Raw genomic sequence first — 121,896 nt, 5'->3', positions numbered from 1 at the left:
AATCCCGTTCCCCTGTCTGACCACCCTTTTGGTAAAAAAATGCTTCCTAATGTCCAGCCTAAACCTCCCCTGGTGCAGCTTTGAACCATAGCTCATTGCATAAAGGCAGAAGGCTGCAATACAAATACCTTGAGCTTGAACAAGAACTATTCTTCTTCACCAGCACGGGTACGAGTTATTTTTATCTCTGAAATATTTGGGGTCATCTGCACTAGAGAATACGTCACTTTTTCAGTCAGAAAAGACAACTCTATTGAGTTGATCCGAGGGTGGCACAGCTCTGCTGGGAGGACAGGCTGAGAGCTGGGGGGGTTCAGCCTGGAGAGGAGGAGGCTGCGGGGAGACCTCACTGCGGCCTTGCCGTGCTGAAAGGGGGCCGACAAGAAAGGGGGGGACAGGCTTTTTAGCAGGGCCTGCTGCGACAGGACAAGGGGGGATGGTTTTAAGCTGAAAGAGGGGAGATTCAGACTGGATATAAGGAAGAAATTGTTTACGCCGAGGGTGGTGAGACAGTGGCAGGGGTTGCCCAGAGCGGTGGGAGATGCCCCATCCCTGGAAACCTTCAAGGCCCGGCTGGACGGGGCTCTGAGCACCCTGATGTGGTTGAAGCTGTCCCTGCCCATGGCAGGGGGATGGAGGGGATGGCCTGGAAAGGGCCCTGCCAGCCCAAAGCCTCCTGTGGTTCTATGGTTAACTCCTTCGCCAAGCTTTCAAGTCGGGCACGCTGAGCGAGTAATTCACGTTCTGAGGGCCACTCTTCCGGGGCTCCTTTCAAGTACCCTGCAGAAAGAAAGAAAATTCATTTTGCGTACAACCATGAACTCATTTTAAAATACAGAGTTTTGGGGCCTCCTCTAGCGATCGCTCTTCACCACCGTATTTTAAAACGAGATTTAACCGGAGCCGGTGGCGGCCCTGCTCCCCGCCGCCTCGCCCGGGCGACGCCGGTTCCCCTCAGAGCGCCGCGCCGCCAGGGGGCGCCCTTGCCGCCCCTCCTTCCCGCCGCCGGCGCCACAAGATGGCGGCGGGCGGCGCGGCGCTGGCGGCCGCGCTGGCGGCGGGGGCGGTAGTGCTGGCCGCGCTGCTGTGGCGGCGGCGGCGGCGGCGGCGGGAGGCGGCGGGGCGGGTGTGCGTGGCGGTGCTGGGCGACCTGGGCCGCAGCCCGCGGATGCAGTACCACGCACTCTCGCTGGCGCGGCACGGACGCAGCGTCGCGCTGCTGGGCTATCTCCGTGAGTGAGGGCGGGCCGTTCCCCCCGCCCCGGGGTCCGGGTCGAGCCGCGCTGAGGCGGCGGCTGGGCCGGGGCGGTGTGCGGGGGCCGGGGCGGTGTGCGGGGGCCGCTCCTCTGACGGGCTTCTCCCCTCCGGCAGAGAGCAGGCCGCACGGCGACGTGCTGCGGAGCGGGAGCATACGGCTGGTGCCGGTGGCGGACCTGCGGGGGCTGCGAGGTGGGTGCGGGACGGCTCCGGCTGCGGCCGTGCCTGTGGTCGGGGGCCGGGGGGAGCAGAGGGAAAGGGGGAAAAGAGATTTATGTGGAAAAATAAACAGCGCGGAGGGGGGGGGGGGGGTGTCGGGCCTCGCTGCCGCGGGGCGGGGGGGCCGGGCCGGGGGGGCTGGGTGCTGGCTCGGCCGCAGGCATCCTCGGTGCCCCCCTACCCGTTTTAAACACTTGTCCCTGCGCTGTTGGAGCGCATTAATGCAGTTCTGGTGCAGCCCCAAACAGGAACACTCTTTAATTTTTTTTTTTTAACCTTGCGTGTATGTTCATTTTTAAATTCTTTTAAATACCTTCAGTGTATGTTTATCCATACCTACCCCGATTTCTTTCTGTACCAAACACAGAACGGGAATTTGCAGGGATTGCGAGACATTTGTCTAAAAACAGGTGTCCCGTCTTTACAGCGTACCGTTATTTTAAACCTTTCTCCGCAGAGGTGGCTGGTTCTGTGTGAGGCGCACGCTTCTGGGGAGCTGTCATGTTCTTACCAGGTTTTCTCTTGCTTTGCAGTTGGTCCGAAGCTTTTCCAGTATGTCATAAAAGTCATTGCGCAGGCAATACAATTACTGTACGCAATGCTGAAGATAGATCGGCCATCCTATGTTCTTCTTCAGGTACGTTTTGTGTTGGGACTTGTTTTAATAAAATAAACAGTACTACATTACAGGGCATTTTTAGCAGTCTCAGACATTGTTTTAATTATTTGAGAGCTAAAACTGGCCTAATCAATGGTGTAAACCTGTATCAAACTATTTTTTTTTTTGCTCTAAACTTTGATTTTTCTGTTAACAGCTCACGTTTGTTCTTCGTGTTAATTGTTGAGCTTTAAAATTACATTGGCGTGGGTAGTAGTAAAGTATAAATCTTAGCAGAAGTGTTTGTGTGTTGGAGGGGAATTTTGATCCTGATCCAATGGTAAAATTTGAAGTGCCTCCCAGTCTTCATAGGGGAAACGGGCAGTTCTGTAGTTGGTGAATACAAAATTGTCTTCATTCATTAAGATCCTTCAAAGCGATGCAATTTCAATCATTTGATTTTATTTTTTGGTAGTTGCATAGTGTTTGTCACTTGACTAAAGTCTTGTGCTATTTTTACTTGTTTTATTTATTAAACAGAATCCTCCAGGCTTACCTAGTATAGCTGTTGCCTGGGTAGCATGTCTTTTCTGGAGAAGCAAACTGATAATTGATTGGCACAACTATGGATATACCATAATGAGTCTGAGTCATGGAAGAAATCACCCGCTAGTACAAATTGCAAAATGGTTTGTACAGTGTTTTTTCCTCCTCTTTATAAACTATGTACCTTTGCAGAATTCAGAAGAATGGAAACCAGCGGGGAGAATATAACTAGGGAAGGGCTGTTTTCACGAAGGATTTCTGGATTTTGCTGGGTTGAACTGCTTTCTGTTTCAGAAAGCACGTTCTGTAAAACGCCTTTGTTAAACACGTAGGAAGGGGCCTGATGAAGTGGGAAGGTGGCTGATGAAGTAGGGAAGTTGTTCTTATGTGCTTACGCAAACTTCAATCTTGTTATTAGAATTTCTTTATATGGGGTTTTTTATTCTCTAATGCTGCTTTACGCTCCAGCTCATCTTTAAAGGTCTGTTTCTTGCTGAGTCTAATTGGTTACATGTAGATAAAGGCTTTAAAGGCTTTGGAGCGTGATGTTCTTAGGTCTTAGAGGATAAGGGAGTCATGCTGTATCCTCGCTCATAAACTGATGCTGCTCAGTAGAAGGAATCGATCAATAACTGATAATTAAATTTCAGTTACTGGAGGCAGTTGGGTTTCTTTTGGTTTCGTTTGGCTTTTAATTAGCGTTGGCACTGGTGGCCAGTAAGTGTTTGGCTGTTGTGGTTGCCTGCCTGTGGTTTCTAACTAAGATTTAATTTTTGTCAGGTATGAAAGGCTTTTTGGGCGTTTGTCTGACTATAACTTGTGTGTCACTAATGCAATGAAAGAAGATCTATGGGTGAATTGCAACATAAAGTAAGTCACGTACCTCTAACAAATTAGTATGTGTGTACGCGAAGTCAAATGAAATAACATAGCCCTGATGATTCTGGATTCAGAGGAATCTTACAAAAGCAACTTTCCCAAGCCCTTTCATTACCACTGAAACACATTAGTTCTGCTTTGTAATGAGCTAGCGGAGTGTGGGCATTCGAGAATCTTCATTGCCCTTCGTAATTAACACCCACTGACTGGAAGGGAGCAGTCCAGGCGTTATGGAAGTTTGCTACCAGGCTGCCTACAGAATTGGAATGAGGCAGACATCACTGCATTTCTTAACAGCCAGCCTGCCCTGCATGTTTTTCTGTTGCAATCGGAGGGCTTTAAGACCAAAGTTGCTCAGGGATGGTTATAAGATAAGTTTAAAAATGAGGACAATGATGTCTGCAGTTTTTACGGTTGCACTACAGCCCTTGAATATGCGCGCAAGAAAGGGGTCCTTTGTTACGGGATTAGTATGTCCACCTGGGTGTATCCCAGCAAGCTTCAGGAATACAGAAAGCTGTAAGCGTCAAAAAAGTCATTATTTTGCTGTATTAATTCACTTAATTACTTTCTGCATTACATTGTTGTAGCCTGTGGCTGTACCATGTGCATTTTGTTACATCTGTGTTTTATTTAACTTGTGAATTTACTTCATCACAGGGCAGTAACGCTGTATGACAGGCCGGCTTCTTATTTTAAGGAAACGCCATTAGAACTTCAACATCAGTTGTACATGAAACTTGCCAAGGACTACGAGCCTTTTAAACCACGGTATGCGTAAGTAGAGCACGCGCTTACAGCCCTTACCTGCATACATAAAGCTATCGCGCTTAGCTACCAGAAATACTTTTGCACGGGGTCACAAGTAACTGAACCCCAGCAGGCAGCGTGGTCTCTGCGCGCTCTCGGCGACAGCAGCTGCCGTGCAAGTTAGCTTAATTGTCACTAGCAGGGGCCAGAATAAGTGGCGTCATTGAACTGTGATAGCACGCTGCGTGGTGTGTGAGATAATAGAAGCGTTTTATTTTTAAAGAAGGTGGCGTAAGCACTAGGGCATCTGTAGTAGAATCTCTCTAGGGTGAAACTGGGCTGTTCTTGTCTGGTTCCCGCTGAACTAGGTGACAGCGATTGGATGCTTCGTTCATAGCGTCCCTTCCTTTCGCTCCCCGTGGAGAGCTTTGTGGTCTGAGCGTTAAGCGTTCCTCTCTGGCTCTGTGCGGGATGTCTCCTGTAGCAGATTTAACAGGGTGTTGCTTTACCAAACTAAGGTTTGAAAAAGAAGTGAAAGCCATAGTGTATAGCAGTTTCTTTTTGGAAATGCCCACTATAGAATGTACAGGTTCTGGGTTTAATTGTATAAACGTACTGTTGGCCTCCACGCTCTACTACACGTTTGAGAGAGAGCTGGAAAGAGAGGCTGACTATTTTCTCCACTTGTTAAGGAAAACGCTTTGTTAGAAGAGGGAATCGTGCCTGTAGCAGTAGCGTCACTGGGCTCTTGGTAGCGATAGGAAGGGTGAAAAATGGTCTCTCTTACGATCAGGTATCTCTGCAGCTCAGTGCTGGAATGAGCGTGTTTCCAGAGAAGTTGAGCAGCAAATCTGAAACAAAGTGTTTGGAAATCCACGCTGGTGGATTAAGCATAGCGTTTCCTTCCGTGTTTATTGGCTGTGCTTGCGTAGTCCATACTCAGACATTTCTGTTTCCGTAGTACAGAGTCTGTCAGTTCGGACACCCAGATGTCTGCCTTTACAGAAATGGATGAAAAAAGCGGACGTGTGATAAAAACTAGAGGACGGCCAGCTCTTCTAATCAGCAGCACAAGCTGGACAGGTTTGGAAACAAGTAGCCCTTTTTTTAATATTTAACCACTGTGTAACAAAAGATGGCTCTTTCTATTCCCCCCCCCACTTGACATGTTAAAGAGACGTGTTTACATCAGCAGCGGCAAAGTTACTTTTTTCCTTCATTTGGCTGGAAGAATTTGAAGACAACTTGTACTTAATATGTCTCAGTGGCTAAAACTGGATGATTTTAAAATGAAGCTATATTTTAGTTATAGAGCTACAGTCTAGAGGCTCAGCTTCAAGAATGATGAAAAGGGATTTCCTAATTCCGTCTTTAACTTTCATTCTGCACATACTATCTTGCATGGTGGCGTAAAACGGATTAAAAACCTAAAATATTTACTCCTTTATTTCTGATAATGTGTACTATGTATTTTTCTCACTTTTTTTTTTTTCTCTGTATGGAAAAGGGAGCAGAGAGTAGAAAGAAATCCATTGCTGGTAGCCATGGGCAGAATTGTTTGTGCCTTTGAATTAACAGGGCAATTTCTACACTGAGTTCTCTAGCTTTAGGAACTAGAAATTTTTAACTTGATAGCTTTGAAGATACGCAATATTTGTGGCTTGTCTACCACGTTGCCAATAGGGGGAGCAAATAAGCATCGTATATGGTTATAGACTTTTATTTATGAAGACAGTTGCAGCAGATTTTTAATAGGAAAAGCCCATTCCATACTTAAATCATTTAGGCGAAGGTGAGGAAAATCTTGATTGTTGTTATTTAAAGACAATAATTCATTATAAATGATAGAAATCTGAATGTCACTAATAATGCCCTCTCTTTCAGAGGATGAAGACTTCTCAGTCCTTTTGAAAGCTTTAGAAGGTAGGTATGAAGGGCTTGATCTCAGCTATTTAAAGGGGAGCGGTTGTTGTCTGGGCAGTTATGAAGGGCTTCTCTAAAGAGCGATGCCTCCAGATTCAGGTGAAAATGCAGGTGCATTTGATTAATTAGCGGTGGTTTAAGAGCAGTAGTTGAAATTCAGGAGCGCAATATCTGGATTCAGTTAGAGTAGTTGTCAGGGATATTTCTAACTAGCTTGTAAATGGCAATGTTATTTTCTGAGCTATTACATATATGCATTGTCTTATTTTGTAGACTTTGCTACTATTTTATTAGATATATGCTTGTAAAGAAGCGACTTGAAGTCGGAAGCTAAACAGTTAGTACACCATGACCGTTCTTAAACAGGCATCCGTATATTTGTCGACTGTAAACAGTTTTTTGTCTTCTCCAGATTACGAGCGGTATATCAACGAGGGCGTCAAGCTTCCGTCTTTAGTATGTGTGATAACAGGTAAGAGTTCCTCCGCATTGCAATTCTTTCAGCGCTAACACAGAAGGCTTCGTTTTCATTTCTGTTCTATCCTGACTCTTCTGTTGATGGCGAAGAGAGGAGGGACTGCTGTCTTTGTGTCTGGGGGTAAGAGTAGGGATTTATAGTTGGACTATTACAGCCAGGTAACTGCGGCACATCTTTAAAGAGGAGACGCTCTCAGCCTGCCTGTCTAGTACAGCTGTGCATTACTCCACGTTCAAAAGAATTTAAGCTCAACGTTGAGATGATACTGCAAAAGAGACTTAAAATCTGATGTTTGGAGCGTTAAGCAGAAAGGTTTTTGTTTAGTGCTGGAATCTGCTCATCAGACAAGGTTTTGCCAAGAAGTTGTGCAGACAGGACGAGTGCTGTTTGGTTAACTTCCTCATGAAGAGCAAACGAAAACTTGGTGTGATTTGGAAGGGCCGATTGTGCTGGTGAAATTTGTCATTAGTTATTTGGTTATCTTTTGGCTGTAGAGAAAACGCAGGTCGAGAGTGGGGGACATGGATGGCAGGCTCTTCTAAATATTGCGTAAACAAGGAGCCTAGGTTCACGTTGCTTTCAGGGGGACAGTCTTTTCCGTCGCTTTTTGGGGATTGTATCTTCTTTGATGTACCTGCTACAACAGGAGTTTGTCAGCTGTGCAGTAAGGTGCACAGACCACACTCTTTTCAGTTGCTTTGATAAAAAACCCCTACGGTATATATTTTTTCTGTTTTAAACAGGCAAAGGACCTCTAAAAGACTACTACAACGGACTGATAAATAAACTGCACTTTAAACATATCCAGATCTGTACACCGTGGCTTGAAGCTGAGGATTACCCTCTTTTGCTTGGTAAATAGTGGATTATGAAGTAGGCTTGAGAACGTGGGAAGAACAACGTAGCAAATTCGCAGAGAGCTGTTACAGATTTTGCAGGGAAGCTGGTAGAATACAGCAAGCCAATGAAGTTGCTGGTTAGTGAGAGCGTACGTGTATACTGTTCGTGGTTTTGACTCATACCAGCAAAATTGCTAAATTTCTCTTTAACTGCAGTTTTTCACTGTTATCCTGAGAAGCAGGCAGAGTCCCCGCGTTGCGATTTTAGCCTGTTCTTTGTACTCTTCATTTCCTCTAACTGTGCTGAAATACAGTGTGCCTGTGCACGTTCCGGTTTACTTTCAGGGTCACTTCAGTAAATGAAATCATAAAGTTTTTGGCTGAGCAACCAAAAGTAGCTGAAATTCTAAATGAACATGTCCTTGGGATAGTATTCCCTCAGCAGGTTCGTTGTATTAGCATAAAGGGTGAGCAAGCATAATAAAGTAGTAAAATACATATTCAGCTTGATCTACATTCTGCAGGGTTGGAGCCGGCCAAGTTATATGGCTGTAAAACACCCTGTTGATTTGGTACTTCTTAACTAACGAATAAAATGTCTACAAAGTCACGCTGTGGTTTCTCTATTTTGAAATCACTGGAACTGGAAGAGGTCGCTAGTGAGCCGCGCAGAATATCCTGTCTGGATTGCGATGGAGTTTTCCGGTGCGCTTACCCATTCTGGGCAGATGAAGAGGCAGAAAGGCTGCTTTAAGAGATGTGAAATTTTAAAATTTCCTTTCATTTAATATGCAGTCGCCTGGTATGTTTCTAAAGGCTGACTAATTTTAGTAACAAAATATACCGCGCTTTTTTTCCCCCCCCAAATGCTTGAAACGGAGTCAGCCTGGCTGGTGTTGAAGGTAGCTCGTGTTCGGCTTGCATCACCCGAAGCAGGACGTAAACGGAAGGGTTTACAGTAAGACTGCTCTCGGAGAATTCAGACCCTCGGCTGTTGTGTTTGCTCTGCAGGCTCGGCCGATCTGGGGGTGTGTCTCCATAAATCGTCCAGCGGTTTGGATCTTCCCATGAAGGTGGTAGATATGTTTGGCTGTTGTTTACCTGTGTGTGCAATATATTTTGAATGGTAAGAGCTTGCTTATGCTGATAGAGTTGAAGCGGATCATACAAAACAGTATTCTTACCAAGCAAGAGTTCAGCAGCTTCTGCGTGCATCAAATGAGATCCCAGTACTATGCCATAGTTAACTGGTTTTTTAATTCAATAAGATAAATTAGGACTCAAAGTTGGTTTTTTTTTAAGGTCCGTTAAAAAATTAACACTAGTTTCTGCAAAGTTGGGAGCATTTAATGCAACCAATTGCCTTAAAAGCCTACCCTGTAGTCCTTTGCTTCCATACACCTCATGTTAAGAAAGCTTCCTTCTGCACAGACCTGTCTGTGTTCCGTGAAGGGGTGAGTGCATGCAGTCAGCCGTGCAATTGCCAGTCCTTTGGGGAAAGAGTAGCTTGTATAAATAAAGATAAATTCTTGTGAAGGTCTCGTGAACTGGGTCACGGACAGATTTTCCTTGTATGTTAACTGTAAAGTAGGTGATTGCTCTGATTTGTAACGTATGTCCGGGGGGGGGGAGGGCCCTTTTGTACTGCAGCAGTAGATTTGGAGAGTCTGACGTAGAAGGGAGAAGCAATCTTTAAATTTAAACCTTCAAAGCTGCCGCCTTCATTCCATTTTGTCAGGGATGAAGCTGATCTCCAGACCTCCGGGATCATAACGTTCCAGATAACCCTAGCACGGTCTCTTCAGGTGTCACTGTGCAACTTTTTCAGTGTACGTGTCCCACTTGCTGCTTTTTGTCTCACGTCTTCTTCGGTGACTTTTGTTCACAGCCTGCATGAACTTGTGAAACACGATGAAAATGGCCTCATCTTCAGGGACTCAAATGAACTTGCAGAACAACTGAAGGTAAAGGCTTGACTGATTTTTCTTTCCCACGAGCTATAACTGCAAAGGTGCTGCCGTGTGAGCCGCCTTTTCGTCTCTCTGTTCTGCGTTCTCAGAAGATACTGCTTTGGCGGGTGAATGTTATTGGCCTCGCTTCTGTTTGAATATGAATCTGAAGCCGGCAAGAACGTTTCAGATACTGCCATCAATATTTATAGGGCCAGACCAAAGAGCGCTGTCCTACTGCAGCATTGTAGTCGAGGGTTAACGCTGGGGAGGCTAGAATGAGCCGAAAATGGAATATGGCGGTATTTTTCTGTGTTTTTCCTTTTTAACTTACAGATGCTTTTCTTGGGATTTCCTACGCTGGAAGGCAAACTTCACGACTTCCGAAAAAACCTTCGTGCGTCCCAGCAGCCGTGCTGGGATGAGAGTTGGGACCAGACCGTTCTCCCTTTGCTCGGGCAGAATGAATGACTCTGGGGGGAGGAGGGTGTCAAAAAAGCTGATCCATTCCTGGAGCTGCATGGATGTGATAAATAGCGAATAAACACATGGTATGGTCTACAGTTGCAGTTTTTAACTACTTCATCTTGGAACAGGGTTTGCCCACACCTCTTCCTTTACAGTTGGAGCTCCTCATGTGAGGAAGAAGAGTGCAGCTGAGGCGATTTGTTGCGTGCCGACAGCAAAAGTCGCGCGGGGAGCCGTGGTTCCTGGGCGGAAGAGCTGGGGCCTCGCAGCGGGACTGCCTTCCCCTCCCCGTCCCGGGGTGAAGCTTTACAACGCGCGAGGCAGGTGTCGTTACTGTAGGAACTCGTATGTGCCAGATCTGTTCCCTGTGCTGCTTCAAGGTCGTTTTTTGGTGAAGATACTGGAATACGTGTGTACCCGTAACTCGTACCCGTTACACCTGTGGTACAGCGAGCGCTTCAGCGGGTGATGCCTTTTATTTGAATTGTTTTATCTGAACTGAGGATACAGCAGGGGTTTTATTTTTGTTCAGCCAGTTAATATCCTTGGCTACTCTTCCCTAGACGAGCGGTGAATATCCTCCTGCGTGATTTCATTGAGACACAACCATTTCGTTTCAAAGCCGTTTTCCTTTGTACGGTGTGTGCAGGAACGCGAAAGCGCCGCCCTGGTGTGCAACAGCTTTATTGAGCACTTGGAGGACAGCGGACCTTCCTTGTACGCTGAAGTGAATGTGCCCGTTTACCTTCAGAAAGAGCATAAAATTTATTCCTTTTTGAACAGATGAATAGAAAAGGAAAAAATAACCCCAAAATTAAAGTGTGTATAAGTTAATAGAAGGGCGCTTTGCTTTCCGAGTGCTCGCTCAGGTACAGCCGTCCTCTTTTTATTGTCAGTATCAGTATTCCTATGCAGACCTAATGCTTACAAGGTGCTTTTTTCATCGCCTTTTTGATGATAAAATAATGTCAGTCATTTAAGGAATAAACGTGCTTGGTTTTATCAGGTGGTTACTGCTCTTCAGGGCTCCCGGTTCAGCGGTGGAAGGTGATTACAGTGGGTTCAGCACCAGCATTTTTAAGCCCGCTTACTGAGTAATCGTTTAAGATCTGCTTTTGTCGCGCTGGACGCCATTGGCCCCTCGTGCCTCTCCCCTCTGCACCGGGCTACGGTAGACGCTCTGGTGACAAAAGATTGTGATTTGGTTCCACTGGGGGGAAGGTGAAAACGAGGGTCTGAGTTGCTTACTGCAGGAGTTTGGACTGGTTTACTGCCTGCAGAATGAGCCGTAAAGATTTATTTGCCCTATTTTTTTTCCCCTACTGTTTTCAAGCGAAGTCCTGACCGGTGGTTTGGCCGTTCCCCTTCAGCCACTGATGTGCACACGGAGCTAAATTCGGCGCTGCTCTAATTAAACAGCGATGCCGAAAGCTTTGGAGAGGTTTCATCCTCCTATAATAAATTTTTTAGACCCAAACTGAGCCACCTGTACAGAACTTTGGAGTGACTCGAAGAGGTTTGTGTAAGGGGAGATACAGGAGCTCCTGTTCGGGCTGCTGGCACGCGTTTTCTCCGTAAGTGGTACCTCTGGATCCTTCCTTCGGGGGGAGAGGTGGCTAAAGCCTGGGGTGGGGTTACTTCTGCAGATCCAGCTTACCACTCGCAGTCGTGGCCTCCTTCAGCTTGAGGAATAAGGCGATTCTCCAAGTTACCTATCATCCATTCTCTCCCCGTTACTACGGGAGGAGGCGGCTACAGTATTTGCTCACGTCCTTTTAGGCAGTTTTTAAAACAAGGTACAGAACAGGAGGTCGGGAGGAGGAGCAGCGTGTTTGATTTTCTCCTTCGGGACCATCGCTGTCCCACAGGGAGATGGCGAATGGCTTGCGGCAAGTTGAAAGCAGGTGAGCTCGGTTCCTCCTCCCTGCAGTATGCCCAGAGCACTGCTGGGCAGTACCAGTCTTCTCTTTTCTGGCCAGGCTGGGAGCTTCCCAGCAGCCGGCTGGGAAAGCGACCGTCCCGAGGCGAGAGAAGCATAAATCCAGTTCTGACTCTTGTCATCGCTGCAGAGGGAAGTGGCCCTGATTCACAGCCGAGCCTGTCGCCTCCCCTTACAGCACCGGGCAAGCCTGGGACGCTACGACATTTGCTGTAGGTATTCTCGATTTTTAAGATGACCCATGCTGCGAGTATAGACAGACAAGTATAAAAAAACAGCGTAGACAGTTACAGCTGGTTTTAATGTTAAAAATATTTATTACCATAAAACGCTGTTTTGCTCCCTTGTCGGCATGAGATGCTGATCCTGTGACCCTGCAGCTGGGCCTCCGTTATTTACAAATCAAAACACCATTGGGGGGAAAAAAAAATACAGTTCAGTTCTGTTGTCTTCTACAGAACCGAAGTGCAGTATGATCAGGGCTTGGCTTCTCCTCGTGCTCGAGGCTCACGGATCTTTCCAGGGGCAGCAGCTTGCTCGCAGACATGCCGACAATTGCGGGAAGCAGGTCGCTCACTCTGACAGCAGTCCGCGCGCGCAGCCGTGTCCTCGGCGCCTCTCGCTTACGTTTCTAGAATCCCAGATAATCTTGTTGCCAGGACGAGAGAGCTCCTGTTGGTCTGAAAATTCGAATTGTGTCCTATTTGCCAGGTCTATATGAAGAGCTGTAGAATCATTACGTTTGGCTGCTCGTCATAGAGAAGAATCCTGTTGCTGTGGGCTGGGATAATCTGCCATCCGATCCCAGCTTTATCTGTAAAGAGAAACACTGGGAATCACGTTTCTGCTTAATGAAACGAAGGGCAAAAGTCGCACGTCACGTTCTGCAAGAAGAGATCTTTAGCGTGCCGCTAAAGCAAGCTACAGGCAAATGCTTAGGAGTTCCTATTTTTAAAAACGAACAGGCGGGCTCGTGCTGTTCAGTTTTGTGAACCCCCCGGTCGCTGTGGAGCAGCCGTACAGCTGGTTGGCGGCAAAAGGCAGGCTTTTGAAGAGTATATGAAGAAAAATCCCAAATCCCTCCTGATTTTATTTAATCTCTAGTTGTTTTTTTTTAACCCTCAAAGAACAGTTAAGATAAAGGTTTTAGGCTGCATCTCGAACGTTATCGCTGTGACAGTGCAGCGCAGATGGTTTTCCTCCTTTAAACTTAACCCTGTTTTAGTTTCCTGCTGCCATCACGCTTGCGGTTCATCTCAGGCTGGTGCTGACAGATGCGAGCTGTGATAGATGGGACGTAGCAAAAAGCCAAGTTCTAATCCCCTCCTCAAATCCATGTGGAAAAGCTCCTGCTCTTGGGCAGCCCACTCTTAAATCCAGCTCTAGGATACGAATCTCAGTCCTGGACAATACCCGTCACCAAAAAACGCTCCCGCTCATCTCTACTGCAGATGAAGTAATGGGGAAAGAGGCCCGGGCCGTTGATACGCTTGATGAAAAAGGCACCTACCGAGTTCAGCCCGGAACAGGTGATACGTGTCTGGATTACGAACTGTGAAGGCAATGTAGGCCTCAGGAGGTTTTCTGTCTGCTCTGCAAGCGGAGAGTTTTTGTAGCATACCAATGAGGGCTAAAATGATCTCTGGATCATATACCACATCTGCGCAAAAAGGAAAACATTCAATATTTATTGAGGATTGAGCAGAAAGCAGAATGAAAACTACAAAACAAAAGTATGAAATATTTACCTTACAGGAGAACGATTTTCTTATTGAGGGGTTAAAAGATCCCAAGAAGAGATCTTAAAACATGCCTCTGTTTTACGCGCTATGGCAAGTTGCCCTCATCTCTGATATCGATCCAAAATCACTAAAAATCAGCGTAACTGGATCGGCAGGTATTGTATTTAAGCCCATCTTAAGGGAGACAGCAAAACCACTGAGCACTGGTACTCTCCGTTACAACTGTCCTTAGCAGGACGAAACGGCATTGTTCAAAATCTGTATTTTAGAGGCTGATTGCAAAAGACTTGCTCTGAACCGCAGCAGTTTTCCTCTTGGATAACGTCCTTGAGAGCAGAAATAGCAATACAAGGCAAAACAGCTGACGAAGGGGCGCAAAGCGTCAGCCTCCCTAATCAGCGCCGTGATTCTGAAACGCGCCAGCCGTCTCCAGGACCCATCTTCAAGAGGGGCTGGTTACTAAGGAAGAGGTCGAGGCACAGACCCGTCCCGCTGACAGGTACCGGTCACTCTGGGTGCGGCCTAGGAAGGGAAGGCCCTGCAGCAACAGCAGATACAGACATAAATCGCCTCCAGCTTTGACCTGCCGTGCCTTCCCGAGTCCAGCTGGGGCTGGTCCGTGCGTCCTCTGAACAGTCTGCTTGGCATTAGGTAACATACGCTGACTTCACTTTACCGCATTCAGATACTTAAAAGCGGTGTATTTTGACATTTTTTTCACCTAAATTCTTAAGTAATTTTTGCTTTGCAAAGCCCCAAATCAGGGAGTAAAATCCTGTAGCTACAGCTAAGAAATTTTACTATGGCTAGGTTTTCCATTAATAGATTTTGATAAACTCCCTCCAGATTTATCCATGGGCAAGTTCCAAAAAAGTTACTTCCTTTTAAAATACGCGTCATCCCTCAAGAGAATGCCAAGGCTGCCAGTTGTTGATGAGGCTCTCAAAAGCGGCAGATTTATCATCTTCCGCTTCTGGATTTTAAAAAAAAAACACAGAAGGGAAAAATAATTTACTTTTCTGCCTTACGTAAACAACTGCTGAGTATCTGAAAGAGACAGAATGGTGCAATGAACTGGGAGATCTGTCGTCCGCTTCCAGGTACGGCAGCTGGGGCAGGGCCGGGAATCCCGCGCGCAACCCCCTTGCGTTTCTCTAACCCGCGCATTCTCACGCGGCGTGATCAGAAGCGTAAAGCACCTGCTGCGATGACGACGTCAGGCTGAAGATCCGACAGTTGTTTTTCCGTAACTGAGCCCCAGTCAAGTTCTGCAACAATCAGTTCTGGTTGTGGGGAATTCCTCGCTTCTGCCTCCTGGCCTCGGGACTCCGCTTGGATACGAGGCGTGGTTTCAGGCTCCAAGACAAAGCCGTTCAAGCGGATGTTTTCTGTCAGCTGCCTGAGAACGCGGGGGTGGCAGTCACTAAATACGTATCTCTGGGGATTGCAGGTTTTACAGATTGCAATTCCAGCGAAGCCGATCCCGCTTCCGAGTTCCAAGACTGTCCTGAAGGGCAATGGAGTAAAAGAAGCACTCATTAGGGCTCGCAATTGAGTTAGGAAATCAAAATATTCTAAGTACCTCTAGAGGTACAATCAGTTACAGATGACTTCAATACTTTTTGAGTAAACCATCTACAGTCTAGTCTTTGTTTCAAGTAACTGGGAGAGTTGGTAACCGCTGAAGATGCCATTATAAGCATTAAGTACTTGAAATACTGCTTTTGCATCTGGTACAAAGCATTTCCTCCTCTGGGGTGAGATACGTTCCATCTGGTTTTTGACTTCGGCAGCATGGTTGTCTCTATCCAAGCTGGCTGTCCAGCTCTTTTCGGAGTCGGCGGAGAGAAACAGCCACATCCGCAGCACAGTTCCTCTCCTTGCAAGGTTGGTATTTAAAATTAACTTAGCTGAATCTTTCCTCAAAAGTGCTCGTTCCTCTTGACTGCTTATGAACGAAGTCTAGACGATGAAATGAGATGTGCACACCTGCCCATCCATCATCTAAGGTGAGGTGAGACGAAGCCCATCGTGGAGTGAAGTGCCTTGGTTAAAGTTACCGGCTAGACAGTGTGGTAGCGGAAATGTAACGGCTTACATCATGGAGTGCGTCTGGCTGCATGGTGTAACGGTTTTGATCTTAAAATAACTACGAGGTCTTCTCCTGGATTAAAGTTTGACTGTTGCAGAACAGATGAGAGCAGCAGTTACCCCGTACCACAAGGATGCAGTTGTTTCCATTATTTCATAGAACCACAGGATGCTTTGGGCTGGCAGGGCCCTTTCCAGGCCATCCCGTCCATCCCCCTGCCATGGGCAGGGACAGCTTCAACCACATCAGGGTGCTCAGAGCCCCGTCCAGCCGGGCCTTGAAGGTTTCCAGGGATGGGGCATCTCCCACCGCTCTGGGCAACCCCTGCCACTGTCTCACCACCCTCGGCGTAAACAATTTCTTCCTTATATCCAGTCTGAATCTCCCCTCTTTCAGCTTAAAACCATCCCCCCTTGTCCTGTCGCAGCAGGCCCTGCTAAAAAGCCTGTCCCCCCCTTTCTTGTCGGCCCCCTTTCAGCACGGCAAGGCCGCAGTGAGGTCTCCCCGCAGCCTCCTCCTCTCCAGGCTGAACCCCCCCAGCTCTCAGCCTGTCCTCCCAGCAGAGCTGGGCCACCCTCGGAGCATTTCGGTGGCCTCCTCTGGCCCCGCTCCAACAGCCCCATGTCCTTCCCGTGCTGAGGACCCCCGAGCTGGACGCGGGGCTCCAGGGGGGTCTCCCCCGAGCGGAGCAGAGGGGCAGAATCCCCTCCCTCGCCCCGCTGCCCACGCTGCGGGGGATGCAGCCCAGGAGACGCTTGGCTTTCTGGGCTGCCAGAGCACATGGCCGGCCCATGGCCAGCTTTTCATCCCCCAGCACCCCCAAGGCCTTCTCGGCAGGGCTGCTCTCCACCCCTCCATCCCCCAGCCTGTGCTGATACCGGGGAATGAAGGGATTGGGGGGTAAATATTGTGTATTATTAAATTACAGTTGCACAGCTCACGATATGAATGAAAATCCCTTGGCTTCTTTCCCCATCTTTCCGCCTGCACTGCTGGCGTTACCTGTGGCTGAAAACCGCGGGGTTCTCTATTGCCCATTCAGCGAGATGGAGAGCAGCGTCCCAGGTGACGAGCCCCGTGGTTCCTCCAGAGATGATTGCCACGCTCTCGGAAAGGGTGACACATTCTCCCGTGGGCTGGAGGACACGCGCACGAAGAGAAAGATGGATCAGCACAGACAACGGATTTTACAGTTCATGATCAATATTAGCGCCTGGAAAAAGGTAGGAAGCACTTTGGGTTTCTGGGGGGTTACTTTTAAAGCCAATTATTGCTTAGATCAGATGATGATAAGTGATTTATAGCAATGCAGCATTAGTTCTTACCAGTAAGTAGTTTTTGTAACAGTGACTAGTTTCTTCTTCATTTAAAATACTTGCCAGTGCATCATACAGCTCGTCCAGGGGTTCAGCGGCTGTGGATTCATGCTGTGCGAAAGAGAACGGGGCAGCTTCAGGTAACAAACCGTTCCTCACGACACAGAAAACGTACGCGCCTCAAGTACCATTTCAATACACCGCAGTATTTACACTGAATGCTATTTTTTGTTAATACAAATAATTCAGCTTGGCCCCTAATGTAAAACTGGTATATTTTCAAGAAAAAAAATAGAGTTGCAACCAACGTGAAAAGCAAGCACTACCTTTTTGATGAGTTCCGTTAGAAAGCATCTTCTGTACTTGGTGGACGGGGGATATTTTACACACAGAGGGTGGAGAATGGTCTGAAACAACAAAACGACGACTGCAATTGAAACCAGTTACCACGTGAGGATTTAATGAAGGGCAGTAAGGGGCCAGAGAAAGACACGGGAGCCGTTGATTGCCCTGTGTGTCATGAAACGCCTTGCGATTCGGTCTGTGGCTAAAAGAAGCGATGCTGAGCCAGAAAATGAAATTTGGGGATTTCTGATCAGTTCGTTAGTTTACAGATCTCCGGCAGCAAATGCATTTTTCACTTTTCAGAAAGGAAATACCAGAACTGAGCGCTAAGAGAGTCCAATTAGCTCTAATTCGCTTTTCTCTTCTCTCTTTTTTTGGTTTGCTGCCTTATTTGTGGTTTGCTGCCTGTGTGCGAGGTTTAGGCGCCCGAAGGGGTCACCTCCTCTCCACCCTCAGGGCACCCAGGCCCGGACGGCCTTGCTCGTGGCATTGAAGACGTCTGCGCTCAGGCGCACGGGGCTTCGTTTTCGCAGGATGACCGACTCGGCGTCCTGGGCTGGAGGGGACCCGCACGATCGTGGCGCCCGACTCCTGTCCCTGCGCAGTACGGCCCCGCGTTCACACCCTGCGTCTGAGGGCACCGATGCTTGGAACAGCTAAATATCAGGGAGAGGAGGAAATTCGCTGTCGTGCTGGGCCCAAAGAAAAACCGTGACACAAAGTCGCTTAATATTTGTAATTATGGGCCAAAACCAGCACTTGCGGTGGTTTCGAGGCGGCCTTGCCGGTGGATCCCCCTTACCTTGTGCAGAATATCGGCGAGCAGGGGCGAACGCGGTGAAGTCCGCAGGGTTTGTTGGAGTTCCTAAAAGAGAGGGGACAGAGCTGAGGCCCGCCGCTGCCTCCGGGGCCGCCCCCCGCCGTACCGGCCAGGGCAAGGAGCCCAGCCGCCGGGCCACCCCCCGCCGTACCGGCCAGGGCAAGGAGCCCAGCCGCCGGGCCGCCAAGAAGCCGCGCTGGAAGCGGCTCCCCAGCTCCGGCTCGGCCATGGCCCGCTCCGCTCCGCAGGCCGCGCATCCCCGGCCTCGCCTGACGGCCGCCCCCGGGGCGGGCCCGCAGAGGAGGAGGAGGAGGAGGCGGCGCCAAGAAAGAAGCACCCTCCCGCCTGAACAGGGGCTCGAACCCTGGACCCTCAGATTAAAAGTCTGATGCTCTCCCGGCTGAGCTATCCAGGCCCGTGCGCGGGGGGCGTGTCCCCCGTTCCCCCCCCCCCCCCCCCGCGATATTTCACAATGTCGGCGACTCCCGCCCAATCCCGGCCTTTCTGTACCGAGTTTGAGGCCAAGCGTCCCTTGACCCTATCACAGCTTACATGGCTGAGGTGGGAGCAGCGCCGTCCGTGACGTCGGTAAAGGTTAACCTTGCTCATTTTACCCCAACAACACTATGGCGTGACGAAAGAGGATAGGTCTGATAGCAAAGAACTCAAAAGTGAACGATAGTTTGCTTCGCTAACGGTCCGTAAAGGACTGCCTACTGTTGCCAAAGTGAGGTGAACTTTGTTTTAAGTGCTGCGTCCAGCTCGGGGGTCCTCAGCACGGGAAGGACATGGGGCTGTTGGAGCGGGGCCAGGGGAGGCCACCGAAATGCTCCGAGGGTGGCACAGCTCTGCTGGGAGGACAGGCTGAGAGCTGGGGGGGTTCAGCCTGGAGAGGAGGAGGCTGCGGGGAGACCTCACTGCGGCCTTGCCGTGCTGAAAGGGGGCCGACAAGAAAGGGGGGGACAGGCTTTTTAGCAGGGCCTGCTGCGACAGGACAAGGGGGGATGGTTTTAAGCTGAAAGAGGGGAGATTCAGACTGGATATAAGGAAGAAATTGTTTACGCCGAGGGTGGTGAGGCAGTGGCAGGGGTTGCCCAGAGCGGTGGGAGATGCCCCATCCCTGGAAACCTTCAAGGCCCGGCTGGACGGGGCTCTGAGCACCCTGATGTGGTTGAAGCTGTCCCTGCCCATGGCAGGGGGATGGAGGGGATGGCCTGGAAAGGGCCCTGCCAGCCCAAAGCCTCCTGTGGTTCTACAACTTAGGGGAAAGGTAATTTCGGCAGGGGGAGATCACAGCCACCGACTCGAGGACCACCCACTCAAGAAAGCCACCCACCCACCCACAAGATTAAGGACGTAAAGGGCTCCAGGATCATAGCGAGCATGCGCAGTAATTTACACGGCAGGCGAAGGATTTTAACCAATCATTTAACAAAGTGACAATGAAAATGTATTAGATGATTGTATAAATAACTGTTAGTTTACATCAGCAGTGTGCTGGTTTGCACCGCGCACCCGTATTTGCGCATTTACGTAATAAAGGAAAATACCTCGACCCTGTGTGTGAATTGGGCGACGCACACCGGGTAACGGACCCGAGTTTTTGGGACAACGTCTGTAGCAGCGAGGCAGCCCCAACAACCTTGGAACAGGTAACTCGGGAGGATCTGCACCAGCATCGCTGGAATTTTTGAGAACTTTAGTAACTTCCAACACGGGCTGTGAAAGGATGGCAATTTACTGATGCCTAAAGTCAGTCGTCTCGTGACCCTATAAACAGCGGGGCCAAGGGAGACCCTTCGAGCTCTGCTGGACCGCGGCGGGCTGCGCCAGCATCTCCCTCCGAGCGGGACGCCTCTCACAGCTGCGAACTTCAAGTTTGCATACGGAGGCCTGGCAACAAAACCTGAGCTGATCTCCGGCGCCCTTCGCTCCTTGAGGCTCGACTTTCACGTGCTGAGACAGTCGTTTAAAGTGAGTATTTCACTAAACCCGAGGGGAATTTTTATAGCTGCCTTCATCTGTGCATATTGCATTTGTACTAAACTCGAGTGAATTTCAATGGGTACCCTCGTCCGCGCGTACAATGAGTATTTAGGCCTATTGTGCGAATCGATTCAAGTATTGTAGTAAACCTCATTTAATCGCTTTGTAGATGCCAAATTAATCGATGATTAGTTACTGCTAAATTCTTGTGATTTTCTCCTTGCTGCAAACCAACCCTAAACTGCTGCTAGACATACAGAATCCTTAGACGTAAACCGCTGACCAAGTCTGGGATGAGGAGTGGGTCCGCACGGAGGCTCCTCTCTGGGAAGTTTAGAAAGTCGGGGGGCCGTTCTGAGCCTCGTGCCTCAACGGGAGGGCTCCCTGTACCCCTTCTATTTTCTTCTACCTCAGTTTCCCCCCCCGCCCCGTACCTATTCATGGTACATGGTGGGATGACTGGAGTGCCACGATGGATGGCTACAAGCTCTTCAGAAGGGACGGGCGAGGAAGGAGAGGCGGTGGGGGAGCTCTATACGTTAGAGAGTGGTTTGATTGTCTAGAGCTCAGTGATGGTAACGATAAGGTCGAGTGCTGATGGGTAAAGATGAGGGGGAAGGCCAACAAGGCAGATATCCTGGTGGGAGTCTGTTGTAGACCCCCCAACCAGGATGAAGAAATAGATGAAGCGTTCGACAAGCAGTTGGCTGAAGTCTCATGATCTGCCCCTGTGCTGGGCACTGGTGAGGCCGCCCCTCGAATGCTGTGCTCAGCGCTGGGCCCCTCACCCCAAGGCGGCCATGGAGGGGCTGGAGCGTGGCCAGAGCAGGGCAGCGAGGCTGGGGCAGGGGCTGGAGCCCAAGGCTGGGGAGGAGCGGCTGGGGGAGCTGGGGGGGCTCAGCCTGGAGAAGAGGAGGCTGAGGGGAGCCCTCATCGCTCTCTGCAACGGCCTGAAAGGAGGCTGGAGCCGGGGGGGTCGGTCTCTTCTCCCCAGGAACAAGCGATGGGACGAGAGGGAACGGCCTCAAGCTGCGCCAGGGCAGGTTTGGGTTGGGTATTGGGAAAAACTTCTTCCCGGAGAGAGCGGTCAGGCCCTGGCCCAGGCTGCCCAGGGCAGGGGTGCAATCGCAGTCCCTGGAAGTGTCCAAAACCGTGTGGATGTGGTGCTTAGGGACAGGGTTTAGAGGTGGCCTGGCAGTTGGGTTAACGGTTGGACTCGGTGATCTCAGAGGTCCTTTCCAACCTTAACGATTCTGTGATTCTACTCCGTTCATGTAATAAGCGATGGGGAGAACCCGCCCATCGAGCCTGCTTAAATCGCGCTTTTATACATTTCTATTAAAATCCCTATTTGCAAATCTCCTTGAGGGCGATTCTCCGCGCGGCCCGGCCGCTCCCGCCTCACCGCCCGCAGGGGGCGCCGCCCTGACGCCGTGCCCACCGTGATGACGTCTCACTGCGCGCCGCGAGGACGTCACTAGCGCGCCGGGTGGCGAAGGACACGGCGCCCGCCGGGCCGAGCCGAGCCGGGTCCGGCCGCAGCGGGAGCGGGGCCGCCATGAGCGGCTACAGCGAGGACGAGAAGCTGCGGCTGCAGCAGCTCCGCGCCCTGCGGCGGCGCTGGCTGCGGGACCAGGAGCTGAGCGAGCGGGAGCCCGTCCTGCCGCCGCGGCGGCCGGGGCCGGTGGCCGCCTTCTGGGAGCGGTTCCTGCGGCCCGGGGGGCTCTGGCGGCAGCAGGTGAGCGGCGGGCGGGAGGGCGGCCCGGCCCCGCCGCCCCCGCCGCCCCCGCGCCTGACGGCCCGGCCTGTGCCCCGCAGGTGTTCAAGGCCTACCAGACCGGCGGCTTCGTCCTGACGCGGGTCCTGGTCCCCGCCTGGATCATCCTCTACTACCTGAAGTATCACGTCATGGTGCGTGCGGCCCGCCGCCGAGAAGGGGGTTCGGGCAGAGCGAGGGGCGCTGGGCCGAGCCCGGGGAGAAGCCCCCCGGCAGAGAGGGGGCCCGGTGCAGCACGCAGTCCCGCAGGGGTTGCGTCAGCCTGGTTCAGCCTCTGCCGCTGGGCGCGGTGGCTCCCCGTCCTCTGCGCACCGCTTGTTTTCCTTCGCTTGCGCGGCACGCGTAGGTGGTTTTTTGGCCATCTTTTACGGCAGCGGCCAGCTTTGACCCTGCTGCCTCCTGCGAGCCGCAAAGCCGGGTCTGAACTGTTGCTTTCCTGAGGGTGGGTGACCCTGGGGGTAGCCAGGCTGCGGCTGCCGGGGCGGGGAAGGGGAGCGGCCGACGATGGGACAGGCCTTCGCTTGGGCGGCCTTGTCTTGCTCGGGAGGTGTAATTTTATTAGCCTCGGGCATTTCTTTCACTGATGGGAAGAACCCAGGTTAATGAGCCTTGTACTCAGTAGAGCTTGTGTTTCAGAAGGGTCGGCATCCGCGTTTGGGAAATCCTTTATGCTTCATCTGGGTAACGCTCCTTTTTCCTTACCCCTCCCTCTCTTGTCCCCCCCCTCCGCTTTCAGAAAACGCCGCACGGAATTGTTATGTCAAATCCACGCGTATTCCCAGTAAGTCCATTAATACTTGTTTTATCTTCCAGCTTGGTAAAACAGGCAGAAAAGGGGTGGCTTGGGGAGAAGCGCAGGTTTGCGCAGGGAGAATCGCTAGAAGGATGAGCTGGGTGCTGTGGGCAGGCTGCCCTGCAGCAGCACCCTTGCAGTATTTTTTGAGCACTTTTCGCCTTGTCCGCAGAGCAGACAGCCCCTGTTTCAGTGCTGCCTCCCTCCGTAGCGGCAAACTTCCCAGTGCCCGGCTGACAGCGCTGCCCGTCCTGGGCGGAAAACACAAACGTGGCCTCGCGGGATCTCCCGCAGCGACTGGGGCAGGTTAAGCACGCACAGACCACGCAGGGAAGCTTTCCTGTTTGGTTCTGAGTTTGCCGCTTGTGCCCAGTTGCACGGGAAGCTGAAGCGCTGGGTCCGTCAGGGCACGACGTGCTGGCAAAAGCCACGGCTGCGCGCTCCCGCTCCCCCGAAAAGGGGCAAGCCCGGCTGCATGCCTCTCCTGGTTTCGCTAAGAACAGGTTGAACGGAGGCGTTAATTACTGCGCGTCTTCGCGCAGGGGTCTGGGTGTTCGGCGCCTCCGTGAAAGCGCGATTATTAACGCGCGGAATGACGGGAGCGGTGATCAGCAGGGGTGGGGAGGCGTTCGGTGCTGAGCCCGGCGGTTCCGGCCGCGCGAGCGTGGTCCCGGGCGTCCCTGCGGGCCCCCCATGCTCAGGCGTCCCCGGAGAGGTGAAGTCATGCCCCCCAGCTGGGGCTTTGGTTGGCGAAGCGGAGGCTGTCGGATCGGTCTTCGCTGGTTTTTGGACTGCTCTGAGCCACGACTCGTCGCTTGGTGGAGCGAGTCGGTGGGCAAATATTCTCATCTAAGTTTAGCTCTGCTATTTCTGCCAGTTGCACGGGTTTTTTTGCATAACATCTGCCTAATTGTGCTTTATCTAAAATAAAATTATAAAATAGTTCCATCCCTAACAACCACGTAGCAGCATACGGAAGGTCAAGCTGTGGGCTTCTGACTTCAGCCCCGTTACTGACTCGAGTTAGGTCAGCTCCGTCGGCCGAGACGGTGCCTGAAGCTGTAACAAACAGCAGTTTGATTTTTGAGGAGTTATGTAGCTCTTCGTGGGCTACGGGCCGTGGGTTTGGGGAGTCACCAAACGCCGTGTTGAAGGTGGTTATGCAGTGCTGTAAGTCCAATATACGTTTTTAAAACGATATAGTCTCCAAATGTTTGGCTCCTGTTCTGGAGCTGAAAAGAAAGGGGTAAAGCAAGTACAGGTTTCAGATAATTTGGCGGCGATGTTATTTCAGAATCCTGGGAGATGCTGAGCGAATGAGAGTGAGTTGTAGTAAGATTTTTTTTGTCTAGAGGTGGGGAGAGCTACAGCTTAATTGACAGACTGTGCCGCGTGAGGGGAGAGACCGGGCGCGGGAGGAAACGCTCACCGTCCTCTCATTCCCTCAGGGGGACAGAATTTTAGAGACGGGAGAAATTATTCCACCTCTGAAAGAAGAACCCACCGAGCACCACTGATGGCTAAAAGCCGATATCCTCCTTCAGCGAACCAGGCGAGAACGGCAACTGCTTTCTCTCTTCTATAAAAGAGTCTTTATTCTGCATCGCCTCAGCTTTTCTGTCAGTGACTTTCTCCTTAGTCCGCATTATTCCAGTTGCTGCGCATGCGGGAGTGTCTTTTCCCTCCGTTGAGCGGTATTGCTAAGTCCTGGTGATCTCTGACCGCCCTTCCTCAGCTTTTTATCCGACCCGGCAGGATCTGGCAGCAGGACAATGTGGGCCGTACAGCAGCGGGAGAGATGCTGCCGGTCCCAGGGGACTGTGGGCTGCCTTCAGCCCTTTCTGGGCTGGAGTTTTCCCGCCCTCACTGGCCCCACGAACCCGGGGCTGTTCGTACTGGGGAAGACTTGTCCCTAATCAAGCGCTAAATCTACAAGTATTTTGGTGGCTGCTTTGGGGATAGCAGCGACTAAACCAGCAATCCAGAGGGTAACCTGAGGCACGTAAGGGGAGGGGCTGGGGCAGAAGCCCCTCACGGAACCGTGTGTGACCAGTATAGCCAGCGTTTGTGAGGTCAGGGTGACGGGCGGGACCCCCTCTGCTGGCCCGGGGGCAGCCAGACCTCTCGTAGCCCCTCCGGCACGGACTCGCACCAACGGGGCCATGGCCAACGCGGGGGTGAAAACCCTCCTGCAGTCGAAGGAGATGAGGGAGGTTATGGACCCCACCTCGGGCACCCGTGCTCTGCCCGCAGCCCCCAGCTCCCTGCTGGGCCTGGGTGCCCCCCAGGCCCTCGCCAAGCCCGTGGCTGTCTCCTTCCTCGGGTAAAGGGCAGCTCAGGGTGGGACAAAGTGGAGGGGCAGTTGTGGGCTGTGAGAGGGCAGTAGGGTCCCGCAGGTCATCACTGGGAGGCTCGGGGGGCACTGGGGAAGCTCGAGGGTCTCTGAGGGGGTACAAGGGCTGTTGGGGGGCGCCGGGGAAGGTAGAGAGTTGGGGGAGACTGGGAAGTTAATGGGGGCTATTGAGGGTTCTCGGTGGCGATAGGGGGGCAGTGGGGCTAGTAGAGGGGTTGTGGGGGCCACAGCGGGGCTGAGACCTGTGCTTCTGCCCCATGGCCCTGGGGGTCCCTGTCACACCTCTGCCCCGTGGCGCGTCAGTGCTCCCAGCGCGGAGCTCCCCAGCAGCGCTCCGCCCCCAAACTGCTGCAGCCTGAAGCGAACCTTCGCCTGCACCAACTTGCTGCTGCTCAGCCTGGCCGAGCCCGATGACGCCGCAGAGGAGGAGGAGGAGGCGGCTTCCCCTGGCCCCCGCCTGCACACGCCATGCCCCACGGATAGCGCCCAGCCCGCCGCCCCGCTGGTGAGTGACCGCTGGGGATCCCCACCTCCCTGGGGTCCCCTCACACCCCCACCCCACTAATGAGGGCCTGGTTGGGGTGCCCCACATCTCCAGGGTCGCCCCGCAAGGCTTGTGAGGGACTGGGGACCCTGACATCTCCTTAGGACACCCCCACACCCATGGGGATCCCTGATACCCCCAGGGCTCCCAGATTCCCCCAGGGAAGCCCCGACACCTCTCCCTCTCCAGTGAGAGACCCCGCAGGACGACAGGGTAGTACCCTGGAGTCCCACGGACACCCCGACAGCTCTAGCACCCCCCGAGCCACCCCTGATGCCCCATGTCCCTGGGTTGTGGGGCCCAGGTGGCTGTTGTAGGCTGCAGACTGGGTCCCGGGTCTCAAGGACTGGTGTGGGTGAGCTAGCTTGTAGAGCCCTGGGATCACCTGGGCATTTCAGAACGGATAACCCTCCCTGCGCAGAGGGAATGGATCTCTCTCCCTCCGTCGGGGAGGGGTTTGACTGTCACAACCCCACCAAAAAATACAATACAGGACACGGAACGTGGCCCAGCACAGTTGTGGCAGGAGCATTCATCACCACCGCCTCACCCGTCCCACTGAAGAAGACGGCACGTGGCAGCCGGCGAGCAGGAGCCGTGAGACGCCGTACCGCTGACGGCGTGCTGGGCTGTGCAATGAATGTGCCTCTCAACAAATACAGCGTGGCTCTTCCCTTGGGCGCTCCGGGCCTCAGTTGTACCTCTCAAAATCTTTAAGGCTTGGTTCCCTCTTGGGCTAAACGTGGGTGATGCGTTATCCTGACAAATCAAAACTCATATGGGTCTGTATGATATCGTTCCCTTAAATGTCCTCTGTTACACACCCCCCCCGTACACACAGGAGTAAGGGGAGTACACCTCTACGTAACTTCCTTTTGAGATCCCTACCAGCTAAAAAAATACTAGAACCACTGATGAGTGATAGAAGCACACATATATATAAAATACATATATATTTAGTCAAGAGTTCTGTTTCTTTGCACCTGTCTTGTTGCAAAAAGCCTTCCATTACAACAGTTCAAGGACCCATGGAGGAAGACCTCCTCCCAGATAGGTGAGGGACCATAAGCCCTGGGCCACGACTTTCTGTCCGGCTCTTTGGAGAGCCATCGGGACCTCCTCCTCCTTCCTCAGGCTGCAAATAGGGTTGAGGGCAGGTACCAGGAAAAAGCCACGTGCCAGGCCCAAGCTAGGGTAAACTGGCGGCTGAGCAGGAGGGAGACACTCGTTAAAAGCTCGGTGTCTCGGGAAACGAGGACTGGAAGGCCCCCGAGTGGCTGAACGCGCTAGCCCTTCTCTCTCGCCCGATGCGCCTTGAGCAGGAGCCGCTGGTTCCAGCACTGGCTGCAGGAACTCGGCCAAGGAGCCTCCCCGTGCATCCCCCGCTCCTCAGCGACGCTGGCCGTGCCACCCTCCGTGCGTGGCTAGCTGGGTCCGCTCCACGGCAGCTCCCGGTTTCTCCCACCCCACAGCGCATCCCTTTGCACACTAGCTCACGCTCAGCGCCAGGCAAGCTCGCCTACCGCAGGAGGAGACACAGGACACGGAGCCATCTCGGCGCCTGTTCGTACAGCGGAACCCGTGAGGATTCACGCGGCGTTCGCTTGTTGGATCTCGACTGTGCAAGCCCACGGGGCCGGCCAGGCTGCAGCCCGGGGCGCTGAGAGAGCTGGCTGATGCTCTTGTGGAGCTGCTCTCTATCGGCTTCAGAAAGTTGTGGTGATGGGGGGAGAGCCTTGGCGAGGAGGAAAGCAAGTTCTGCACCATCGTCAAAAAAGGCCCGGGTGACTCGGGCAGCTGTAGCTTCGCTTCAGTCCCCAGGAAAACCCCGGAATGAGTCCTTTCAGAAGGCACGGCAGGCGGAGGAGAAGATGGAAAAGTCATCGGGGAGTTACAGTGCCTGAAAAATGTGATGGCTTTCTGTGATGAGGTGATGAAGTCTGACCAGGGCAGAGCAGCGGATGACATTTACCTTGCCGTCAGCAAGGCTTTCGGCGCTACTAAGGCATTCGTTTCCAGGAACGCGGTTCACTGAAGTATTGATGCCTCTGCTGCGTCGGCCGACTGTTTGATTCTCTTTATAATCAAAGACAGAAGTAGGAACTTATCTGGAATAACTGGAACCCTCCGTCTTTCTCCATTGCTCATCGATGAAGACGCGATGGCCAGTACAATTTACATGCCTCAGTTTATACATCTAAAATTAGGTGATGTGAATCCCAGTTCACCTGACTTCCTAACGGAACACGCTGGCCTTCATCCAGTGCTCAAAATCGCTTTGTAACTGGGCACAGTTAGTTTTATACGTTTATTGTCCGAATACAGAGGGCCAAGCTGATACCCTAAGTTCAGCCAGGACCTCCCCCGTCACGCCAGAAGCGCGGGCTGGCGGCAGCTGGTTTTCCATGCTGCGTAGATGCGATGCTGAAACCCACAGCGAGCATGCAGTGACTCCGCCACCCCTCTCTCTCCACGCAGTCCTATGCAGTCATCCTCTCCTGTCTCAATTCATTACCATATGCGTAACAAAAGGGGCTTAATTCAGTTGCCCACACATAAGCGTGCAGAGACTTTTAGGCGCTTTGAGGATCCTTCCTTGTCTCCCAGTACTCCTTGGTAAGGCTGAAGGTATGAAGGGTGCAGGCACTGAACAGCATCCAAATGTGGCGCTGTGAGCTGAGCGGCCAAGCGCCCGTCACAGCTAACGCTCAGTATTTAGATTGTGAGAGGTCTTACTCGAAATACCCACCACGGCGTAGCCAGTGCTTGCTTTCTAAGCCCAACTTCACCCTTTCCCCAGGGGACCCGCCAAGTTTTGCCCTACGACGGGCAGGAGAGCCCCACCGGCCATTTTGGGGTGCTGGCCCCACGTAGGGCCGTGTGCCGGGTACTGCCCCGTGCCTTCCTCGGGCGCAGGCTGGGCGCTGGGGGAGCTCCGAGCCCTGCCATTTCCCTAGTCCGGGAAACCCGCCTGCGAGCGAGGGCGGCAGGGAACTGCTCTTCCCCAGTCCACCCCCAGAGAATAAAGGGGGAGCTGCTCCTGCAGCCTCTAGAAGAGACCTGTCTACAAATAAACGCATCGCTATGACTAGCAGTTACATCTCACAGAGAGATGAACAGAAGAGAAAGCTACCCACTTGGCTTTTGGTCCCTGCGTGGTCCATACAGAAGACTGACAGGTCTCCCAGATGTGTTGCTCTCCCGCACAGAAAGCCCCGGGTCCCCTTTGGGGAGGGTCCCACAGCCTAAAGGTAACATTTCCCCTATTAAACAGCTGTCTTTTTTCATTTACAACCATTAATCCCCCCTCCGAGTGTGGTGGCATGAACGACGCCGCTTTTGCTGGGACAACGACCCTTTACTTCACCTCTGTGTGTGCCGGACCGGCTTGGCCGATTCACGCCTGGGATCCCCCTCCCTGTTTTCACCTGTGGCTCTGTGAGGGGAGCACCCCTGCAGCCCAGGCGCTGCACGAACTGCTCCCACTTCCCATCTCGGCGGGGCGGGAGGGTCCGAAGGTGCTTCTCGAACAGGCGAGTCCGCAGGGGACGTCCGGGAACTCAAAGTGGCGGGGTTTAGATTTGAAGCTGGATGGGAGAGCAGGCCCCGCTGCACCCGCCTGGCAGCGCAGCAGCACCTCGAGCCCTGGCACGGCGGGGACTGGGGTTCACGGGGGAAGAGCTTTGGGCCTCCCCGCGGGCACGGCTCCTCGCCATCCCAAGCTGGAGCGTGGCTGCGCATCGCCCGGGGCAGCTCCGTGCCACTTTTAGGTTCGCTTCATGCGCCGCCAGGTCGTGACGAGCTGTAATTAGCCAGGGTTCGGCGGCTCCTGCCCAGGCGGTTGGGCTGGCCGTGCAGCGGGAAGGCTGGGAAGCCCGGCTTTGCTCAGCCCCGGGCTCCTCATCGCCGCGCCGGGAAGGCCCGAGCCCTGATCCTCCATCTCCTGACGCCAGCGTCTTCCCTGGGGAGCGGACGGGGACCGCCGGCCCCGCGGCGTCGGGACGGGCTCAGGGGCTGGCGTGGCCTCGGAAGGGCGGGCGTTCTCCGCTTGGGAGCTCAGGGCCCTGCGCTCTGCCTTCCGCACTCGAGGCCTCGGGCCGGGCCTGGTCCCGGCGCCCCCCGCCCCCGCCGGAGCCCCTGAGGGAAGCGGCGCCCCGGGCACCGACCCCCGGCCAGAGGCGGCGCTCTCCCGCGGCGTCCCGCCGGCCGCAAGGCGCCCTGGGAGTTGTAGTCCTCACCCTCAACGCGGGGCCCCCCCGCTACCGGCCGCGCCTCCCCGCCTCCCTCCCCGGCTCCCGCCGGCCCCTCGCCCGCCGGGGGATGCCGCCGGCCCGGCCCCGGCCCCGAACCACCGCTCCCGGCTCGCCCCGCTCGGCCACCGCCTTCCGCTTCCTCCCGCGCGGCGCCCCTCGGGGCTTGTAGTCCCCCCGCGCTATTCACGACGGCCTCTGCGCTGTTTCCGCGCCGTAGCGCCCGGAGGCCGGGATGGGGCGCTACGCCACGGCGGCGGCGTAAGGGCGGGCTCGGGGACTCCGGGGCAGGCCGGGCCGGCGGCGGAGCGGGAGGAAGGCGCCGGCGGAGCGGCCGGGCGCCGCGGCGGGCGGGAGGGGGTGGAAGTTGCTCTGCCCGGGGGAAAGTGCGGGGCCGGGGGAGGGACGCGAACGGCAGCGCGGCCGCCTCCGTCCGCAGGTAAGCGGCGGCGGGGGGCGGCGGGGGCCTCCGGGAGCGCGGGGGAGGCGGGGACGGGCCGCCCGGGGCCTCCCGCCGCGGGCCGCGGCTCCCACCGACGCCGCCGGGTTGGCGCTTCCCCGGCCGGAGCCTCCGGGCGGGCCCGGGCCGCCCCGCACCACCTGTTGCCGGTGGGCCCGAGCCCGGCCGGCCGGGGCCGGGGGGCGGCGGGAGCCGGGCCTGGAGGCCGGGGAGAGGGGGGCCGGGGCCGGGGTCCCACGGCTGGGGCAAGCCGGGAATCCCGCCTGGGGGGGGTCTGCGGCTGTCGGGGTGCCTTACGCGGGGTTTGCGGGGGCCGTCCTCGTACCTCAGCCCGGCCGCACGCCCCGGCGGGCTCGTAAGGAACTCGGGAGTCGTGGGGAGGCGGGGGGAGGCTTCCCGACCCCCCCGCTGCAACCCCTCGCCCGCCGGCAGCCAGCCCTTGCAGCGCGCTCCGGGCTCGGCACCGGGGGATCCAGCCTCCCGGTTCTCCTCTGGGGCAGGTAAGCCTGGCTCGGGGCCGGTAACGGGCACGGTGCTGCGGGGCCGGACCGCGGCAGAGCCTGCCAGGGAACCGGGGACCCCCGGCCTTCGGGTCTGCGCGCTAACCTCCAGGTTAGAAACCCATCTGCTGGGGGCTAGGCAGGGCTTCGCGCAGAGTTTCTAAAGCATCTGCGAGTTTGCCCTTTAGAATCGGACGGCCGCCTCTTGTGCCTGGGTCTTTGAAGCATCCTGAGGCTGCGCGGGCCCCGATGCCTCATCAAGACCCCTGGATTTTGCTGCACGTCAGCTCAGCTGCAGTTGTGAGCCTGTCAGCCTCCGGATCCTGGATGCAGAAGGCTGTTACAGGGGATGGAAAAGGCTCTGTACGCTGGCTAGCCTCTCCATTTTCTGGGCAGCTCTTCCCTCCCTGCCCCTGCTTCTGGGCTACATCCCTTCCCTCCCCAGCACCAAGAAACAAATGTTTCAGGACGGCTGTCCGGTGAAGTGTTGGGGGAGATCGAATAATGTGCACGTTGTGTTTGAAATGTCCTGTTGTTTCCTCCAACCGTTTTTTCAGATCGAAATCTCAGCTGGCGCTCAGCGCTCCGTAGGCCTTCAGGCCCAGGATGCGGATGGGTGGTTTTTCATGGTCGGACAGAAGGTTATCAGAGAAGTGCTTACTGTACGTGGCCTGGGGCGTTCGTGCACGGACGGTGCTGTGCTGCTGCGGGTCGGTCAGGAGGTACTGGAGACCAGGAGACTGGTTTAGAGGGAGCCGAGGTGGCGACGAGCGGTGCGGATGCCAGCTGCTGGCTGATGGAGACGGGCTGCAGATCTCAGACTGCAGCCCTTGTCGATCTGAACACCGAGGTCTTGCCATGCTTTGCACGTTGTCACCTGGGTCTCGCAGGGACTTGTGCCTCGGGGGCTGTACTCCGTGCGAGCTGCCACCTTTCCTAAACTGGAGCAGACCTGTGGCGGGAGGGCGGCCGAGCGGCAGCCCGGCCTCCTGCGACGCTGCGAGTCTGCTGGTGGTTTTTGCGTGGCCGTTTCTGGAGACCCGCTGCCGAACAGACTGGTTCGTGTCTCTGAGTGAACCAGAGCAGGACTGAGCTCTGCCTGAGGAACGAGCTGCGGTAGCCTAACGTGTCAGAGAGGCATGATTCAAATTACCATGATTTTACGTACGTGGGGATATTAACTAGTTTAAAGTTGCATCAGCTTCTGTTTGTGTCCAACAGTTGAAGGCAGAAGGCAAGACCCAACATCGCTCCCTTCCCCGGGTGGGGTTGGAGGGCTGGCGAGGCCTTTGAAGGTTTGATGTGACTTGCTGTGTTTGCTAAGCCATATTGCTCTGGCAGGAAAGCAAGCAGCCTCCTTGAGCCTGATGACTTGGTGTGTAAGGGAACCCGAGGCATGGGCCAGGCATAATGTCTTTTGAACCGGAATAAATATCGAAAACCAAACCAAAACTGCTAAAGTTGCACATAAAAAGGGTCGGGCGTCCTGCCCAGGCTCGGAGCTGTCTTGCGGTAGCGGAAGGGCTGGGTGACCCTGTGGAGGAGCCTGGATGCCCTCGTGAGATGCACTGATTGCCCCGCTGCTCTCCTGGGCTCTCCACGGGGCACCCTTTACCTTTGCTCTGGGCACCCTTTACCTTTGCTCTGGGCACCCTTTACCTTTGCTCTGAGTACCGCTGGCTTTGCAGAGGGAAGCGGCCCTGGTGTTGCCTCAGCCAGCTGAGCGTGGTTGGCTTTATCTTGTGGAAAATACGGTGCTTTCATCCATCCCGGAGGTTTTGTGGGAGCTCGCCAAGTTTGCAGCGGTTGCGCGAGAGACCTAGAGAGAGCCCCCAGGCCGGCGCGCGCGGACGCGGCTGTGCTGATCTCCGCTGGCAGGGGCGTCATCTGCTCTCAGGTGGGAGAAAGGCTTTTTTCCTCCCATCTTCCCGCTTCGTCTGAAGCCGGGCTTTTGTTCGTTTCTGGGTTCGTTCTGACCCTTTCTGTGAGCAGAGGGGTCTGGGAAGGAAGGGATCCTGTGGCATTTCTCCAAGTGGGGGTCTTTATGAAGCAGGGGGAGGCTGGAGCGAAGGGCTGCGGCTGCCTGCAGTCAGACCCGGGGGCAGGGAGAGAGGAGGCTGAGCGTGTGTCCGAGCCCGGCGTCCTGCCGAGATGGCTCTCTGCTAGCACGCAGTGCCGGGAGGAAACTTGTGAACAGCCAATTTGCTGGAACTTGGGGCTCTGAGAAAGGTCATACACAGTGCAGCCTTGAGAAAGCTGCTTATGCGGGTGGGACAGGTGAGTCAGTGGCTTCCTCCTCGTTTTCCGTCATAATCCCACTCTTCGGAGCGAGACGTGCTGCCTGCCTCCTCCCCGGAAGCCTCTTGGATCTGCCTGCGTGTGCCTCAACCTTGCCGGTTGCTGTTGGACCCTGCCTGCGTATGGCAGCCCTTTCCAGGCCACCCTCGCCGAGCCGGGCGGGGAGGAGCGGGCTACCACCGCATTTTGGTTGCGGGCTCTCATTGCTATTTGTGGTGCTGACGCTTGCCTTGCGTTTAGCGATGGCAGCTGAGGAAGCCAAGGGGGGCAGAAGGGCCGTTGCCTGCGCACGAGAAACATTTAACTCTTGCCGTCACAGCTCCCTTCCCCGTGCGTTGGCAGCTCTCAGGTTGGCTGATAGGAAACGCCAGTGATGTTCCCAAAATGTGCTCGTGTTCGGTCGCTGAAAGGATGAGGAGGGTTTTTGTGTGCCGTTTCCTCTTGCTCTGGAAAAAAAGGCTGCTGCCCTGGTGCCTGGGCAGAAGGGAAAAGGGGGAGCCCTGGAAGGGAACTAAGATCCACGGAAATGTGTCAGCAGCAGAAAGAGCAATTGTTTTCCTGCATTTACATTGCAGAGCGTCGTCCTGCTCAGGCAGCCGATGTTTGACAGCCAAGATAATACATCTATATTGATGTAATTAGCGGGACGTGGAGTTTGCTGAATGGCTTGGGGGCAGCATGCTTTTCAGTCTAACTCCGGCAAATAGATCAGGGAGGATTGGAAAGCTGCCGTGGGTTGCTGGAATTGGCCCTTTGGGTTTCTGGAGGTTGAGTACATAACTGCTGATATTTCCTATTGTGCTGTACCCTGCCTAGTTGAAAAGAAAATAACTTGAGGGAACATGGGGCTATTTTTGCCAGCTTGAGATGATCAAGTTTAATTTCTACAAACCGAAGCCGAGTCTTTAGGCTTGCCCATTTAAAACAGCATTGGAACCATATCTCTGTTCCTCTACAAATGCATGCCTCCGCACTTTGCCAATGGTGTAAACTCTAATGCGCGTTCATAAAAAAAGAAATAGCTTTTCTGTTCCTGCAGTGCAGCCCCTTTTGTAACAAGCCAGGGCGCTAACTAAATGCCGTGGGCCTGAGCAGCGTCAGCGTTGGAGGAGGGTGGCGATGGCACTGTGTCAGGGAGGCCGAGCTGGTGTTAGGGGTTAGCGGCCCTTACCAGAGCCGCAGGGTTATCAATACACCTTCACTTTGGTGAAATAGAGACCAGACCTTACAGAAAGCTGTCGTCCCGCTCCGGTGATATCGCCCAGCTGCACTCCTAATGTGGCACCTCCTGCGGCACCAAAGTTTCCCCTTCGGCTTCTTGTTCCCAGCTCCAGCCCAGATGATTTTGGTTTACTGGGATATCACAGGCAGCTTCCCAGCTTGCGCTGTGTTGTGTTCCTCTGACAGCAAACGGTCCTTCTGCTCCTGGAACAAAAAGGTTTGCAGAGAAGCTAGCTCTCAGGCAGCTTTGCCGGGTTACAAGTTAACTCCCCCGAATTTGTGCTGGCCCGTGGAAGTGGGAACACGGCACGAGGGTCCTTGCGTGCTGGGCTGTATCCTCCCCGCCGTGGCAGCCCTGCTCTCCAGAGAGGCCGGAGCACTGACCTGGTCAAGGTCTTGCTCTCCACCTTGCCTGTATCGGTCACCGCAAGACTCGGGCCAGCAGTCCTTGGAATTTCAGCACAGCCAAAAGGTTTTATTTTAAGCTGCTGGGTGTTAAGCGGTTTCTCTTCCTAGCCCGTGCGTATGCGAACACGTCTCCTGCAAGAAAAATGACGCGGTGTCACGTAGACTGATGTAGGCATTTGTGGGGTACTCCGTCCTCTGGTGTTTGTCGCGCTCTCTCTTTAGCTCTCATAAGCCTTTCCAGTGGGCAGGAGCGGCTTGACTGTCCGAGTGCCTCGGAGATGCTGTGGGCCAGGAGTTCCCTGTGGAGCCAGTGCCGTACAGACCCGTGGGTTTAAAAGGATCAGGATGGTCCTTCTGAGCCTCAATCAGTCCCTTATTTACTTTTTACTGGTTCCCGAGTGGTGTCTCTTGCCTTCTCCATAACATTCTCCGTTGGCTGGTTTGAGTCCATTAGCAGCACGTGTCCGGGTGTTCACCACAGGTTGTCTCTTTCCCGCTGCCTGGAAATCTCAGTGGCGCAGAGCGCTGGAAGAGCAAAGCTCTCTGTGAATTCACCACAGGCTGCCCCAGGGGCCTCGCGCTGCACCCGCTGGTGTGGCTGCGGGGAGAGCGGGCAAGGCGGCGGGGGCAGAACCGGGGCTGTTGCTCTTGTGTGCTCCTGCCGTGCTCCCAAAGAGGCTCAGCGAGCACATCGCTCTGGCCGAATCCTTATTTGCTTTTTTGCTTCCTCCCCAATCTAAAGTAGAGAAAGTGAGAGCGTGCTGGTGAGCCAAACAGTTATGGACGAGGGTTCTCGTTGCCTCCATCTGATAAAAGCTTGTCCCAAAGGAGCCAGCACTTTGGCAAAGTATGAATTCCATTAAAACAGGTTGTTTCGAGAGCAGGGAATATGAAGGGGGAAGGGGAAATGTCTTGCAGGAGGGACATTTGCCGAGGCAAGCTTTCAAACGTCATGCCTCCTGGGGGTGGGATGGGCACGTTTGACATAATCAGAGGAATTTGTACTTTTGAATTTCCAGTCGATGTAACTGCTAACGATGTCCTGGCCATGCAGAGTAATTAACATCTGTTTCTGTCTTTGAACATTCAGGCAGCGTGCCCCTCCAGACATCCCTGCGTTCGCATCCAGACCCCTTGGGAGATCCTGCCCTGTTGCTAATTGTTGAGAGCTGTCCAGAATCCTTATCGTTAAGATCCTGCTGTGCCCATGAGGTGTTGCGTTACCTGGTACGACGACAGCTCTCACCAGAATGCTAAGCAGCAGCCGCCGTCAGAGGGAGTAAGGCCGGTGGTGGGAACTGAACTATAAAGTCACCGCCAACGGTTCTGGAACCACGAGTGAAGAATCTGAGTCACCCAAAAGCAGACCGGTTCCTGTCTCCAGGCGGGACCGAGCTCCAGCCCGGTGCCAGCTGGATGCCACGGGATGCACAGAGCCTTCTGAGAGCTGTAGTTCAAGTGGAGGCTGATTGAGTGACCTGAAATGTGAGGTTGGTCGCTTCTGGTGCGATGCTGATCTGCCCGGAGTCTTAGCAGCCATTTATTCTTACGTGCCTTTCTTTCCTCTCTGTTCACCAGCTCGGCGCGGCTCCTTCTAGCAGGCGTGGTGTGCTACCGGCCGCTCTGTGCAGAGACCATCTAGCATGCTCCTCCAACCGGGCCGCTCAGCTGGTGCCAACAGCAGCCGTTCGATGCCGGGGACGCCAGGCTGACTTCACACCAACAGGGCATTGGACCTGCAGAGCAGAAACCGTGTTGGGTGAGAGGCTTTTCTGACTGCAGTTGGCTCTGTGCTGGGCTGGGAGGGGCTGCAAGGAAAAAGACCTTTTCTGCTCTGGTTTGTAAGCACGGTTACCCTGCTTCTTGTCTCCTGCGCCTGCCATTCTTGTCTGTCTTCCTTGTTTTAATTCCTTCTTTGAGTGTTCCCCTCTCCTTGCTGGCTGTATGAAGGCCACGTGCTCTTATGGGTGGGGATACTGGCATCCTCTGGTTTTCTCGTGGCAAAGAAGAAACTGTAAGAGTGGCAGAGAAAATGTGGGCTCTCCCAGGACCTCGCAGTCTTAAGCCGTGGAAGCTGCGTGACTGTTTGAGGCCGTGCAAAGGCAGGGAAATAAACTAATCTAAGAAACTCCGCATTGCTTTGCCTGCCATGACCACAGTGCCGTGGCGGTTCCCAGCCCAGGACTGGGACGGAGGGATGACTGTGGTGTGCGTACCTTATGTGGCTGGGCGGCTTTCAGCCTGGCGATTCGGAGCCTGCTCTGCAGAGACGGGACGAGGTTGTGGGAAGCTTGTACCTTCAGGATACGCTTGCGGTGTCTGCTGCAGGAGAGTGTCTGATGGTGTTGTCGTTCTGTTTGAATGAGCAAGGCTGATGTGGTCTTATCCCAGGCCAGGGCTTTGGATTAATTGGATGGAGGCTAGCGTGCTGGTCTGCCTGGGTGCTTATGGGCTAGCTGGAGTCTCCGTGTGACTTTGGTGTCCAGCCTCAGCAGAAGGTCTGCAGGAATCTCTTACAGTTGCGGTCAATGAAGCCAGGCCATGAGCACTCTGGTCCTTGAGTGGTGACTGTCACCACGAAGGTGTTGGCCGAGATCTGCGCCATGGGTAGCTCTCAACTGAGGGAGGGATGGAGTAACGTTCCTGCTCTTGGATTGGTTTTGATGCAGCCTTGGAGTGTCTTGTGAATGCTACTGCAGGTGTGCAAAGGCGTCGTTCCCGTTGCCTGACCTTGCCGTGCAGGGTGCGTTAGCAAGCAGAGCCTGGCGGAGGGAAGGCTGGGGGTCTGTAGGCACCCCACGAGGCTAAGGCAGCTGGGTACGTCCTGCAGGGCATTTGAGAGCGGCTGCTGTAACGTGATCTCCTCTCCATCTGCCTGTTTGGGTTAACATGGGTTCAGGGTGCAGCCAGCTGGTCTTGGTTAAGAGGCCGGCTCCGTCGCTGCGCGGGGAGGTGCGCTGGATGGCCCGTTAGGGCTGGCTTTGCTGTAGCAAAGGCAGCTTCTTACTCAAAGCATCTGCATTATGTTTCAGCCCTCTCATCTTAGAGCACAGCGTTTTCCTCATGTGATCATTATATTTGTTCAAGTAACTGCTCTCATGGGCAAATATTGCTTAAGGCGTTGTGTAATTGAACACATCCTACAGTTTCAGCTCTATTGGTGTAGCTGAAGAGGAGCCGCTCGTGATGGAGACAGTAAGGCAGTATAGCTACTCCGGTGAGGAAAGGGGAGTATCGTAGTGGTGTCAGGCGCTGTTCTACCTCTGTCACTTCGGTTGTACCAGGTGTTATTCCAGTCATATAATTTCAATTACAATATCATCTCCTTAAAGAAATAATGGCATGGCTACGCCATCAGTGTGCAGAAGGATTCACGTGTTCTGCAGGATGGCCCAGGACAGAGTACAGGTGTAATCTGGAGGTGGAGAGGGGTGGGCAGTAGCGTGATGCTTCTCCGTTAGGTTATCGCACTGAGCTGTGCTAGAAGAGGAGCGGCCTTCTTGCCCGCTCTGGGTTTCGCTCTCCCTGTCCCACCTCCCCTGTGCTCGCGGGGAAGGCGGCCGCCTCTTGCGCAGTTCTCGCTGATTCTTATGCTTTTATCTCCTGGTCGGTTGTGATGGAAATGGCAAATGCCGCTGTTGTCTGTCAGGCTTATCCTACCTCTGCGCTCGCCTGAGGCACAGCCAGAGACGTGGTGGTTTAAATCTAGGCCAGTTGGTTGGAAATTGGGACGTCGTGCCTGATTAAAGCCGGGAAGGGCCAAATTGCGTGAAAGTGGTGGAAGGAGACACCCAGGTACTGCTGCCCTTGTGTGAAGAGCCTGTGGCTCGGGACAGGGCAGTGCGGTGAAGACTGGGAGCTGTCTCTAGCAAGGGATGCAGCTGGATGTGGCTTGGATGAATGACATATTTACTGTGTCTAATCTGTGCTAGAATTAAAGCTGTGGCTGGCGTGTCTGGGGACAGTGTGCTCAGGGGACGTCTCCTCCACCCTCTGTCTCTGAGACTTTGCTTTCCAAGTCCGTGCCCTGGGTTTTCACTGGCTGCGAGCCTCTGCTTCTTGCTGCAACTCTCTCCCTTCTGCAGCGGCCAGCTCTTCATCTGCTTATCTGTCAGCTTAGCATGATCTGAAGATGCAATCCCTAATGTCCTTTTGGGTACGACCTCGTGTTTGTGCTGTGCCTGGGCACCTGTGGCCCTCTATGAATTCAGCTTGCTGAGTGTTGGGAGGAACTTCATGGCTCAGCGACGGTTCCCTGCTGCTGAAGACAGTCATCTCGTGCAGGTCACAAACTTGTCCAGGAACTAATTGTTGGAATTAACTCTGTGCTTTTTCCCCCAGTGCTACTGGAGCAGCTGGTCCAGAGATCTGCTCTTTGAAAGGTTAGAAACCCTCCTCTGACTTCCAGTATCCAGTTTTCCTGGGCTGGTTTATTGTTCTTGTGCCATTGCAGAGTGTCATCTTGCAGATGAGAGATGACTTGCAAATTTTTTTTTTCTTCCCTGGTTCGCTGTAACCTTTATGTCCTGCACCAGTCATGGCTCTCGATGCAGATTTGTCCTGAGAAATGTGTTGGAAGCTACTTTGTTTTTCCGTTGCTTCTTTTGGGGAGGTTGGTTTTGCTGGGCCCGTTTATTTCCGTGTTGTGCTTTTGAGTGTTTTAAGTGCAGGTGGAGTTCTGAGCTGCGCGATTTGTGAATGTTGGCGAATACAGAAGAGCACTTTTTGCGCTACTGTCACTTGTGTCTTTTTTAACGCTTGTCCTTGCTACTTTTGCCATCTTGCCCCTTCAGGAGGGAGAGATGTTGTCAGGAGCAGTCGAATCAAGGTGAACCTGAAAAAGCAATGTATTGAAGAGCCAGTGCCTGGCTCTTACTCGTGGCTCTTATTCATGTTTATCTCTAGCTGTGAATGTGCAATAACAACAGTTCTGTTCGGCACAGGCTGGCACAGCCTCAGACAGGAAGATCTGCTGTTTACCAATCAACACTCTGCTGTAAGTGAGAAAGGGGAAAAAAAAAAATGTTTTATTGCTGCTGGGTAACCCGGAGTGTAGTTAAACCTTTCTGAAAAAAAAAAAGAGGAAACTAAGAGCACATGTGTTACTCAAGATGCATTTTTCCTGGCAAGAGTCCCGTGTGTGTGTTCTTCCTGCAAAGCATCCCTGCTTATGCTACTTCCCATTAAATCTATAGCATATTGGTAGCAGGCAAGTAAAAGCTTTCTGTTTTTATAATGCAACTGGTCTCAGCAGGCAGTCTGTCGAGGTGATTTTTCAGCCTGGCGTGTTCTGTAGCTGGGGCAGTCTGTGGGTTGAGCAGGATGACAGAACTCTGCTCCAAGGATTATAAATACGGGGAGGAAAAGATCTGGAAATTAGATCTGCTGGTAAAGCTCCCCAAGATTGGATGCTGTGGCTTGTCTTGTTTTGTTTCTTCCCCTTGTCTGTCTGTCTGTCTGTGGCATTACCGCGATGGTACTAATGAGGCAAACCATGCCAGCCCGCACAGGCTTTTGTTAACACTGTGCTCAAATGCCGGCCACGAGCGGCTCGTTGTGCTTCATTGAAGCAATGTTAATTGGCTTAAGAGAGCACTAGGGTTTTAGAGATTTGGGTTTCATTTGTTTTTTTTTTTTTGGTTTTTTTTTTTTTTAATGTTTGTACATTCAGACCCTGCTCCGGCAGTGCCTTTGTTGCCGTTTTTGTGCTTATTCAGAAAAGGACCTTCCTGCTCTTCAGGTGTCAATGGAGATGGGTTTTGAAGTTAGCCCTTATTTTGAAGAAGGCTTCCCGTCCACTGCTTCTCCCTCTTTTTCTCCCAGTAGCTTGTAATTAAGATGTTGATTGCCCTTTCAAACTTGTATAATCCGCTCTCTCAAAGTGACATTGATAGATTTCCAGTAGCTCACTGGATGATCTGTCACTGGTTTTCAGTGTCCTGTGCAAGGGAGAGGAGGAAACTTTTTTCAGACTTTGACGCTAGTTGCTTTGTGGCTGAGCTGGCTCTACAATAAATCTACTTTTCCTATCAATCTTTTGCTTCAGGCTTTGGACACCTCTTCCTCTGCCTGCATACTTATGAAGAGTCAGTGCTGGGCGTTAAATGCAGCTCAGCCCAACACAGCTGCTGTGTATGAGCTGCTTCTGTGTTAAAGTGGGGCCAGAACCAGTTTCAAGGCAGCTGCAAGAAGGTAAAGATCCTCAAGCTTGCCTTTGCATGTTACTGTCTGTGGCCAGAAAGATGTGCTGCTGGTCAGGGCTTTGCTAAAGCGTAGCATGAAGCGTGAGGTCCTGTTCTGCGCTGGTCCAGGACTCCAGGTTAAATTATCTTGTTACCTCATTAATAGCCCATCTGGAAATCTGTTTCCAGGCAGCTAATTTCATCTAATGATATCTCCACAAGTAGTGCACCAATCTTATTTCTTACCGCGATTTGGAAAATAGCTCATTTTGCTGCAGCTTCCAGTCCCCTAGATTTCCTCTAAGGCCAGAACATCTGACTTGCCTCTCTTCTCTCAGCCCTGCTGCCCCGCAACAACATTTGGGTAAGTTTTACCCTTCTCTCCGTTTTCCCCGTCCTCCCATTTGCGGTGCTTGCGCGCTGCCCGTCATCCCTAGTGCCTTGCGAACCTGAAGACTTCTTGGCCCTGGGAGGTAGGGTGGTGCTGTCTGAGTCACGGGCCTCTGCCCCGAGTCACACGGGAAGCCCTGCGGTAGAGCGCGAGGGCTGAGAAAGCCTCCCACGTCCCAGCTGAGCGTGCCAACCGCTGGCCTGTCCTTCCTGTTACACCTGTGCCTCAGTCCGTCCTTGGAGGTGCCTTCCCACCCCTCCCTGCCAGAAGCTTTGCAAAGAACTGGGACTTGCTGACACCTGAATTGCCTGCCAAGACTGCAGCACTGGGGCCGCCTGGTAGCGCTGGCTTGGCAGTGAGGACAGGAAGAAAGAGCAGCAGAACTTTGTTTCTTGTCATTTCTTCTCACCAAGACACCCGCTCAGCACGGGGCATCCCGGTTTGCTTGGCTGCTTTGCGACAGGGGTCCCGTGGGTGATCACGGGATCTCTTGCTGCACTTGAGCTCTCATTGGGTCGGTGCTTAGTACCTTGGATTTCAGTCTGTCCTGCATCTGTCTGAGGTGGATGTCTTGTTGCTCGTCTGCTCTTTCCTCCCTGCCTTGTGGAAAAAGAGAGGCTGTTCTCCCTTCCTCCCCTGGGATTACTTCTTTTATCAGGGTCCTCTCGGCATGGGGAATACGAGTCACGCTCTGCTTGGTGCCGGTACCTGGCTTTGCACGTCCTCCGGTTCTGCCCCGCTGCCCTGCAGAGCAGGGAGCCCGGCTGCATGTCATTTGCTGTGCACACAAATGCGTGGGCTTTTTTTCCTGCCTTGGTTGGCATGGCACACCGTCAGGCCTCCACTCTGCGTCCTCCTTTAGTTATCCCGTGCCAGACCTCCTCCGTGACTTTATAACCTTCTTACACTGACACGTCCCATGCTGTGTGCCTTACCCATCCCTGCACGCTGTTCCCTGCTTCCCCTGTGAGCCTGTGTCTCCTTCGGTGGTAGGTGGGGAGATCTCCTCTGCCTGGTGGCAAGGTTGGTAGAGGGTCAAAGGTCTGCCCTGTCTCCATGATGTATGTAGTGGTCTCCTCCGGTTTGATGCCCCGAGCCAACCACAGCTCCTCCAGCTGCGCTCCGCTGCCCTTGAACTCCTTTGTGTTTAGGATGTGCGAGTTCTGTCCTGCGGTCGCGGAGAGGAGGCTGCTCCTGCCAGGGCTGCCTGTGGGGAGCACGCGTTCGGAGCTCTGCAGGAACCCTTATTTCTCCGTGCAAGCAGCAGGTTGCCTGCGAGTGAGAGTAGAGAGCTCCTCCTTTGCTCTTGAGGGTGGTACCAGGTCCCAGCATGTCTTAGCCCCCAGGCAGGGGAGTTCACAGGGCAGAGGGAAGAGAAGGGCTGATACTCGCAGCTTCCATCCTAGAATTAAGCCTCCTGCCATGTGGCTTCCTCTGGGCACAGCTTTGAGGGATGTTTTTCCCCCAGGTACGTGGTGTGCCTTCTCCTGGGCCAGCTGCTTGGCCTGGCACCTCAGACGAGAGCTAGCTGGTGTGTGGAGTGGCTGCGTTTTCATTCCTGGATCTTCCCTGGAGCAAGGGAGTAGCTCAGAGGTGACTTTATTTGTGGATTGGGGGAGTGGAGGAATTAATGAAGTGACGAAGTCTTGTCCCTGAGCCTGGGAGGCTGCGAACCAAGTGAGGCTGGAAAACTGAGGCAGGAGCTGAGCTGGCTTGTGCTGCATGGGCGAATAAATGAATCGGAAAAGGAGCGTGGGGGCTATCCCATCACAAGGAGGAGGCTCCTGCACGTGGGACCAGCTGGGGTCCCTCTGCCTCACTGGTTTCCTCCGTGGGCTGGAGCAGCTCCAGGGACCCCTGCCGCTTCTTCCTGCTGCGTGCCAGAGGGAAGAGCTTGGGGCTGATCCCAGGAGGATCCTAGGAAAAGTTGATCCTGCAGCTTCCTAGATACATTGAAACACGTGGGCTACTTCCATTTTTTTTCTTTTTTTTTTTGCTCTCTTCAGAGCCAAAACCTACTTTGGAGCCAGAGGGAAGGAAAGGGGGTTGGGCAGAGCCAGATCCCACCCTTCCTGCCCGCTTCGCTGTGGGTGGTGTGACAGCAGAGCTGGGGCCCACGGGGTCAGCGCTGCCGACTGGTGCTGAGCAACAGGGTTTGTCTGGAAGCGTCCAGGCCACTGCTCTGCGGTCCCGGCAGCAGGAGGAGCCTCCGTGGGCGAGCTCTGCTGTCCTGGACTCGCTGTAAGGGCCTGCTGCTCGGGGTGCTGGTGGGGCAATTTGAGGAAGGGTCTGCATCAAGTACAGCGGATCCGGGGAAGTGGGTGCGAGTGGCTCGGGGCTGGAAAGATCAAATCTGGGTTTATTTTGGAAGCAATATTTTGGGAGCAATTAAACAGCGTCAGTTGAAACCTGGTAATTATTGCAGCTGCAAGGGGCAAAAAACCAAAATCCAAACTCAGCATCTTGCTAAGGTGCTTAACTGTTAATTTCCATGAGTGAGATCCACCCTTCTCAAGGCACTTCAATCTGCTCACATTGTTGCTTCCTCTCCTGATTAGATAGGTGGAAGCAGCGCTTTATTAATTAGGAGGAAAATCCTGCTCCCTCCTGCCAAGGCAGAGGAGCTGTTGGCAGTTCGCTCCCCTTGGCGGAAGCCTTCCCCGTTCAGCACGGGTGATGTGCCTGCAGGGCATCTCCCGGCGCACCTCCCTGCCCGGTGGGAGAAGCTCCTCCAAAATAAGGCTGGGTGCTTCCAGAGAGGCTTTCTTCTTCGTAGGCTTCTTTAATTGACCCCTTCCCTTGCCAGAGTGTCGTTTTCATTCTCGCCTCTACTTCTTGCAGGCTCTTCATTTGCTTAGTGTTGGCCAAGGGCGCTTTGTGGCTCAGCGTGGCGAGCACATACATGCTTACATTGAGCTGTAATGCTGCCACTCCTCCTCTTTTTGAGCAGGTTTGCCCTCTCCCCTCCTTGGGCCACCGTTCCCCCCTGAATATTGTTCATTGGCTGCTCTCACCTGGCGTGAGGGGTGACCCTGAAGAAAAGGATTTACTCCTTTGCCCAGAGAAATCCGATTTCACGCAGCGCTCGTAGCCAAGCAGCCCACTTAGACCAGACAGTCATGGAGATCACTCCGACTTAGCTGGGTTATCCTCCACCTATTTATAGATCCCTTCCTCTCCCCAGCTCCACCCACCGTGGGGTTTTACCGCACCGCTTTAAAGCAGGACTCCCAGCCTCTCCTCTCCCTGCAGAGCGTTTGCGTTGAGCCGCCGGCTCAGGCTCCCTGGTGCAGACCCGGCGGAGGAGGACGGGCCGAGACACGAGCAACGCGTTGGGAGCCAGCAGTGATGCGGGCAGCAGGCATGTCTCTCGCCTGTGGTGAGCTAAAACTGGCGTTTCCGTGTGTAGGAGGAGGAAGCAAAGGGTTCTGCTTTTCCAGCTGGAGAGTCAGCTGAGGAAGTGGTCTCGAACCAGCCTGTGGAATTGCTTTATTTGGCAGTTTAGCTCTGCTCGAGGGGGGGAAAAAGGCTATTAACTGACTGAGCACCCCGCCTTCTGTTTCGCTCAGCCTGCGGTGAACCGTTGGGGGCTGTGTTTCTACCCATCTTGCCTTTATTTATTTACTTTATCATGTTAGAAACCAAGTCTTGAGGTGAGAGACAGTTTGTTCTTCTAGCAGGTCTCTTAGTTGCGTTCCCCGTCCCTCTGCTGCTGCGCAGCGCGGCTGCCGGAGCGCGTACAGCGCTCGCTGCGGGGGAGCCGTCGACGGTGAGAAGCCGGAGATGCCATAGGTGTGGGACAACTGACGTCTCCACTGAAACTTGAGCTGATGATACTTGGAAATGCTCTTCCCCTCACATCGCATGGCTTTCATTTAGCCAGAAAATCAGATTTGTTACAAATTAACTGCTTGAATAGCAGGAAAGGAGAGGGGAGGCGCCGGGGGTCCCTTTTGGCTGGATCTGCAGAAATCGGTGAAATCTTGCTGTTGGGCAGGTAGCAAGAAGCAAGGTGTGGAGATGTGTTGGCTGATGCACAGCAGTCAGGCAGACAGATTAAAATGAGGAAATCGAGGTGGGGAAAACTGTATTCTTGGGCTTTTCTTAGTTTTATTTTGTTAGCCCGGGCTTTGCAGGTTGCAGAGAAGAGGCCACGACAGAGCAGTTAACATTCTCCAGTTAATGGCCTAATGCCGGCGCATTCCGGTATTAAGGTCATAGCAAAACTGCACCTGCTCCTTGAGCTGCCGCATGCGAGAGGCTGTTATCCATCAAGGCCTTTCTTGATCCCTTAGAACAATCCTGGGATTGAAAAACTGTATTTTAGGAGTCTTTGTTTCAGCCTTTTTACTACACAAAGTAGTTTCTTCGCAAGGGTCCTTCTACAGTTCATTCATCTCTATAAATCCTGGTGGGTAAATGAATAAGCTCAGCTGTGCTAATTTTTTTTTTTCTTCCTCGTTTCTTCTTTTTTGCTCTGTTAAATGTTCCCTTGATCCGTTCCTCCTGACACGCATCCAGATTGCCGTGCCTTTTTCCTTTAAGGAGAGGCATGCGTGTATTTAAACTTCTTTGTATACTAGAGGACACGAAATGTTTCTGTGGTTTAACTGTGAGGGTGCTCAAAGAATAAATTCTAAAAAGTAGGAAAGAGAGAGGGTGTGAAAGGAAGAACAGTCAAAGCCCCAGACCTGCTTCTGTGGGTCGGGGGATGCTCAGTAGCAGCTAAAAATTGGCGTGAGCTGAAAGAAAGTGTTTCATTGCGCTGTGTGAAACAGTCACAGAAGACATACTGTGCAGATACCCAGTCTGTCCGTTTTCAGCCTTACTGGGGCGTTACTGGGGAACAGGAAAAGAGGGATATTTGATTTTACATAGAAGAAAAAGAAAATCTCCTCACCACATACAAACCGTCAAGTCGTACTCCTCGTAGCTGGGGTAACTGAAAACCTGGTGTGCCAGTCGGAGCCTGGAGCTTGCAGAACACCCTCTGTGCCTGTGATTCCCGGGGCTGCTGGTTTGGGCTCGAAGTGAGACTTGCTTGCCCCCTTTTCTGCTGCTTTACCGTGGTGGCAAGGGCTTTCTGCTGGGCTCTGGTGTGCTTTCCTCCACTAGCCGGGCTGCCTCCCCGTGCCTGGGAACTCCTGGGGCTTAGCTGGGGAGAGCCTCTTCCAGAGCCCCCGTCCTCCCCATCTCCAGGCAGTAAAAGCTGGATTCAGTCAAACAGCCCTTCCCATTCCTGTAAGTGCTAGGACGGGGATCCTGGTCAGAGCATGCATTAATAGGCTTCTAAAAATGGAGGGTTGTTGCTTAAATCATACCTTATCTTTCTCTCTTTTTCTTTCCTTTTTTTCCCCTTTCTCTTTTTTTTTTTTTTTTTTTTTCAACTCTTGATCAGAACCGACCTTCCTTTCTCCAGTGTGTTGGGATCTTTACAGCAGCCCATGCCGCAGCGCCTCGCCTGTTCCACCCGAACTGCCCGTGCCACTGGCTTGGACCTAACCTAGGATAAATCTCAGCGTGGCCTGGGTAGGGGGGAACCATGGGGAGCTCTGCCTCATCGCTGGCCGCAGAGACGGAGTCGGACCATGGCTTCACTAGCGCGCCCTACCCGGGGCACCCAGCCGTGAGCTGGTATAGGAGTAGTCACAGTGGCCCTGTTTGGGAAAGTGCCCTTATAACGCGGCAGCATCAGCATTTACACCACCGGGTGCGAAGGTAAGGAGGAGGGGAAGGAGCCTGCTTACCTGCTTACCTCTCAGCTCGAGTCGGTGCGTTTGGGAGAGAGGTTGCTTTGCATCCTGTTGGGTGTCGGGTCCTTTCGTTCAGAGGCTCTGTGCAATTCCTTGTGAAAGCTAGAGCCAAATTTCCACCGACCTGAGTGATGCCAAGCCATGTCCTTTTTAGAGGGCTGCCCATGTCTCCCGCAGAGTAGACTGCAGGACTCATCCCAGCTCTTCCTCACTCACCTAAACGGCGAAGGTGGCTGCCTGGGAATGGGATCTCAGTTCCTTTAACGAGTTTGCCATGTTCTTGTGGCTCCTTTTTGTTCTGGCCTCCCAGCTACGCTGTAGGTGTCACAGATGGAGGACTGTGACTCCAGGTTGGGTGGCAATAAGTAGCAAGAGTTTCTGAACTCAAAAGAGCAAGAGAAGCTGTTTTCATGCAAAAGCAGTGAAACGCTTTGAATACCAGATCCAGGGGAACGAAACGCACCAAAACAGGATTACTCTGGAAAAGAGCTCAGTGTTTCCAACCCTCAATTTCTATCCCTCCTCGATGAAATCAGCACCTCAAATGTGTCTCTGAGTCAGTGCCTCTGCCCCTTCCCCATCAGCCACTTGCAGTGAGGAATTTTGCTTCGTGTTGGAGGGCTGGTGTCCTGCATTCAGTCTCTGACAGGTTGAGAGGTATGTCAAAAGCGTCTAAAAATCCTCTGCCCGGGGGCTTGGCTACAGAGGCTGCCGTGTTTTGTGCTAATAATATTTGAGCCTTTGCCTAATGCCTGCTTTGTGTAGATTCCAGCCTGGTTGGGTGTTTGTACTTGCTTGAGTCTGTTGGGAGCCGTTAGTCTTTTAGGAATAGCTGCTTGCTTCTGAGTGTCCCTGAGCTGTTGTGGCTTTCCACTGGAGGCGTTTGCTGTGATGGTCATGTAGTATCTGTCGTGTAGTGCTTGTTTTCTTGCCTTCCTGCTGTTGCGAGTCCCAGAATCTGCTTCATGGTGTCTGGTGCGTGACTCCGGGAGACTCCAAGGCAAGCGACGTCACGCTTTGCTCCTTTATAGCCCTGTCTTGGGTAACTGGTAACAGTGTGAAACCAATTAGCTGTTGTCTTTGCTCTCGGTCATGGGCTTGAGTTCCTAGCGATGCCCAAGAGGCCTTTGGAAAGGCTCTTTGTGCACTTCCCAACATCTGCTGCCGTGCGTACCAACCTTTGTGGCTGACCCGCAGCTCTGGTCGGCGCTCTGCGCTCTCTAGGTCTGTCCCCGCTGGTTTGGAGGGATCCCGTGAACAGAGCTGGGTCCTCCCTGCAGGATTATTCCTTCTGCACTGCTGCTCTTTCCACTGTCACCCTGAAGAGTTGGGGAAGGTGTCAACGGCTCAGAGATGAATCCCCCGGTATGCCCGTGTGCAGCCAGCACGGAGATTTAGGAGCTCCCAGTGCAAAGTTGGCACCGAGCACTGAAAAGGTTGCGTCTCTGCAGCCTCGTGTATGCCGGCCGAGACTGCTCGTGATTCGAAGTCTGTAGCTTGGAGGAGCTTGAGAAACTAAGTGAAATCTTGACACATGGAAATAAATTTCCTGAACAACCAGCCTTCGCGGTGGAGCGGATGTTGGGGCAAGAACAGGAACTGCCGGTCTCGGTGCAGATAAAGCCGGTGTCCTGTTAGGACAGGAGTGGTTTTTCTGATAGTTATGTATTTCTCCTGCTAAAGGGAGAAGAGAACTCATCCCAGCTAAGTGCTGCATGGTTCCTGGAGACAGGAAAATCACTGGCCATGATTCACTGAGCAGTGAATTGCGTGGGAAGAACCTGCTTTAGGCAGTGATTGTGGAAGTGGGTTCAAAAGACCTGCTGAGATCAGCCAGGCTGGCAGGCATCAAAGTACCTGCGGTTCCCATGGCGAGACGGGTGAGACAACAGGGTGAAGAAGCAGCGGATGATTGGTTTCCAGCAAGGAACAGATAAATACATTCCTTTACAAAATGAAGTAAGTCAATAGAACAAGTCAGGGTAAGTAGCCCTGCCTCTGAGTGCCCTCGTCCCTGGAATCCTGTGGCGCAGGAAGGAAGCGGAGTACCGGGGAGTCACTTTGAGGCTGGACGGGAGCTCTGGGATAGATTTTGCTTTTCCTGCTGATTTCCTGTCCCTGGCTGCGGCTGCCTTCAGAGCTGCTAATGCTTTGGCTGCTCCGGAGCGGCACAGAGCCAAGCCTGCTCTGGTCTGTCTCGGGGATGAACGCAGACCTTCCTTGGCAGCAAAAGAGGGACGTGAGTATTTCACGAGTGACTTTGGTCTGTACTTGATGGGGAATTGGGGGAGGCTTCCCTCACGGTGGGGTGGGAATAAGGGAAGAAATCAGTGCTGTTTGGCTTTCAAGATTTTAGAAGCTGGGAGGAGGCTGCATTGTCTCCTGTCGCCTGGGTGAGGCCGGTGGTCTGGCATTCCCTGCCTGCTGAAGGCAGGTGGACATGAGGGAGAAGAAAAGGGCCTTAATGGCAGAAGCAGTAGACTTGTGACATCCAGATTTGAGTCCCTGGTCTCTTCTGGACCAGGCCACACAGTCTCTTTCTATGTGTCAGCATCCCACCTTTTAAACGGGAGCACGTCCCTACCTTCCCCAGCGTGCCAGGAGGGTGTAGGTACTTAAAGACTAGAGGTACCAAGTGTTATATACTTGTTAGTTAGAGGGAGCTGATTGCTGAAATCTCTGCTTAGGGCAAAGACGATGTTTTTTAAATACATCCTTGGTAGCTGTGTGTAGCCAGACAAATTCTGGCTTAGTTACAAGTCCCCTTGGGCTCCTCCTTGCTCGTGTGCTTAAAGGTGTTTGGCCTGGGCTGTTGTGGGATGAGAGCATTCAGCTGAGCCTGCGGACCCATCACGGCTGAGCTTCCCGACGTGCCAAGCCCTTCGCGAAGCTGGGAGCAGCAAGGTGCAGTGCCAGAAGTGCGGGTGCTGGCAGCAGGACACAGCTCCGTTGCTCCTGCTGCAATTGCATGGTCTGGGAGCCGTGGGCTCGTGGTGGCTTCTCCTGCTGCTGCTGCTGGAAGTGGCGATGGCAGCTCTCCAGTGTGCATCCTTCCACATCTGTAAGGTGTTAGGAGGGAATTAGGGCACTGAGCTGTCTCCCAGACGAGATTTAAGGGAGTGTTTCTGCTCACCTAGTCTTCATTCCCCAGCATTCATAAGGAGGGACAACAGGGTCCTGTCCTGGTCAAATTCTGGGACCCAGAGATGAATGGGATCTTGATGGGACCGTCAGAGAGATGGGGCTGAACTGGTTCCTGCTGGGTTGCTGTGCCCCGTTCAGCGGGGTCTCTGCTAGAGCTGGTAGGTGTTAGCACCAGGCTGGCGGGCTGGGAGCAGTCCTGGGTTGCAGAGCACTTTGGGTGCTTTGCGAAGGGTTCACAGCACCGAGAATTGCTCCAGTTCGCTCCACTCAGGAGAGGCTTTTTGGGGAAAGCGTTGCAAGATCTGTGCAGCTGATCTAAGCGTCTCTGCCCGTCACTTGGTTTGGCTGAATCTCTCTGAACTCCTTCCTTTTACAGAGAATATGCGTTTTTTGGGGTTTCCTGCAGCCTGCTGCAAAGGCTTTGTATTCTTCTGTAAAAGCCTCTTCAGAATGAAATACCTCTGGGCCTCAATGACTGTGGAGGGAGGAACAGACTCTTTCATGTTCTTTTTTTTTTTTTATAAATGCTAAAAATATATAAATCTCTCTGCTTTTAGAGGGAAGCAAGGAGACCTGCTTTCGTTGTTGGCAGCTGGTGGGAGGGCACTTGCTGTCCCCCCCCCCCGGCTCTCCAGAAGCACCACTTAATTCTGGAGAGAAACCCAGAGTGAGACAGCCGTGACCCTGGTGTTTGTGAACCCCGTGGCTTAAATGCCTGAAAAGCAACAAGTCAGCGTGGCTGGGTAACATCACACGGTCCTGTCTCAGGGGCTTTGAGCCATCTTGAGGCTGGTGGAGACGTTAATACGGGGATGCTGGCGTATCGATGAGTGGCAGGGAGCCGTACGGAGGGGGGACGCGGCTGCGTGCAGCTCCTTCCCTCCCGCCTGTCTTGTGGCGTTTCACCGCCGCGCGCAGCATAAGCAGAACTGGTGTCTAGAGGACGTGTTACTTGTTGGGGAAACCAAGGCCCAGAGGAGAAGTGAGATGTCTGGGAAGAAAAGCCAGTGGTAAAGCATCGGGTGACTCTGCAGGGTTTCCCTGCTTCTGTTTTCTGGCATCGGACCTCGGGTCAGACATCAGCTTCAGGAGGTCTGATGTTCTCGGCGAGCCGGTGTCTGTGCTCTTTGGGGTACGGTTACCCCGGCAGAGCCGGGGCTGGGGCTGGGGGCTGGGGCAGGCACAGTTCCCTGGGTTTATCAGCAACCTGCTTGGGTTTGGGTGTGCTCAGAGAGTTGATTTTGCACCTTGCAAGAATCACAGACTGGTTGAGGTTGGAAGGGACCTCGGGTCCAGCTGGTTCAACTCCCCTCCCAAGCCTCCATGCGAAGAACAGAGACATGCGTGGCTGTGAAAAAGCTGGGGATAGCCAAAATCTGCTCTGACTCTGTATCCACAGAGGAGGGATGAGGAGGGAAAAAGAGACCGCTCTTCCAAACCACAGGGGTACTAACATCAGCTCTGATATTCAGGATGTGCCTCATCGCACCAGAGTGGAGCCCGTGTTCCCCAGGTGCTGCGGTGAGGTGGATGGGTCCCTGCGCGGGTTGTGCTCCCTCTGGAAATTGTTGTGGGATCGAAGTTCGGCTGGGATTTGGTAGAGCAATGATGCTGCAGGTTGTCGTGGATACCTGCTTGATGGGAACGTTGGGCTTGTAACCGTTTGCTTGCCAGTCCTCACCAAAGCACGCGGCAGCTGGAGTGATGTCTTGCTCAAGAAAGCGTGCAGTGCCAAGGAGCTGGCAGCGGGTATGCTGTTTCATCTGCCTGAGGCTTCTCGTCCTGCCCATCCGCTTTCCATGCTGGCTGCTCCAGCGGTCCGCTCGCTCACAAAGCCTCTTAGTTGTTTAAATTGAGGCTATTTATAGCTCTGGAGCTGTGAAGAACTCGGAGGATGGCGCAGAGTAGCTGAGACGGAAGTTCTCACTAGGTACCCGAACAAACTCTCCCTGTCTGCACCCCAACCTTCTCCATCTCCATTTCCCACAAGGGCAGGTAACAGAGCTATGCTGCCTGCTTACCCGCTCCGAGGAGAGGGCAAAATCCAGGGCAGGGAGTCAGTCGGAGCTCGTGTGCCTGTCTTACCCAGCGGGGCTGGCTGAAATCTGAACAAAATGCCTGAACCCCTTGCCTGGAGTGTTGCTGTCACAGCATGGAGAGCAGGGTGGACCTGTCTCTTCGATAGTGCGAGCCTTAAGAAAGGAGAGCAGCACCTTTACCTGGTTTTGGGGTGCTCCTGACGCTCCCTTGCTCCCAGGGATGTAGGTGCAGGTCCTTCTCCAAGTGCAGGCGTTGGGTAATTTTGCTTTGGTGCTCTCAGGATGCCACGCTGCAGGAGGGGGGTTAGCATCCAGCTTTGGCTGTGCCTAGATCCGCGGTCCTCTCCTCTCCGTCTCTTTTGGGAAGAGCTCCTGGAGATGTGATTTTGCTGTGAAGGAAGCTGGGCTCTTGCACGCTGTGCTGCGGCAGTGTGTGGCAGGAGGGCCTGGGAGAGCCCTCTGGTGCTCTCTTTGGAGCAGGCGTGTTTCCAGATGCAGGTATGTTCAAGGTGGGGTGGGAAAGGGATTGGTAGGTGGTGATTTTTTTTTTATTGTTTTTTTAATAGCAGAGAATAGTAAGAGGAGGCAGAGGAGGGATTTTTCCAGAGCAACCCTTCTGCATTGCTCCCTTGACTTTTTTTGGCTGCAGAGGCAGGAGCTTGGTCTGGTGTTTTATGACACATCACTTGCACCCCCGAGGGGTGTCATGCATGTCCCCTGGAGCTGTGAAGCAGTCTCAGCCCTCCAGAAGAAGCTGTTGGATGGATGTGATGGCAGCAGGAAGCCCGGGAGCCTGGCCGAGCTGCTGCAAGGAAGGAGAAAATGCAGGAAAGTGTGTGTAGGGGTTATTTGGTTTTGTCCCAGGGCCATGCAAAAGAGCAAGGGTGGGAACCGCAAGCCCGTCCACCTAACGCTGTGCAGCATCTGTCCTGGAGGGAGATGTACCTGCATTAACCTCCTGCTCCTGCTGTCGTGGGCTTGTGGGAGGGGGAGTGAGGGCAAGAACCTGCCCATGGGGCGAGCAGGGAGCTCCCTTCCCCTCCGAGCTGTTCAGTGGCCAGCGGAGCTGTTCAGTGGCCAGACGTTTCCAGGGTTTGCTCCGGAGCTCGTTGCTTTCCTCCAAAGCTATCAGGTTGCTGCAAAAGGCACCTGCTGGATTTCTCTGACCGGTAACTTAATCCAGTTTGGCATCGGTGGCTCTGGGCTTGGGTCTCTGACTAACGCGATTCAGAAATGGAGAGGGGCAGAGACGCAGAGCTGCGGTCTCCCTTCGCCCGCCGCCACCCCCCGCTGCAAGCGCCTGGCCTCGAGCTGGCCGTGGCACTGAAAGGCTGCGTTGATCCCATCTCGGCTGGAGGCCGATGCTCGTGCGTGGAGGAGACGGAGGGGAGCGCGTACTGAACGAACCCTCTGCAGGCCTTTGTTCCCTCGGATGAAACAGCCCTCCCGGTGCGGGGCTGCCGCGAACAGAAGGGCAGTTGTTCAAGGGACACAGAGAGGAAAGATAAGCTGTGGTCGGATGCTGTTTGCATTTGGCAAGCTGGGGCTGCATCTGGCTGTTCCTGCCCGGGATCCACAACCCGCCCAGGTAGCTGTGCCTTATCAGCCGCTCTCCTCAGCAAACTACCCTGGGCTTTTATTTGAATTGGGTACCTTCCCATGCTTCTCGCCCTGCCGCGCCTGCCAGCCTTCCCACTCTGCCCGGTGCTGGCAAGGCACCAGTATTGCAGCCGGCAGCCCGTGCCAGCCGGTGCATCTCACAGCATCCGTGCCCACAAGCATCACGGAATCCCTGCGAGGGGTAGGTGCTGAAGGTCACCGTGAGGAGGTGTGAAGAACTGATCTGAAGAGAAAGAAGCTGCTCCTGTGTTACAGATGGCATTTACGAGGCTGCAGCAGGACGTTCAAACCAGAAGGAAACTTGAAGTGAAGTGTGAACGCAGCCCGCAGCCCTTCTGGATGGCGGTGGGACAATCAGCAGGAGAGTCGGGGCAGCGCGTGGGGTGAGGATGAGAGGCTGGGCTGCAGGTGCTTAGAGGCTGCCAAGTCGGCAGCTTGCTGGGAGCTGGAGGGGCCTCGCCTGCCCTTGCCCAGAGCAGTACAGAGCTCAGCTTTGTCTCCGGACACATGGGTTCAAGCCCTGCTGCTCCCAGCGCTCAGAGCGGTATCGCATGCTGGGGCTTGTGGTTACACAGAGCGGGGCTTCTGCGTTTGGAGCGTGGCAGATTCACTAGAGCAAAAGGAGCTGCGGAGAGGCTGGCTCTTTCCACCTTGCGGGGTGGAGGGGACAGGGTGTCTGTACACCCCGACCTGCTGTAGCATTCCCCAGCTGCCGAGTGGGGAAAAGGTGGACACGAGCAGGATCTTTCATCTTCCTGAAAACCTGATTTTAACCTGCATACCTTGGAAAAGTGAAACTATCGATAGATAGATGTGTGTGTGTGTATGTATATGTATTTTTCCCCCTGATTCCTTCAGACACCAAGGAGGAGACACCTTTTATTCGGAGCCCCGGTGCTGGCTGGCATGTGCCCCATGCAGCACTGGCACTTCCCATCAGACCTGTGCCACCAACTGCGGCGAACGGGTCCTCTTCAGCCTTCCCTGCCGAGGAGCCGAGGCTCCTCCTGCTGCCTTACCCCACGGCGGGTGTGTCTGTCTGCGGGGGGGACAAATGTGGAAACGCTTGGTGCTTCTGAAATGTGGAAAAGATTTTTTTTGCAGGAGTTGCAGGGTTGCAGCCCGTGGCACAGAACGGACCGATGGCTGATGCTGCTGCTGTCTTGCCCAGCAGCCTCCATGGCACATGCAGTGACGTGCGTTGGGCACATCGTTGCTTTACACCCCCCCAGAGAATCTCTTAGCAAAGCTTGGCACGATGGCCTGTTTTCCTTGGGTTGTCTTTTCCTACAGCAAATGTTTAGGTGCTTTGTGTCTTCTGGGCACGCTGGTGTGGGCGCTGCAGCTCCTGGCTCGCTCCGTGCGTGTGTTGGAGGGACCGCCGTCGGTGGCGACGTGGCGGTGGAGGGACCGCCGTCGGTGGCGACGTGGCGGTGGAGGGCACGATGTGGCGGTTGAGGGCACAATGTGGCGGTGGAGGGCACGGCAGCTGACAGGGCCCATCTGTCTTGTGCAGTACTGAGCCTGCTGCAGGCAGGGCACACACGCTCTTTGTCTCCTCTGTCCCATGTCCCTGGCTTGGCAGTGATGTCCTTCAGGTTGTCCTTGAGGAGCATGTGTGCTGAGGTTACCCAAGAGCTGTTAGTGAGCATGTGTGTGACTTGAAGAGGCTCAGGAGCTTTAACCGAGAGCGGGAGCTGCCCTCCTTGGTAGGAAGCGCTGGGTCCCGCTGCAGGGCAGGGGTGCTGAGCTGTTAGAGGAGCCCCAGCATGGCCTCTGCTGGATTGCTGCGCTCGCAGGATGCTTCTCTGTGGCACGTGGACACGTGAGGGTTAATCGCACGTGCTCAAGCCAGGAGCATCCTCTAGATTCCAGCTGTCGAAGCTCTAACTTAAGTATGTGTCATTTTTACGAGGCAGTAAACAGTACTACGGTCTGAATTACCCAGTCCAGAGGCCTCCAGGGTACGGTATAACTTGTAGGGGCTTCCCTGGTAATTACTGCCTGCCTGCCTGCCCGAGGAGTCGGCTAGGTGTGTTGCCGGCTCAGTTAAGGTGGCAGTAGCTCTGGAGCATGGGGCATGAACAGAAGGAGCGGGCTGGGGTGCTGGGTGGTCGTGTGGCTCAGCCTGCCCCAGCACAGTGTTGTTCTGCTCTGCTCCTGGCCCTTCCACCTCCACATAACCCCCGCAATCCTCCTCGCTGTCTCCGAGAAGCCAGAGGAACCAAACAGCCACCATTTTCAAAGTGCACGGTGATGCCAAACTGATTCTGAGGCCAAGTGTGGGTTCCTGCGTTGAACCTTTGTTTGATGGGGTGGTGGGAGCGTGGTGGGCTTCTGATGTGGTGCAATGCTCTTGTGTCCTCCTTGGTTTGCCGATGGTACCCTGGTGGGTGATCTGGATGACGCTGTCGACTGCCACATTTCTCTTGGTGCCAGTGGGGCAGGAGGGTGCAGGGGAGGCTTTTAGGCTGGTGGGGATCACAGCATGCTGAAGGAGCCCGTCTCGCTGTCTGCATTGGACGCTGTGCCGCAGAGGGCACAGGCCTGGGTCTGCTCTGCACAGCCAGGGGTATTTTCTATGTGCACGCTGGTACTGAAGGTTGGCCCAGGGCTGTCCTAGAAGCCATCAGTGCAAGGAAATGAAAATGGCAAGTGGGCTGTGCAAGAGGAAGCATTCACAGCCAAACCGCATGTTTTATCAGCGTGTTTTATCCCCCTGAGCTTCTTGGAAACTGTTGGTAGTTGTCCCCTCTAAAGTTCAGGTACCCTAGAAAGAGAAGTAAGTGGCCTTTACAGGTCAGCTGCACGTGCGCAGACAGATCCATTGCTGTTGGTGGCACTCAGCCTGTGCACGGGATCCCATCTTCTCCCATCTCCCTTGCAAGAAGGAACTGGACTGAGTGGCTGGCTGGAGCACCACGAGAAGGTACTTCAGCAGCAGGGCCTGAGAGCTCACCGATGCCGGTATGCTCAGTGTTGGACTGATATTTTGGCCTCTCATTGAATTGCCCTGTGGTGGTCTCTGTAATGAGGCGTGAATCCTCGAGGCTGGCCTGGCTCTGTCTGGGAAGAGCAGGGATGCTGAGGTGGTGAGAGGCCCAAGTCTCCTTGGACGTAATTCTGAATTTCCTCCGTGGTTTCAGCAGTACGGGACAGAGCAGCTGGCTCAGGGCAGGGTGAGTTCCCCTGATGTCAAGAGGAGGCTGTTCTGTTGAGGTTCACTGAGGAGGTTTTGCTTCTCATTTTTTTGAAGGCTATGTGCCAGCATCCAGTCCTGCAGAGCAGAGCCAGGATTCCTTGAGAGCTGCAAGGCGCTCTGTCCTTTCCTTGGCGTCTCCTCCGAGGAGGGGTCAGTGGGGGTCTCGGTGGGGAATCCCGTGGCTCTTTGTACATGCGAGGATATTGATCCGTGACTGCAGCCTTTTTCCCGCAGACCTAGTGTGCAGAGCTGGCAAGCTCCTGGCAGCGCAGAGGGTTATTTAGCTCACCTCTGACCTCAGCAGGTAGGAATGGCGCTTAACCAGCGCTGGAATGAGAAGGCAGAAGGCAGGGGGTGACGTTTGGGACGGGGGGTGTCCCTTCTCCTGTCCTCTGGAGCCTTGGAGGCTGCAGTTTGGAAGTCCTGGGAGCAGGCGCCAGCCTGTGGGTGCCCTGAACCTTTCGTGCCGTTCTCTGCCTGCTGTGTTTATTGAGCCTGACGCTTCAGCTGCCGTGGAGATGGACGGATTTCTATTAACCGTACCCTGCGTGTGCCCCGCTGTGAAGCGAGCCCAGGTATTAGCATGGCAGGAGCTGGAGGCTGGAGCACAGCAGCTGGAAGCGCAGGGTGATTTATTCAGTGGAGATGTGAGAGATGGGAGCAGGCAGCTTTGGAGCTGTGGTGTTGCTCCTGATCCATTTCCCCTCCCTCCCCTCTCTTTCGGTCTCTCTTTCTTTTCCCCCACCACTCTTCCAATTTTATTTTAACAGCACTACAAATTGCAGCATAAATCTTAGCTGAGCAGCGATTCGGGTTGGCAACCACCAGTAAATCTGCTCTTCCAGCCTCCCCACGAGAGGGAAGTTACACTGGGAGTAAGGGGCTATGGGTGAGCCCTGAGTGCGCCTGGTTTCCAGTCCCATCAGGTTTCCCTGGCTCATTCCAGTTATGGTCCCGTAGCATCTTTAGCCTCAGTCCCACATCCCTCCAGTCTATGGGAACAGGAGAATTATTCTCCCCCCACCAGCCTCCAGTGTGTTGGAAAGTGGTGTGAAACAGCCTCAAACATGGGATAGGAGAGATCAGTTGCAAGCGCTGCTGTTCAGGTGTATGACATCTAAAGTTGTTCCCTGTTCTTAAAGATAATAGAAAGTGGCCTTTATCCGGGGAATGGGCCTGTGCTTCCAAACTACCCTGCCCAGGCAGGTGCTTTTGCTTTCTGGTGCAGAATGCATGTATCCTCTGCAGGCTGTGCTGGGAAGAGTGGCAGAAAATAGCCCTGTGGGGTGCGTGGAGGGCAAAGTCTCTGCCGTTTGGTTCACACAAGGGATCTATCTGCGCAGTCCCGCACCAGGAGCCGTTTGTCCTGGCAAACGTGTTTCCCAGCTGCCCGTACTCTCTCCCTGGATGTGTGTTCCGCCTGTGTTTGTAGCCCCCTTCCCACCACGCTTGAGCTTGACCACCCTGCGTTGAGGCCAGGTATTATGAGAGCAGAATAAAAGTGCAGACCGTGCTTTCATCTTAGCCTCTTCTTGGCTGGCTGTGAGGCTTCAAAGGCATTTTCCATGGTGGGGTCTTAAAACACTGGGTGAGTGCTGAAAGATGCAAGGGTAGGTCTGCCTGATGTCAACAGGACTTGCTTTTGTGTGATGTACCGGTGAGAAAACCAAGGTGCAAAGGGGGAAGGCATCTGCTGCAGAAGTGTGTTAGAAACTGTGAGATTCTGGGGTTTTGGGGTAGCTGGGATTTGTGCAGAGGAGAAGCACAGGGCCAGCAGTCCCTGCCGTGTCTAGGGACTGCAGGGCTCTGACTCCAGATGGCCACCTCGCCCTTGCCCTGCTCTGCTCTCCAGGGAGCACGGGCTCTTTCGAGGTAGGCCAGAGACCCTCACTTAAAAAAGAATTTCTTAATTGGCTTAAAGAGAGAGAAACAGAAACAATGAGTAGAGCTTCCTCTTCATCCAGCTTTCTTTCCTCTGCAGGGGTTGCTTTTGAAGTGATTGCTCAAACATACCTGTGGTGTGGGTAGCTAAATCAAGCGTCCTTTGGTCCCGAGAGTCCGCCCTCCTTGCTGAAGCTGTCCCAGCTCCTCAGATAAGAGAGCAGCTTAATGAGTTTAGTTTCTTGCTCCTTTCCTTGCCTCCTCCCCTCCCTCCTGAGAGCAGGTAAGTCTTTATTGTAAAACGTAACTGTAGAGATCGGCCCCGTCGGTGCTTTCTTTCCTTCCCCCTTTCTCAGATTCGTAGCACTGAAGGGCTCCTCTTTCTGTGCCTCCATGCTTAGATCCTCCTTCAAAGAGCAGCCTGCGCTCACCTTCTCCAGGGCCTCTTTCAACCTGGACCTGGAGAGAGGTGACCAAGACTGTTATTTGAAGGATTGCCATGCCCAGGTCTTCGAGCTCCTCCGGTGGTACCACGGCGGCTTCTTCTGCAGCTGGGGTGAGGGACGTATCAGCAGGCTTCTGGGACAGCTTTCCCTGTCGGGATCCTTTCCTCCCGCAAGAGAAGCACTGCCCAGCTGGGCTGCTGTGTTGCAGGATGTCTTTTCTGAGCTGGGCTCACCCAGCACACGCACAGAGCCTGCTGTGATGTGCTAGTGGCATTGGGGTAACGGAGACCCTCTTTATCACCTACCCCTGAGGGGCATCCCAGTGCCTGGCCTGCTGAGTGTCCTTAGCCAGGGCTCCCTGGTGGTAGAGGGAGCAGCCACAGCTCGATTCAGCATGAATACTCTGCTTCCAAGGGCCGCGTGTAGCTGCTTCAGCTCCGGGTTAGATCCCGTTTAACCTGATCTCTGGCTCTGGCCTCGTCCTGGAGATTGCGCCTTCATCCTCTTCAGGGGGTGGCAGCTGTTCTGGAAAGGGAGCAGGAGTCCTGGTGATCTCCTGGGCTGCTATAAATCTCCTCGCTAGCACCGAAGGACCTAACGTGGTGTAGGTGAGGAGATGGAAACTCATTCACAGCCCTTCGTCTGGTGTTTGCAGGCAGAGGTGCTTCTCTGCTCCTCTGTGGCCGGGCGCTGGTGGCTGGGTGCTCAGAGGTCCTGGTAGCTGAATGCCAGGCTCAGATAGGTGTTTTGTTCTCTTACGATTCCCCCCGCATACACACACAAACCCGTTAATAGCTGTAATAAACCATATGCCCCTGTTATTTAAACAGAATAAATAAAGTTGGAAAAGCCTCCCAGGAGCATCTGGAGCTTCGCCACCTGTGGAAAATCAGCAGTTAAAGGAGCTGTATACGTAGTGGAGAGCGGGGAGAAGAGCCCGTAAAGGCGGTGTCAGCGGAAAAAGAGGAGTGTCTGAAAGCCTTTCATCTTCCCGTTGGCAGCGCTCAGATGCGACTCCAGCTGCTCTCTATTCTGGGAGGCAGGCGAGTGTGCGCTCCCGCACTTGGTTACTGCCGCTTGCAAAGAGCGGGTCTGCATTGACCCAAAGGTTTGGAAATCATTACGCTATCGAGTAAGAATAATTGAGAGGATGGTGAAGGAGCATTGCCAGGACTTGAGAAATTCCTGTTTGGTTTCTGGGCTCGTCTTAGACTTAGTGGAAGGTCAGTGTCTCGGTTGCTGTCTAGATATCAGGCCCCATGGAAGGAGAATCCAAGGCTCTCCAAAACACCACCGTCTCCTGCAGGCACAGGGCTCACAGATACATACGGAGGAGTGTGTACTGCCGTGAAGTCTTATTTTTTTCAGGTGCTGGCCGTGTTTCTTAGGCTGCAGTGGGAAAATCATTCCCAGTTCTGTCCAGAACCTCTCCAGTTGCTCTGTGGAAAGAGGCAATCTGGGAGCCAGGCAGGTGTTGCAAGCTAAGGAGGACGCAGCCATATCTGTGTGTTCACTGGAGACCAAATGGACCCTGGAATTACGTTGCTTTGAGGGGGCTCCTGTGCTGCTGCCTGTTCTCTCTCGGCTAATCCAGATACCCAGCATCCCAGATCCTTCTTGTTACAGGTCCCCTACAAGTTAAATGCTTTTTTTTTTTTTCATGGCCTCCTGGACTGTGAACACTCCACAGCCAACTTGAACTTCACTTATAAGCTCAAGATGCAAATATGGACATCCCACCTGTGCCACGATGCTGGATGCTCCTTAACACTGTGTATCACCCCAGAGGCATTTGTGCCCAAACGTTCAACCCCTGTCGAGGCTGGAAGGTTGACGTGAACCCTCTAGAGAGGGTTATGCTGAGAGGTGCTGTGGTGTGTGTCCAAGTGCTGTGTTGAGCCCCTGCTGCTTGCTGGCAGCCCTGGATGCGGAGGACAAGCAGTGATGGCCGGCTAGCACACACCGTGCTTGCCGGCCACCAGGATCCCAGGTGGGTAGGCAGGTATCTTTTGCAGCCTGGTTCTCCTGAGTTGCTGATCGTCTCCCGCTGTGAGTGATGCATATATCACTTGACTGCCGGTACCCTCCCCTCTCTGCTCCAGCACGTAAGCCTCTGTGTGGTACACCAGCTTTGACAGAAAGGGCCAACCCCGCTGCAGGCTTTCACCGTTTGTCAGAATAAATTGCTTCTTCTTCCTATTGCGTGGAGGAGATGCTGGTTCATTTGCCCTGAGTCTGAACAGCATCCGAGGCGGCTTCTCCCCCTGTGCTCTTCCTCCCCCTGAGCCTGCAAGGAGAGCAGAGCCTGCTGGCTGCAGCACGGCAACAGGCTCCCAAAACCACAGCTGATGCAGCAACAAATTTTGTGCAGTCTTGCATTCATCTGCTTGACCTGACGTAACCTGGGAACAGAGCTGGAGAAGGTGCGGATGATCCAGGAGCGGGAAAGGCTGGAGCTATCTGTGAGGCTGGTGGGGTTTGCTGCTGTTCGGAGCCTCCGCTCTCCATGCGGGGCCCCGCTGACCAAGCAAGCCCTGGGCCCTGCTTCACCCCAGGTGAGTAAAGCGTGGAGGGACGTGGCTCCAGTGCAGCAAGCTGCACCAAGCCTTCGTGCATGTTTTTTCCAGGACCTGGTAGTGAACGTGAGCGTGCTTGAAAGTTGCATGTGGAGCCAAGGACTCGGTGGGAAGAGTGAGCGCGTGCCTGTTTGTGTGAGCTCCAATGCCCCGTTCATCTGGGACATTGCCCTGGGCTTCTGCTCTGTGCGTTGAGATCCTCCTCCGGGATCGGTGTTTTTGGAGGGGCTGCAGATGTGGTTCCTGAAGTAGAAGAGAGGACATTCAGGTTTGCCCTCTGCCTTCTGATCTCCTGTCGCCAAAGGAGCTGCTCGAGCATGTTGGGAGATAGCAGGGCTGGCGAGTTGGTGGCTCTGGGAGGAACCGCCATCCTTGCCTTTCCCCTCGCTGTCAGATGACATTTGTAGCGGGGCTGGAGTGCTTGGCCCTGATCCTACCATAGGGATGCCGGGAGTTGCCAGAGTTCCCCTCTCTTCTTCTATCCCTTGGCAATCCTTCTTTCTTTCTGTAGATCAGTGCAAAGCTTGTTGGCTGGGTTATTAAGCATGAGCTGCTTTCCTGAGGCACAGGACTGGCTTAGCTTTTCATTAAGGCCTGTTAATCATCCTGAAGAGAGCCTGACAGCCGCTGGCGATGGACCACAGTGCCCCGCTGCCTTCCGTCTCGCCGGTGGGCACGAGGTCCCGCTCGCGGTGCCCCGAGCGTGGCTGGCAGCTGCGGGACGGGTGCTGCGTGGTCTGGCGTGGGACGGTGCTGCTGCAGAGCTTGGCAGCGTGGGCTTGGGCCCCGAGGAGTTTCCTCGTTCGCAGGAAGAGCGCCTGGCCGCAGCTCTGCCAGGAGCTGGGATGATGGCCAAGTTAAAGCCCTAGGAGAGGAGGAGGAGGAGGCTGGGGGCTCTGCTTCCCCCCTCCACAGGCTGCAGCCTCGCTCTCCTTAGTCTGGGACCTCACGGAAACACGAGTCTTTCTCCATCCATCCATCCCAAATGGTACCGAGCTCTTGATTACTGTTGTTTTTTTTCTTAATTGCACCTTGGAGCTATGCCTTGATTTATTTTTTCAGGGAGAATTTCAGGAAAAAGATGGCTGTTTCTCAAGCAAATAGCAGCCTGCCCCATGCAGCTGATTACGGGCAGGGCTGGGAACTGGTGGGACTAAAGGAGAGAGGGGCTCGGTGGGGTCCTCCCACCTCCCTCCGCGTGGTCGTGCCTGCCTTGCGATAGCTCCCACCGCCCCACAGCCCCTGCAGGGCCACGCGAGGGGGCAGGCGGCCCTCTCCAGGCTTGCGTGGTGTCCTCCAACAGCAGTATTTTGCCTGTAAGGCCTCAAAGGCAACAAATAGCTTTGAATTTCCTTTTCATCCTAGGAAGAAGGGATTTAATTTACACTCTGAAAGTACAGGGTGGTGTTTTGGAGCTGAGCTGGTGGCACTGGCTGTGAGAGTGAGGTGGAGTTGCTCACAGAGCATCACCTGCAGCTCCTCAATCCTGTCCCGTGCCATGCTCTCCAGACATGAGGTGTCCTAAGAGACGTCCTCTAGTCCACTCCCTCCCACATTTCATCTGAAATCCTTACATTTTGAGCTCGTCTGGCCATCTCTCCCACTCTTCCCGACCCGAGCATCATAGATAATCATTGATACGAAGCTGTCCCTGTCCTGTTGTCTCTGGGCAGGCATTCCCATGGCCAGGGGTGGATAGCAGATGTCTCCCCTGGGCTTGGTGAGAAGGGTGGATGGCAGGGCCTGGGTCAGAGCCAGCCTGGCAATTCATAGAACCGTAGAATCCCAGGTTGGAAGGGACCTCAAGGATCATCTGCTCCAACCTTTCTAGCACAATCTAGACGAGACGGCCCAGCACCGTGTCCAGCCGAGTCTTAAACGTGTCCAGCGTAGCGGAGTCAACCCCTTCCCTGGGGAGATTATTCCAACGGTTGACTGTTCCCATTGTGAAAACTTTACCTCTCGTGTCCCATCGGAGTCTCCCTGGGAGTAACCTGTACCCGTTACCCCTTGTCCTCACCACGGGACTCCTTGTAAAAAGGGAGCCTCCATCTTCTCTGTAGCTCCCCTTTCAGCACTGGTCCATGGTGATGAGAGCACCTCGAAGCCTCCTTTTCTCCAGGCTGACCAAGCCCAGCTCTCTCAGCCTGTCCCCACACGGCAGGCTGCCCAGAGCCTGGATCATCCTGGTGGCCCTTCTCTGGACCCCCCCAGCCTGCCCACACCTTTTCTGTGCAGCGGGGACCAGAACTGTGCACAGTATTGCGGGTGCGAAATTCTTCAATGGGGACAGCTAAGAGGCAGTAACAGAGGAGGGAGCTCAGAGGAAGACCCCTCGACCGTCGGATCTGAGGGAGTGGCACACATCCTTGATGGAGCAAAAAAGGACATCTCTCCTTGGTACGTCAACCTCATTTATGTCTCAGTAATGCATTGAAGACAGCAAAGTCTTGCCCTTCTTCCTCTCTGGGCAAACGGCATGGTGAAGGGGAAGTCTTGTGGCCTCCCTGGATGCTGTTTGTTGGCTACTGTTAGTGGTTTGAGAGAGTCATTAATCCTACGCTGCTCTTCCCTGGGATCTTCTCTTGGTTCGTTGCTGTTACCAACTTTTGTGCCCTTTTTAAAGGGCACAATTTCTGTTAGCTTTTTAAATTAAAACCTGCCATGATTTGAAATGAATTGGTGTAATAGTAGTAGTAAAGAACATCATCTTCCCAGCTGTTCTTCCCCAACATCTTGCTTGTCCTGAAAGATCTGGCATGTTGATCGTAAATCCTCTTGCTGTTCTTCTTGATCTCCCCTGATTTCTATATGTCTTGTGCTGGCCTAACTTCAGTGGTGGCTTGGAGGTCTGTGCTCCTGATAGGAGTGGCACCTGTACGATGTGTCCTGCTCACCATTTCAGCATTAAACAGCTCACCAGTTTGTCCAGATCAGCAGGGAGCCCTCGTGACAGCAAGAGGAGAGGCTGCCTCTGGGGTGTGATTTGGCTTCACGTTGCTTGAGGTGTGTTTGTCCTCGGGTTCCTGCAGGTGCAGGAGGCCATTGGGTGCTCCTGGTGTCTCCCACCCTCTTGCTGGCCCACCTTGAGGTTTAAAGGACCTTGCTCCACGGAGGGGTTGTGCTACAGCTCATCCCAGAGGATTTGGTGTCCTCACTGGTCCCTGCTGGGTGTGTGATGGGATCAATGGTATTCTGTCGGTCCTGATGTTGCCAGGGCTGTGTTTGCTCTGTAATAAACTCTTCTCCTGCCATGTTCGAAGGGCCAGCGTTTTTTGGGCTGAGGGTCGAGGCTGAAGGCTGCAACCAGGTCAGCAGGCATCACCCCTCTTCTGCCAGATCTGAACCTGTTTGGCCTTTGACCATAGCCTGTCTTCTGCCTGGCAGCTGAACTGCTCTTCCCCTCACCCTGATTCACCTTTTTCCAGTTCATCTGTATTACCGACTGGGGAAGGTGTCGACCAGGATTGACCCTTCATACGCTCTTGAGAAGTTTTCCGAGCTGCCTCAAAGCAGGGAAGGATTTATGGGTCAGTCAGGGAATGATTAAGTACGTTTTTGGAGCCCCTGCCCTTCCTTCAAAGTCTTCCTTCCTAACCAAGGGGATCTTTTCAGAGTTTGAAGTTTTTCGTTCTTTTCCGCAGAAGTGCTCAGGCTTCTCTGCGTGTAAATAATTGCAAACTCCCTCCTCCTGGGGCTGTTGAAGTAAAACCACAATGCATTTTTGTGCTAAACCTGTTCTCAACATCAGCGAGCGAGCAGGGCTCCGGGGCATCCGCCGGCGTGCGTACGCAGCAAGCACCTCGCACAGCGAGGAGCACCCCTGGCACCAGCGTTGGAGTCTTGTCCCTGACTGCCGGGGTGCGGGATCACCCCTCTTCTTCGGTGACTGATGCGGAGTTTTTGTCCTGTCACCTCGGCGTGGAGAGTCAGAGGTCCAGGAGGTTGGTTTGGTGTTTGTGTGCGTTGCCACCGGCTGGGTGCGGGCTGGAGATAGCCGTGGGACTTGGGTCGGCAGCAGGTCGTTCTCATGAAAACCTCTCAAGAAAATATAATTCCTAAATTCCCTTTTGCTGCTTCCAGAAAAAATTTCCCCTGGCGTTGCTGTAAAAGATGAGTCTGAAGGGCCAAAATTGAGTTATAGCAGCTCTCATAATCCTTGTGTTTCCACATAACATTGGCAAGATCCTTACCCTCTTTGGCTTGCGGATCACGTTGTCTTTCAGTTTTTTAGCATGGAGGCCTCGGTTTGATGGCTGGGTGTGAAAGTCTGTTTTTTTCAAATCTTTCTATACAAGCCATCTTGCAAACAGGTAATCATTTTATTTAGCAGCAGATCTGTAAGACACATCAGCCTGGCCTGTGGGATTGATTTCAATGGAGTCTAAATCCTCCGCCATTTCAGGTGCTCGTGAATTTTGCTGGACAACTTTATTTTACATGGGAAACTTTCTGGGACACTGCTCAGACCAAAGATGGAGTGCATTTATAAAAACATGCAAGATAGCTGAGCCAATTTTTAGCAGGCTTTCTGAAGAACAAATCTACTGTTCTCTAAGAGCCTTCTTGCTCCAAGTGTGCAAGAAGGTGAAGCTACAAGTATCCAACGTAACCTGGGTCCGTCCGTCTCCTAGGGTTCAGGCCCTTTTGGTCTGTTCGTTTCTTAACAAAAAAAATTAAATTCTTAAATTCTTGTGTTGCATTTGCTGGAGGACTGTGGGCCTTTTTCCCCTAAAAGAGCAGCTTTTGTGGGAGCTGCAGGCATGCCGAGGTGCTCCCAAATGTTTTAGCAGAACCAGGGTATCTGCAGAGATCCTTTGCACTTTCTACACCCAAATTACACCAATTTCATGCAACTGTGACCAAACCCTATAAATCGGGTGTACCTCCTTTCTCTATTTGCTCTTAAGGGGGTTCAAATATCCGCTGTATGTGGATTTTAGTCCAAGTCAGTGTACTGTAGTCAAAGTAAGGCAAGATATGGATTGAGGCCATTCAGTTCATCACCACCTTGAGCCAAATCAATGTATTAAGACATTATCGAACCTGTTTAAGCATATACATAGTACGGTGCTGGGCTGACTTAATGACACAAATTTTTCTCACCTAGTATAATACTTGGGTGCAATTGGAGCTTGCTATTGTTTGCTCTTAATTTCCCCAGGTACCCAAAAGACCAGGGAAATAAGGTACAGAAAGGGTAAATAAAATAGTTGAGTCCAGGAATGATGGCAGCAATAGTGCTGTGCTAAATTGGTTTCTTTGAAGTGAACTGTGATTGCAACTGCAGAAATTTCCCATGCTTGCATGCAGGGAGGCAAGATGAGGTTATTAATTATAACAACAGGCTGGAATTGATCTTAATGAGAAACAGCATAGCTTGAGAGGAGCTGAGGCTGTGCTGGTGGCTGTCCCCAGGGCTGGGGCTCCGGAGAGACCTTCCCGGGCTGTTCTCCTGCCAGCTCTGCTGCAGCAAAGCCTGTCCCGCGATGAGCCGGTGTGAGCGAGTGCCAGCGTACCACGTTCCCCATCCTGAGTTTTGAAGAGGTCATATTGCCATTGACCATCTCGTCTGGGCCCTGTATCCCGATAACCTTGGGTAGGTGCAGGAGGTCCTTCTTTAGGGTGAGACACCACATCCCTCATCAAAAGCTTGTGAGCCCAGAGCTTGCAAAAGCTCATGACATTTGAGCAAAGCTAGAACTCGGACTTTGCTGGCCTCCTTGAAATACTCGGCCTGCCTCTGCCTTTTGTATCCCCAGGGATTCTTCTTGTTGCCCTGGCAGAGATTTGGGTAACCTCTTCATTAGCAAAGGAGCCTTTGAGAACGGCCGTGTCTCAGCGTGCCTGTACTGTGCCAGCCAAACTGGTTTTCTTCTGAAAACTAATATCTTACAACACCGAAGCAATTAAGGTGCTAATGATGCACGTCCTGTTTTTCTCACAAGGCAAGCCTTCCAGATTCTGATTCTGCTTTGATGATTTGCATGAAGAACGATAAAAATCTCTTGTCTCCAGTCCATCAGTTTAGGATAACGCTGCCTGTATGCCCTTAGCCTTGGAGGAAAGCTGGTGTGAGGCATGCTCCTTCCAGACGTGTGACGCTTGGCGTTCTTGCAGCAGCGTTGGGCCTGCAACTCCAGTGACCGTGTGTTCAGATGGGCAGACCCCTTCAAAGACTCTCCTCCTTCTCTCCCAGCCAGGGATTTCAGCCATGAAGAGGACTCTCCAAGGGACGATGGTCTCCTCAACTTCCTTCCTTCAGCAAAGCCAGACTGTGGTGCATGTCACAGGAGCTTTCAGGGTGCTCCTGTCCTAGCTATGCCTCTGTCCTCCTCCTGTTTCCCACCCCGCTCTTGACAGGTTCCTCGGGGCCTCTTCCACGGCCGGTGAAGGGTAGAGGAGCGTGTTCTCCGTTCAACTCGCATCCTTTGCAAGAGCGTTGCCTTGGAAGTCCTTTCTTCCCTGCCCTACAGCAAAATATCCCCTCTCACCCTTAACATCTGTCTTTTTTGAGGCAGGCCAGCCCTTTTTTCTGGGAGGTGATGGCAGAGTAAGTTGCAGGAAAAGCTGCAGTTTGAGAGCGTGTTTTGTGGTTTTATTGGCCGCCAGAAAAATATACTGCTGAATGAACTCCGTACATCTGGGGCCAGTGGTTTTTTTTTTTCTCAGACTTCTCATTAGCAGGATTCAGTTTTCCCCTGAGAACTTCTCATTAAAACCGGCAGCCTCTTCTCTCCCTGGCTGGTGGAGCACATCTGAGCTGGCGGAGCTGTGTCCAGTGTGGGAAAAGTAGAAGCTAGATAGAAGCTGTGCAAGAATCCTCTTGAGGTTTGGTGCGATGGGAACAAGAAATTCCCAAGAACTGGAGTGCATCATCAGCTTGGAAAACTCTTCGTATCCATCTGAGCCTCTCGGCACCTTCTGGGGAGGGTTGTGTGGTGTTGATGAGTCTTTAATGGCCCCATTCACCGTCAAGTGCTCACCCTTGCACAGTCTCCTGCTACAAAATTAGACTTTTTTTTTTCTTCCCTCTGCTCTGACGAGTGATTTTTGTCTGCCACCATTGCTTTATTAAACGGAACGAATCCAGTTGTCCTGCCCTAATTCATCGCAAGTTATTATCAGTAGAAAATGCTATTTTCTGCATAAATGCAATTGTCCTGCCCCAGTGGATGGTCAGGAGCGATGATACTGTGCTGGGGCTGGGAGGAGGCAACCTTCAGAAAGAAGGGGTATCCTGGCCGGAGGAGAGTTTGGCATGGAAGTGGAACGGGCTGGTCCCTTGGCTGTTTTTCCTTCCCCTGGCTAAGCTGTGTTTCTGGGAACTAGTTGACAGTTTGTCCTCGGTTGACTCTAAAGAGTGAGAGCAGATATAAATATATGATAAAGCTCTGGAGCATGCGAAAATTAATATTTCAGGATCAAGAAGTCTTTATTTCATCAACTGCTTCAACGAAAGGAGGAATGTGTGTAGTTGTAGCTGTTGTGGTTTCCTTCCAGCAGACTGAAGGAACAAAGGGAGCGGTGCCGCCGGGAGCTCAGACCAAGGCCCCAGCTCCAGTCCCAGCTAAAGGAGCCGCCTGGTACGAGAGGCCTAATTAATTTGCCTCCTCCCCGAGGAGGATGCGAGCCACCAGCCCCGTTCCGCAGGGCTGCTCAGACCCGTACAGTACCAAACACTTCCCCGGTGCTGTGCAAGGGGAGCAGGAGTGCAACCCCGAGAGGGGTGGTGAGACTGCAGCTTGAACTCCTGAATGTCCATCCAGTCTGGGGCTTCCTGGTGCAGCAAAGACCTTGGCAAACTGGAGCAAGGTCAATGGAGGGGCACTAAGATGGTCAGGGTGCCCTGCCAGGAGAGGATGAGGGAGCTGGGCTGGAGAAGAGAAGGCTTTGGAGCAGGAGTTTGTCCTGGAGACCCCCCGAGGTCCCTGCTGACCTGAGTTTTCCTGGGATCCTCCGTGCTTGCTTTTGTGGAAGTGGGGTGCTGCTTTCGCTCACCGGTGGAGAGGTCCAGCAAGGGCCCCTGTTTTGTGGGCGCGATTTTGCCATTGCAGCGGGCCTGCCTGACTTGGTTGCTTTGACATGAGCCTCCCAGAAAGCGGGGGTGAGCGTAGGGGAGGTTTTCTTTGCTGTCTCTGCCGTTGCTCAGTAGAACTGTGTGGGTGCGAAGTGGGAGAAGAGGGCAAAGGGACAGGTCCCTTCTGCTGTTTTATTTCCGCCTGCACCTCTCTGAAATTGGGTGAAGGTCACTGGTACTGAAGCCCATGTTATTTCCTTGTCTCACTTTGGTGGAGTGGGAGAGGCAGGATTTGGAAATACTTATGCAACCTGCCCTGTTTGTACGATGCCGGCACCCAGCTGGTGACAGTTCTGTAGCCTTCAGGGTTTAGAAGTGTGACTCAGAGACTGTTTTTCTCCTATAGATATCCATAAAAAGTGGAAAGTCCCTGTTCGTAGTGTTTCTGTGTTGCTCTGTCAGGATATTTGCTGCAACCTTCCCCTGGTCCAGCCTACCAGCCCTTGCCTGGCTCTGCAAGAGTGAGTCAGCTCAGCCAACAGCATCTCCTTGCCTGGGCTTCATGACGTGGGGGCCGCGATCCCAACCCACGTGCCCTTCTAACAGTTCAACCGCCGGAGCGATGCCGCGTGGGTCCTGACCTCCCTCACCCCCTTCTTGCACAGGCATGGATGTCTCCTGCTCCGGCTGGCTCTGGAGATGTGGTAGGTCCGGGCGGGAGGCGGCTCAGCGGTCCGCTCTCAGGTCAGAGCATGCTGTGCCGTTGAAAGGAGTTAAATAGAAAACAGCTGGATGGGGAGGAGGGGAATTGATTCGCAGCTCACAGACAATTGAGGCAGGATTTTGTTTGCAGGTTTTTTTGTGATTTTTCTTTTTCTTCCACAAAGTTCTAGTGCTTTTTCTTGTATTTGTCAAAGAGGATTTTGCTACAGCGCGTTCTGTTTCAGAGAACTCGGGGTTTGTACATTGCCGACTAGAACAATTGATTTTTATTTATTTGTTTATTTACTGCAGGAGAGAACTGATGCAGTAAGTTTTAAGGCTTTAGCTGTTCTGGAAGAGTGTTATTTAGAGAAACAGCCTGATTCTGCTGCTATGTGCGATTGACACAAGCTCATATAATCCCAGCGCCGGTGTGGGCTCTGCAGCGGAGCCCTGGGATCTCTCGCTCCAGTGCCCGGGTCACCTCGAGCCATTTGCTCTGGCAGTCCAAGGTGCTTCTGTCCAGGGCTGGTTGCCATCTCCTGCCCTGGAGCTCGGCTCCCTATCACACAGCCTTGGCACACCACCAGCTCCCTGCCAGCAGGAAAGACGCAAACGGCAGGTTTTTGGGCGCTTCCCGGTCTCGCACCCTGCTCTGGTGAGGCTCCAGAAGAGCCTTTGGTCCCAGATGACACCCAAAGGTGGTGGAGACCCCTGGCTTGTTCGATGGCTGCGTCGGAGCCAGGGCTCTGTAGCAATGGGACACGCAGGCTCAGCAGAGCCCTAGGAGGGGGACGGCACTGTCCCAAGGTGGGTCTGGAAGGTGACCAGCTGGTGCCTTCTTGATCCCTTCCCTGTCTCGGCCTAACAGTTCTGCCCCGCTCTGCTTAGAGGAAAATTCCTGCACGTCAGAGGGAAGCGCAGGGCCACCGTGTCCCTGCGGTGACTCTCCCTTCCCTCCTAGTGACAGCCTTCCCCTGCCACCTCTGTGCACCCAGAGCCGGTGTCCAGAGGGAAACGGCCGCAAACGCTTCGGGCAGCTCTGCTGCCGGATTCTGCCTGCGTAGGCTGCCTGGGCATCCCAGGCAGCATCCCTCTCTGGCGGCTGTCACCTCGGCGGTGGGCTGTCTTTGGCACTCCTAACTCCGCAAGGCAGAGCGAGCAGTACGGTTCCCTGGGACCTGATCAGCGCACTGAAAACTGTCTGCTTGGTTGAGTACCTTCTATATTCTTTTTTAAGTATTAGAATGATAGTGTTGTGACTGCCAAGGTAGGTGCAGGCCTGCCAATGCGGTGGTGTCTCCTGCCAGCTGATGTGCACCCTGTCTTGGTTGGGTGGAGCTCCTGCGGTGGGAAGCATGGCCGTGTGGGGCCAGCCGCGTCCGTGCCGCTGGAGCTGTGGGTTGGTACGGCTGTTGCCCTTTCTTTGCTGTGTGCACCCAAAAAGAGCCTCTGGCAGATCCCTGCCGCCAGCCCGAGGGACTGCTGACAGCTTGTGTCATCGCGCTCCCTGTAAAGCGTCCCCTTCCCAAGAAAAAGCCCTTCTGTGGCTGGGTGACTTCGCCAGGTCGCTGTGGAGCGGCTGTTTTTGTGAGGAGCTCCTCTCCTGCACAGGCGCCTGGGAAGGTGGCAGGCGATGTTTATCTCAGTTGCGTTTTCCGGGGCTGGAGAGCACGTGTGTTATCATACGGCAGATGGGCCTGGTGAATAGATGGTGGAGACAACTGCATTTCCTCACGCAGGCTCGTTGCCCGCTGGGAAAGGAGCCAGCCAGGCTTCGTAGGGAGAAGTACAGAGCTTGCACAGGCTGCGGGTGGGTTTCTCCTTTAGGCAGTTCATTTCTGAGGGGTAGGTGTTGGTGTGGGACAGAGGCTGATGCTACAATCCACCGTGTGCTGGTACAGGGTGTACTGTATAAGGACGGGTTCCAGCCTTGTGCCCTCTGTGATCTTCAGACCCTTAAATTAATTCTGGTGCTCCAGGCAGGGACTTGAATTGTCCGTCAGTCCCAGGCAGGAGTCTGGTGGGAGCAGGCTGCAGTCTGGTCTACTGCCAGTTGTCAAGGCCGGGGAGCCGGTGGCTGTGAGGGACAGCCGAAGATGCCTGTCCCATGTCCTCTCCCATCTCTCTGTGTCTCCCACTAGCTTGCAGCGAAAGCCGTGTGGCTGCCGGGCACCGTGACACGGTGCGACAGCCATCCCGGGGAGAAGTGGGCAGGAAAGTCTCCTGCCAGAGCTTACCACGCTGGTGGCCCTGCCACTGCAAGGGGAGCTACAGACCTTTGAGGGAAGAGCTGATGGCCTGTCTGGGAGGCTTTTTGGTTTTCCTGAGAGCTGTCAGTGGAGAAAGTCAAGTAGGTGGAAATCCCAGCAGCGGGCAGGATGGTGTCCCTGGAACAGACAGTGTTGGGGGCCAACTCCTGCGGCGTGGGGGAGAGGAGGGGACCAGGACGGGGACAGCGTGGCCGGGGAGCGATTGCAGCTCCCCAAGGCCAGTATCGGAGCTTCGGGGGGAGCACGTGCAGCGGCAGGGCAGAGCACTGCAGTGTCCTGGCTTCTGCCTCCCTTCTTGCTGCCTGGAGCTTGGATCTCCTGCCCGGCCAAGGGAAGCGGTGCTGCCTTCCCCAAGCCCGCAGCTCGTCACGGATAGCGCATCAAGCAGGTCTGGCGATGCGGCGCGTCCCACCGTCCCCTCGTGTGGCACTTCTGTCTTTTAGGTTATCCTGGTTTTTCCCTTCTCTCTGTTGGTGTGGGAAGGGATTTCTTTCCATGGTCCTGTGGTTGCGTGGCCAGAAGCCTTTGCCTGCTGGGTAGGACCGTGGGTGCGAGAGGGATGTGTGCAGCAGGAAGATTGGTGGCTGGAGGGTCCCGCTCTGCAGTAAGCACCATGGCATCTGCATTTAGGGGTGGATTTTTTGGAGCCAGTGCTCTCCAGCACGGTGTGCAGTGGGTAACAGCGTGGGACGCTGCAGGAGGACGGATGGGGATGGCGCAGGTTGCTGACAGCCTTTGCTTGCCTTCTGCTGATGCCTGTGGTTTGATGAACCTCATCCAGTAAGACGAATGGATGTGACAGGATCACGGTGCCCTTCATGGCCCCGTTTGCTTCCCCGTCTCCGCTGGAGCCAGGCACACAGCTCCTTCCCTTTCTCTGTTTGAAGAATGATCTCCCTTTCAGACGGTTGTGGGCATGGTGCTGCCACGGGGGAGAGGACTGGACAGTGGCTCACAGCTGTAGGACTTCAGGCAGAAAAATCAATGTTTATATTTCTCTTAGCTGGGCAAGATTCCTTAAATAACTCCGGTAAATAAATACCTTGTGAAGTTCCAACTATGAAGGCATGGTATATGAACCAGAATGAATTTTCAAGCTCTCTCTTGCAATAAAATGGATTTCTCGGATTTGGGCTTTATTTAGAGAAATGTTTGATTTAAGAAGGGAGTTGAAGGTTGTAGCTGATCTCTTTGTGAGGGGGAGCTGCTCTTCTGATGGCTGTGGGGCATGGTCTGGGAATGTGGTCGGATTGCTGCTGCTGCTGAGGTATTCCCAGGAGAGTTTCTTGCGTACCCAGGCAAAGGGAGGGTCGCTCTCCTCCTCCCCAGGGTGGTTCTTGCTGCATCCTCTGTCCCCTCCAGACCCCGCTGCTGCAATGCAGTCTGCTCAGCCACCTTGGGAAGCTGGTTGTGCAGGTGCTGCTGCTCAGGATGCTGGAGACCAGCCAGGACCTGGGTCCCTCTGTGGACTGCACCGGCGTCTCATAGCTTTCTGCGCTTGCCCTCTGTGGCATAAAACGTCTTCTTTCCCTTCTTTCTTCCAGCCTGTGTTGTGGTTGAACCTGGTCCTTCAAGGGATGCTAGAGAGGGAGCCCGTGGTGAGCCCGCTGGGGTGCAGCCCCCTTGATTTAGGCTGCTGGTTCCTTGGTCTGGGATGACCTGAATTTGCTGTTCCCGGGAAGAGCTGAGGGCACGGGGTGGACTTGGAGGCTTCTCCTGCAGAGCTGGCCCTGCCTGGGCTCTCAGGCAAGCAGAGCAGGGCGGAAGGGGTTGGATGGGGACCATCTCAGCTGAAGAGAGGCGCAGCTGGCCTGGAGCTTGGGTTCAAGGTTGGGGCTTGAGACTTGGCTGCGTTATCTGGGAGCAGGAGTGCGTGGAGGGAGGGCTCCGGGCTCGTGCCGCACGTTTACCCGAAGGAGAACTGTTTTGTCCTTGTGCGAAGGAGGAGGAAGCAGAAGGCTCTGTTTCAGCTCCACCTTTGCTTGAAGCTCCAGGAAATGACCCCAAGCAGGGGACAAAGGGCACCGTGTGGGGCTGGGATCCTTCTGCTCTACATCAGCACATGTGCAAGCGTGGCATCGCCTTCCTGAGAGCACCAGGACGGCCGCGGTGAGGGAGAGCTGCTCCGTGCAAGCCCAGAGGTTGCTGTGGCCTGTGGAGCTGGTGCTGCTGCTGCACTTTGCTTTCTGAAAATTGAACCTGCCTGGAAAAAAATATTATTATGACTTTCTGCCCCGGAGTGAGGTGGCTGTGGTGTGTGTCAGACCCGTTGCCCCATCAGGGTTTCAGGCGTTCCCAGGCAACACTGGAGGTGGAAAGCGAGGGCTGGCGCTGACGGCAGGGCTCTGCGGCCTCTCCACGTCCCAGGTAAGTGGGGCAGGAGCTGGAGCTGGGACACGGTGCCCGACAAAGCCTGCTGATAGAAATGCCTTGCCTCTGCCAGAGGTTGGGGAGAGTCAGGAGCTGCTGCCGAGCTTAGAACCCACCGTTGACCTGTCCCGGTGCCGGCTTGCCACGGCCCGCCTCAGCTCCGGCATGGAGCTACCGCTCGCAGTCTGGCCGGGCCAGGTTTCTGGCCCTGAAGCCTGTAGCCAGGTAAAAGCACCACTGTACACCACAGCCTGCTTTTCTGTGCTCGGTGGTGCCTGGCGTGGGATAACACAGTTATCCCAGGGTGGATAAGTGGTGTGCCAAAAGGAGAGGAGAGATACAGGAACAGGAGGTGAAACAGAGGTGGAGTGACGCCGAAGGAGGAAAGAATTGACCCTGGGAACAGCAAGAAGGCAGAGCAGGGTGTCACCTCCTCCAGAGGGCTGCAAACAAGCTGCAGACATACAAAATTGTTGAGGTTGGGCACAGGGGCGGTGTGCTTGCTCGCCGGGGCGCATCCCCGCAACGAGAGAGGGGTCAGCAGCGTGCAACACTGTTTCTTGTGCCCTTCCTGAAGTGTTTTGGGTGGAAGCCAGTGTATTGCCGTGCACTTGGAGAAATCGTTTGTCAGTGCCAGAGGAACAAGTGCCTGGAGAGCAATGACTGGACTGATGGTTGTCCCCTTCCTGGAAGCAAGGTCCTGATTGTGCTAGCCCAGGAAACCCACGGTACGCCCACGTACCGGGTGACCTTGGCCTCACGCTGTCTTCTGCTTTCTTCCAGCCACTCCCACTCTCCCGGCTCCATGGCTGCCGTCCGCGAGTGGTCCTGCACCCGCTGCACCTTTCTGAACCCCGTCGGCCAGCGGCAGTGCTCCATTTGCGAAGCCCCCCGCCAGAAGCCCGACCTCAACCACATCCTGCGGCTCAGCGTGGAGGAACAGAAATGGGCTTGTGCCCGCTGCACCTTCAGGAACTTTCTGGGCAAGGAAACCTGCGAGGTATGTGGCTTCACCCCAGAGCCAGGGCCCAGCGGCTCCCCCTTGCCCGTCATCAACGGCATCCTGCCCAAGCCCGCCGTGCTTGTGGAGCCCAAGGGCACGTCCAAGGAGGAGGCTGCCAAGGCAGAAAGCAGCAGCGAGGACTCGGAGGGGAAGAGCCCTGATGAAGCGGAGCTGGAGAGTGGCTGGGCTTGCCAGCGCTGCACACTGCACAACACGCCGGTGGCCAACTCCTGCTCTGCCTGCGGTGGCCCACGCAAGCTCTCCCTGCCCAAGATCCCACCAGAGGCGCTGGTCGTCCCTGAAGTCATCACCCCTGCTGGATTTCACATGGCCCCCTCTACTCCGCAGCCTTTAGTCTCTGCAGAGATCTCGGATGGTGATGCCATGGCCACGCAGGGCCCAGTGGCTATGGAACAAGAGGCCCAGAAGATACCAGCCTTCAGTCCCTTCTCCCCGGGGCTCCAGAACAACCCTGTGCCCCGAAGCCGCCGGGAGGTGCCCCCCCAGCTGCAGATGCCGGGCCCTGAAGCCTCCCAGCCCGTGGCTCAGAGCGCAGCGGGGCAGAAGGGTTCTCCGCAGGGTCAGCCCAGGGCTGCCCCGGCTGCCCGCTTCCAGGAGCTGCTGTCCACCAAGCGGCTGAGCGTGCTGGAGGAGGAGATGGAAGTCAGTCCATCCCACTGGAAGTGCAGCTCCTGCTCCCTGCTGAACTCTGCCGGGGTGGGCAAATGCGAGGCTTGCAGCACCCAGAAAGGCAGTGACACCATCAATCTGGTGGGGGACTCGGTGAGATTCACTCCGTGCAGCCCCTCCAGCCCTGACTTCACCACCTGGTCCTGTTCCAAGTGCACCCTCAAGAACCCCACCCTGGCCCAGAAATGCAAAGCCTGCGGCTCCTCCAAGCTGCACGGCTTCCAGGAGCACGGGACGCAGGGCGAGCCGTCCTCCCGCTGCCCTGACTGTGGGGCTTGTGACAAGGGCGGCTGCTGCTGCAGCAGCAGGGCCCCGTCCGCCCGCAAGGTCGCCCGCCTCTTCCCATCCCAGCTGCCTACCGGCCAGGAGAGGCCGGGCCAGTGGGCTTGTCCCGCTTGCACCTTGCTCAACGAGCTCAAGGCCAAGCACTGCGTGGCCTGCCATACCCCGCAGCAGTACGTGGCCCAGCGCAAGGGCCTCAAGCCCCTGAAGAGACGGGAGAGCATGCACGTGGAGAAGAGGCGGCAGACGGATGAGGGAGAGGCCAAAGCCCTGTGGGAAAACATCGTCACCTTCTGCCGGGAGGTGAGTGCTTGCTGAACTGGTCTTGCTCCTGGTTTTTCTTGGAGGGGGCCCTCTTCACGCTCTCCCCGTGGGTCTAGGGCATCGCTTGGCACAGGCAAGCTGCCTTCTCTGTCTTGGGTCCCAGAGAAGATCCTCACCTGCAGCAGCTGGATGCTGGTTGTTAACACTGAAAAGTAATATTTTAAATTGGTGCAAGATAATCTCTAGGGTGAAGGTGACCCATCCAGTTCACTTCCAGTCCGAGGGTGAGGAAGTCTGAGTGTTAACTCTGAAACCTAGTGATATTTTAAATCAGCGAGAGAGAACATCTGGGTTGAAGGGGACATTCTTAGCTGGCCAACAGAGCTCCTTCTCTGTCCAAGGGTGGGGAAGGCTGCGAAAGAGTGTGGCCAGGTTTGCTGGTGGCACCGCTGTCTGCGGGCAGCAACTGCGGCCTGTGTGGGTGCGGGAAATCGGGGGATGCAGCAGGCAGAGGCCCGGAGCACTGGCAGGGGTGCAGGCAGAGGAACTGCTGTCACTGCCAGCAACTGCAAGTGTTCAAGAACTGTGAGCTGGGCCTTGGCCGCCTTGGGTTTGGTGTTTGTGAATGCGCAGCTGCAGCTGCAGGTGGCTCGCCCCTGTTTTGGGAAGGACAGCTGAGGTTTGGCTGTACCCTGGCTCCGGGTGAGGGTGTCAGGAGCGCATGCTGTCACCCTCCCCTCCCACTGGGAATTATCTGGCCCGACCCGTTGGGTTTCAGTCTCAAACAGCGCTGTCATGGCCCCATTTTTTCCGTGAGTGGCATAAGCTGCTCCTGTGAATGCTGCTCTTTCTCTGCCCTCCTTCTGGGGGAAGCCTCCAGCTCTTCTGGACCAGATGGAAAGGGAGTTGCAGTCCCATTTTGATGTACAGACAAGGCTTTCTCTGCCTGATCCGAGGAGTGCGTCCATGCCTGCGCCTCCGCTGCGCAGACTGGGGACCACAGAGATGTCTGGCTCGGGAGGGAAGGTGTTGAGAATGATCCTGGTTTGGGATTGTGGGGTTTTTTATTTGCTACATGTCCATTCTAGCAGACGTGGGTGTCTTTATAGCGGAGAGACCCTGATTCTGCCTATCCCCCTCTTTTAAACAAGTGAATAGCCTCTTTTGTAGGCAGGGGACATCTGTTACATCCAGTGGAATCGGGCCTGAAGCATGAATTATGAGAGATGGCCAAGCTGAATTAGCAGCTTGCCGCTGCCAAGGAGGGGAGTCTGCCTTGCTCCATCCAGCACAGCTCTCGGTCGGAGCCTTGGCTGAGCCCATTCAGCTCACTAAGCCGGCAGTAACGGGCTATTAGATCAGTGTGGGCCATCTCCTGAAAATCCCCCTAAAACTAAACCACTGCTCTGTTCTGACCCTGTTTATGGTAAGTCAGGGGCTCTGCAGGTCCGAGGGAAGGACTGGCAGCGGTGGTGGGACAGCGCTGCTCCCGTACTCATGCTCGCTCTGCTCTTGAGGTGCCTGCAGGTTCCCACCAACGCTCCTGTAAAACAGGCTCCAAGCTTCCTTCCCTCGGCGGTGTTTCACAGGCTGTTCAGGCTTTCCCCAGAGGATGGTGTCACGCTGGCCAAGTTCTCCTCCGCCTGCTGTCCCCGTGCCCCAGGTCGCGTGGAGCGGCCCGCCTTGCTGCGCTGCTCCCTGCTCGAGCTCCTGCCGTGGGCGCTCCCTCCTCCGCTATTCCAGGGGTGCCTTTTCCGACACTTCTCAGTGCATGGCCCCCACTTTTAGCTTTACCCTTTCTCTTCTGTCCGAGGAGAGCAGAGCTGACCTCTTCACTAGTTGCCTCTGCACCGGGCATCTGCTTCCCTGTCTTGTGCTGTCCCCTCTCTTGCTGATCCCGCTGTCTCACGATTCTTCTCTCCTCTGATTAACCATCCTTCTCCCTTTCCGAATAACAACACGCCTCAGCACGTTCTGCAGAGCTAGAAGGACGACCCAGGACTCTTGCTGTCTGTGCCGCGCCCTGGCACCTCTGCCTGCAGAGCCTTTCCCTGTGCTGGGGGAGGCCCCATCTCTGTTTTCCTCCTTCTCCACCCGTCAGAAGTTGGCCACTGGCCGCCAGGCCGTGCGGGGCAAGGCAGCAGCCTTCCTTGGCCCCTGCGGTCCCGGGGAGGTGGCAGCAGAGAAGGTCATGTCTCTGGTCCAGAACGGCATGAAGAGGGTTGTTGGCAGAGCAGGAGGAGTGAAGGAGGTCCGATGCCTGGATTTATCCCCTTGCAGGAGAAATAAGCAGGGCTCCTCGTCTGGCACCATCCATGAGCAGGCTCATCACTGCCCAGGCACGAGAGGAGTTACCTGCTCCTCTCCCCGCTGCTCTGGTGCTACCCCAGCAGCCCTCGTGCCTCTCTTTCCCTCCATCTCCAGGGATATTGGTAGTGACAACTTCTCTAAAGCATTTAGAAATAAGTGAAGGGAGACATCATGGTATAAAGGTAATTAGCTTGTTAGGCAGGCTTTCCTCAGGCTGCTGGGCAAGTGCACTGCTACAGCTCTTGCATTGCCTCCATCGTCTGCTGGTGAGGTCTGTGGGCTCACGTTCAGGCTCCTGCAGTCCTGCTGAGTACTGTCCTGGCCCTGCTGAGACCCCGGCCACGATACCGGGGAGGCCGAAGGCTTCTTCCACCTCTGCTGCTTGGAAAAGCACTGCAGTGACACCACAGGGGACAGAAAGCTTGCGATGCCCACAGGCTCTGACAGCTGCCTTGCTGTGTGTCCGTCCTGCCCTGCACAGCGGGTTCCTGGGGAGCCCCGGCTGCACCCCGAGAGGCAACTGTGCGAGGCCGGGATGTGGCAAGATGGGGTTGCTGGCCGATACGGCAGAGGCGGCTGCTTGTCAGCTGCACGGAGCAGATGCTCCCCTTGAGAACGCCAGCAGGCCCTGGGACGTGTCCTTTTGGGCCCGCATTGGTGTTTGAACAGTGACATCTATTAGCTGAAAAACACCCTTCTGCAAAAGGGAAGCTGGAAGTGCTAATTGAGGCACCACATAGAAAGCGTTCACGTAGGATTGCAACAAAAGAGGAAGGCCAGCTACTAGTTTGGTGTGCATAAAAGCTAATTTAAATCAGAGCCGGCTTTTGCTGAAAGAATTTAATTTCATTTAATTAACAATAACAAAGAAATCCTGGTTCTTATTTCACCCTGTGTTAAACTGTCTGAAAAAGCCGCCCTTCGCCCCTTGGTGAAGTTCTGTGCTTCCACCCTGCCCCTGGGGCTAATCCCTGTGGGATTACCTGCCCTTCGGTCCATCCTGTTTGATTTACCGCGAGCAGCTATTGCGGGTGGGCTCGGACGTGGGATACCCTCGCTCTGGGATTGCTTGCCTGTTTGTGGTCGGGCTGAATCCAATGGCGAAAGGTGCCCCTAACATCCTCCCGGCTGTGCCTCGGGGTGGCTCGGGACTGCCAAGCCCAGCGCGTCCCCTCCGGAGCAGAGGCAGCTTGGCCCTTAGCACAGGGCTCGGGTTGAGGAGCGTTTGCTTGCCAGGTGGCTCCTCGCAGGCTTGCTGCTCACGTGCTTTGCCGCTGATAGAGGCAGCCAAGGTCCCCCACCGTCCAGCTTTTAGCACCAGCACAAAGTGCGAGACGGTCCCTGCCCAGGGAGGTTCCTGCGAAACAGAAAAAGGCAGATTTGAGTGGCAGTCCAGGGCTTGGGGGCCGGAGAGGTGAGCCGGCTCGTGGCAGGGCTGAACACTGGGCCTGATGCACAAAATGCATCTGTGCCGTTGCCAGCGGGCGCCCGGTCCCAGACCTGCTCCCTGGCACGGCGTCGGAAGGGGCTGCCCGGGCCGGGCAGGGGGGCTGGGGGCTCCACTCTCACTCCTGCCGGTGCAGCGGGAGGCTTTCCAGGCCGGCTGGAGCATCAACTGCACACTGATGCTCTCCTTGCCTTTTGCTCTCGCAGAACAAAGTCAATTTTGTAGATGACAGTTTCCCCCCTGGGCCCAAGTCCGTGGGATTCCCGGAAGGCGACAGCGTGCAGCAGAGGGTGAAACAGTGGCTGCGACCCCATGAAATCAACTGTAGCATTTTCAAGGACCGATCGGTGAAGTGGTCGGTGTTTCGGACACCCAGGCCCTCGGATATCCTGCAGGGACTGCTGGGAAACTGCTGGTAAGGGGGAGCGAGCCGGGCTGACACCCTCCTACCCCTTCCTCCTTTCTCCCCCTTCATCCGCCTTCGGATCAGACCCCTCAGCCCTACTCAAACCCATTTATACCCCCAGGCATGTACCCCATCCTCTGCCTCACCCCTTACCAAGCGGCTGCGGACCGCGGTCCCCTGCTCTGCACGGCTGGGCAGCTGCCTGCCCGTGCCCCGCTGAGACCGTCCCGCGTCCCGTCCCGCTGGCAGGTTCCTGAGCGCCCTGGCCGTGCTGGCCGAGCGGCCGGAGCTGGTGGAGAGGGTGATGATCACAAGGACGCTGTGTCCCGAGGGTGCCTACCAGGTGCGGCTGTGCAAGGACGGCACTTGGACCACGGTGCTGGTGGATGACATGTTGCCGTGCGATGAGTGTGGATACCTCCTCTTCTCGCAGGTCAGCGGCCCTGGCGGGGAGCGGTGCCGGGAGGGGTGGGCAGTGCTCCGGGGGCAGGGGGAGGCTCTCCCAGGAGAGGACTGATGGAGGCAGTGGGAAGAGGTGCTGCTGTGAGGCCCCGACTCTGGGCTGCGTGGGGCATTTGCAGCTCAGGACCTTGCTTTTTGCTGCGCCCTCAAGACAGCTGAACTCTGTGAGGCCATAATATAAATCTATTTAGGCCCCTTCTGGCATTTTCCAGGCTGCGATGGAGAACTTTCATTCACAGTTGCTTTTCCCTCACTCCTCCCTGCACCACCGCCGCTTCGCTTGCAGAGGAAGCTGTCCTTATTCTTCACAGCAAAAGGAAAATATTTTAACCTGCGTGTTTTGTGCTGCGAGGGGCTGAGGGAAAGCTGTTTCTTTCCTCTGCGGGGAGGTCTGGCAGCTTCGCTTTGCCAGGGAGGGACCGTGGAGAGGGAGGGGATCGCATGACAAACCAGCCTGTTTCGAGCCAATGCCCAGTTGCTCTGAGTGCACTCGAGTGGCATCTGCTAGGGTTAACAAAGCTCCCTCGGCCACTTTGGGACGTCACTGCGGTACGCCCTGCCCTGCCTGCCAGGCCCAGGGGCTCTTGCTGGGATCATGTCCATGAAGGAGACTGGGAATGTCTTTATTGAAACTCAGGCGGCAAAATCTGCCAAACAAAACAAAGTGCTGCTGTCAGGAGGAGCCAGGGACCCGGGACCGCTGGGTTCGACTTTGTTCTGCAAATCCCAATCCTCTGTTTTAAAGTACACACAGCCCCAAACCACATCATCTGTGAGCTGTAGATGTCAGGACAGGATGCCGGCTGGGGAAACGGGGCCCAAAGATGAGTATTTGGGGAACTTCAATGTCAGTCCAGCTTGCACAGTCCCCAGCCTGGGTGGGCTCGGTAGCCTAAGCCCTCCGCAGCGTGGAGGTGCCCCAGTCCTGGGGCAATTGCTAATTGATCGGAGCTACCGGGCCCCGTGGGGCAGCAGTCCCGGCACGGCCGGCAGCGCCAGCTCCCGAGCCCCGCTCACCCCTGGCTGCAGGCAGAGGGGCAGGGGTCCGGGCAGGGGCTGCGTGCTGGGCAGGCACAGGTACGGGACTGCCAGGCCTGGCTGCTTTCTCAGCAGAGTGGGTGATCCCCCCAGGGATGCTGAGTGGGGCAAAAGGATTGCCAGCGCTGCTGGAAGCTGGTCCTGTTAAGGAGAAACTTTGGAAAAGGGAAGAAGAAGGAATCTGTGTCCACGTTTTGCCTCACAGTCGACAGAGAGGAGCCAGTCAGACGCATTATTTTCAGCATAAGATTTGCCTGTCTTGTTTTTTTTCTTTTCCATCCATCTTTCCTCTCTTAAAGTTTCAAGTCTGCTTTTTTTTCTTTGAAAATTGAAGGTTTTCACATGGACTGGGCTTGCCTTGCCTTTGTTTCCAGGGGCATCTGAATCGTGACGAGATTTTTCTGCCAAGCGTTCAGCTGTGTGAGCTGAACGTGGGGGCTAAAAATGGAAAAATGGAGAGTTTTAAAGATAAAGGAAAATCAGGCTCTTAGCAGAGCTCCCTGGCTGCGGCTCAGCCAGAAATAAACAACATGGATTTTGTTGAGTGAGGGACTCAAAAAGCAGTGAAAAGCATTTGTAAGCTTTCTTTATCCATCGGAAAGAAATCTTCACTGCCCTCCTTTCCTCTCCCAGCTCTTGGCTGCCTCCTGCGAGTCACACACGGTCGCAGTGTGCCAGTGCTTTTCCCCTGCCGCCCTCCAAGCACCGGCTACTGAACCCAATTTGGGGACCCGGAGGGCAGCAAATGTCTCCTTGCCTTCTGTCCTCATATGCCTTCCTCTTCGCGTCCTCGCTGCAGGCAGGGGCTGGAGTGGAGGGGTCTCCCCCCAGCCTGAACGTGCCCAGGAGTAAAGCACAGCTGGTGACTGCAGCCTGCGGCACGCTGGGGACCCGCAACGGTGGCTTGGACGTAGCAGTGAAGGCTGTGCCCTGAGCCCACGTTGACGTGGCCAACGGAGGCTTTGCACACCTCTGGGTGCATTAATGCAGGTGCTGCATTTCTTTCTGCATCCATAATCAGCCTAGCGATGCCAAGAGCACTAGCCTGGCACCACAGCAAAGCGACTCCAGGGAGAGTTTCCCCCCTGCAAAACTCGCATCTTCTCGTTACATCTCACCGCTGTCCCTTTGCTGGAGTAGAGGGCTTTGTCCGTCTGCCTGGGAGGTTTTGGAGCTTGTCCTTGAAACGTCTCTGTTCCACGAGTGAAATCTAATCGGTCCCCTGGCCATGTGTGCTCTAGGCAGCCTCCTCCGCCAAAGGTGCGTTGGTGTTGGTTTGCGACGGTGTGCGAGTGAAAGGCAGCTCTTCCAGATGTGCTCGATATCCTCTTCCACTATTAAACATTTTTAAATCCAGGTTGAAGCAGAAGGAAGGGACCATTAGTTTACGAAGTGGACACCCACCCCTGCCAGCCTGGCTGCCTGGGCACGCCAGGGTGCAGCTGTGTCGGCGTCTGGGCCTCTTGGGCGTTCGCTCCAGGACGTTTTCCCAAGGGGAATTAAACCGTGCAAACAAAACACTGAGTAGGCAGCGAGCGGGGTCACGCATGGCCTGATGCAGACAAGCTCCTGGGGACTTGGCCTTGCTGCTCCTGCCTCTCTGTCTCCCATCGCAGCGGGAGGGCTGGCAGGGGCGGGCGAGCGGGGCTTTGCCTCGTCTGTGCGCTCTGCCCTTGCTTTCCCATCTCCTGCCCGGGGCGGCTCGTGATGTGTCTCTCCCTCTTTCCGCAGGCCCAGAGGAAGCAGTTGTGGGTCGCCCTCATTGAGAAGGCGCTGGCCAAGCTTCATGGTTCGTACTTTGCCCTCCAGGCGGGGCGTGCTATTGAAGGCCTGGCTACACTAACGGGTGCCCCCTGCGAGAGCCTGATGCTGCAGGTCAGCTCCACTAACCCTCGCGAGGAGCCCATTGACACTGACCTCATCTGGGCCAAAATGCTGAGTTCTAAGGAGGCTGGGTAAGACGAGGCAGGAGGGCGCCGTGGCAGGAGCATGGACGCTCGGAGAGGGGGGTGAGGGGAGCCGCTCTCATTTGTAGAGGCTCAGAGGAGAGGGGCTAGAGCATTACCTAGGGTGCAGTCCACCACCCTTGGCATTCCTCTGGAGTCTTGATGGAGCTCGCCCTCTAAGCTCTAAGAAATTATTTCTCCTTTGTTTCATTTTCATACGAAATTAAAATCCTGGTGAATTCCCCATGCACATTTACTGCAGTCTTAGGGAGTTTTGAAGTGGCTGGCACTGAGCCTGCTTGCTTTTTGCTTCGAGGTTGGTTGTATTGTGAAGTGCTTGACCCTGCACGTGTCTCCCACCCATACGTGGCATCCTTGCTGGCCATACCTGGGCGTGACTATAGGCAGTCTATAGGAGACAAAGCAAAAGCACAGTCCTCGTGCTCATCACTCCGGTGGGAGGGCAGTTGGGTTGGCTGAAGGCAGGGTTGCTCCTGCCAGCCTGCAGCACGGGGCCACGTGGGAGCTGGTGCAGACCTCCCGCCCCGAATAGCCTGTCCTCACCCCTGCAGAACGGGCCAGCCGCCTGCGAAGCGGAGGCAGACGTACCCGCTTGCCTTTCCGTGCGGCTGAGCCCTGCCAGCCGTCAGAGACGGGCAGGACCCCGAAGCCTGGCAGAAAGCGGGTGAGGTTTGGGCAAAGCTCCGCTGTGTGTGGGCAGAGCTTTCAGCCCTGAAGGTGAGGGCACTGCTGGAGAAGCTTGCCACGGAGCCTGGGCTCAAGCATGCGTGGGAGCGGGCGGAGGGAGCTCACTGCTGCCCAGGCAGAGCTCTGGCCCATGGGGCTGGGGCACTGCTCTGGGGAAGTTTACAGTGTTATTGCAGAGAGGGAATATCCAGGAGCCTCCTGGGGGGGAGGCTGTCCCGTGCGTTGAGCAGTGGGGACGAGCTTCGCCCCCGTGCCAGGCCGGGCAGGACACCGAGGGTTTTGCTGTCCCCTGTGCAGGTTCCTCATGGGCGCGTCCTGTGGCGGAGGCAACATGAAAGTGGACGACGTGGCCTACGAGAGTATGGGTCTGCGTCCGCGGCACGCCTACTCCATCCTGGACGTGCGGGATGTCCAAGGCTTCAGGTGAGTTCAAGGTGGAGGCCGGCGTGGTACAGCAGGTGTTCCTGCCAACAGCCCGAGCAGAAACCCTGGGGACAAATAATTGAGTGCCTGCTGGACAAGACTTTGGGGACTCTTCGGTGTCCCGTGCTCATGGCCAGCGAGGGCTGTTCTCCATCTCAGGGTGTCATGTAAATGCTGGTGTCACATCAGCCGTCCTTGCCTGGCACTGGCTGCCCGTCTAGGGCCACTCTGCTCCAGGACGCCCGATGGTGCAGAATGGTTTCCCTGGTCTTCTCACAGGATGCAGAGGATTGAGTAGAGCTCTTTCAACTCAGTGAAGCAATCAGGGCATCCTTCTCACCTTTGGAGGGCGGGGGGATAGAAAGGGGTGCTGCCCGCAACGGCCTGGGTGCTGTATGAAGACCCATTTTCATCCACGTCTCTCCTGGGCTTGTGCAGCTCCGGGCACACGCTCGGCAACCCCTTCCCGGCTGAGCCCCTTCCCCGCAGCGCCTGGCTGGAGGCCTTTTGGGCAGGGGAGGGCAGAGGGAGCTGCAGCAGGTCCAGAGCTCTAGGACGTGGGCATCTGAGGCCGCGGTGGGGGTGGCAAATTAGGTCTGGGATGCTTTGAAAGGCAAGGGCAGAAGTGGCGTGGTGCCCTCTGCGAGGGGCTGGCTGGGTCTGCAGAGCTGGGAGAGCATCTCGGAGGTGATCTTCCTTGCACTCTCCTTCCTCCTGGGCCTCTGACAGTGTTTTTCCCCTTCCCCCAGGTTACTGCGGCTCCGAAACCCCTGGGGCCGCTTCTCCTGGAACGGCAGCTGGTCCGACGAGTGGCCGCACTGGCCGGCTCCCTTGCGTCACGACCTGATGCCCCATGGCAGCAGCGAGGGCGTCTTCTGGATGGAGTACAGCGATTTCATTAAGTACGGTAGTGCCCAGGAGGCAGAGGCTGTGGGGCGGGAAGCCAGGCAGGGGACAGAAAATGGGACGTGGGGCTCAAGATGGGGCAGGCAGGACTGGGCATCCCCAGGGGGGTGTGGGTGACCTGCTGGTGCCTGCTTCTCCGGCTGCCTGAGGGCAGAGCAGTGTCCCCACAGAGGAGCCCGCTGGGGCTGAGCCCAGCTTCCCCACAGGTATTTTGACTCCGTGGATATCTGCAAACTCCATTCGGACTGGCACGAGGTGCGTGTGCAGGGCATGTTCCCCAACAAGGCCAACGGGCCGGTGACGGTGACATCGCTGACGGTGTTGGAGCGTGCTGCCCTGGAGTTTGCCCTCTTCCAGGAGGGCAGCAGGTGAGCCGGGCAGCGCGCGGGCTGCAGGCAGCGACCCGCACCCAGGAGAAATCCCAAACACTTCACCCTCTCGCCCCATGCCATCCCGCGGGGCGGCAGAGCTCGGGGATGGGCCCCCACTGCCATTTCTCCAGTTCTCAGGGTCTGCTCATATTTTAGCTGAAACCCAGGCCCTGATCGCGTGCTGGGGCCGGGTGCCTGGGGCAGCGGGAGAACTCTTCCTCCGGATCCGCCGTCCTGCCCGTGGCCTCCACGTGCTCTGTGGGGCGGCGCTCGGCTGGTGTGTGACCCTTCTCCCCCTCCCGGCGCAGGCGGTCGGACACGGTGGACAGCCACTTGCTGGATCTCTGCATCATGGTTTTCCGGGCCACCTTCACCAGCGGGAACAAGCTGAGCCTGGGCCGGCTGATGGCTCACAGCAAACGAGCCGTCAAGAAGTTCGTCAACTGCGACGTCATGCTGGAGCCGGGCGAATACGCCGTCGTGTGCTGTGCCTTCAACCACTGGAGCGCCGCCCTGGCAGGCCCTGCCGCCGCCCAGGGTAAGGGGCTGGGCTGCCCTCCCCGCGGCGATGCTGGCAGGGGCCTCGGGGGAGGCGGAGGTGCCAAAGCCCTCGATCTTCACCGTGGGGACCTCGCTGGGGGCGGAGGTTGCCTGCACGTGCAGCAGCCCAGCAGCACCCTGCTCCCGGGGGCTGTGGGCTTGGTGATTGATCCCTCCCTTCCTCCGTGTGTCTCCGCAGCATCCAGTCCCACCAGCAGCCGACCGGCCACTGATTATTCCAGCTATATCCTGGCCATCTACAGCTCCCGCCTCGTGATGGTGGAGCAGGTGGAGGCGCAGCCCACCACGTTGGCGGACGCCATCATCCTGCTGACCGAGAACAAGGGCGAGCGCCACGAGGTGTGCGCGGGCGGCACGGGGCCAGGGCTGGAGGGGGGCGATGCTGCCAGCGGGAGCCTGGACCCTGCCTCCGCTGTGTTCTTCCTCAGTCTGGCAGGAGTCAGGCAGGGCTGGTTGCCACCTAGTCCCCTCCTACCCCATGGATGCCCACTCCCTTTGCTCCCTGGGGCAGCATGGGGTACCCCAGCAGCTGGGCAGCCCTTGGCTGGAGGTGGAAGATGCTGGTCCAGGGGCTGAGATTCGGAGGTGGAGGCGCCCGGAGGCTTCACACCCCTGACCCTGCTGTTTGCCCCAGGGCCGCGAGGGGATGACCTGCTACTATTTGACCCACGGCTGGGCAGGGCTGATTGTGGTGGTGGAGAACCGGCACCCCAAGTCCTACCTGCACGTCCAGTGCGATTGCACCGACAGCTTCAACGTCGTCTCCACACGTGGCAGCCTCAAAACGCAGGACAGCGTCCCCCCCCTGCACAGGTCTGGGGTAGGCAGGGGTGGGTCGGCGGGGGGCTGCCCGGCGAGGGCAGGCGGGTGCCGTTGGCCCCTGGAGAGCCTGGGAATGGTATGGGAAGAGGGTGGGTACTGGGGTGACAGGCAGGGGCTGGAATTGCCAGGGCAGAGGCAGCTGCCTGGCCCTGAGCCCGTCCCTCTCTTCGCAGGCAGGTGTTGGTGATCCTCTCCCAGCTGGAGGGTAACGCCGGCTTCTCCATCACCCACCGCCTGGCTCACCGCAAAGCCACCCAGGCCTTCCTCAATGACTGGATGTCGACGAAGGGCACCCACAACCCGCTGCTCACGCCCGAGGTCGCCGGGCTCCACGGCCCCCGGCCCCTATGACGAAGCGCCTCCCCCTCCCCGCTCCGCTCCCCCGTTATTTTCACCGAGCCTCTGGCCTGGGGTCGTCCCCCGAGCTGTCAGCGCTGAGCCGTGGGGCAGAGCCAGAGCATCACACCCAGCACTTTGCCCTGAGCCGCGGGGCCGGGGCGAGCTCTCAGGGCCAGGACCAGCTCTGCCCGCCGCCCCGGCACCGCCGGCCCCCCGTGCACTTTATGAGGAGCGGCTGGGGGCACGGGGCCATCTCAGGATCCCACCTGCCCCATGCCCGCGCCGGGCACGCAGCGGGGGGCTGCGGGAGCAGGGGGAGCTGGAGGTTGCTGTCAAGGCCCTTCCCAGGCACCACGCTCAGGACTCTGCCCCCTCCCGCAGCACCAGGGCCTTGGCGCTGCAAAAAAAAGAATATACCTCTGACGTCTGTCCGTCTGTGTGACCCTCCGTCTGTCCCCGGGCCCTTCTCATTGTCTTATTCCCCCCATCGTCCGCTGCCAGGACCAATGTGGCACCGAGGTACCCTAGCTGGGCCGGGGGGTGCCGGGGTCACCCCGCTGTGGTGCCGCCCGTGCTGGCTGCTTGTGGCGGGGACCCGCTGTGGTACTGGACCCCCCATCCACCTCGCCCGTCCCGGGTGCCGGGGCTGCCCCCTGCGCCGTGCCGGGGCTGGGGAGGACAGGGTGCTGGGTTGTTGTAGAAAGCTGCCGCCACCGCCTCGGGGCAAACCGCAGAGGTGCCCTCCTCTGCCGCTGCGCCAGAGCGGGGAGCGGGGCCACGGGGCGATGCTCGGGGGGCTGCAGCAGCGGGGAACCCCCCTCAACTCATCACACAAGTGTTACTATGCAAAGGCGGCCGCTGAAAGCAGTGCCTGGAGAGAAGCCATGCGTCCCGAGCTGGGCTCAGCCCTCCCCGTGCCCTGCGGAGGCGAGGGCAGCAGGTACAGACCCGGGCTTCGGGGAGCTGCTCCCCGTGGCTTTACCACGTTGCCATGTGCCAGGGACGGGGCCAGTGATTTTGGGGGGCGGCGGGGGGAGCAGAGAGCCCCATCCTTCAGAGGCCAAGTGCCGCGGAAGGTAGCGAGCACAGGGTGAAGGCTTGCAGGAGCCCCGCGCTGCCGCTGGCCCCGGCGAGTGCCCGCGGTTTCAGGGCGTCGTGGCTTGGCGCGGGCGCGTGTATGTGTGCGTGTGTGGTGGGGGGGTCCCCCAGCGTTACCCCCTCCTTCCCAGCCTGCTCGGGGGGCGGTGGGAGATGCAGGGACCGTGCTGGGGGGCAGCTTGCACCCCGCAGCCTGGGCAGGGCGATGTGCGGGCTGTGGGCTTTGCCCAGCGTGTCCGTCTGTCCGTCCCTCCCGCCCGGGGAGCCGGGGGGTGGCAGGGGGGTGAGCTGCCAAGCTCTGGCCCCGTCCTTGTCTGTTGGTCTGTTTTCTCTCTTCCCTGCTCCTTCCTCCTCCAGACGATTTGTCCTTCACTTTTTTCCCTTTCTCTTTGTGTCTTTCTGAGCTGTGAATATTTTTAACCCTGTAAATACTGTCCAGCTCTTAAGAAACATAGGATATTTTATCAATTGTAAAGCAGATCAGTAATCCCTGTATGATACGAATTATCCATGGGTGGTTTTCAAACTCAGGTTCTGACGGACCAAATAAAGTTTTGTTTTTTACTGAAGCTGCCTGGTTTTGCTGTGCTCGGCCGCGGCGCGGGAGGGCTGGCGGGAAGGGGTGCTGGCCGCCGCTCGGCCCTGGGATTTTTGGGGTGCAAGCAAAGGCTCTTGAAGCCGTTTCTGTGGAGCGGTGGGCATCCGTCCCTGCCCTGAAAGTAGAGCTGAGCACAAAAAAAAAAAAGGGTGAAGTTGAGTTTTGGGTTTCTTTGGCTGCGCTTTGGGGCGCGGGGGGCCGGGAAGGGCCGCGCTGGGGAGCGGAAAGGGGCGAAAATAAAGCGAAATCCCGAAATTCCCGTAAACTCTCCCGGGGCCGAGCAGGGCTGCGCCGCGGCCGGGAGAGGGCAGCCGCTGCCTGCCTGCTGCCTGCCCGCTGCCCGCTGCCTGCCCGCTGCCCGCCGGGCAGGGGCTCCATGTCCCGGCCAGGGTCAGGCACCAGCCAATGGACCGGGCACCTCCTGCCTCAGTTTCCCCATACCCATCACGGCCGCGGGGTGCGAGGGTGCCAGGCCCATGCCCGCTGCATCGCCGACACCGTGCCGGGCTTGGGGATGAAGAAGCGGCTGCTTCATCCTCCCCGCCAGCCAGGGCAGCACCCATCCTCCCCCCGCTGCCCCATTTGGGCCGGGGGCGAGGCAGGCTGGCGCTGGGGAGAGCTTTCCGGCTGAGCGGAGGCGGCCGGCTGCGCGCCAGCCCGTTCTTGCCCGGGGTGGGCACCTTGAGACCAGTAGGGAGAGACAGAAGGAGAGGATTTCGGTCTTTCTTACAGCAACTTGTAATAGATTTTTTCCGGGCGAAACATCTTTGCATTCAGGAGGCCCTGTCACAAGCCATCAGCCTCAGCCGGGGAGAAACAGATGGAGAGTTAATTTTGGCGGGGAGGGCACGGCCGCGCTCCCCTCCGCTCCCCTCAGTCTGTTCAGGGAGAGCAGAGGCAGGGTTCAACCCTCACGGCCGCGCAGCCCCGTCCCTCGTCTCTGCGGGCAGGCTGCCTGCGTGGGCCCTGCTCCCTCCTGCCCGCTCCCTCCCGGGGGCGCCGGGTGGGTTGCGTGGCTAAAACCGCTGCCTGTCGCCGTCATGGGGCTTCCCACGTGCGCGCTGGGTCCCCCCAGCCCAGCTCCGTGCTGCTCAATGCCAAGGACACGCTCGGACATCTCAGCCCAGTGACCCGGCGGTGGCCCTTGTGATGGTGGCTGCGTGGCCAGCCCAGCGGGGCAACGGCGTCCTGCCTTCCCCACGGGGCGACGGCCTGGTGAGCCCTGTGCCCGCCAGCCTGCTGGGGCAAACTCCACCATGCCAGGAGCTCGGCAAGGCAGCGCCCGGTGCAGCCGAGGGCACAGGGTGGGCTGGTGCGTGGAAAGGACAGCATCTCCCAGGAGCTGGCGGTGGACGGCAGCAATGCTGCCCGTGGCCCCGAGCCGCCGGGAGCCCTCAGGACACCCCCAGGGTCGCCAGCCGGGCAATGGCCCAGAGCAGTGGCCATGGAGGAGAGGGAGGTGAAATCAAGCCGTAACTGTGCGTGATTCACAAGGGTTGAGCCAGCACCAACAGCATTATAATTACATATAATTGTGTGTCAAAAGATATCACTGTATTTGACACATCAGCTTCGAAGCAGGGTGTTGCTTCGTCAGTAAATTCGTCATCCCTTGACTCTATCACATCTTACAGCTGAGGTCTGAAGGAGGAGATGGGGACAGGCAGTGAGAGCCGTGGGTTGGATGGGAAGGACAGACAGAAGGATGGACAGCATGACTGGGGAGAAGGAGGAAGAGTGCTGTCGTACAGACCTGTATGGACGGCACAGAGGCTGGGGCACGTGTGCGACAATGAAGGCAGCAAGCAGGCAGGGGCTGTCCTGCCGGGCCCTGGCAGGGCTGTCAGACCCCAATCACAGACTCACAGAATCACAGAATCGTTGAAGTTGGAAAGGACCTCTGAAGTCATCGAGCCCAACCGTTACCCTAACTGCCAGGCCACCTCTAAACCCTGTCCCTCAGCACCACATCCACACGGTTTTTGAACACTTCCAGGGACTGTGATTGCACCCCTGCCCTGGGCAGCCTGGGCCAGGGCCTGACCGCTCTCTCTGGGAAGAAGTTTTTCCCAATATCCAACCCAAACCTGCCCTGGTGCAGCTTGAGGCCGGTCCCTCTCGTCCCATCGCTTGTTCCTGGGGAGAAGAGACCGACCCCCCCGGCTCCAGCCTCCTTTCAGGCCGTTGCAGAGAGCGATGAGGGCTCCCCTCAGCCTCCTCTTCTCCAGGCTGAGCCCCCCCAGCTCCCCCAGCCGCTCCTCCCCAGCCTTGGGCTCCAGCCCCTGCCCCAGCCTCGCTGCCCTGCTCTGGCCACGCTCCAGCCCCTCCATGGCCGCCTTGGGGTGAGGGGCCCAGCGCTGAGCACAGCATTCGAGGGGCGGCCTCACCAGTGCCCAGCGCAGGGGCACCATCACCTCCCTGCTCCTGCTGGCCACACCATTCCTGATACAAGCCAGGGTGCCACTGGCCCTCTTGGCCACCTGGGCACACTGCTGGCTCATGTTCAGCGGCTGTCGACCACCACCCCCAGGCCCTTTCCCGCCGGGCAGCTCCCAGCCGCTCCTCCCCACGCCTGCAGCGGTGCCTGGGGTTGCTGTGCCCCCAGTGCAGGACCCGGCCCTGAGCCTTGCTGACCCTCACCCAGTGCCTGGGCCCATCGACCCAGCCTGGCCAGGGCCCTCTGCAGAGCCTCCCTGCCCCCCAGCAGATCGACACTCCCACCCAGCTTGGTGTCCTCTGCAAACTGACTGAGGGTGCCCTCGATCCCCTCATCCAGACCATCAGTGAAGATGTTGAACAGGACCGGCCCCAACACTGAGCCCTGGGGAACAGCACTGGTGACCGGCCACCAACTGGATTTGACTCCATTCACCACCACTCCCTGGGCTCGGCCATCTAGACAGTTTTTAACCCAGCGCAGAGAGCACTTATCCAAGCCGTGAGCAGCCAGCTTCTCCAGGAGACTGCTGCGGGAAATGGTGTCAAAGGCTTTACTAAAGTCCATGTAGATAACACCCACAGCCTTCCCCTCACCCACCAAGCGGGTCACCTTGTCACAGAAGGAGATCAGGTTGGTCAAGCAGGACTTGCCCTTCATGAACCCGCGCTGGCTGGGCCCGATTCCCCTTGTTGTCCCACATGTGCCACGTGATGGCACTCGGGATGATCTGCTCCATGACCTTCCCCAGCACCGAGGTCAGGCTGACAGGCCTGTAGCTCTCCGGATTCTCCTTCCAACCCTTCTTGTAGATGGGTGTCACATTAGCTAACTTCCAGTCAGCTGGGGCCTCACCAGTTAGCCAGGAATGCTGGTAAATGATGGAAAGTGACTTGGCAAGCTCCTCCACCAGCTCCCTCGGTATCCTCAGGTGGATCCCATGTGGCCCCATGGACTTGTGGGCATCCAGGTGGAGGAGCAGGTTGCTATTACCTCCAATTATTGGGGCTTTATTCTGCTTCCTATCTCCATCTCCCAGCTCAGGGAGTGGAATACCCCGAGGATGACCAGTCTGACTACTGAAGACCAAGGCAAAGGAAGGCATTAAGTACCTCAGCCTTCTCCTCCTCCTTCGTGGCAATGTTTCCCTCTGCATCCAAGAAAGGAGGGAGATTCTCCTCGGCCCTCCTTTTGTCACTGATATATTTGTATAAACATTTTTTGTTATCTTTAACAGCAGTGGCCAGTTTAAGTTCTAGCTGGGCCTTCACCTTTCTAATCTTCTCCCTGCATAACCTCACAACATCCTTGTAGTCCTCCTGAGTCCCTTGCCCCTTCTTCCAAAGGCGGTAGGCTCTCTTTTTTTCCTGAGTTCCAGCCAAAGCTCTCTGTCCAGCCAGGCCGGTCTTCTCCCCCGCCTGCTCGACTTGCGGCACACGGGGACGGCCTGCTCCTGCGCCTTTGAGATTTCCTCCTTGAATAACGTCCAGCCTTCCTGGACTCCCTTGCCCTTCAGGACTGCCTCCCAAGGGACTCTGCTAACCAGACTCCTAAACGATCCAAAGCCTGCCTTTCTCAAGTCCAGGGTAGTGGTCTTGCTGACCCCCCCCTCCTTACTTCTCCAAGAATCAACAACTCTATCATTTCATGGTCGCTGCGCCCAAGACGGCCTCCGACCACCACATCGCCCACCAGGTTCGTAAACAGCAGGTCCAGCGGGGCACCTCCCGGTTGGCTCCCTCGCCAGCTGCGTCAGGCAGCTCTCTCCCACGCACTCCAGGACCCTCCGAGACTGTTTCCCCTCTGCTGTGTTGTATTTCCAGCAGAGATCTGGTTAAGTTGAACTCTCCCAGGAGAACAAGGGCTAGCGATCATGAGACTTCAGCCAACCGCTTGTCGAACGCTTCATCTATTTCTTCATCCTGGTTGGGGGGTCTACAACAGACTCCCACCAGGATATCTGCCTTGTTGGCCTTCCCCCTCATCTTTACCCATCAGCACTCGACCTTATCGTTACCATCACTGAGCTCTAGACAATCAAACCACTCTCTAACGTATAGAGCTCCCCCACCGCCTCTCCTTCCTCGCCCGTCCCTTCTGAAGAGCTTGTAGCCATCCATCGTGGCACTCCAGTCACAGGAATCATCCCACCATGTTTCCGTGACAGTGACTATGTCATAGTTTTCCTGCCGCGCAATGGCTTCCAGCTCCTCCTGTTTATTGCCCACGCTGCGTGCATTAGTGTAAATGCACTTCGGTTGGGCTAGTGATCTTGTCTCCAGTCAAGGGGACGTGGCTACAAAAAGCCAAGTGACAGCACAAGTCACCCCGGGGATGCCATGTCGCGCTTGGTGGGACAGGGCAAGTGGGGCAGGCTGCTGTGGGCACGTGAGCCCACCGCGCTGCCGGCTGCCCTGGCCCCCTCCACGCACAGGGTTGATGCTGCTCCTCCCAGGGCGGCCATGAGGATGCTCAAGCAGGCAAAGGCGTTTGCTGTCCTATCGGCGTGGTCACTGCCGAGCCCGGGGGTGTCTCCCAGGGCTGGAGGTGGAAACGTGGGTCCTCACTGCGGGATCCAGCGGGCACTGCCTGCTCGCCAGGCCCTGGCACCGCCACCGCCGGGGCCCTGGGGCTGTGCGGGGAGGGGGCACGTCAGGGAGCGAGGGCTCGAGCGCTCTCTGTGATTCACTCTGACTATAATGGGAGCTGCTGGTGAATATTTTATGGCTCCCACAGGGCAGATAGAACATATTGTGCATTTTACGCCACAAATCTCTGCCTAGAGACAGAGGGAGGCTTAAAAAAGAGCAGCACCAGTGCTGCACCGGGCTGGAGGGGGGCAGAGCAGCAGTGCCAGTGCCAGAGCTGGGTTTGCAAGGGCATGGCTGCTCGCCCATGCCACCTGCCCCAGGGTGCCCCGAGCCCTGCATCCTCCTGGGCGAGGAGGGTGGTTTGCAGCCACGGGAACAGGCCGCCGCGGCCAAAGTGCTCTGCGGTGGCTGCGGCTGCTGGGCTGGCCGCCCCGGGCCAGGCCTGGCTGCTCTGTGGCTCTGCAGCGCAGGCAAAGTGCTTTGCCTGGGGCTGAGTGCTGCAGGAGGGGGCCCTGCCTGCACCGCTGCTGCCTGCACCGCCGCTGCCTGTGCTGGGGTTTGCCTTCCCCTTCGTCAATAATGCAGTCCCTGCCCCGGACTGCCCGCCGGCACTGCCCGCAATAATGGATCGGGGATGTGAGCAACCGCCCCGGCTCAGCCAAGCAGGAGGCCCTGCAACCCCCACCCACCTCATCCTCGGCTGAGGCTGATGCTCTGTGAGGAGCTGGTGAGCAATGGAGGAGCCCACCGCTGCCTTCACCCTCATATGCAGCAGCCGCTGCCCAACTTGCAGACACCAGGGTGGGGTTTGGGGGGGGGCTGCCTGCAAGGTAACCCCACACCAACCCCAGTAGCCCTGGAGGGAGCGGGTGCTGCTGGGGCCAGGGCTCCTGGCCGATCCCACTCACCAAGGATGCGTGGCCCGGCCGGCACCAGCACCGTGTGCCGGGACGATGGCTCAGGCTGGGACTCCCAGCCCTGCTGCAGCGCCGTGTTTGCACGGGCGAGCACTGGCTGCCGGGGTGCTCACCCGCTCCCCTCGAGCGCGCCCCGCTGCCTGGCAGGCGGGGAGCCATTAGAGAGATTGCCGGCAGCTGCCTGCACCAACTTGCTCTGGGCTGGAGCCAGGGGAGGCAGCTCAGAGCCCTGCAGCGAGGAGGAGGAAGAGGAGGAGGATGTAAGCGTGACCACTGGGTTGGGGCCAACCCACAGGTGCCACTGTGGGTGCTGAGCAGCCCCTCGCCCCCCACTCCAGAGACCCCCGGCTCCCTGCAGCCACTATCGGGCAGGGTGAGGACCTGACGGCGGGGGGCAGCTGGCCTTTAGATGGGGGAGAATCGCCCGCGGTCTGGGTCAGCCCTGGGCACCCCCCACCGCCCTGGGGGCAGCCCCCAGCCCCCCAACATGGCCATGCAGGCGGGGGACACACACGCAGCCACCGGAGCGGGCCAGCCTGGGCCCCTGCTGCATCATGGACCCCGCTGCGTCCCCAGCTCTGATGGGTAAGCGGAGCCCTCTGACATCTCCCCCCACCATGAATGGGGGTACGGTGCCCGGGGGGGGGGGGGCCCTGCTGTGGGGTCCTCAGCTGGGGGTCACAGTGGCACATGGCCGGGTGGCTTCATGGCAGGGCTGCGCTAGCATCCCGGGGGGCTGCGCTGGCCCCTGGGTGGGTTTCCCCAGGGACGAGGCTCAGGGGGTGACGTAGGCACCCACCTCATCTGGACCACGAGCACGGGCAGGCCATGGAGAAGACTTTGCCGGGATGAAAAGGAAAGCCCCAGTCCAGGGCAGCTCCTCTCCTCCTCCTGCCCGTCCTCTCCATCCAAAGGCAACTGGGCAAGGGGCTGCGCCAGGGTCCGGGGCTGGCTGGTACAGCTGGGGCTGCGGCGGCCACATGGCCCGGGCTGTCACGGGCTGGGCTATCGAATCTGAAAGCAATTAAAGCCATCATCAGCGCTCGCTCGGGGCTGGCTCCAGGCTGCAGGGAAGCTGCCACAACAGATCATGTGCTCGATGCTGCTGGCCTGAGGACCCGGCTCAGCCCCGCGCCTGCTCCCACCCGCGCCCCGACACGCACCGGTGCCGGCCCCGGCCAGCACCCGCGCAGGGGAGGACAGGGCAGGGCGAGGGGTCACGGTGAGGGGCCACACGGCATCCCTGGCAGGTAGCCGCTCGTGCTTGGTGCATTCATGTGGCAGGATGGGGTCCTGCTCAGCAGAGGGGCTTGGCCACCAGCTTTGGCCACCGCTGCGATCGCCACATGCTTGTTGTGACGAGGAGATGGCGGTGCCAGGCAGCAGGACGGGATGGCTCGAGGTGCTCCCATGGGTGCTGAGGAGGGCTTGGCACCCCAGTGCTCTCCCTTGGGGCAGAGCAGGGCTGAGTTGGGCACGGCTGGGAGCTGCCTGCACTGGCAGCTTTTCCCGGCAGGATGGCCGGAGCCCGTGGCCCACGGCTCATCCCACGTGGCGACGATGGGGACAGCCCCAGCAGGTCACACCCTAGGGCAGGGGGCAAGAAGGAGCAGACCCTGACCTGGGGAGCCGCTGAAAGCGGGGTGGGCGATGGAGGGGTGCTGCGAAGGGTCCATCCCTAGGGAGAGGAGGGGGCTGTCACCGAGCCCCTTCCACGCCGGCAGCCCCCTCCCCACTGACGGGGAGCGGTGCCAGGACCTGCCACCCCCCGCCGCCATTTCGGTGAGGCCGCAGCCGCCTGCCCACAGTCGCCCGGCTCAGGGCCTGGTCCAGCCGCTCCAGGAGCGGCTCCTGGGGCTAAAACCATCCCCGCGCTCCCGCTGGGGCGCGTCGGGGCAGGGGGTCCCCCCTCCTCGGGCACCGCACAGTTAAGCAGAAGTTTGCTGGTACGGAAGTTGCACATTGTCTTGAGGCACATTTTCTGTTTTTTCACTTGTGAAATATTTCTGTCAGAACCAGTTAATGTACAAATTAGCAGCGGTGGTCTCTCTTACGTCTTCTGACTCACTAATTTGACAGGGGGTGTTTCAGTGGCGGAGCTCGCTCTTGACAGGCAAACGGGAGGTCAGGGACCCGCAGGGGGAGGAGGCACCGAGCCGCGGCTTCCCGGGGGTCTTCTCCTTCCTAGCCCACCCCACTACTCCCGTCTGGTCATCCCTGGCTGGAGGAGTTGAGTTTGGCTTTGGTTTTTCCCCCCCCCCCAAATCAATTCTTTCCCCAAAAAAGGCTCCTGCGCTGGGTAAGGAAATGGGAAGGGAGCCTGGGGGTGGGGGTTATGGTTCTGGGGTCCTGCAGGCAAACCCACGGTGCATGGCGGGAGGGAGCCAGCACGAGGAGGGGACATGGGCATGGAGAGGGCTCCCTGCACCACGGCCGCATCCTTCACCTCCCTTGAGCCAGGCCACTGCTGGGACTCCAGCTCTGGATTTGCAGGGTGACCCCCCCCAACAGCCCCCACCCTCCCACTGCCATTAGAAACTAAGTGATGCCCACGTTGTCTGTGCACATCATCCCTCCACCCTGGGTTATCGATGAGCCGAGGGGCTGCACAGCCCCCTTTTATTTCTTTATCTGCTTAATTGGGATGTTAATCAGTGTGGGGGGGATGCACCGCTGCCAGGGGCCTGGGGGCACCGGCTGGGCATCACGGCAGCAGAGGGGAGCGGCCGGAGCCGGCCATGCCTGGGAGACCCTGCTCCAGCATTGAGCAATGCTCAGGACCATGTCGTGCAATCTGTCCCCGGGCTAGAGGCTCACGCGACAGATGGACCTCACGCCGTGCCCGGGAGGTCAGCAGCTCTTTGGGCCATGGAGGGATGTGTGCTAAAAACCACCGGCCTCTGCTCGTGCCACCCTCCGCTGACATCCTGGGACCGAGAGGGACTGCAGGGAGTCGGCCCAGGACTGCGCTGGACAAACACGGGCACCTCCTGACCATGGTCCTGCTGGAGAAGGGGAAGGAGCTGGTGGCTGCTCTCTCCAGCCATGGTCTCCTGGCTCTGTGGCTGCCAGGGGCTGGCAACAAAGCTAGGAAGGTGACCACCACTGCGGGAAGGGCAGCTCCAGAGCACGCTCAGGCAGCCCCATGTTTTCCTCATTTCCCTTTCTCCTGATGTTTGCTGAGGGCCTTGTTGGGGCTTGAGCTCTCCCTGCTCATTGAGTTTACTCCTAACGACATAAAACTCCCTGGGATGCTGGTGGTGCATCCCGTAGCCAGCATCCACCCACGTGTACCAGATGCCCACAAAATCCTCCCTTTTTTTGGTACCTGGGTGACCAGAGCTGGTGTCTCACAATATCAGGGCAGCAGCCTGAAGAGTTCTGAGCTGTTGCATCCTGCAAAGGTCTCAAACCAGACTGAGCGGTCCTTTCCTCCCCAGAGATTCAACTCCATTTTCAGACATTCTGTCTTCAACTGGAGCCCCGAGATGTTGCCCTGTAAGAGTGAGACACCAGGCTCCAAAAGAAATAGTCAAGAAAACCAGTTTCACATCATGCTGCACAGAAACAGCAGCTCAGTCCAGCCTCTTCCAAGAGCCCCTTGGCAGCAGCATCAGGTCTGGAAAAGAACTGGGAACTCCCAATTCCCCTTTCTAAATGAAAAATGGAAGTTTGCTTTCCAGGGATGAATCTGTGCCCAGCTGGCAGATACAACCGGTCTCTGGTTATGCTCGTGAGGATGCCCAGGCAGCTGCTGGCACAGCCCCGCCCCGCGACACGGGGCGGCCCGCGGCCCACGACCCTTGAAGAAACCCCGCTGCAGCACCAGTGCCCTGCTTATCCTGGCACGGCCAACGTCACCGCGACCCTGCCCATGCCCGATGGCCCGGCAGCTCCCCTAATGCCTCCTGGCAGCTTCATAGAGATGTTGCGCTTCACCCCATACCTGAAGAGTCCCCACTGGTAATAAGCTGGCATGAAAACCACCATGCTTAAACCAAGGAAAGTTGCCTGCTACATCTACCGTTGCTTTTGGCAAGAGTGTTTGGACTAGACAGACGAACGGGAGAGAGCTCTGGATTAACGCAGCAGCTTTCCCTCTCAGCCAGATCCAGGCCTCCTTGGGGCCACCTGAGATGCCACATCATGGCAGGGTGTCACCGCAACGGAGACACTGATGAACCGCTGCCCGCGGCACAGCGCGGCGGCTCGGGGAGGGCTCTGCGTAGGACTTGTCGTGTCTTTTAGGGGCTGCAGCGGGGAGCGACCCACCTGCAGGAGACAGCACAGAGCTGATGGACACCCCAGGGCTGTGGGAGAGATCTCCCCAAACCCAGCCCTATGCCAGGGTGGGTGTCAGGCTCCTGTCCAGGGTCCTCAGGTCCTCCTCCACCCCAAGGTGCCCTTTTAACCATGGATGCACCCACCCCACACATGGTCCAGCTCCCCACCCACCACCCCAGCACTGTGCTGGCCGCATCCCACCAGGCGCAGGGAGCAGGACCGCGGCTGGTTGCACCCCACGGAGCTGCTGGCCGGCTTCCCCGGCACGAGGAGCTGCGGGAGCAGCGAGCACCAGCCTCGCCGCTGCCTGGGAGGGAGCTGCCGGATGCAGAGGCGGCTGGGGCGAAACAGCTCAGGCAGCACAAATCGACTGTGACAGCCCCAGAAAGGCTGAGCCCGGGGGTGCGGAAAAATACAAGTTAGTTTCCTTTTCCTTACCATATGCTCCCCTTCAGCTGTGGGCGGCACGATAATTACTGCCATCCACCATGCTGGTCTGGCTTGTCACACAGGCTGCCGGCTGCTCCGCAGCAAGGGCTGAGCACAGCACCGGGTCTGTGGGCAGAGCCTGCCCCAGCCCCACTCGCACTGGGGAGCGGGATTTGGGTCCCCAGTCCCCAGGTTTGGTCCTTCCTGGCACAAGGGGCATCAGCCTGAAGGCAGCAGAGATGGGGATCGAGGTGCAGACCCCTCTTCCCCCCACAGTGCCTCCTGGGGGGGACACATGCCACCTTGCTGGTCACTTTGACACGGGTACCACTTCTCCACCAGTCATCCCCCGGCTGCCTCGGAGCTGGGTGTGAACGCCTCTGTCCCCATTAGCAGGATGCTGCCAGGGAGGTCCCGTGCTCACTCCCATGCCTGGCTGCCAGGAGACTCTCTGGGGCCAGCTAGTGCTTGGGCAGATTAGAAGAGCAGCTCTGTGGAGTGCCCTAAAGATCACGGAGGGGGTAGGCTTCGAGCAGGGGGTTGGACCAGACCATCTCCAGAGGCCCCTTCCAGTCCCAAGTGTGCCGCGGCTCTGTAAGGATGCAGTTGGCGCCGTGCAGGGAAGGGCGCCGTGCCCTGCAGACCGCGCGGTCGCTCCAGCATGCACAAGGCACAAGCCAGGACGCTGCTCCCCAAGGCAGGAGCAGGCTGGGGGCTGGCGAGGGGGTGGCTCTGTGCCTGGACAGCCCCAGGGCCATACAGTCCACGTGTCATAGGATGGAGCTCTGCCCTATTCAACCCTACAGTCCCCTCCAAAACACAGCAGTGACTCTCGAGGCTTCCTGGTGCCCCACCAGCAATGTCCCTACAACAAGCACCTATGCTTCTGTCTTCCTGGACTGTGTAGACCAGAAAGGTTGAAGCATGACTGGTTCTCATTACCTCCAATGAGAGATGTCATGCTGGGGAAGGCTTGTCTTGGTCAACCCAAGAGTTCCCTGCCTGTGCATGGGTCAAAGTGGATCTCCATTTCCCAGATTATGCCTGGCACGAACACAAGCTTCTTCAGTCCCTTTATTTAACAAGGGAAAGATAATCCCAGTGACCGTGTCACCTCCGTGTCCCTTCATACCAGAGCTGGACCACATGCCCAGTGCAGATGGCTGCTGGTGGCGAGGAGGGGGGTCCGTCACCAGAACAGCCCCTCTTTCCCGAGGCTTCGCTGGCCAAGCCTCCCAGGGGCAAGGTGGGAGAAGGACCTGGGCACACACCCTGCATCTTGCACCACTCGCTCCTCACCATGGGAGTGGGATGGGGACATGGTGCCGCAAACTGGTGTAATCCTCTCCTCCCAGACTGCCACAGTTGTCTGTGTCCAGCTGTGGGCCTTGCTCCCCACTGCCACAGCAGCTCCTTCCACGGCTTCTCTGGTGCAAACAAAGCCAACAGCTTCACAACAGTCCTAAACCCCATCCATCATGTCTTTGGATAGCATATGTGCTCAAGCATTCAGCCCCTGCCTCAGTTTCCCCATCACATCCCATCCCTCTGGCCTCAGCAGCATCCTGCAGGTACGGGGAGGTGGGATGCAGAGGGGACTGCTCCAGCTGGAGCGCTGGAAGGTGCAACAGCTGAAAAAAGTAGTCCAGACTGGCAACTTCCCCAGGATCCCCTCGGAGGCTGTGATGGAGAGAGGAACGGATCCAGCCCCTGGCTGAGCCATCCTTCCCCAGCCTTGCCCCGAGGGCTCGGCTTTGCAGGGCATACACATGGTAAAGCAAGATTTAGGAGATCTGTGGAGCTGCAGGCTCGGCACCACCTCAAGGGGTTATTTGGAAGATGAACTTGCTTTCCCTTCTGCGTTTCAAAAGGAAAATACCCTAAACCCCATCTTTCCTCCTCCACCCCATCCCTGGGAGGTCCCCATGCCACCCCCGGCTCTGCCCAGCCGGTTGAGTGAGTCGCTGACTCTTTAACTGGTTCTGCAGCGAAGGACCTTAATCGAGTCACCGCGCCGGGGCCGGGATGCTGATGTGATGTGACAGCCGCCCCGCACACCTCCCCGAATGCGGCCGCTCGGGGCGACGGCCAGCGCAGCACCCCAGTGCCGGGGCATGGGTGGCAGTGGGGCTTTCGGCAGCACCGGGGTGGGGGGCACCCACCTGGGGAGGGCTGGGGGGCTCAGGGCCAAGCGGGGCTGGGGAATCCTTCGCTGTCACCCAAGCGACCTCTGACGTCACTGGAAGGCGGTTTAATATCCGTCAATCGCACGGAAAATCGCATGTTTGGCCCCAGAGCCCTCCTCCCCACGCCCCCCCAGCCGCCTGTCCTATTTTGAAGGGCTCATTTTCTCAGCGCTAATGAAAGCGACAGCCGTGCAGGGCTGGTATTTGGGGTTATCAGTGAGAATATTAATGGCTGGCGCTTGGCATTAACTCTTTGAGCGGCCAGCCGGAGGCCAGTGCTGGGCTGCCATCGCTGCAGAGCCCGGCTGCGGTGGAGCCTGGTCTCCCCAGTGCCGTGTCCGGGACTGGGGGTGGGATGGCGACCCCATTTCCAGGAGGTTTTAATTGCCAATTTTCAGCCCCAGGGGAGGTTACTGACCCAGCTGCCTCCTGCTGAGGGGCTGGGGAAGCAGAGAGGTGGAGGCTGAAGGGATGGTGGCGGATGCTGCTATCTGGTGCAGCAGCGAGGGAAGGACTTGGGGCAGTGGCAGAGGATGGGTGCCTCCAAGGGACCTCCCTTTGGACCTCCTCAGAGACCTGAGGGATAGGCAGGTGCCAGAGGTGACCTGTCATAGCCAGGACATGGGTAGGGAGAAGAGACAAACTCACCTTGTAACCAGGAAGGCTCTGGCAGTCCGAGCATGTTCATGTTTGGCTGGAGATGCTCATGGTCAACTGGGATGCAGAGTTCCCCACGAGGGCTTTGCGTACACCTGCCGAAGAACAAACATCTCGGTGTCTGTCCTCTAACACTCATGATTTTTACCTCCCTCACTCCACCATTGGCATCTCATTTGGTTTCAAGATGACTTAGGTCACTTCAACGCCCACATGAAATCAGCTACCGACTCAGTGGGACCTCAGGGTGCCTTCAAGCTGTTGATCAGCCTTGCAGTGCTTAAAGAGGGCCTACAAGAAAGGGGGGGACGGGCTTTTTAGCAGGGCCTGCTGCGACAGGACAAGGGGGGATGGTTTTAAACTGAAAGAGGGGAGATTCAGACTGGATATAAGGAAGAAATTGTTTACGCCGAGGGTGGTGAGACAGTGGCAGGGGTTGCCCAGAGCGGTGGGAGATGCCCCATCCCTGGAAACCTTCAAGGCCCGGCTGGACGGGGCTCTGAGCACCCTGATGTGGTTGAAGCTGTCCCTGCCCATGGCAGGGGGATGGAGGGGATGGCCTGGAAAGGGCCCTGCCAGCCCAAAGCCTCCTGTGGTTCTACCCTATGATCCTGTCAGGCACAGACTTGTCGCAGTGGTGAGGGGGTGCTTGTGGTGGACAGCCCACAGAGGACGTTCATGTGTGATGGCTCCTTAAGAAGAAAGTGTCTCCTTGGGCTGCATCTCAGCAACAGATAATTGTGGTCATGAAGAAACCAGCTGAGAAGTTGGCAGGTAATCCTGCCAGTGAAGAAGGAGAGTTGTACTGCGTCCAGAGACACCAGGCAGCAGGAGACTGAGGACTGGTGTAAATGGGCCGAAGAAAACAGACTGGTTTTATGTCAACATCTATCCAAGCTTTGAGTGTGCTAGGATCCACTCGCAGGTTTCTTGGTTCTGCCATCAGTTGTGCTGGTGTAAGATCAGGAGCGACGCCATGAAGGCCAGCAGAGCAACAGCGGTGACAGGTCATGTTGAAGGGAGGATCATGTTTACCAGAAGAACGACCAAACATCAGTCTCCGGTTAGGACACGAGTTTTTTTGGCAGGGGTCCCTGCATGTTTGGGAGCTGACCGCTTGTCTCTACAGCCCCCTCTAATTGGATGCATTTAAAGATGGCTCCTGAGCTGTCTTTGTCTCCTTGCAGCCAGCAGGACACACGTCCCTAAAATGACACCAGCTAATTAAGGCCGTGGAAGCCCAAGAACTCTTCTGTGCCTTGTTTGTTATCCGAGAGCCTGAGGCAACGCTGAGGCCAGTAGGACCCTGACAGGCAGCTGGGGAAACCTGGTAATGACAGGGCCACCAAACCAGTCAGGGAGAAAGAGGCAGAGGAGTACAGAAATCAGCAACGACAATAACAACCAGCCACTCTAATGGTGCCGAGGAGCCTACTGCGCCTTGGAGAGATGGGATCAATGAACCAGAGAGCTTCCTCCCTGCTCCTCACCTTTCTCCAGGCACCTCCAGGCTAAATGGGATGGAGGGTGGGGGCAGCAGCGGGAGGGCACTGGGGATGCAGTCCGCTACATGAAGGTCAAGAGATGAGTCTCTTATCAAGCTGTTTCATGCTTGCTGGGAAAACATAGCAGCGTATCTGTAGTTTGGCTATAGAACTGTCCCACTCACCCGCTGCCCGGGATGCCATCCTGGCAAACCCTTCCTATCTGCCTTCAGGAACTAGAAGCCAGGGCAGAAGCTACATGTTTAATATGCACATATACAAGGGAGAAGAGTTCATGAGAGGACACCACCTTCCTCTCATCCCTTGAGTATCTCCTCCTGCTATTCTCCACCCTCTGCTTTTGCTTTCTGAGGAAAAACACCTCCCGCAGCATCCCTGAGCCCATTCCCACCTCCCTCACCCTGCAGCGTTTGCAGGTCCTCAAGAGCTGCCTCTGCACCTCTGCAGCATGGCGGGACACACATGAACGCATGGGTTAGCATCAGCTGCTCTCCACAAAGGCCACGCTGCTGGAAGTCCCCTGTCCACGGGGAAGGAAGAAGGCAACTGATGCCTGGGGACATTGAAGCACATACACTAACACCAGAACTGCTCCTCATCAAGGCCTAGGACAACCTCTCTTGCCTCCCCCAGGCCCTCAGTGCCCCCACCCAGACCAGCCCTCGCTAACACGCTCCCTCTAACACCAGCCCCAGCAGAGCAGCCACCCATACCAGCACCCATCAGAGAGCCAGACACCTTGACCCCCCTTCCCAGCAGCTCCTGTCCACAGCCTTGTCCCCAAAAATCATGACACTGACCTGCTACCAGCTCTTCAGCCTGCACAGAAGAGATAAGACCACTCTGAGCAGACAGAGCATGCCCTGTTGTGGAGGGCTGAGTTTATACTGATTTCCCAAGTGGAAACACCTGAGAGTTCATGAACCACACCCCAGGAGACATGAATTATCCCATCTCCATTGATTCACAGGAGACATGCACCTGCTGGAGACCTCCTTTACAGCACGTGCATCCAGCCTGTTGTTCCTTTTTCTCTGACAACACCATATCAGAGAGCGAGAGAGATGTTTCTTGGCTCTTGTGCCGTGTCTGTACCATCTGAGCAAATACTACTAGTGCAGTACCACATCATGGTTAATGACTGTCATGGTCTGCTTGTCCCTTCAGCCACGCTCTGATGATGGAGGAACATGCTGGGGAGTTTCTAGGTTTTGTGTTGAATTGTTCTGAAATAAAGTCAAGGAGAGGTGTCTGGAGAGGCGAGGGCATTCAGGCTTTCTAAAAAGGTTTCCCCAGCAATATCTCACGGTCAAGAGAAGCTGGTCCTGCAGAGACATCCAGGACCATAAGAACAGAAATGTCATTCCTCCACCCATCACTTGAGCTCCATATCTCAGGTCTTGTTTGTGCAGAGGTTGGATGTGATGGCGGATGAGATGGTGGCCTGCTGCTAACGCTGGCTGTAACTGGCTGGAACGAAGGTGCCTGATGAGCTGCTTGGGTGACAAGACAGCTTCATGTCTGAAGGCGGAAGGAGGCACAGACACCTGTGCGTAGCCCATCTGTGGCCAGTGGAAGGAGCATCCCTGCGCTTGGGGTTGCTTGCAAGAACTGTTTTCAGTAATGGTTGTCCATCCCAGTTTCATTGGTGTGAATTGTTACTTGTACCCATGGGGGGACCATTAAATTCAGCGCGGGCCAGAGCAAGAAATACCCAGACTGTACCCAAGCGGAGTGACCTTCAGGCTCAGCAAAGGCACCACCAGCACCAAACCCAGGTGACCTGGCCCGTTGACATGCCCTTACCCAACCCACTTAGCTCGCGAGTGCTCTGGGGCTGGATCCGTCCCTCGGGGAGCAATGCGCGGCACCGAGCATAACGGGGGCCTGACCTCGGCTGGCTGATCGCGCTGCTCGCTCATCGGAAAAGGAGTCAGTACTGGTTACTGAGTGTGATCCCGGTCTGGGGAGGGACACGGTGTCAGGCTGATCCGAGTGGCCAGAGCAGACCAATGGACTCCAGGGGATCAGAATCTGCAGAGACCTGTTTTGCCATGAAATCCATCCATTTGTTATAATTAAAAAAAAAATCAATTTTGGCTGTTAACCATTACTTTTTTTTCCTAGCCATAAGCAAGTGGGGGAAAACTGATGTGCTTGGGAAGAGCGGATAAAGAAGGGTCAGTGCTGCAGCAGGGTGGTTGCCTCAGGTCTGTGTATGACTGCCATGCTCCTGGAGATGCTCTGGGGAGCCTACAGCTCTCCTAGAGACCATGATACATTTTGCTTTTCTCCTTCCAGTTACTTATGATTTTCTGAGCATCCAAACCCTGGAGTTTACATTATATGACAGAACAAAAATGTCCTATGGGCAAGGGTCTAGGAAATCACACAAATAGCAATTTACTAATTTCATGCTGCCCATAGAAATCCTGAAGGCCTGGGGGTCTGAGGATGGCACGTGGAGCTTTTCTTTTTTGGGGCAATTAGTTTCAATCCAGCCTTTCTAATGACTGAACGTTCTTGCTCGCCTGAAGGCACTTCAGTGGCCTGCAGGAAAAGGGCCAAGGTCTCTGGATCATCAAACCCTTCTCTACAAGTTGGGCTGTCATGGGCCAGCTCAACAGGGTTTCATCCTTTAAGCTGGTGAAAAGATTGATGATGAAGATGGAGCAGGTAGAGCCTCAACGTCCAGCCTTTCCATGGAAATTGTGGTCCCAAGTGAGACTATAAAGGCTGCTCATGGGCTTGGCTCAGGGTCTCTACAAATAATTTTCATCCATCTTGGCCAGACACAACCAGAACCCACTGCCCATCCAGCAACCACAGCAACAGCAATTCACCCAGATAAATGAGGATGTTTCTCTTCCGAGCCGGTGTCCCCAAGCTGCTGAGCTTCCCTGGTAGGATGCTCAGAGCGCAAGTCCTTAGACTGCTCTCCCTGCATGGAGCAGGACCTCGTTGCTTCCCTGGGTTACTAGGACTATTTTGCTGAGGTAGACAAGCAGCAGGAGTCAGCGCGCCATTTCTTTTGGTCTTACGGAGGTAAAATTCATGGGGCATCATTTGGAGTCTAAATTTCCTCCGGTGCCAGCAAGAGTTGAACATTTGCCTGAGAGAAGACACAATAAAGGCTCCAGGATTCTCAGAAAATATTTGGAGGCGTTTTGGGGGGTTGTCTGATGCATGTGACCTGGGATTTTTGACCAGACCTGCTTGGGAACCATCCCCATGTGAGGCTGAAAGCAGAGCCTTGGGAGAGGCGGTTGGGAGGGGTAAGCAGATGCTTTTATGGAGAAGAGATGGGGTGGGCTTTCTTTCCCTTGAGTCCACCCCTCCCTGAGCAGCAGCTCTTGTTCCTCACCACACAAGTCCCAGCAGAAAAGGCCGTTGTCTGGGCATCGTTTCAACTGGCACATGAACGATGGGCAGTGCCCCAGTATAGGACTTTTCCCCAGAGCAGCAGGAGGGACAACGTTCCTGCAGCAGAGCTACAGGATGCTTCAACAGCCCCTGTCACGTACCCTCAGCAACAAAACCTGGGAGCCTCCATGCCCCATGGATGCAGTTTCACTGTCCTGGCTCCTCCAGGCATTTTCCCTGTGGCTTTTGCCAGGGGGACCGTCATGCTGCAGGGACGCTCTGAGTGGCCCAGCTCAGGTCCAGTTGCAGAAATCCAGCTCGCAGCTGCAGAAAGGTGTTCCCACCTCTTGCTTTCTCCAGATGTTGGCTACAGCGGCTATTGAAACAAAGTCCTCTGTGCTGTCATAGCATAGTCACTGAGCTGAGGACAAGAGGGCAGGATCTCACCCACCAATATGTGATTTTTTTCTTCTTTTCTTTGCTTGGATTGCTAGGAGGCTGAGCCATGCCTTTAGCTAATTTGTTGACCAGCATTCTTGTCTTCTTACACCTGGAAGCATCTTCTCTTCTGGAGCACTTGCCCTGTACAAAGCAGGTTGTTTAAATGAGAAGCAAAGAGAAATGGCATATTTGTGCCTCGCTGCAATGGCACACCACATGGGTTTTGATGCAAAGACTTCCAAGGGGTCCAGCTTTCTAGGAGAAACCCAGGCTACGTGCTCCTGTGGTTAGCAACAGGATGAGAGCATCCAGCCAGGCAAGGCTGCTGCCCTCCCCACACCCCCACGGGCACGGGGCGCCCGGGCAGACCCCGCTGGCTTTGCCTCACCCTCCTCCTCCTCCTCCTCCCCAAAGCCACTCTTACTTCTTATGAGCTTTATTAGTCCAAGTGTGAAAACAGCCACCGGTGTGGCACGCTGCGGGAAATGCAAACCCCCAGCCCTCGGGGACCCTGCCCTGTCCCCATGCACGGTGGGGAGCCGCCACCGTCCCCCTCCAGCCCTGCCTCCCACCACCACCACCGCTGCGCACGCTCCTGCCGTCCCGGCTCCCCGCGCTGCCGCGTCCCCCGTGGCTGTCAGTGCCGGGACGGCTGATGGACCCTGACAGCGCTGCTCTTTTTCTCACGACCCGTCGGCTGGCTGCGAGCAGGGGGACCCAGCCCGCGTGGATACAATGCCGCCCCCCCCGCCACCCCCCACGGGAGGTTGCGTTGCACCGAGCAGCTGTTCCACATCACATCGCGTTGTGCTGCCCGCGCCGATGGGCCACGGCACTCGCACCGCCGACACGGCGCCGGGAGCCGTGGAGCCTGGCAGGATGGGGACGTGCCCGGGGAGGACAGCCAGTGTGGTGATGGATCTGGCTGCCTGAGACTGGGGGTGTGAAGGTGCTGCAGAAGGGGTGACAGGAGCGGGCAAGTCTCTGCATGGCGCGGCAGCCCTCGCCCACCCGCTGTGTTGCCCCAACATGCTGGTCCCAGCCTGCCTGCCAACCCTCATCCCTGCCCTGCAAAACTGTGCCTTGTTCCTCTTCATCCTCCACCTCCAAAGCTGCATCCAAGCACGCTGTTCCTTTTCTTTGCTATTCTTGGCTCATGCAGCCTATGGCCAGTTCTGGCCTGCAGCATCTTCCTGCCGAAGACGAAGAGCGTCCAGTGCTCCTCCACTTTGTGTCCAAGCCTACACCTTTTTTTGCACGCTGGCCCTCCCCTGCAGGGAGCGGGCAGCTTTGCAGAGCTGGCAGCAGGTTCACCCTGGACGCAGTAGCCCCTCGAGATGGCTGGGACATGAGCCTGGTGTCAGGAGCTACTCCAGCTCCTGCAGAAAGGAGCTGGAAGACAATTTCCCTTTCAATCCGGATCCTGGGCAGGAGTAAACTGGTGCAATGGGGGCAGCGCAGGTCCCGCAGCCCGCCGGGGGCTGCACAGAAGCAAGGACACGATGTGCACGCTGCTTCCCCAAGCAGAGGCTCACTCATCCTGGCCTTCCTTGGGCAGCAAAGCTTCCCGTCCCTGGTGCTTGCAGTAGTTCTGCAGTCTCACTGCACAGCTTATCCATTTTTAAAGAGCACACCTCATAAATACTTTGTAAAGCACCTTCTAGCCAACGTGCTTTTTTTGATTATTTTTTTTCTTCCCTAGCTGCTTGGAAGGGATGCTCACTCTCCCATTCCTCTCCGGTCTGCAGCTCTTGCCGTGATCTTGTACACGTTTGCTGCTTTGAAGTTGCCGGGGCTCTGCCTTGAAGTTGAGCTCTGTGCGGTGCAGCGTGCTGTCCCCCGCGGTGGGTCACAGCGAGGGATGACAGCTCTCCCCTTCACTCCATGCACCTTCCCAGCACCCCGCAGATGCTGTCGGTGCCTCCATCGGCCCCACCGAGTGCTGAGAGCAGCCCAGGTGAGCGGGTGCGGGCTCCTCCGGACCCTCACCCAGACCCTCCTCACCCTCCCAAGGGGCCTCCTTCCCTGCTGTCCATCTTGGCCACCTTGCAGTCCCAGGAGAGCGGGACCTGCCCTCTTCCCTCACCGCTGCTCTCACATCTTCACGGTGGCCTCCGACTCTGCTGCTTTTCAGTTGATTTCCATGTTCAGTTTAAAAAGTAGGTGAGTGATGGAGCAGAAGATGACAACCCAGACACAACTCGCCAGGGCTGACTCCCTGCCTGGGAGATGTTCCCAAGCCCAGGTTTGGCTTGTTCAATGTGCAGCAGGTTATTCTTCTCTTTCCCTCTTTTCTGAATCAATACAATGCATGGTACCAGACCAGGGGCACTTCCAAAGCAGCTTGCCACAGAGCTATTCTCATCATCGGCCAAACTTCATTCTCTCCAAAAATGTGTCAGATGAGCTGAAGGAAGCCTGTTTTCCCCAGATCGTGTCTACTGACACAGACTTTTCCATAATTCCTTGTTGTATGGCTCCAGTAACCCTTGACTTTGCCAGGTGCTGACGTCTGACGAGCAACCCGGCAGCTCCTGCCAGTTCATCCCTGTTCCCTGCTCCCAGCTCCTGCTTATCCACTGGCCCCTCTTCCAGTTTAAATGCAGTGCCATGGTTTTAGCTTGCTACCATAAAGGAGCAAGGTTCACGCAGTCATGCTGGCTGTCCCAGCCTTCAGCTTCAACCGAATCGGACAAAATAGTCAAAATCTCAAAAGTGGTAAGAGGTTTTGTGAAGTTTCTTGGCTTAGTCCGAGAGAAAGACCCAAAGTGCTGCCCCACATTTCCAAAGAAATGCTGCCGCGTAAAGGCACCAGTATCTTCTAGAACCACCACCAGGCCAACCTGCGTGTGCATGGCCAGCCAACCAGCACCAATGCCCCAGGAGATGCTGCCTCAGGTCCCACGGGCAGAGGATACGACAGGGGACGGAGATGGGAAGGTCCCGCTGAGGGGACCTGGGATGAACGGGGCTGGAAGACGGGAGTGTGTCCCAAGGGACAGAGGCTGGGGAGCAAAAGTGAGGTGGGAAGAGAGTGGGCTGTCAGCCCAGGAGAGCAGCCGCATGGCTGCAGCTGCTCATGCTGCAGCTTTTTCCATCCTTTATAACCACCATCCCTGGCTTCTGAGCCTGTTTGCTTCTTCTTACCCGGGTGGTAAAACCATCCCAGGTAGGTTGTAGGGGCTCTTGCCGTTTTTCTTCTGATTTCATTTTTTTTTCTTATTTTTCAGCTGTAAGAGTCTCACCCTTGTCCAGAGCTTCGCCTCTGCAGGCTTTGGCATCTCCAGCCCAGGGAGGACTTTCCCAGGCACGGAAGGGACGGCTTCAGAGCCTTTTGTTGCTGCTTTCTCCCTGCCGTGGTGTTAATGGCTCTTGAAGGCAGCCTGACTCCATAAGGCAGCGCAGAGTAACCTGTGCATCGAGCGGACACCCTCGCCCCTGGGCAGGACCCGCCTGCGTGCAGGGTCAGCTTTGCCGCTGTCACTGCGAGACATCGCAGGGTCTGTCCCGGTGACCGAGGCTGTTCGTGGCAGCAGGTAAGCTGGGGAGGACGGGGTCTGCGGTGGGTGCACAGGGCTTGGAGCTTTGTTGCTGCCTTGCTGTGGCCAGGGACCCATCCGCTGTGCCTTTGGTTGGGTTGTTGAGTTTTAGCTGGAGATCCTGCACGTGGCATGTGCTAGCCATCCCCCGAAAACTGGGTGTGGGGCAAAAGGCAGGAGCAAGGGGAGCAGACGTGAGCCCGCAGCTGACAGGAGATGATGCAGAGCTTCCTGACCAGGCTGGAGGGAAGCGGCTCTGGAAGGGGACACAGAAGTGCAAGCCTTCATTCTGCTCCTCTTGCAGATTTGGGACTGACAAGGAGAACCCTGGAAGAAAGGGCTGGAAATGAGCCCGTGGAGTAGGTCCCTGCTGTGTGACTCTAGGATCCAGCCAGGGATGTCCCCCAGGAAGGGCACTTCTTTGCAAGGAAGGGAGGTGAGACCCCAGCTCGGTCCCTCATTAGAAAACCAAGCTGTGCGAGATCCATAGATGCAGAGACGGAAAGCAGGGCGAAGGAGACCGTGCCCTGCCACGCGCTCAGTTTTGAAAGGAGCCTGGGTATTTACTGGGCTAGTGAAAAAAACACCTTCCCAAAAAGCAAGTGTGGCAAGACCCAGAAGGCTGGGGTAAGGCTGTGCTTCGATGCGAGCATTGGGAGCAGCCCGACAGGCAGACAGCAGGACCCGCTCTGTCTGCAGTGGAAGTCCTGCAGACCGAAGGCTCCGTCTCTCCCAGCTGCCAAGAAAATGGCCAGGCCACCAAAGACGGACCAAAGCTCAGTCCTGGGAGAGTTTTGAGGAGAAAGGAAGAGCAAGCAGTTAAAAGACCTGCCAAGAGGAGCGTTATTCATATGCCAGTCACATGCCCCTGTGAAACCCTGCCAGCCAAAGACCTGTGGCAACCGGGACATCTGCAGAAGCGTTTAACAGCGATGAAACAGAAGATCAGATGGGTAAAAATGTTTGAGATGTCTCTGTCCAGCCTCATCTTTTGGAAGACGTGGTACCAGTGGCGATGCAACCAGGTGAGCCGAACTGGGAAGGCGCAGACTGGGCGCAGAGCATCTCATCGCTCCTGTACTCTGGGAGGGGCTGGAAGAGCCCAACCCCTGACCAGAAAAGCAAAGCCAACAGCTCCTCTCTCCGAGTCGCTGGGCCCGTTTGCACCCATGCTGTTGATGTGCTTTCCGGGCCGGTGCATATCATCGGGTCATCTTGGTTGCCCAGATTTATTATGAAATAACTCTGGCTACATCTTTGATGTAGGTACAAGATAGAGCAGCTTCACACAAACACAATGAAGACTTCAACTGTCAATTTTTTATTACTCAGATCATTAGCTATGCCATCTTTGCTCAATTTTCTCCCAGAGACCTCTGATTAGAGCAGTTCTTACTTTATTGAATTTGTGGGCATGCTTCCCTCTTGAATGCTGCTACACTGTCCTCATTCTTCCAGTCTGGTCTTCAGGTTTCCACACCCAAATTAAGATGCCACTCACTGCTGGTTTGGAAGTCCCTTGAAGATCTGCATACCTATTCTTTGAAATATCTTTGGGAGCCGACTGAAGAGTGAGCAGCATCCCGCTGATCCGATCCAGCCTGACTCTCCTGTGTTTTGTCCCTAACGCGATCATTTGTACATATTCAAAACGAACACAGGATGGGGATGAAGCACTCCAGCATCTGAATGTCAGCGAGGCAATCAGAGAAGCTGCAATTTTAATGATATGGAAGAAGTCACTTGTTTAGAGCCTGATTCGTGATGCTCTATTACCTGTGACAGCTTATGCTGGGACTATATTTGCTTCTGCTCTCGCCTTCCCACATTTCCTTGGATAATTTTTATTCCACAGCTTTCTTTAACTCATCTGCCCTGATTTCCAGCTGTCCTTAGTTGGCTAAGAAATACAGAATTAACCCTTCTACAAACTGTTTTGCTTTTTCAAAGCTTTTCTCCCCTCCATTCTCAAGCAGAGATTCACCTCTGCCAGATAAACATGGCTTTCGGTAGCTCAGTCACTGAGCTTATTGATTTATCTTCGTGTGCAACTCTCCTTCCAGCCACCCTGGGTGTTGGAAACCAGCTGGGAATAACCTGAGTGTCCTTGCTGTGCTTTCCCTATGGAAACACCTTCCACTACCTTTGCTGGTTGACAGGTCCTGACTTGTCCTCCTAGACAAGTGGTTTTCTACGTTTACTGCTTGGTTTGGTGTTCAGCAATGTTATAAATAAGCACGACTCGATGGATTATTGTTCAAATCCAACAGGAGGAGTGTTACGTTGCTCATTCTGGCATTTAAATTGAACTGTAACTAGCTGTAATTAGCTCCAGTTGCACTGAGTTTTTAGCATCTCGTATGACTTTTCATAAACTGTTGAGATCACCGATCTTCGCTGCGGTGCTCTCTTTTCCCAGCTGGTGGGCTCCTCTCCCCAGGCAGCCCGGCGCCCCGCCGGCTGCGCTCCTCCGCTCCCCTGAGCATCCCCAGCCCGCTGCGTGGGGCTGCCAACGTGGAAACGCCACTGCCTGTGCTTTGGGGCTTCCTCGCCAGCGCCGTAGCGGTGAGGGAGATGCCCAGCTTGGCCTAACCGGCGCCAGGGATTTCATGCCTCCTTTGTTGGAAAGTTTTCCTTGAAACTCCAGTGAATTCAGAGGAAAAAGGAGCTTTGGCTTACTGTAATTCCCAGCTCCTGGCATCAAATGTTTGAAAAGACTGCAGTTGGACTAGATGGTTGTTGTTGGTCCCTTCCAACTGAACTATTCTCTTCTACTTCTACTCTACTCTACTCTACTCTACTCTACTCTACTCTACTCTACTCTACTCTACTCCTATTCTATTCTATTCTATTCTATTCTATTCTATTCTATGCTGGAGAACAGATAAAGTGCTTTATAGTCATTGCAACAGCACTCGGAGCCAGGAAATCCCTCCAGGTTTCAGGAAATGTCTGGCCCAAGTTTGGGACCTGGGGTGGGAAACTGATATTTTTATCATTACACCTCCTGTGGCCTGGTGTTGGTGAAAGTTTCCTCTCTGCAGCGTGCATGTCACGCTGGAAAACTTAAGGCTGGAAATTAAATTGTTGCTGTGCTCCCATCCACAACCAGAAACAACCCAGTTACCATTGTCAACTGAAATTTGGAGTCCATAGCTGAGACCATAATGTAGAGATATCTACAGAGGAAGACCCGTAGCTTGATCTACTATGCACCTTTCTTCTAATTCTGTCCTCCTGCCTCCACTGGGAAGAGGTGAGTCTTCTGTCCCCTTCCAAACAGCCCTGAAGGTGCCTACACATAGTTTTTGTCCAAAAATCAAGACTGGGCTTTCAACCGCAGAAAGACTCAGGTTGGTGCTGATTCTCAAGGCCGAGTTGTTGATGAGACGTGTGTCTCTGCCGGGGTAGCTATGGCTGGTGGCCTGGAGTTTCCAGTTCCTTGGTTTCTGGGATTGCATGGATAATACTCCAAGGAGCTTTCCTTCAGTTCATGCATAATTTAGTAGGTAGCTCCCCAAAGTTCGTACAACGATCCCAAGGTTGTTTTGTGCCCATGGTAAATTTGTGATAGAGGATCTCAAGAGGTATTGTTGGAAAAGCACCGAAACCACATGCCAAGTGAGGTGAACTGACATTCTTAGTATCATCTAAAGAGTGAGTGGTCTATAAGTACCAAGTTTCTTCCAGTCCAAGAAATCGCCTCTTCAAGCACAATTGAATGGGATGAGTGAAGAAAGTCAAGGGAAGCAGTGACTTCTTTCTGTGAACTGTACGGTACCTGCTTCAGAAGAACAGTAAAACAACAGCAGTTCCCATGGCTGCGATTTCCCATCAGCACCAAATTCATCCAGAAGAAAGAATTCACTGTGATGGAAAGGACAAGACAAGAAGAGAGGAGAGAAGGGGAAGATGATATCCGTAGGAGGACACCAGGGAACAGCTACACTGTCTCACTGTGTCCTCAATGCCTGACTCGTTCCTCGGCCCTGAGAGGCAGCGAGCAGCTGGGGTGGCATTGGGACCGCTGCATCCTATTCCCAGGCCTGCTGCACCTTCAGCCATGGTCTTAGACAAGTCCACCTGTACTCTTCCCTCCACTGTGGTACTGTTACTGATAATACCACCTTTTTGGACAGCTTTATGGAATCATTAATGTTTATGGAGAGTTTTGAGGTTCTTGGATTGGGAGGACAAAGGGCTGTTATTTAGTGGGCATCTCCATGGAGCAGTGGAGGTGCCCACCACACAAAAGCCCTTTGCTTCTCTCTTCCAAGACCATTTAGGACTCTTGGCCTTGCTGAGTTACGTGTTGCTGGTTTTCGCCCCTGTTGCTGCTGCTTTTTTCCCCCCTCTCTCTCTCTCACTCCCCCTTTCTCCTCCTCCTCCCCGGCTCCGTAGCAGTTTCCTCGGGAGTGTTCAGCTAGCTGACACATTTGCCACAGATGGATGGTGCACACGGAGACAGCTGTCACTCCCGATTTGTGGTCCACTGCGTGACAGCAGGACTGATGCCTTCTGAAAGGCCGTCTCGCGGAGCACATGCACTCTGACATTCTTCGAGATGAGCCCTACAGACACCTCTCAGTGGACCTCGGGAGAAGCTGGCAAGCTAACCCTTCCCGCTCCCCCTCCCCGAAGCAGCCTGCAGGCTGGAAGAAAGCAAGCACTCTGGTGTGCACACACACACGCGCGCGGCCAACCTCCTTGGGTAGTTCTGTGCCACTACTGGTCTGCCAGGTCCCAGCCCGGCTGTTTGCTCCTGATGCTGGTGTATGAAGTGAGGCGGGCTGAGATTTGCAAGAGGGAAAGGTCACCAGTGAAGCTGCTCTTTTCCCCTTTTCCGCCTGTTTAATTGCAGGAGGGAGGGATATGGGCTCCAGTTTCATTCTGTCAGAGCAGCTGCCTCCAGCCTCTTGAGCTCCTCTGTCAGCAAAAGCTGATAGACTTTGCAGCACCAGCCCCTGCAGGCCTCTGCCTTCTCCATCACTTATGGTGGCCTCCATCGCTGATGATGGTTTCCATCACCTACGACCCACACAGCAATATGGAAATTCCCCCCTTGGCAGGGGTTTTCCCCCCACCTCTCCAGCCCAGCACTGCACACTGTGGTGGGGCAGGCTGCCCCAACAGGACTCTGACCTTTCCTGTGGAGGTTCCTCTCGCCAGCTTGAGGCCAGCTGCAAAGGCAAGGCCGACTTAGGCAAGGTGGCTCCTTTGAGAACAAAGCCCTCTGCCCGTAGCCAGGCTGAGGCTCGTAGTTTCAGGTCCCAACCACCCACACCTCTCCTATGCACTGACATGTAGACACCTGGGTACTCAACTCTGAGGCCTTCAACAAAACCCTTCTGGTGGGACTTTCCGTTGGACAGACAAAGCGAAACAGTGGAAACAGCCTTTAGCTCTGGGCAGAAGAACAAAATCTTCCAGATGCTAGGCTCCATGGGAATGGGAACTGGTCCTGCCTTCGGTCCTCAGAGAAAAACCTTCGTTCCAAAAAATGGATATGCACAGCTGCTAACTGTCCATCTGACTTGCGGGAGGTTGTGGTCAAGGGAACAGGTCTTCTCAAAAGGGAAACAGAAAGTTTGACCCAGATCTAGGGAATATCATCTGGGCCCTTCTGGAACTGACCTGAGACTTCCCTGTCTTGTTCAGCGTCTGCGCCCTATCCCACATTACACAAGGACCCAGTGGCTGCACAAGGTCGTGCCAAAAGTCCTTCTAGTAAGGTTCCTGGGTGGTGTTCAACAGTAGAAACCCAGGGGAGAGGACAAAAGCAGAGCAAACGTATATGAGACTTCTCTTCGGTGCTCTCCAAGCCTTCAACCAGTCATAGCTGAGGCACTTTCTGAACCAGGCATGATTTCTCTGTATTTACTAACTCCTGGTGGAGTTCCTACCCTCACAGTGCCTGGCTAGGTCTGCTCATCCATCCCCTTCCAAAGTCTTTATGAGCCATTCATAGCTACAGGAAGATTTACAAAGCTGCAGGGACACCAGGTATCCCGGTTGCTTTGATCCCTTGACTCCTGTTCCCAACCCCTCGGAGCAGGCTGAGTCTATTGGATAGGAGCCGGCTCGGCAAGACACTGAGAAAGTGTGAGTTTGCACCAGGACTCAGCTTTCCTGGGTCCGTCAGCAAGAAGAACGGTGTCTCCCATCAAGCCAGTCCTGAAGGCAGCGTAGCAGTTCAAAGCGGGCAGCAGGTTACAGGCACGGAAGGTTTGCACAGCAAGTGTGTTGCCTGTGAGCTCTAAGGCTGAATGCAGCTCTGTTACCTGGGCGAGGACACCTCCAGCTTAGTGGGAGGTCACGCCAAGCTGACATCAGCCTGGGATGACGGTTTCTGTTCAGACAGGGTGGTGATCCATGGGAGGGAAGAGGGGGCACTTACCCAGCGCAAAAGCTGGCAGAGCATCTCTGTATGTGGCAAAATATCAGGAAAAGGATGGATCCAGCAAGAAATGCCAGCATCAGAACTGCACATTCAGGATTGCTGAAAGAGTCGTTGAAAACCTTAAGAAGAGGCTGAAATGGACCCGGGGCAGTTGAAACCAAGGAGAAAAGAGCAGTGCCATTTCCCTCTTGATGAGAGCCCCCCAGAAAGGCAAAGACCTACCTCTGCCTCTGGAACAATTCACCTGTACCTCTCCATCAAGCCATCTCTAAATAGAGCTGTCTGACCCTAGAAGATGGGACCTCCCAGGTCATAAGCTAGCAGCAGTAGCCGTGAGAAAGGGTCCTGAGAGAGGACTGTGCTCCTCTGCTGGAGAGAAGAAACTGTGGGCTCTTACAAGGTCTCAGGAGGCTCTGGTCTCAGCTGGTAGCCCTCAGCCTGGTCTGCCACACAGCAGCGAGTCCCTGGAGACTGGTGGTCCAGGGTCACATCCTTTACTCTGCCACAGCTATTTTAAATGAAGTTGGGAAGACCAGACATTTTGGCATTGCCATAGGCCCCTCTCCAGTGGTGCTGCAAGGCTCCAGAACATGCAGGGGCATGAGAAGCAATTATGGTGCGAGAACATGGGTCTCTGGGGAAAACATGGGCAAAGCGTGGTCAGACCAGGCACTGGCCTCTCCAGGACTTTCCCTCTGAGACTGCCAGAAAGATGAGAACTGGTGAGGCTGGGTTGCCTAAGGAAGAGCTCTCTGAGCTTTAGCACGGTGGATGCGTGAGCTCCAAGGTAGGACGCCTCAACTCAGTCCATCTCTGGTGAGCCAAAGGCAGCAGACACAACCCCTGCTAGATGCCTTCTGCCCCAACAGACCCTTCTGTGCAGGCACGTTACCAGCCTGACCCTTGGCCCTTCAACTCCTAAGACGGTTATAAGGAAATCTTTGCTCACGACCTCATGGGGCTCAGTCCTAGATGCCACGTAATTAGACGGTCCTATTAGATGCCACCTCAAACCAAATTCCCCCAAGTCTGTGTCAGCTGGAGATGGAGGCTCCCTCTCTCATGCTCAGCTGTGAGCGTGCCCAAGGTTCCAGAACTGTTTCAATTAGGTAGTGTAGCACAAGGCTATTTTTTTTCCAAATATTTTTGAAGGAGGTGGAAACGCAGGTCAGAAAAAGACACAGGTTTGCGGGCAGGGTCTCAGACCTTGTGAGCACATTGTCAGTCCAGTCAGTCCAGGCAGGGATGTTTTGGGAAGAGAGCAAAACAAGTTTTTAATGAAAAATTCTTAGTTTTTGAACCTTAACAAAATACAAATAAAAATATTTGAAAAAGGAAAAGCCACTTTCATAAGAAAAACATGAACCCATAACTATGGACAGAGCAATGATTCATCTGTGCTGTACATGACCAAGTCCACCAGAAGACAGCATGCTCTGAGGAAGACTCTGGTGTTTGGGAGGGCTGTCATTGCCCTGGTGTCCCCTTCCTGAGGACAGGCTTGCTTGGCAGGGAGGCCAAGGCACCCACACGGCTGCTGGGAGCACCAAGCTATGGTGCTGGGGTGACAAGTCCTGTGCTGACCCAGAGACGTCGCTTGGGGCATGCTTGCCCAGAGGAGCTCCAGCTGGGAATGCCCTACCCAAAACGGGAGACAGATGTGCCCCGCTTGGCTCGCAGCCGAGAGGCACAGAAGGGAAGCAGAGAAGCAGGCCTGGCGCTTTGCCATGGGGAGCTGGTGGGATGGCGGCAGCGGTAGCAAGGGCAGAGAAGCCACCAGGTAAAATTTGGTGGAGAAGGTGGTGAGACAGGAATTTCTGCCCACAATCTGCAGTCCCTGCTCTGCACAACCGGGCGTGCACCCCGGCTGCTGGGGAGGCTGCAGATGGAGACAAGTTGGGGAAACTTCTCTGCTACTGCTGGAGAAATGTCCTCAAGCCATCCGGGAGCTCTGGCAGGACAGTAGGTGCAGCAGCCTCCCGCCTGTCCTTACCGTCCCTGCCGCGGTGGTGGCTGGACACCCACGCACACCTGACTGTGCCAGCAGCTCCCCCCCATCCCCTTTCCCTTGGAGGGGTGAAGGGGGCTGCCCCGGTCCCAAGCACCGCACAGAGCTCATCCTGC

At 55.5% G+C, this 121,896-nt stretch overlaps 5 protein-coding genes, 3 long non-coding RNA genes and 1 other non-coding gene across 27 annotated transcripts; 5 read left to right on the top strand and 4 right to left on the bottom strand.

Moving 5' to 3' along the window:
• Positions 1-1,005: 1,005 nt before the first annotated feature.
• Positions 1,006-10,908, top strand: ALG1 (ALG1 chitobiosyldiphosphodolichol beta-mannosyltransferase). Of its 9 annotated transcripts, XR_015698577.1 has the most exons (14): positions 1,006-1,232; positions 1,372-1,449; positions 2,010-2,113; positions 2,615-2,763; positions 3,401-3,490; positions 4,160-4,276; positions 5,211-5,332; positions 6,134-6,172; positions 6,585-6,644; positions 7,394-7,504; positions 8,501-8,615; positions 9,378-9,453; positions 9,775-9,989; positions 10,062-10,908. XR_015698577.1 is itself a non-coding variant. In XM_087730409.1 (13 exons), exons 1-13 carry the CDS (start codon positions 1,019-1,021, stop codon positions 9,907-9,909), a joined length of 1,404 nt encoding a protein of 467 aa, XP_087586535.1. In that variant the 5' UTR covers positions 1,006-1,018; the 3' UTR covers positions 9,910-10,908. The 9 variants fall into 9 exon arrangements, 5 of the variants coding, with proteins under 5 accessions (XP_087586535.1, XP_087586534.1, XP_087586537.1 ...); XR_015698580.1 differs by lacking the exon at positions 10,062-10,908 and having other exon boundaries at positions 8,501-8,562; positions 9,775-9,835; XM_087730409.1 differs by having other exon boundaries at positions 4,160-4,270; positions 9,775-10,908.
• Positions 10,909-11,052: 144 nt separating this feature from the next.
• On the bottom strand, positions 11,053-19,124 carry EEF2KMT (eukaryotic elongation factor 2 lysine methyltransferase). 6 transcript variants are annotated; one of them, XR_015698581.1, is made up of 9 exons: positions 18,267-19,124; positions 18,143-18,205; positions 17,322-17,402; positions 17,005-17,106; positions 16,682-16,815; positions 14,787-15,094; positions 13,356-13,505; positions 12,168-12,659; positions 11,053-12,089 (listed from the first exon to the last, which is right to left on the bottom strand). XR_015698581.1 is itself a non-coding variant. In XM_087730417.1 (9 exons), exons 3-9 carry the CDS (start codon positions 17,828-17,830, stop codon positions 12,559-12,561), a joined length of 927 nt encoding a protein of 308 aa, XP_087586543.1. In that variant the 5' UTR covers positions 17,831-17,996; positions 18,143-18,205; positions 18,312-18,385; the 3' UTR covers positions 12,140-12,558. The 6 variants fall into 6 exon arrangements, 5 of the variants coding, with proteins under 5 accessions (XP_087586543.1, XP_087586544.1, XP_087586539.1 ...); XM_087730417.1 differs by lacking the exon at positions 11,053-12,089 and adding an exon at positions 17,780-17,996 and having other exon boundaries at positions 12,140-12,659; positions 18,312-18,385; XM_087730418.1 differs by lacking the exon at positions 11,053-12,089 and adding an exon at positions 17,780-17,996 and having other exon boundaries at positions 12,140-12,659; positions 18,267-18,284.
• On the top strand, positions 15,075-17,314 carry LOC148051982 (uncharacterized). Its single transcript, XR_015698582.1, has 3 exons — positions 15,075-15,474; positions 16,608-16,902; positions 17,062-17,314. It is a non-coding gene; the product is annotated as an uncharacterized LOC148051982 (long non-coding RNA).
• On the bottom strand, positions 18,503-18,575 carry TRNAK-UUU (transfer RNA lysine (anticodon UUU)). Its single transcript has one exon. It is a non-coding gene; the product is annotated as a tRNA-Lys (tRNA).
• An 819-nt stretch (positions 19,125-19,943) lies between the features above and the next one.
• NDUFB6 (NADH:ubiquinone oxidoreductase subunit B6) lies at positions 19,944-24,319 on the top strand. Of its 2 annotated transcripts, XM_087730421.1 has the most exons (5): positions 19,944-20,134; positions 21,515-21,884; positions 21,965-22,057; positions 22,660-22,704; positions 22,889-24,141. In XM_087730421.1, the coding sequence occupies exons 2-5, from the start codon at positions 21,705-21,707 to the stop codon at positions 22,925-22,927; spliced, it is 357 nt and encodes a 118-aa protein (XP_087586547.1). In that variant the 5' UTR covers positions 19,944-20,134; positions 21,515-21,704; the 3' UTR covers positions 22,928-24,141. The 2 variants fall into 2 exon arrangements, with proteins under 2 accessions (XP_087586547.1, XP_087586546.1); XM_087730420.1 differs by lacking the exons at positions 19,944-20,134; positions 22,889-24,141 and adding an exon at positions 24,165-24,319 and having other exon boundaries at positions 21,564-21,884.
• A 138-nt stretch (positions 24,320-24,457) lies between these two features.
• On the top strand, positions 24,458-26,302 carry TSKS (testis specific serine kinase substrate). Its single transcript, XM_087730419.1, has 3 exons — positions 24,458-25,039; positions 25,373-25,574; positions 26,107-26,302. Exons 1-3 carry the CDS (start codon positions 24,879-24,881, stop codon positions 26,173-26,175), a joined length of 432 nt encoding a protein of 143 aa, XP_087586545.1. The 5' UTR covers positions 24,458-24,878; the 3' UTR covers positions 26,176-26,302.
• A 249-nt stretch (positions 26,303-26,551) lies between these two features.
• On the bottom strand, positions 26,552-29,088 carry LOC148051978 (uncharacterized). The gene is made up of 2 exons (XR_015698583.1): positions 28,981-29,088; positions 26,552-28,858 (listed from the first exon to the last, which is right to left on the bottom strand). It is a non-coding gene; the product is annotated as an uncharacterized LOC148051978 (long non-coding RNA).
• A 914-nt stretch (positions 29,089-30,002) lies between these two features.
• On the top strand, positions 30,003-90,988 carry CAPN15 (calpain 15). Of its 5 annotated transcripts, none has more exons than XM_087730394.1 (15): positions 30,003-30,124; positions 35,841-36,240; positions 36,329-36,509; positions 46,722-47,041; positions 76,133-77,627; positions 81,552-81,760; positions 82,001-82,184; positions 84,983-85,206; positions 86,203-86,328; positions 87,078-87,230; positions 87,441-87,602; positions 87,914-88,143; positions 88,345-88,505; positions 88,801-88,979; positions 89,162-90,988. In XM_087730394.1, exons 4-15 carry the CDS (start codon positions 46,866-46,868, stop codon positions 89,337-89,339), a joined length of 3,477 nt encoding a protein of 1,158 aa, XP_087586520.1. In that variant the 5' UTR covers positions 30,003-30,124; positions 35,841-36,240; positions 36,329-36,509; positions 46,722-46,865; the 3' UTR covers positions 89,340-90,988. The 5 variants fall into 5 exon arrangements, with proteins under 5 accessions (XP_087586520.1, XP_087586521.1, XP_087586522.1 ...); XM_087730395.1 differs by lacking the exon at positions 30,003-30,124 and adding an exon at positions 30,146-30,302; XM_087730396.1 differs by lacking the exons at positions 30,003-30,124; positions 35,841-36,240; positions 36,329-36,509 and adding an exon at positions 44,567-44,702.
• Positions 90,989-99,530: 8,542 nt separating this feature from the next.
• On the bottom strand, positions 99,531-106,877 carry LOC148051977 (uncharacterized). Its single transcript, XR_015699013.1, has 5 exons — positions 106,830-106,877; positions 104,516-104,619; positions 103,844-103,920; positions 100,297-100,464; positions 99,531-99,973 (listed from the first exon to the last, which is right to left on the bottom strand). It is a non-coding gene; the product is annotated as an uncharacterized LOC148051977 (long non-coding RNA).
• Between the last annotated feature and the right edge of the window lie 15,019 nt (positions 106,878-121,896).

Source organism: Nipponia nippon, unplaced genomic scaffold, assembly GCF_047370975.1.
Source record: "Nipponia nippon isolate SJK-2023a ecotype South Korea unplaced genomic scaffold, ASM4737097v1 scaffold_5, whole genome shotgun sequence".
In the NCBI taxonomy this organism is placed as follows: Eukaryota; Metazoa; Chordata; class Aves; order Pelecaniformes; family Threskiornithidae; genus Nipponia; species Nipponia nippon.
This window is presented reverse-complemented; position numbering and strand designations above follow the sequence as displayed.

Bases quoted from the DNA above. Each gene is read 5' to 3' on its own strand.
- ALG1 (XM_087730408.1), top strand. From the start codon at position 1,019: ATGGCGGCGGGCGGCGCGGCGCTGGCGGCCGCGCTGGCGGCGGGGGCG. The intron at 5,333-6,133 runs GTTTGGAAACAA...CCTCTCTTTCAG, and splicing joins CAGCAGCACAAGCTGGACAG to AGGATGAAGACTTCTCAGTC. The intron at 6,645-7,393 runs GTAAGAGTTCCT...TGTTTTAAACAG, and splicing joins TTTAGTATGTGTGATAACAG to GCAAAGGACCTCTAAAAGAC.
- EEF2KMT (XM_087730413.1), bottom strand. From the start codon at position 18,389: ATGGCCGAGCCGGAGCTGGGGAGCCGCTTCCAGCGCGGCTTCTTGGCG. The intron at 18,206-18,266 runs GTACGGCGGGGG...CCTCTCTTTTAG, and splicing joins TGGGCTCCTTGCCCTGGCCG to GAACTCCAACAAACCCTGCG. The intron at 12,660-13,355 runs GTAGGTGCCTTT...TTCTCTTTACAG, and splicing joins CCTGTTCCGGGCTGAACTCG to ATAAAGCTGGGATCGGATGG.
- NDUFB6 (XM_087730420.1), top strand. From the start codon at position 21,705: ATGAGCGGCTACAGCGAGGACGAGAAGCTGCGGCTGCAGCAGCTCCGC. The intron at 21,885-21,964 runs GTGAGCGGCGGG...TGTGCCCCGCAG, and splicing joins GGGGGCTCTGGCGGCAGCAG to GTGTTCAAGGCCTACCAGAC. The intron at 22,058-22,659 runs GTGCGTGCGGCC...CTCCGCTTTCAG, and splicing joins ACCTGAAGTATCACGTCATG to AAAACGCCGCACGGAATTGT.
- TSKS (XM_087730419.1), top strand. From the start codon at position 24,879: ATGGCCAACGCGGGGGTGAAAACCCTCCTGCAGTCGAAGGAGATGAGG. The intron at 25,040-25,372 runs GTAAAGGGCAGC...GTGGCGCGTCAG, and splicing joins GTGGCTGTCTCCTTCCTCGG to TGCTCCCAGCGCGGAGCTCC. The intron at 25,575-26,106 runs GTGAGTGACCGC...AATACAATACAG, and splicing joins CCCAGCCCGCCGCCCCGCTG to GACACGGAACGTGGCCCAGC.
- CAPN15 (XM_087730394.1), top strand. From the start codon at position 46,866: ATGGGGAGCTCTGCCTCATCGCTGGCCGCAGAGACGGAGTCGGACCAT. The intron at 81,761-82,000 runs GTAAGGGGGAGC...TCCCGCTGGCAG, and splicing joins GGACTGCTGGGAAACTGCTG to GTTCCTGAGCGCCCTGGCCG. The intron at 88,144-88,344 runs GTAAGGGGCTGG...GTGTCTCCGCAG, and splicing joins AGGCCCTGCCGCCGCCCAGG to CATCCAGTCCCACCAGCAGC.